Below are 121,896 nucleotides of genomic sequence, written 5' to 3'. Positions count from 1 at the left end.
CAACACCCATTTCTGTGTTATTATGAGAGCTGGTCCAAATTTTCAAAAGAAATATATTTGCTGATTTTTTTTTCAAAACCAATACATTTGTACAACAAATGATTGATATTGTCAAAATTCTTCATCCCCCTGCCAAAATATGGTTTTATTTGATTATATTTTCTAAAAATTTATCCAACAATGTGTTGACATCTTTTCTTTCATGAACAACCATTTGATTGTGATTTTATAACAATGTTTTGGGAGAAACACAACTGGACCATTTAAAAAATGTTTCATAGAATCATAGAATATCAGGGTTGGAAGGGACCTCAGGAGGTCATCTAGTCCAGCCCCCTGCTCAAAGCAGGACCAATCCCCCGCTAAATCATCCCAGCCAGGGCTTTGTCAAGCCTGATCTTAAAAACCTCTAGGGAAGGAGATTCCACCACCTCCCTAGGTAACCCATTCTAGTGCTTCACCACCCTCCAGACTTGTTTTCAATCTCCCTCCCAAACAACACTTTCTTATCGACTTTCTCTACACCAGTCATGATTTTATAGACCTCAATCATCTCTCCCCTTAGCAGTCTCTTTTCCAAGCTGAAAAGTCCCAGTCTTATTAATCTCTCCTCATATGGCAGCCGTTCCATACCCCTAATAATTTTTGTTGCTCTTTTCTGAATCTTTTCCAATTCCAATATATCTTTTTTGAGATGGGGTGACCACATCTGTACACAGTATTCAAGATGTGGGCATACCATGGATTTACATAGAGGCAACATGCTATTTTCTGTCCTATTATCTGTCCCTTTCGTAGTGATTCTCAGCATTCTGTTCATTTTTTTGACCACTGCTGCACATTGAGTGGATGTTTTCAGAGAACTAGCCACAGTGACTCCAGGATCTCTTTGCACCCTTTGATCACATGCACTGCAGTAGCCTCTCCCCTCTGAGAATAATGTTGTGGCGGACCCTGCTTCCCCATGACCCTGTATGTGCTGTGATGTATAAAGATGGTCTGATGGTTAGGGGGCTAGGCTGGGAAATGGGGGATTAAGGTTCTATTCCCAACTTGGCAGCTGGGGGTGGGGTGGGGTGGGGCTCAGGGAGAAGGGGTGGGGGCAGGGCCTCGGGGAGAAGGGGCGGGATGGGGGCAAGGCCTTGGGGAGAAGGGGTGGGGTGGGGGCTGGGACTTGGGGCTCAGGGTGGCGTGGGGACAGGGCCATGGGGAGAAGGGGTTACGTGGGGGCAGGGCCTCGGGGAGAAGGTTTGGGGGCAGGGGTTCAGGGAGAAGGGGCAGGGTGGGAGGAGGACCTTGGGGAAAAGGGGTGGCATGGGGACAGGGTCTCGGGGAAAAGGGGTGGCGTGGGAACAGGGCCTCAGGGAGAAGTGTGCCAGGCTCAGTTATAATGACATGGGCCTTTATCTTCAAAGAGTGTTTAGGCCACTAACCCCCAGTGATAAGATTTAGACCCTGGTCCTTGTGCCAATGGGCTGGCAATGTAATTTCCAGCATGGCACATGGCAGGGGGCAGGGGCAAACAGTGGTGCATAGGAGATGGACAAAGAAGGACCAAGGTTTCAGCCAGCTGGTTATTTACTGAGGTCCCCACTTCAGCAAAGTGCCTTGACTTCAGTGGAATTCGAAGCACGTTAATTGTGTAGCTGTACTGGGCCCAGAGTGTGTGTGTGGGGGGGGGTGGTGGTGGGGGCTTGAACTGGAAAAATGCACCAGCTTCCTTGGAATATCAAGGCAGTGCAGGGAAGATAAAGTCACACAGGGGTCTGTTCTCTGGTACTGTCCAATGAGAACTGGGGCTCCCATGGGCTCCACTTAAGGGGATCTAAGGAGAATGATTCATGGATTCCAAGTCCAGAAGGGACCATCGTGATCATCTAGTTTGACTCTCTATATAGCACAGGCCAGAGACCAGCCCCACAATAATTCCTAGAGCAGAGCTTTTAGAAAAAAACAGCCAATCGTGATTCAAAAATTGTCAAGTGATGGAGAATCCACCAAGAGCCTGGATAAATCTCTTAGGGGAAGATTTATTAAAGGGGATACTCTATATCCTAGGCAAGAGAAGAGGATAGACGTTGACAAAGTGCAGTAGGGTGTTAAGGAAAAGTTAGCATATGTGCATATGTGACTCCATTTCGGTTTGGGGCCCACCATTGTCTAAAAGCAAGCACATCATGCACCAGGAGGAGTGTTCCTTAGATACTGCATTCCTATGAACCCCCCTCCCCCTTGTTTCCAGCCTGTCTCGACTCCCAGTTTCTGTTCTTTGTCTGTTCCTAACTCCCTGCCTCCTGGCCTTGATATGAGCCTCCCATCCTGATAAGAAAGGCTACTGGTGCATTGCTTTAGGACCATGTTGTGTAGTTAAAGTAATGGTTTAGCACGAGGGATGCACTTAGCAGGGATAGGTGGTAGATAAGGGAAGGGTTTGTCTATTGGCTAAGGTTTCCAATGCACGAGGGCAACATGCTTTGCTAAAAGGTGTATAATCTCTGTATAACCTGCATTCGGGGTCCCCTCCTGATTAGCAGGGGGGCACCACGCTCAAGCATAATAAACTTAGTATCTTTGGGAACTCTGCAGTTGTGGACTTTGTTCGTGTGCCTCAGCCTAGACTCAAACTGTGCGTGACCTATCGGGTATAATTCGCAGCAGTTCTTGTGCGTGACCTGTGAGGTATAATTCGCAGCAGTTTCTGTGCGTGACCTGTCAGGTATAATTCGCAGCAGTTTGTGTGCGTGACCAATTAGGTATAATTCGTAACAGTGTTGGTGACCACGAAGGGACTCTAGGCTCGCCCCAACAAGCAAGGCTACACTCCTCCTCTCGGACAGCTCCAGCCGGCACAGGGTGAGTTCATTTTTAAGAACTCCAAGAAACGGGGGTGTGAGCCGTCGCTTAGGCGATAAGGTGGCACATTTGGTGTCCTTTTGGTAGCCCATTATGGTTTCTGGGCAGAGTGTAAGTAAGGGGACCCCTTTGGCTAAAATTCTCAAAAACTGGGAAAATATTTCTGGTACCCATGGGTTAGGTTAAAAAAAAAAAAAGTTGTAATCTTGTTCAAGGTTAAGTGGCCAGCACTAACAACTCAAACACCTTTCAAATGGCCACCAAATGGTTCCTTTGCTGGGAAAAAATTAACAGCACTTAGAAAAAGGCTGGAGAACAAAGCTCCAGCCCAGATATATTATTGGTATGTATGGGACAACTGGGCTTATGCACGTGCAAAAGGACGTCCTCTTTCCTCCTCCTTTTCTTATTCATCTCAGGGGTCTCCAGCCCTGCTGTGTGCTATGCCTGCTTCTGCTCCTCCTCCGGCTTACCCTCGGCTTTCTGACCTATGCCCGTCACCTCCTTGCTTGCCAATTGGCCATGTGTTCTGTTCAGGTGACAAGCCTCACGGGGGAGAACTCGGGTAGCCCTTGTAAGTAAAAATATTTAAAAAAAGAGACCAGAAGTGCTGGGGGGCTAGTTAAAAAGCCCACCCTCCTTGTTAAATTGGTAGTGGGACAAGGCTGGTGCTCATGAAAGGAACAGTTCAAAAAGAAAAACAAAATCGGGCCCGAGCAGGCAGGCAACAAATAAAAAAATTAAAAAATAGGTTGGAAACTTGAAGGTCATAGTGAAAAAAAAAGAAATAAATAATTACAACAATAAAAAACGTAAATCCCAAAATAATACTTAAAATGGTAACATCTAAGTTAATTGGGTGTTTGGGAGATAAGCAAGTAATTTAAAAAAGGAAAGTAAAAAGTTAACTCTGTAGTTGCTAAAAAAAATTAAGCAGTTAAACTTTGTAAAATACTAAAAAAAAAAAAAAGAATTATTGGCTTCTTTGCAGCCATTTTGGGGGAAATGGGCCCTTTTCCAAAGGAATGCAATTATACAGTGCTACTTAATTAATATCTTATTAGGCTCCAAGGAGCTACAATAGGTGGTATCTTCCTTTTCAGGTCGCTGTGTGTTTAACAGCAAAAGTTAAAAGTAAAAGGCAATCAAAAGTCTGGTAAAGTTTATTTTGCCTTTTTAAAGTAAAAATCTTTAAGCTGTGGATCCAAAAGCAAGCCAAAAAGCATTTGTTTTAATGTAAATTACCTAACTAATAAGGTAAAAGCCACTAAAACCTTGGCTGCCTATAAAACAAATACAAAAAAATATGTGTAATTCCTCAGTTTTGCCTGCAATTAACAAGGGTATTTGTATATAAAAAAAATATTTTAAGCAATGACTGACTGCCCAGAAGGGGTAAATCTGTGTTCTTTTTTTCTTTCAAAAAATAAAAAAAAACTGATGCCAGCTGAAAAGCAATTCAACATCTCATGAATTTACTGGCACAATAGGAATTCTGTTCTGTGTTCTATGTCCTGTCTTGTGATGTTTGTCTTGTGGCCAAAATTGCTGTGTTTAATTTTTCATAGAACAGTTTAGTTTAAAACTAAATAGAAGGGTTAAATCAAAATGCAGATACTTGTTTTATTCAACTTGAAATACAAAGTGTTTAAATAATATAAAAAAATGTAATATACCAAAGTTTAATACATTTGCTTAAGTAAGAAAAAAAATTAATTGGCCAGATCTTTTAATTAAAAAAAATTGTTGTTAAAATTGGCACACCAACAATCTTTAAAAGCAAGGACATGAAAGGTTAACCCACTCCCCATATTATACATGGGATCCTTCTGGCTACCTCAAATTTCTAGCCAAAGGGCTGAGGAGGGAGGAAAGCTATTGGACACCAGAGGTTGTACCAAGTGGACTCCTCAAAAGTGGGTGTGCTTGTCCTGGCTTGTTGCTCCAAAGCTCTGTAATAAAGTCATTTTCCTAAAAGGGTGTATGTAGCATACATTAAACAATAAAACTAAAGTGCTGTATAATGGGCAATGTACATGTGTTCATTTTTAAACAAAGATGTGTAAGTAAAAAATAAAAGTTTCCTTTGCAGGTTAATAAAAGCCAAAAAGAAAAAGAAAAAAAACAAAGGACAAGCTAATTCAACGCTGTAGCTGGCAGGCTCGGTCCAAAGATAAGACGCTGGCCTGCCCAAGGACACTACTCACAGCTAGAATTTGGCTAACAGCCAAAAAAGAGGGGGGCTTAAATGTGCCCAAGCAGCTGTGAGATCTGTAAAACACTGCCAAACATTAATAAAATGTGTGAGGTCTCTGTATTTACAGGTGAAAGAAGTCCTGCTCCAAGGATCCTAAGCAAACCTGCCATTTGTTAAAACCAGGTAACTGGGTCTAAATAAAGGTCCATCAACAAAAGACTACTCTGGTCCCATGCTGGAAAGGCCCTTATTAAGTCCTGCTAACTACCAACACTGCTGTGAAGTGCCAAGGACTGACTGCCTGGACCCATACTTCTTACTGCAAAAAGACCCCTCCAACTCGAGATGACTTCACTTCGACTACAGATCAGCCTGTCCCTCCTTCTGGGTTTTTTTTTTTCTTTCCTCCTTTTGGACAACAGGGAAAAGGACAAGGTAAAGTGCTAGTAACCTCTCCCTTGTCCACTAACAGAGCTAACCTGCATTCAGTATTTGCTAAAGAAACCAAAGCACTATAGGGTGACGTGCTAGTAACCTCTCCCCTGTATAATGCAAAACCATGACTGTTCCAAGAGAGAAGAAGGAACGCCTGCTCTGCTGAAACCACCAAGACCCAAGAATTCCTAACTGCAAAAGACACTAAAAATTGGCCTTGGTGGCAAAGACGGAGCATTGTACATTGGCAGGGAGGAAGTTGCGGGATGTATTCTTGGGAATGTGAAGTGAAGTGGTGGGGTGGGTTTATTCCAGGGGCTGAAATCTGTGCTTGTGGGCAAGTATAAATACCAAAAACGCCTTACAGCCATGAACATTACTCCCACCATCTGCCACCACTCCTTTGGTTTGGGGATATTGATATAACAGGCATCACAGAAATGTGATGGAACGATGATAATGAATGGGACAGGGTAATACCAGGGCACAAAATGTAGACTAGAAATGACAGAATAGGTTGTGCTGGTAGGGGAGTGGCACTATGTGTGAAAGAAAGAGAATGTCAAATATAGGAAAAATCTTAAATGAATCAAACTGAACCATAGAATATGGATAGAAATTCCATGCTTGGATAAGAGTATAGCAATAGGAATATATTACTGACCAGGATGGTGGCAGTGACTGTGAAATGCTCAGGGACATTAGAGAGGTTACAATAACAAAAAATCCCAATAATAATAGGGGATTTCAACTATCCCTGTATTGACTAGGTACATGTCATAGAATCGCAGAATCATAGAATCATAGAATATCAGGGTTGGAAGGGACCTCAGGAGGTCATCTAGTCCAACCCCCTGCTCAAAGCAGGACCAATCCCCAACTAAATCATCCCAGCCAGGGCTCTGTCAAGCCTGACCTTAAAAACTTCTAAGGAAGGAGATTCCACCACCTCCCTAGGTAACGCATTCCAGTGTTTCACCACCCTCCTAGTGAAAAAGTTTTTCCTAATATCCAACCTAAACCTCCCCCACTGCAACTTGAGACCATTACTCCTTGTCCTGTCCTCTTCTACCACTGAGAATAGTCTAGAACCATCCTCTCTGGAACCACCTCTCAGGTAGTTGAAAGCAGCTATCAAATCCCCCCTCATTCTTCTCTTCTGCAGACTAAACAATCCCAGTTCCCTCAGCCTCTCCTCATAAGTCATGTGTTCCAGACCCTTAATCATTTTTGTTGCCCTTCGCTGGACTCTCTCCAATTTATCCACATCCTTCTTGTAGTGTGGGGCCCAAAACTGGACACAGTACTCCAGATGAGGCCTCACCAATGCCGAATAGAGGGGGACGATCACGTCCCTCGATCTGCTTGCTATGCCCCTTGTCACCTCAGGACGGGATGCAGAGAGAAAATTCTAGGTACCACTAATGACGGCTTCCTGGAGCAGCTAGTCTTGGAACCCACAAGGAGAGAGGAAATTCTTGATTTAGTCCTAAGTGGAGCACAGGGTCTGGTCCAAGAGGTGAATATATCTGCAGCACTTGGTAATAGTGACTATAATGTAATTCAATTTAACATCCTTGTAGGGAGGGAAATATCAACAAAGCTCACCAGGGTAACATTTAACTTCTGAAAGGGGAACTACGTAAGAATGAGGTAGTTAGTTAACGGACATTAAAAGGAAGAGTAACAAGAGTAAAGTGCCTGCAAGCAGCATGGAAATAATTTAAAAACATCATAATAGAAGCTCAAACTAAATAATCACCACCACAGAAGAAACCCCAGGAAGATGTCCAAAAAACACCATTGTGGCTAAACAAGAGAGTACAAGAGGTGATTAGAGGCAAAAAGACATCTTTTAAAAACTGGAAGTCAAATCGTCCTGAGGAAAATAGAGAGGTGCATAACCTCTGGCAGGTCAAGTGTAAGAGTAGAATTAGGCACGCCAAAAAAAGAATTTGAAGAACCACTTGAAAAAGACACAAAAACTGTCAGCAATTTTTTTTCAAAGTACGCCAGAAGCAGGAAGCCGGCCAAAGAGTGAGTGGGTCCCCTGGACGCTCGAGGTGCTGAAGGAGCAGACAAGGAAGATGAAGCTATTGCAGGGAGGATAAATGCATCAGTTTTCACTGCAGAGGATATGAGGGAGATTCTCGCACCTGATTCTTTTTAGGTGACAGATCTGAGGAACTGTCCCACAGTATCGTTAGAGGAGGTTTTTGGAACAAATTAAACCATAATAATTCACCAGGACCAGTTGGGATTCACCTAAGAGTTCTGAAGGAACGCAAATATTCAATTGAAAAATATTAATCATGGTATGTAACATATCACTTAAATCAACCTCTGTGCCAGGTGGCTGGTAGAGAGCTAATGTAATGCTGATTTTTAAAAAAGGCTCCAGAAGTGATTTTGGTACATGTAGGAAAGGGGGATCCAGTGGATACAGTGTACTTGGACTTTCAGAAAGCCTCTGACAAGGTCTCTCACCAAAGGCTCTTAAGCAAAGTAAATTGTCATGAGTTAAGAGGAAAGGTCCTCTCATGGATCAGTAACTGGTTAAAATAGGAAACAAAGGGCAGAAATAAATGGTCATTTTTAAGAATGGAGAGGAGTAACTAGTGGTGTCCCACATGGATCTGTACTGGGACCCATGCTGTTCAACATAGTCATAAGTGATCTGGAAAAAGGGGTAAACAGTGAGGTGGGAAAATTTCCAGTCGAGACAAAATTACTCAAGATAGTTAAATCCCAAACAGATTACAAAGAGATCTCACAAAACTGGGTGAGTGGGCAACAAAATGGCAGATGAAAGTCAGTGTTGACAAATGGAATGTAACGCACGTGGGAAAACATCATCCCAGCTACACATACAAAATGATGGGGTGTAAATGAGCTGTTACCACTTGAGAAAGAGATCTTGGAGTCATTACCCATAGTTCTTTGAAAACATCCACTCAATGTGCAGCAGCAGTCAAAAACCAAAACCAAAACCAAATCAAACTAACAGAATGTGAAGAACGGTTAGGAAAGGGATAGAAAATAAGACATAAAATATCATGTTGCCTCCATATAAATCCACGGTATGCCCAAACCTTGAATGCTGCTCGCTGTTCTGGGTGCCCCATCTCCCTATACTGGAGTTGGAAAAGGCACTGATGGATGGGCTGCTGCAGACAAGCCATTTCCAGGGGCTCCCTCTGTTACAGAGCTGGGGTAGCCACCCTAGCAGAAGTCCAGGGGGGTGCTGAGTGTGGGAGAGGCTGTTGGAGGGCGAGTGCTGCCACCTAGGGGTGTGGTCCTGTAGCACGAGGGACAGAGGTGCATTATTTGAGCTAGAGCTGGACTGGAAATCAGAGAGGTTTTTTCCCCCATGAAAAATTTTGACTCAGACAAAAATGTTTCCTTTTCACCCATTCAACGAATCATTTTTCTCTGAAAGCTCAGTTATGACTATACTGCCCAGCGGCAGCTGCCTGGATCCCCAAGAGAAACTGGAGGCTTTTCATCTGGCCTCGTCCTCGTCACATAAATGAAGTTTGGAGTGACGGAGTCTATGGCTTCACTCTGGGTATGGAAAGGTCAAAAGCTCCTGCCCAGTCCCCTGTACTCGTGGCAGGACTAAGTATTATATAGACCATTTCTGACCGGTGTTTGTCTGACCTGTTCTTAAAAATCTCCAATTATAGAGATTTCATAACATACCTGGGCAATTTCTTCCAGTGCTTAACCACCCTGACAGGTGAGAAGTTTTTCTCCTACTGGAACGATCCAAGGGTTAAAGCTGGTGCACACTAAGCCAAACAGCTGAGGTTCCCTGATGGCCAAGTGGCCCCCAAGGGAATGTGCCGGCACGTTTCATAAAGACACCTGCCTTCCTTTCTGAACAGATACTGCCTGCTGCCCATGCAACCGCTCCGATGACTCCTTGTCCTCTAGGATGAACACCTCTGGCGGCTCCTCTTCTAGCAGGTATTGGGTATGTTGGCAGGTTTCACTATATTTAAAATGTGAAGTGAAGGGTAAAGGCTGGAAGCTGTTTCCATTGGCAGATGTTCTGTGCAGCAGCAGAGGACTCAGCGGGGCGGTCAGAGTGACTCACTGACAGGGGCTGGAGGGAAGGCAGCACTTGGTAGCTTGGGAACCCCTCCCCGACATGTGCCCAGGTTCCTCGGTGGGTCATTCAAGCTACACAGAAAGCAGAGTGTTAAAACCCTCATGGCCTGAGTCAGGATTTCTCTAGGGGTCTCGTGTGCTCTGGGCCCGATCCCGCCAGGGGCTGAGTGACAGGAGACCCCATGAAGAAAAGGAGTACTTGTGGCACCTTAGAGACTAACCAATTTATTTGAGCATGAGCTTTCGTGAGCTACAGCTCACTTCATCAGATGGAATATCAATAGCTAGTTCCCAAATGGCCTCAGGTTTATTTACTCCTGGAAATTTAATCAGCAAATGTATTTTCAAAGCTTTTATTCTCTGGCTCGATTGTGAAGGCGGGAATTCAGAGCTGTGTTGCTCTGTGGTAACAGATCTAATAGGGCATATTTCTGTTTCCTGACTGGCTGAGGGCTTCAGCAATTCTTCCCTCTAGATACCCCTCTGAGTTACAGGGCTACCTACATCTCTACCCTCTCTCAGGTCTCTGAGTCCACATGTCAGGCCTCATACCCTGCCCTCTCATGGGCTGGAATCCCATGGTTCTCCCCCCCTCAGACTCGGCCCTGGACTACAGCTCACTGCGGGTCGACTGTGCTTGCCGAGCAGGTCCCAGTGGGCTCGGCACCTGCGGTTCTTCCCTCTGGGAGTCTGTGACTAGTGGTGGGGCGAGTGACCAGCCAGCCTTCGAGAACCAAAATACTGTTTAATCTCAGCAGTAGGGAGAACAAGGGAGTTTTCAAACAATAGTCTGTTCTCTTCTCTGTCCCCAAGCCCTCCCGCTCTGACGGGGACTCAGGCAGGCTGAGGGCCTTCCAGACTTCTCCAGCGCTGTCTGCGCCTGTCAGTCTGAAGAGCTTCTCAGTAACAGTTGCCCCACCTCTGGACAGACTCCCAGTGATGGCAAAATAAGCTGTGTAATGTGGCTGAGGCCCAGAACTAGGCTCTTCCCAGCTTGTAGCTTCTGTGGGGTCTCTCAACCTCCTTGAAGTGCTGACTGAGAGATGGCTTTTCTTGAGCTGTTGCTTCCCTTCCAGCTTATTTTCCAGCAGCCTGCTATGAAACTAAGGTGAGCCAGAGTGGTTTCACCCAGTACAACCATAACATCAACACCCCAATAGTTAACCGAATATAGCTCTACAGCAAACATCCCCAGACCTGGGTTTAAATACACATTCATTGTGGCAGCTTAGCCCCATGTCTGTCACTATGCCGTTCCCGGGTGCTACAGATTTTACAAATACAGGACATAGGCTGTCAGAGAGCAGCAGACTATTTCACGTGGGAAATGAAGTTGCACATGCACCTGGCTTTGAAATTGACTTCCTGCAAACCCTCTTTGTGGCTGAATAACAAGTGCTGGGGTTACTCTGTACTAGGTACTAGACCACTGGTTTTCAGTCTGTGATTTGTGGGCCACTGAGGGTCTGCAGACGATGTCTAAGATTTCCAAAAAGAAAAGGAGTACTTGTGGCACCTTAGAGACTAACCAATTTATTTGAGCATGAGCTTTCGTGAGCTACAGCTCACTTCATCAGATGTTTACCGTGGAAACTGCAGCAGACTTTATATACACACAGAGAATATGAAACAATACCTCCTCCCACCCCACTGTCCTGCTGGTAATAGCTTATCTAAAGTGATCAACAGGTGGGCCATTTCCAGCACAAATCCAGGTTTTCTCACCCTCCACCCCCCACACAAATTCACTCTCCTGCTGGTGCTAGCCCATCCAAAGTGACAACTCTTTACATAATCAAGTCGGGCTATTTCCTGCATAGATCAAGGTTTTCTCACATCCCCCCCACCCCCATACACACACAAACTCACTCTCCTGCTGGTAATAGCTCATCTAAACTGACCACTCTCCAAGTTTAAATCCAAGTTAAACCAGAACATCTGGGGGGGGGGGGGTAGGAAAAAACAAGAAGAAACAGGCTACCTTGCATAATGACTTAGCCACTCCCAGTCTCTATTTAAGCCTAAATTAATAGTATCCAATTTGCAAATGAATTCCAATTCAGCAGTTTCTCGCTGGAGTCTGGATTTGAAGTTTTTTTGTTTTAAGATAGCGACCTTCATGTCTGTGATTGCGTGACCAGAGAGATTGAAGTGTTCTCCGACTGGTTTATGAATGTTATGATTCTTGACATCTGATTTGTGTCCATTTATTCTTTTACGTAGAGACTGTCCAGTTTGACCAATGTACATGGCAGAGGGGCGTTGCTGGCACATGATGGCATATATCACATTGGTGGATGTGCAGGTGAACGAGCCTCTGATAGTGTGGCTGATGTTATTAGGCCCTGTGATGGTGTCCCCTGAATAGATATGTGGGCACAATTGGCAACGGGCTTTGTTGCAAGGATAAGTTCCTGGGTTAGTGGTTCTGTTGTGTGGTATGTGGTTGTTGGTGAGTATTTGCTTCAGGTTGCGGGGCTGTCTGTAGGCAAGGACTGGCCTGTCTCCCAAGACTTGTGAGAGTGTTGGGTCATCCTTTAGGATAGGTTGTAGATCCTTAATAATGCGTTGGAGGGGTTTTAGTTGGGGGCTGAAGGTGACCGCTAGTGGCGTTCTGTTATTTTCTTTGTTAGGCCTGTCCTGTAGTAGGTAACTTCTGGGAACTCTTCTGGCTCTATCAATCTGTTTCTTTACTTCTGCAGGTGGGTATTGTAGTTGTAAGAAAGCTTGACAGAGATCTTGTAGGTGTTTGTCTCTGTCTGAGGGGTTGGAGCAAATGCGGTTGTATCGCAGAGCTTGGCTGTAGACGATGGATCGTGTGGTGTGGTCAGGGTGAAAGCTGGAGGCATGCAGGTAGGAATAGCGGTCAGTAGGTTTCCGGTATAGGGTGGTGTTTATGTGGCCATTGTTTATTAGCACTGTAGTGTCCAGGAAGTGGATCTCTTGTGTGGACTGGACCAGGCTGAGGTTGGTGGTGGGATGGAAATTGTTGAAATCGTGGTGGAATTCTTCAAGGGCTTCTTTTCCATGGGTCCAGATGATGAAGATGTCATCAATATAGCGCAAGTAGAGTAGGGGCTTTAGGGGACGAGAGCTGAGGAAGCGTTGTTCTAAATCAGCCATAAAAATGTTGGCATACTGTGGGGCCATGCGGGTACCCATAGCAGTGCTGCTGATCTGAAGGTATACATTGTCCCCAAATGTGAAATAGTTATGGGTAAGGACAAAGTCACAAAGTTCAGCCACCAGGTTAGCCGTGACATTATCGGGGATAGTGTTCTTGACGGCTTGTAGTCCATCTTTGTGTGGAATGTTGGTGTAGAGGGCTTCTACATCCATAGTAGCCAGGATGGTGTTATCAGGAAGATCACCGATGGATTGAAGTTTCCTCAGGAAGTCAGTGGTGTCTCGAAGGTAGCTGGGAGTGCTGGTAGCGTAGGGCCTGAGGAGGGAGTCTACATAGCCAGACAATCCTGCTGTCAGGGTGCCAATGCCTGAGATGATGGGGCGCCCAGGATTTCCAGGTTTATGGATCTTGGGTAGTAGATAGAATATCCCAGGTCGGGGTTCCAGGGGTGTGTCTGTGCGGATTTGATCTTGTGCTTTTTCAGGAAGTTTCTTGAGCAAATGCTGTATAACAGAACGCCACTAGCGGTCACCTTCAGCCCCCAACTAAAACCCCTCCAACGCATTATTAAGGATCTACAACCTATCCTAAAGGATGACCCAACACTCTCACAAGTCTTGGGAGACAGGCCAGTCCTTGCCTACAGACAGCCCCGCAACCTGAAGCAAATACTCACCAACAACCACATACCACACAACAGAACCACTAACCCAGGAACTTATCCTTGCAACAAAGCCCGTTGCCAATTGTGCCCACATATCTATTCAGGGGACACCATCACAGGGCCTAATAACATCAGCCACACTATCAGAGGCTCGTTCACCTGCACATCCACCAATGTGATATATGCCATCATGTGCCAGCAATGCCCCTCTGCCATGTACATTGGTCAAACTGGACAGTCTCTACGTAAAAGAATAAATGGACACAAATCAGATGTCAAGAATCATAACATTCATAAACCAGTCGGAGAACACTTCAATCTCTCTGGTCACGCAATCACAGACATGAAGGTCGCTATCTTAAAACAAAAAAACTTCAAATCCAGACTCCAGCGAGAAACTGCTGAATTGGAATTCATTTGCAAATTGGATACTATTAATTTAGGCTTAAATAGAGACTGGGAGTGGCTAAGTCATTATGCAAGGTAGCCTGTTTCTTCTTGTTTTTTCCTACCCCCCCCCCCCCAGATGTTCTGGTTTAACTTGGATTTAAACTTGGAGAGTGGTCAGTTTAGATGAGCTATTACCAGCAGGAGAGTGAGTTTGTGTGTGTATGGGGGTGGGGGGGATGTGAGAAAACCTTGATCTATGCAGGAAATAGCCCGACTTGATTATGTAAAGAGTTGTCACTTTGGATGGGCTAGCACCAGCAGGAGAGTGAATTTGTGTGGGGGGTGGAGGGTGAGAAAACCTGGATTTGTGCTGGAAATGGCCCACCTGTTGATCACTTTAGATAAGCTATTACCAGCAGGACAGTGGGGTGGGAGGAGGTATTGTTTCATATTCTCTGTGTGTATATAAAGTCTGCTGCAGTTTCCACGGTAAACATCTGATGAAGTGAGCTGTAGCTCACGAAAGCTCATGCTCAAATAAATTGGTTAGTCTCTAAGGTGCCACAAGTACTCCTTTTCTTTTTGCGAATACAGACTAACACGGCTGTTCCTCTGAAAGATTTCCAAAGGTATTCACATTTGAAATTTGAAATTTGAAATTTGTTAGGGCTCCACAAATGAAAAACGCTGAAAAATAGAGAGTGAGAGCCCAGGGCATGAATATTTTCCATACTGATCCCAATGCCTGTTACCACTCCGGATACAGGCTACAAACTGACAGAACAGAACCTGAGGAGAACCAGTCAGATTAACCATGGGACAGGGGAGCTACTAGACTTTTGTTTGCTGGCAAACGATTGAATGAGGGCTGAGACGCTGCAATTTGTTCAGGGTCTGAAGAAATCCAGATGACAGACACTACATTTTAAGTCCCACTCCAACCTGAGAAATCATCTCTGAAGGAAGATCAAAGGGGAAGAATGGATTTACGTGTGAGCTACACCATAGATGTGTAAATGTTATAACTTTTGCTGTAGAAAGTATTTTAGAAGTACTCCAAATACTGTGTGCAATGGGTTTGTGCTATTAACTGTTTGTTCAGTGAACAGTTGGACGATACTGTCTCCTGATAACTGACCAGAAGCTTTTTCTCACACTTACATTCAGGCACAAAATACCTCTGCAATACACATGCTTGACCTTCCAAAAAGTCCTGAGAGACCAGAACTGCTCATCAGTGTTTCAGCAAAGCATAGAGCTGAGATGCAGAAAAGGGAAGCGTAATAGTGCTTGTATGTAATTTACACCCGTCACCTGTTACACGAGCATGGCTGAAATCATCAACAGACCCTTGCATGGGGAGAGGCTGCAGGTCCTGTGAGGATAAAGAGAAGCCTATAGGACGAACAAACTCTCTGGAGTCAGTCAACATTGGCCAGGCAAAGAACTTCAGCTTCTCTCTTGGAGGGATTCTTGGGGGTCCGAGAGCATCACTGGGAGAATTTGGAAAGGGAAAGTTAATAGAGCCCGGTTCTGATCGAATTTACACATGTAACTCTGGAGTGAAACCATTGAAGTCAATACTACTGAATTCAGAATCTGGTCCTAAGAATTTATCCCATGTGCTACAAAGAGGCAGTGGCATAATTTGGACTCTCAGGAGTGGAGAAGATAAAGAATATATATAATGAACCACTCCATGTTTATAAATTGCTTGAATGCAGGACAGATGTAGCCTGATCTAAAGATTATGAATAAAATTCTCAGTTATCCCTTTGAGGGTTGACAGGTTCTGGTCCCAAGATCAGGCCCGGTCAGATTCTTATGAAAGTGATCATAGGGTTGGGAACCCTGATGTGCCCAGGTGCAACACTCACACTATAGGAACTTTTTATATTTACAAATAAATAATCTATTAATACATTTAGCAAAGTCACAGACACAGTAAGGTAGATAGAGATAACACAGAATGCACATCTGAATATCCATATTGACACCATCCCTTGCTGAACAACCTGAAATGTTAGCCATTATCTTCCTCATCACTGTCACCGTTCTCATCTTCACCAGTGGCCATCATTCTGGCCCCTCCCAAGGTCAACATCTCTCCCCTGCTGCCCTGGGATGCCACTTTTGTAATATGTTGCACTTACATTAGCATGTTGAATGCATATTTAATAGGGGTTTCTCCCCTGTTCCTTATACATATATCCTTCCCTTACCAATGTTAAGGTGTCCTTCTTCTATAGGTTAGTGTATTTATGATTTCACCCCATTATCATATACCTCAATTCATTGTCATGGCACTTTTGCGGTCAGATGTTCCATCCAAAACTTTCCAGAAGCTGGTGTCTGTTCATGTTCTATGGTTGGCTGATAGCGTTATGGATAAAATTCCCCTCCCTACACTTTACTTCCAGTTCCCCATAACTTGTGGGTTACCTAAGTTTATTTATGCCAAAGTTCATAGGCGTCAGGCCTCATGCTAACTGCTGAAGACAATGTCTTACAGGATACGAGCCTGTAGGGTCCATTACAGTTGAATATAATAAAGCAAAATATAATGAAAAAGCAGTGTATGTAATAGAGATAAGCTGGTCCACTGGGCTACACAGATAAGTTTTCAGCAGGCATTTGCTATGGCATGATACAATGGGCCACACTCAGGAGTGGAGGGCCAGAAAGGGTGTTTGTGGGAAGGTCACGATACAATGCTCAAGTATGCTGCGGAACCCACAGCCACAAGATATCAATGGAACCAAGAGTTTAGCAGGATTCAAAGAGGGACGGGATGTTTATATGGGTATCCAGAAAATACAATTATAGGAATGAGGATTGTTTTAAAAAAGTCTGGAAGGGCTCTAAACCTTCCTGATTTACACCACAAAATATGTCTAACTAGTGGGTGACAGGGGGAAAGTTTCCCTGGGAGCAGGTTATCTCATAGCTGCCTACTGCAAGGCTTCTTCCACCTTCCTCTGCAGCATCTCATGGTGGCCACTGAATATTGGCTAGATGGACTATAGGTCTAATCCAGCCTAGCAGCGCCTATCTTCCTAGTAGTGGTGTAAATCCAAGACTATGTCTTTGCTGATCTTCCTTGAGCTCTTGAAAATCTCTAGACTTGCACTCAGAGCAGAATGATGTCTCATTAAATATCATCTAGTCTCCTGTTCTTTTTCCTTTTAGGAAGGAAAGTTCAAAACTCCTCGGACCTGTCCAGTACATTATGTCAGCTGTCAATGACACCAAATTCAACTCTGCAGTGTTACTTTTCACTGGGATACCTGGGCAGGAAGACGTCCATCTCTGGATTTCCATCCCCTTCTGCTTAATATATGTTATTTCAATATTAGGAAATTCAGTCATTCTGTTCATTATAAAAACAGATCCAACCCTCCATGAGCCCATGTACATTCTCCTTTCCATGTTGGCTGTCACAGACCTTGGTTTATTGATATCCACCATACCGTCAACACTGGCCGTATTCTTGTTTAACTCTAGGGAGATCAGCCTTGATGCCTGTTTTGCCCAGCTGTTCTTCATCCACTCGTTTTCGTTCACTGAATCCTCCATACTCCTACTGATGGCCTTTGACCGCTTCGTTGCAATCCATAACCCGCTGAGATATGCTTCCATCTTAACCCCATCAAGAATAGCCAAGATGGGGCTAGTGTTTGTGCTAAGAGGGGTGGCCGTAATATTCCCACTCCCCTTTCTCCTGAAACGCTACCGATACTGTCGAATCAGTGTCCTCTCCCATTGCTACTGCATAAACCAGGAGGTCATGAAGGCCGCTTGCTCAGAGATCAGTGTCAGCAGCATCTATGGCTTGTTTGTTACAGTCTCCACGGTAGGGCTGGACTCGCTGCTCATCTTCCTCTCTTATGTGATGATCCTCAAAACAGTGCTGAGCATTGCATCCCACGTGGAGCGCCTCAGGGCCCTGAGCACCTGCGTCTCCCACCTCTGCGCCGTCCTGCTCTTCTACGTGCCAGTGCTCGGCTTGTCTGTGATACACAGATTCGCGAAGAACTCTTCTCCCTTGCTTCTAATTCTCATTGGCTATGTCTACCTAGTAGTCCCACCCCTGATGAACCCAATTGTGTACAGCATGAAAAGCAAACACCTTCGTGCGAGGATAATCAGGGTGTTTGTCAAGTGAAGGGTCAGTTCATCACCAGGCTCCAGCACTGGTGACATGGGAGACAAAAAACAAAGGCCACCTATTCCATCCTGGACACTTGCATCTGGGAGGACAAGAGCTACTGATCTCCACTCTGTAGGGAAAGGTTCAGATGGGATCTAAGGTCTGGAGCAGTGGGAGAGCGGCTGGTGAGGGAGGACAGGACACTGGGGGAAGGAGACCAAGGCAGGCAGCAGCATTTGCAAAGTGACTGCGCTCATCAATAGCCAGGGGACTAGTGGGATATTGGCCCATAAAGAGCCATATCGGTGCCTGCTCCAACCTCAGAATTCCTGTTGATACAGTCAGTAAAGAGAAGGGACGTGGATGTTGTTTCCCATTACTCCTGGCCTGTCACTCTCCTGTCTCTGGTTAAACATCCAGGGGCCATGAGAAAAGCTGAGCTCTGGGATCTGTGTGATCCATGATTCCTGCACCAGCTGTGGACAGGGGCTATTCAAGGGGCATGGACACCCACCCTTCCCCCACGCCCTCAGCCAGGTGTTTGTGACTGAGTCATGTCAGAGGCCATGCCAGGAAAGGCCGCTCAAGCAGCCCACCCCCACCACCCCTGTTGACGGCTCTGCACACCACATGCTTGCTGAGTCCACTCCCTATCGAGGCAGGGCAGAGCTGCATGTGTGAGTGAGGGTTTGACAAACAGGAGTCCTGGCAAGAGAACTCAGGTTCCCTCCTCATCTGCTCCATTTGTGCTGCCCCAGCAATGCAAAGGGGTGGAAATGGGCCTCAGCTTCCACACAGAGGCATGGCTAACTCCTATCCCAGCCCAGCCCATTCAGTGTAGGGTGACCTTCCCTGAATTGCTACCCCCTTCTCCTCCTCTTAGGTTTGCCAGGGGTCCGGTTTTCGAGCAGAATGCCTGGTGAAAAAGGGACCCTGGTGGCTCTAGTCAGCACTACTGACCAGGCCATTAAAAGTCCAGTTGGCAGCACAGTGGTGCTAAGGCAGGCTCCCTGCCTGCTTGGTGCCATGTGGCTCCCAGCAGCCGTGGCATGTCCTTCCTCCAGCTCCTAGGCATAGGGGCATCCAGGAGGCTCTGTGCGCTGCTCCTACTCCAAGCACCAGCTCTGCAGCTCCCATTTTCCAGGAACCACGGCCAATGGGAGTTGCGGGGGTGGGGTCTGCAGACAGGGCAGCATGCAGAGCCACCTGGCCGCACCTCCCAAAGGAGCCAGAGGAGGGACATGCTGCTGCTTCCAGGAGCTGCTTGAGGTAAGTGCCGCCTGGAGCCTGAATTCCTGACTCCTTCCACACCCCAACCTCCTGCCTCAGCCCAGAACCCCCTGCCATACTCCGAACCCATTGGCTCCGCCCCCAGGCCTAGAGGCCATCCTGCACCCTGAACCTCTCATCTCTGGCCCCACCCCAGCCAGAGCCCTGACCTGATACAACATCCCAACACACTGCCTCAGTGTGACAAAGTGGGACTGTTCTTAATGTTTCCTCTGAATACTGTAGGGGTGCCTCAGTTTCCCCAGTGCATTTCTTAAGTCTCTAGGTGGTGGGTTAAGGGGGTGGGATTGTTGCAGAGCAAAGGGCCAGAGATGAGGATAAATGGCCGACACTCTGTCTCCTGGCAACTGCTGGCCTGGGCCCTTCCCCCCTGCAAGGTGAGAGCTAAAGGACTGGAGACCAAAGGAATCAGGTGACATCCTGGCCCAGGAAAGGAACAAAGCCAAGAGGAGGAGGGGCTGGAGGGTAAGTCAGTTTGGGCTGGCTGGGGACGAGGCGTGAAGTGCAGACGTGGTTGTCTGGCTCATTGCCCCCCCAGAATGGACCCAGCTGTGGGGTCCTGTTCTCTTTACCTACAAGCTCTGTTTTAGACTGTATTTCTATCATCTAATAAACCTCTGTTTTACTGGCTGGCTGAGAGTCACGTTTGACTGCGGAGTTGGGGGGCAGAACCCTCTGGCTTCCCCAGGACCCCGCCTCAGCGGACTCGCTGTGGGAAGCGCACAGAGGGGCAGAGGATGCTGAATGCTCCGAGGTCAGACCCAGGAAGGTGGAAGTTGTGTGAGCTGTGTGTCCTGCAGACAGTCTGCTCCCAGAGAGGAGACTTCACCCGAGTCCTGCCTGGCTCCGTAGGGAGCAGTTCCAGAGCATAGCCCGGGACTCCGTGACACTCAGCCCTGAGCCCCCTCCTGCATATTGAAATATTCATTTCTTGCCCAACCCCAGAGCCTGCACCCAAAGCAGAAGCTCTAACCCACTCCCTCATTCCAACCCCCTGCCCCAGGCAGGTGAAAATGAGTGAGTGAGTGAGGGTGGGAAGAGTGAGCGACAGAGCAAGGGGGGGATGGAGCAAGTGGGGGGCAGGGCCTTGGAGAAGGGGTGAGGCAGGGATGGGGCCTCAGAGGAGAGGCCGGGCAGAGGGTGGGACAAGGGTGTGTGGTTTTCTGTGAGTAGAAAACTGGCAATCCTACCTCCTCTTCCCCCAAGGCCCTGCCTCGGCCAGGCTGGGACCCAAAGCTGAGCCATGGTAAGAGCCATCCAGGGAGCCAGAGACACTGTGAGGAGCCCCAGACCCTCCACCTGCCCTGGGTGGGGGGGCCCAAAAGCAGCCCCCAGCCTGTGTCACCACCCCTCAGGACGTAGGGAAGGTGGAGAATCTCTTCCACTGATTTCTTCTGTGACCTCGGGCAACGCACTTAGTCCCTCCATGCCTCAGCAACATGTGTTTTAATATGGCTCAATGTAGAGGTTTACATCTAGGAAGAAGGGACACAGGCCATCCTTACCGAATGCGGGACCCAATCCTGGGATGCAGTGACTCTGAAAAAGACTTGGGGGTCATAATCAGCTGAACACGAGCTCGCAGTGTGGTGCTATAGATGAAAAGGCGAGTGCCACCCGGGATGAACAAAGAGGGGAATCTCGAGTAGGGGCAGAGGGATTGTTTTACCTCTGTGTTGGGCCCTGGTGTGAGCACTGCTGGGATCCTGTGTCCCGTTCTGGTGTCTACAGTTCAAGAAGGAGGGTGATATATTAGAGAGGGGTCCAGAGAGATCAGAGAATGATGAAAGGATTAGAAAACCTGCCTCCTAATGAGAGACTCACGAGGCTCAATCTATTTAGTTTAACAAAGAGAAGGGGAAGGGGTGACTTGATCACAGTCTGTAAGCAGCTGCATGTGGCTCTTCAGTCTATCAGAGAAAGTTGTAACATGATCCAATGGCTGGAAGCTGAAGCTAGACACATTCAAACTGTAACTAAGGGGTAATTTTTTAAACAATGAGGGTAATTAACCTTTGGAACAATCTATGAACGGCCGTGGTAGATTCTCCATCGCTGACAATTGTTACATCAAGGCAGGAGGTTGTTTTAACGGCTCTGCTCTAGGAGTTATTTTGGGGGCAGGTCTCTGGCCTGTGCTAGGCAGGGGTCAGACTCAGTGATCACAATGGTGGCTTCTGGCCTTGGGATCTGCCCAGCGGTGTTAATAGCACTGCCCTGCCGCATGGGGTGTGGTGCTGATAAACATGTTACAGAGTGTGAGCTGCTCGGATGCTACAATAATTGGGGCCAGAGCTAAGTGCCTTAGAGAGATTTCAGCTCGGTGTGCCCCATAGGGACAATTTGGGGCAGTGGGTGGAGAACCTGAACTCTTCCCAACACCCCTTGGTGATGAGGCCTGTCATCAGCACAGCCCCCTTTGACGAGGGAGTTCCGGGCCCCTCCTGCAGCTCGGCAGCAATAGTGGGAATCAGGACGTGCTTTCAGAGAGTGAAGGGTCTGGAGAGTGTTGTCTGGCTGAACAGAGCCCTGCTGGGCTGCTCCACGGTCTGATCCTGACCCTCACCCCCTCCATGAGCACTGAGAGCCCCTCTAGAGCTGCAGATAGACCTCACACCCTGCGTCCAAATTTCCATCATCACCAGATTTGGGGGTAGCTGGATCTGGGGGAGGGGGTTGTTTGGGTCCAATAGAGAGCTAGCAGCAGGCATTTGGAGCTGGGCTTGGGTCACACCCCTTTCTGTTAAGAACGTGCATGGCCTTGCTTAGCCGTTGTGTGCATGTCTCATGCCTGAGCAAGAGGAGGAGACCCTCTGTGCTGTGCCTGAGGAACCAGTGACTCTCCGAGCCCATCACTGTTATGTCCGGCTGTCTGTGGCCTAACCCTGTTCCTTACAACCGGAGGCTCTGTAGCCCAGTGCAGAGGGAAACAGTGTGTCTGCCACTGCTGGACTGTGTGACCAGAAATGTCTGCTAACCAACCCGAGTGCCTTCGTTTGTGGGTGCTCTGCCTGAGAGATGGCCAGCAGCACCCCCTCTTGGGATTTTATTGGGAGTCTTGCACTAGTTCCTGTCTGTCTGAAAGCCCCAGATTCTGGGATCACAAGACTGCTCGGGAATCTCAACTTTCAGTTTTCTTTAAAAAGTTTATTTAAAAAAGTGAGTTGCAGAGAAGCTAGAAAACCTGAAGCAGGTGACCCCAAAGGCTGAGAAACCAAAGGCACTTGAAAACGAACCCCCACATTAGTGTTTTTTTTAAATCCCATTATTTTTAAACCAATCTCATGATTTTGGGGGGAGTGTGACTCAGACTTGTTTAATGGACTTTGGTGACACTGTGAACCAAGTTCAGAAGATCTGAAAACCAACAAGCAAATGACACAAAAATTAACAGCGATTTTTTTTAAAGTACAGCTGAAACGGTCAGCCTGCCGAACAATGAGTGGGGTGTAACGATGCTGCCTCTGGTGGGAAGCTACTGAGAGTATCAGTTCAGGACAAATTGCTTAGAGCAGGGCAGTCACAGCCCAAGGCTGGGGGTCCTTTACTATTAGGGCACGCCAAACCAGCCAAACAGAGAGGACTTCAGTCTCACCCCATTGGCTAACCAGAAGTCATACAAGCAATTCCCTTAGACATTCCAGTTTCCCAGTATCACCATCAGCAGCCACTCCTTATCATAGAATCATAGACTCATAGAATATCAGGGTTGGAAGGGACCTCAGGAGGTCATCTAGTCCCACCCCCTGCTCAAAGCAGGACCAATCCCCAACTAAATCATCCCAGCCAGGGCTCTGTCAAGCCTGACCTTAAAAATATCTAAGGAAGGAGATTCCACCACCTCCCTAGGTAACGCATTCCAGTGTTTCACCACCCTCCTAGAGAAAAAGTTTTTCCTAATATCCAACCTAAACCTCCCCCACTGCAACTTGAGACCATTACTCCTCGTTCTGTCATCAGCTACCACTGAGAACAGTCTAGATCCATCCTCCTTGGAACCCCCTTTCAGGTAGTTGAAAGCAGCTATCAAATCCCCCCTCATTCTTCTCTTCCGCAGACTTATGGGGATGAATGGTTAAGAAAACCAATACCCCATTGAAAGAAAAAAGGTTCTCTCGATCCCAAAGGATCAAGCCCCAGACCCAGGTCAATATACAAATCAGATCATATCCACAAATCACGCTGTTGCCAGTCCTTTAGAATCTAAAATCTAAAGGTTTATTCATAAAAAGAAAGAAATATAGATGAGAGCTAAAATTGGTTAAAAGGAGTTAATTACATACAGTGATGGCAAAGTTCTGGGTTCAGGCTTGCAGCAGTGATGGAATAAACTGCAGGTTCAAATCAAGTCTCTGGAGTCCATCCACAGCTTGGATGGGTCATTCAGTCCTTTGTTCAGAGCTTCAGTGTAGCAACATTCCTCCAGAGGTAAGAAGCTGGATTGAAGACAAAATGGATGGGTTTCCAGGGCCTTTTATAATCTCTGCCATGTGGAAGGACACCCCTTTGTTCTTTCTGTGGAAAATCACAGCAGCAAGATGGAGCATGGGCAATCACATGTCCATGCATGACTCAGTTCCTTACAGGGAGAGCAGCCATTGCTCACATGCTACTTTGAATGTTCCCAGGAAGACTTCTCATGTGGATTGGAGTCTCCCAAGGTCCATTGTCAGTTAAGTGTTTCTTGATTGGGCACTTAATCTGAAGAGTCCCTTCTCAATAAGCTGGCCAAATGCTTCACTGGTGCTACTTAGAATCAAACACATTGAGATACAAGTACATAGCCAATATTCATAACTTCAAATACAAAAATGAAACACACATTCAGACAGCATAATCATAACGACCAAATCATAACCTTGTCTTAGACACCTTATTTGACCTCCTTTATACAAGATTTGGTGCCATTACAGGACCTTGGTAACAACAATGATCTATACGGTCCCAGTTTATGTCAATAACATGACAAAGTACAGCAGAAGCGGTCAGCCTGCCAAACAACAACTGAAAGATCGAGGGTTAAAGGAGCACTCAAAGAAGATGAGGCTGTGGCCAGGAGGCTAAATGAATTCTTTGCATCAGTCTTCACTGCAGAGGATGTGACGGAGCTTTCCACACCTGAGCCATTCTGTTTAGGTGACAAATCTGAGGAACTGTCTCACACTGAGGTGTGAATAGAGGAGGTTTTGGAAAAAACAGATAAATTAAACAGTAATAAGTCACCAGGACCAGATGGAAGCATTCTGATGGAACTCAGATAACAAATGATCAAATCAGACTACTAACTGTGGTATGTAAACTATGGCTTAAATCAGCCTCTGTATCCGATGACTGGCACATAGCTAATGTGATGTTGATGTTTATAAAAGGCTTCAGAGGGAATACAGGCCAGTACTGGTCAAATTGGTTGAAACAATAGTAAAGACCAGAATGATGAGACACATAGTTGAACACAGTTTGTTGGGGAAGAATCAACACAGCTTTCCAAAGGGAAATCCTGCCTCACCCATCTCTTAGAGTTCTTTAAGGGGGTCAACAAACACGTGTGATATGGTGATCGGGGTGGGGCCTTGGGCAGAAGGGGCGGGGTTGGGGTCAGCCTCCTCCAGCCAGCCCTTCGGTGCTGCCTGGCCTGTGCCATCTGGGGCTCTGGCAGCGATTTAAAGGGCCTGGGGCTACTGCGGCAGCGGGGGCCAGGAGCCCCAGGCCCTTTTAAATTGCTGGGCCCTCGGGCAGCTCATGGGGCAAGAAGGAAGGTCCTCTCCTAAATCAGTAACTGGTTAAAAGATAGGAAACAAAGCTCAGCAATAAATAGCCATTTTTCAGAAGGGAGAGAAGTAACTAGTGGTGTCCCCCAGGGGGTCTGTATTGGGACCAGCGCTGTTCAACATATTCATAAATGATCTGGAAAAAGGGGGTAAACAGAGAGATGCCAAATGTACAGATGGTACAAAACTACTCAATATACATAAGTACAAAACAGATTATGAAGAGTTACAAAGAGACCTCACAAAATGGGTTAAGCAGGCAACAAAATGGTAGATGAAATTCAGTGCTGAGTAATGCACATTGGAAAACATAAACCCAACTATACATATAAAATGATGGGGTCTAAATTAGCTGTTACCACTCGAGAGAGATCTTGGAGTCATTGTGGATAGTTCTCTGAAAGCATGCACTCAATGTACTGCAGCCCACATCTTGAATACTGATCGCAGTTCCTGTCGCCCCATCACCTAAAAGATACGTTTGAATTTGAAGAACTGCAGAGAAGGGTGACAAAAATGTTTAGGGGTATGGAACTGCTTCCATATGAAGAGAGATTAAAAAGATTGGGATTATTCAGTTTGGAAAAGAGACAACTTGGGGGGGAAATGATAGAGGTGTATAAAATCATGAGTAATGTGGAGGAAGTCTATAAGGAAGTGTTATTTACCCGTTCATAAGAGGCAGGGGTCACTGGTGAAATTAAGAGGCAGCAGGTTCAAAACAAAAAAGAAAGTATTTTTTCACACAACATACAGTCAACCTGTGGAACTCACTGCCAAAGGATTTTGTGAAGCCCAAAAGTATAACTGGACCAAAAAAAAAAAAAGGACTAAATGAGCTCCTAGTAGCCAGGATGGTCAGGGATGCAGTTCCATGCTCTGGGTATCTCTAAACCTTGGACTGCCAGAAGCTGGGAGCAGACGTCAGGGGATGGATAACTCGATAATTTCCCTGTTTGGTTCATTCCCTCTGAAGTATCTGCATGGGCCATTGTCAGAAGACAGGACACTGGGCTAGATGGGCCATTGGTCTGACCCAATATGGCCGTTCTTATGTTCACAAATTGTTCCACTGATGGATGGGCTGCTGAAGACAAGCCATTTCCAGGGGCTCCCTCTGCTATAGAGCTGGGGTAGCCACCCTAGCAGACATCCAGCGGGTGCTGAGTGTGCGAGGTTGATGGGGGGCGAGTGCTACCACCTAGGGGTGTGGTCCTGTAGCAGGAGACAGAGGCGCTTGGGGTGAGCTAGAGCTGCTCTGGAAAACAGAGAGGATTTTCCCCCCATGAAAAATTTTGACACAAACTAAAATGTTTCCTTTTTCTCCATTTTTTGGGCTGAGTTTTCATAGAAAACAGATCATTTTTCTCTGAAAGCTCAGCTGCCAGGATGCTGCCCAGCTGCAGCTGCCTGGATCCCCAAGAGAAACTGGAGGCTTTTCATCTGCTTCTCCCTCATAACATAAATGGAAGTTGCAGTGACGGAGTCTCTGGCTGCGCTCTGGGCATGGAAAGGTCAAAAGCTCCCGACCAGTCCGTGGCTGGGGTATTGTGCCCCTCAGCTACTCTAACCAGCCTCCCCATCTCTGTGCAGCCCCCTCCATCCTGTACAATGCCCCTTCAGCAGCTCCTGCAGGCAGTGGCTACCGTGACAGGTCCTGGTAGCACATCTCTGATGAACCTGTGCTAGCAGGGAGCTGGAGAGGGTCCTAGAGCAGTTGTGGAAGCCCAGAGATTGTGGATGGGCCGAGCTGCCAGAGGATCACTGAGATCTGTGCCTCACTTTGGGGATCCCTGGATCCTTTCAGTGTGGCCCACTGTTTATTCCTCAGGGAGAAGTGAAGCAACCTCCCCTTCTGGAATGATCCGAAGGAAATTTCCCTGTAGGGAGCCTTGTGAAATCTCCCTTCCCTGGCCAGTACGCTGGGTTTGTAATGCAGGAAAGGGGGCCGCTGGGGAGAAATCTGGTCCTATGTTATTGTTAATTATTATTATTAATTTACTTATTTATTAATTTTATTATGGAAAGCTCACAGCTGTGACAGCATCATTGTTACAACTCGGCCTCCCCCGAGGTAGCCCTGTGACTAGAAGCCCAGATTCCAGGAGTAGATCCTGCAGCAGGGCTGGAGCTGCAGTCCAGTTGGGCAGCATCACCGCACGTCCCCTGTGATTTGGCCTCCTGCAGTTTGCCATTGGCCATGACGAGGGTTACAGCTGATGTACATTATGCCAGGTAGCTGAGGTTCCCTGATGGCCAAGTGGTCCCCAAGGAAATGTGCAATCATACTTCATAAAGACAGATGCCTTCCTAGCTGAACAGATACTGCCTGGTGCCCATGCAACCTCTCCGATGACTCCTTGTCCTTTACTGTGAAGACCTCTGGTGTCAGTGGCTCCCCTTCTAGCAGGAACTGGGTACGTTGGCATGTTTCACTATCTTTAAAATGCAAAGTGGAGGGGAAAGGCTGGAAGCTGTTTCCATGGGCAGATGTTCTGTGCAGCAGCAGAGGACTCAGCGGGGCTGTCGGGGTGACTCACTGACAGGGGCTGGAGGGCAGGCAGCGCTAGGCAGCTTGGGAACCCCTCCCCGACATCTGCACATACTCCATGGTGAGCTGTTCAAGCAACACAGTAGTCTTACATTGAAAGCAACCTTACAGTGTTAAAACCCCGATGCCCCAAGTCAGGATTTCTCCAGGGTCCCATTTTTAGAGGTTCCATGTGCTCTGGGCCCGATCCTGCTAGGGGCTGAGCAAGATGACACCGCACAGATTATCAGTGACTAGGTCCCAAATTGCCTCAGGTTTATTTGCTCCTGGAAATTTTATCAGCAAATGTATTTTCAAAGTTTTTATTCTCTGGCTCGATTGTGAAGGCGGGAATTCAGAGTTGCTTTGCTCTGTGGTAACAGATCTAATAGGGCATATTTCTGTTTCCTGACTGGCTGAGGGCTTCAGCATTTCTGCCCTCTAGATACCCCTCTGAGTTACAGGACTACCTGCATCTCTGCCCCCTCTCTGGTCTCTGAGTGACAGATGTCAGGCCTCGGACCCTGCCCTCTCATGGGCTGGAATCCCGTGATCCTCCACCCTCAGACTGGGCCCTGGGCTACAGTTCACTGCAGGTCGACTATGCTTGCCGAGCAGGTCCCAGTGGGTTCGGCACCTGTGACTCTTTCCTTTGGAAGTCCGTGACTAGTGGTGGGACGAGTGACCGGCCAGCCTTCCCAAACCAAAATACTGTTTAATCTAAACAGCAGGACTAAAGCCTAACAGGGGAAAATAAGAGGGTTTTCAAACAACAGTCTTCTGACCCCAAGCCCTCCTGCTCTGAGGGGGACCCAGGCAGGCCAAGGGCCTTGAGACTTCCCCACTGGTATCTGTGCCCGTCAGTCTGAAGAGAGTCTCAGCATTGTGAACTCGGCAACGGGGCTGGAGCCCAGAAACAGGCTGTTCTCAGCTTGTAGCCCCAGTGTTGTCTCTGCACCTCCCTGAAGTGCTTTCTTTTTCTTGAGTTGTTGCTTCCCTTCCTGCTTGTTTTCCAACAGCCTGCTATTAAACGAAGATAAGCCAGACTGGTTTCTCCCCATACAGCCTGTCAGGGTTCCCTCCCCACTCTGAACTCTAGGGTTCAGATGTGGGGACCCGCATGAAAGACCTCCTAAGCTTATTTTTACCAACTTAGGTTAAAAACTTTCCCAAGGCACAAATTTCACCTTGTCCTTGAACAGTATGTCTAAATCACTTCATCGGGGCAGCAAAGAACTGGGAAAGGACCACTTGGAGTTCCTATTTCCCCAAAATATCCCCCCCAAGCCCTTACACCCCCTTTCCTGGGGAGGCTTGAGAATAAACAAGATGATCACAAACCAGCCTTGGATTTTTAAGACACAAAAAACCTAATCAGATTCCTAAAAAACAGAACTTTATTAGAAGAACAAAAAAAGATAAGAGAACAACTCTATAAGATCAGAATGGAAGATAATCTTACAGACAGTCAGATTCAAAACATAGAGAATCCCTCTAGGCAAAACCTTAAGTTACAAAAAGACACAAAAACATGAATACACATTTCTTCCAGCACAGCAAATTTCACAAGCCAAAACAAAGAAAACCTAACACATTTTCTAGCTAGATTACTTACTAACTTTACAGGAGTTGGAGGGCTTGCATCCTTGATCTGTGCCCGGCAAAGGTATCACACAGACAGACCAAAGCCTTTCCCCCTGCCCCTCGCTCCAGATTTGAAAGTATCTTGTCCCCTCATTGGTCATTTTGGGTCATGTGCCAGCCAGGTTACCTGAGCTTCTTAACCCTTTACAGGTAAAAGGACTTTGCCTCTGGCCAGGAGGGATTTTATAGCACTGTATGCAGAAAGATAGTTACCGTTCCCTTTATATTTATGACACAGCCAAAACATAAACATCCCAATAGTTAACCCAATATAACTCTACAGCACATATCCTAAGAACTGGGTTCAACATACGCATTGATTATGGCCGCTCAGCTCCATGTCTGTCACAATGCCGTTCCCGGGTACTACGGATTTTATGAATGCAGAAACCTAGTGTTTGCATATTCACCCATTTCGGACACCATCCCTTCCTCTGCCCCGCTGAAGTAACTGTCTGTGTTAACTTGTAACTTATCAAAAAATATGTACAGACATTTGGATGGAGAGAGGATGCCGGTCCCGTGAGGATGAAGGGAAGCTTGTAGGATGATCAAACTCTCTGGAGTCAGGCAACATTGGCCAGGCCACGCACTCCAGCTTCCCATGGAGGGATTCTTGGGGGTCAGAGTGTATTAATGTGAACCTTAGTTAAGGGAAAGTTAATAGAGCCCAGTTCTGATCATAATTACACATGTAAATCTGGAGTAATGCGATTGAAGTCAATTTTATTGAATTAAGAACCTGGACCTAGGAATTTATCCCATGTACTGCAAACATGCAGTGGCATAATTTGAACTCTCAGGAGTGGAACAAATAAAGACTATATATATATATATATAATGCTGCAAAGAAACACATTTATAAATAGCTTCAGTGCAGGACAGATAAATGCAATGACTGTTTTCACCATGCACTTGCCATGTGTTTATACACCTGTCATGGTACTATGGGCCACGCTCAGAAGTGGAGGGCCAGAAAGGATGTCTGTGGAAAGGTCACAATTGTAAAATCACACAGTGCTCACATAGCTTGCGGAACTCCCAGCCACAAGATATCAAAGGAGCCAAGAGCTTAGCAGGATTCAAAGAGGGAGGGAATGTTTATATGCGTAACCAGAAAATCCAATTACAGTCTTGAGGATTTTTTAAAGAAGAGTCTTGGAAGGGCTATACATTTTTGTGATTCACACCACAAACTATGTCTAACTAGTGGGTGTCAGGGGGAAACTTTCCCGAGGAGCAGGTCATTCATAGCTGCCTATTGCAGAGCTTCTACCACCTTCCTCTGCAGTGTCTGGAACTGGCCACTGGATAGGGGGCTAGATGGACTACAGGTCCTATCCAGTCTGGCAGTGCCTATCTTCCTATCCTTGGATCCAAGGATATGCTTTTGCTGATCTTCATTGAGCTCCTGGGGGTCTCTAGACTTGCACTGAGAGCAGAAAGATGTCTCACTAAATATTATCTAGTTTCCTGTTCTTTTTCCTTTCAGGAAGAAAAGTTCAGAACTCCTCGGACCTGCCCAGTACATTATGTCAGCTGTCAATGACACCAACTTGAACTCTGCAGTGTTCTTTCTCACCGGGATACCTGGGCAGGAAGACGTCTATCTGTGGATCTCTATCCCCTTCTGTTTCATGTACGTTATTTCCATAGCAGGAAATTCAGTTATTCTGTTCATTATAAAAACAGATCAAAGTCTCCATGAGCCCATGTACATTTTCCTTTCCATGTTGGCCATCACAGACCTTGGCTTATCAATAGTCACCATACCGACAATACTGGGCATATATTTGTTCAAATCCAGGGAGATCAGCTTCGATGCCTGCTTTGCCCAGCTCTTCTTCATCCACTCGCTTGCAAAATTTGAATCCTCCATTCTCTTATTGATGGCCTTTGACCGCTTCATCGCAATCTGTAACCCACTGAGATATGCTGCCATCCTAACTCCACCGAGAATAGCCAAAATGGGACTGGCTTTTATGTTAAGAGGGGTGGTTGTAATATTCCCACTTCCCTTTCTCCTTAAACGGTTCCGATACTGTCGAGACAACGTCCTCTCCCATTCCTACTGTGTGCATCAGGAGGTCATGAGGATGGCTTGTTCGGATATCACAGTCAACTACATCTATGGCTTGTGTACTACACTCTTAACGGTGGGGTTGGACTCGCTGCTCATCTTCCTCTCTTATGCAATGATCCTCAAAACAGTGCTGAGCATCGCATCCCACACGGAGTGCCTCAGGGCCCTGAACACCTGCGTCTCCCACCTCTGCGCCGTCCTAGTCTTCTATACGCCAGACATTGGCCTGGCTGTGACACACAGATTCGGGAATAGCTCTTCTCACTTGCTTCAAACGGTCCTGGGCTATGTCTACTTGCTGGTCCCACCTCTGATAAATCCAATTGTGTACAGCGTGAAAAGCAAACATCTTCGTGAGAGGATAATCAGGGCATTTGTCAAGTGAAGGGTCAGTTCATCACCCGTCTCCAGGGCTGGAGGCACGGGAGACAAAAAACACAGCCACCTATTTCATCCTGGATCCTCTTCCCTGGAGGTCCCTCCCTCTGCCCTGTCTCCAGGCTGGAAGCCAGAGCCAGGCTGTGGTAAGAGCTGCCCAGAGAGCCACACCCACTGTGAGGAGCCCCAGACCCTCCACATTTGATGCCTCCCCCACTAGGATGTACAACCCAGGGAAAGTGGAGAGTCCAGGGTTCCCCACAACATCCTGTGCTCCTGGGGCAGCTCTTACCATGGCCCGACTCTGGGCTGGCTGGGAGGCGGAGCATCAGGGGAAGTGGAGGAGCAGGGGGCAGGGCTTAGTGGAAGAGATGGGACAGGGGGCGGGGCTTCAGGGGAAAAAGAGGAATAGGGATGTGGGAAGTTTGAACCAATGCTGGCTGTTAGGATATAGATATTCAGGCCTGTCTGTAAAGGCCTATACTCTAAGAATTTAGGTGTATTCCTATCACTTGGCTAGTTAGAGGTATAAAAGAAAGAATCAAAATCACTGTCTGCCAGTGTAAGGGCCTTCTCTTACTGTGACAGTCTGAGGCCCTGTTCTTAGGCTAAGGCCTTTGGCTAAGCGACAGAGGCAGCCATAAGCTGGGAAGTGAATGGTCACATCCTCACATTCCAAACTAGTCACATTGAAATAAGGTGCTATTGGGCTGTTAGGAATTTAATCCTGTCCTTATAGTGCCTATCACCTCCAGAGAAAGGGAAGTGCCTAGAAGCTGTAAAAGGAAATTGAGGTTGATAGTTTTCTGTCTGGTAAGAACTCACATCAATAGACACAGCTGGGAAACTCTTATGTCTTTACAGATGTAGTTGTGAAATCCTCACTTCTGTATTGTTTTGTCATTATAGTTCCCACTTTGCTATTGTTTATTGGCATGGTCTCTGTCTGGTTCTGTGATTGCTTCTGTCTGCTGTATAATTAATTTTGCTGGGTGTAAACTAATTAAGGTGGTGGGATATAATTGGTTAGCTAATCCATGTTAGGATTGGTTAGTTAAATTTTAGTAGAATGATTGGTTAAGGTATAGCTAAGAATATTACTATATAAATTAGGGGCAAACAGGAAGTAAGTTGGGATTCGAAAATAAGGAAAAAGGAACTTGTATTTAGCTTGCTGGAAGTTCACCCCAATAAACATCGAATTGTTTGCACCTTCGGACTTCGGGTATTGTTGCTCTCTGTTCATGCGAGAAGAACCAGGGAAGTGGGAGAGTGAAGGAATAAGCTCTCTAACACTGGCCCAAGCTAGCAAGGTGGTGGGGGGGCTCCTGAGCTAAGGACCTGGGGGTTAGGAGACCTTGTGTTTTGGAGAAGACTGAATTAATGCAACCCCAGAAAGGGGCTCCTTTTTTAAGTATTCTAGGCTGAGCATAAGTCATTTCAAGGATCTTAGAGGGAAAGGTAGAGCAGGGCTACCTCAGGCCCCAAGGGGACACTCTGGGGTGGCCCCTGTCTACAGGGACTTGGCCAGAGTGGGCTGTGCTCTTGGAAGCCGATACTAATGGGCGGAGGCCAGCCGAGGCCCCAGGCTGCCCTGAACTCCGTTCAGGGGGAGAACAGGCCAGCAAGTCAAACCACTGTACCTGGCTCCTTGCTCTCCGTGCTCCCTGCAGCACAGGGGGGAGCTCTTCTGGCACAGCAGACAATCCAGCCAGGCCTGTCACTGCTCAGATGGCTGGAAGGCTGGTCCTGTGATCTGGGCACGGTTCTGTGACTCAAGAGAGTTGGGTTTGATTCCCTGACATGTGTGACCGTGGGCAAGCCATTGGCTGTCTCTGAGCCTCTGCACAGGTGGATAATAGCCCTGCCCTGCCTCACAGCAGTGACGGGAGTATAAATACATTCAAAGGGCTCAGATACTCAGAGACCCTAAGATCAGGGCTAGGTCAGGGTTCCACCTCTGACACTGGTCTATAAAAGGCTTCTTATCACAGCCTCCTTTGACAGCGGGTTTTTGGGAAGCCCCATGAGTTTAGCCCCTTGATGTCTGTGGCAGCAATCTGAGGGCAAAGGTGAGCTTCACACCTAGGCCCTGTAATATGGACATGGCTGAGCACTGCAGTGAATGGACCCAGGCTCACACAGGTTTCAGCAAAGGCTGCTTCCACAAGAAAGGGGTAAACAGATGGGAAGATGCTCTCAGGGACACAGGGAAACTAGGCTGGGTCCCAAGAGCTCCTTGGCATTCCAAAAGAAGGTAAGTTGGGCCAGGTCTGATCCTCTATCTCCAGAGAAAAGCCAGTCACCTCCAGCTTCTTTAAAAGTAGTAGTTTTATTGGCAAATCTCACAAAGCATTGGAGAAAATGGTTTGAAAATACCAGGCAGCTGTCACACGTCTACACTCATCCATCTCACGTCTAACTTAGCTTGTAGTGAGATGTGAGATAGAGGAGTGTAGACGTGTGACAGCTGCCTGGTATTTTCAAACCATTTTCTCCAATGCTTTGTGAGATTTGCCAATAAAACTACTACTTTTAAAGAAGCTGGAGGTGACTGTGTAGCTCTGGTCACAAACACCCGAAGGGAAGAGACTGAGGTGTCCAATTGGACCTGCTTGGTGATAAGCATTTTATATAGGTGGGGTGTTGTTCCCAGCTGGAAGAGTGGTACAGTTGTGAGTTCCCCCCAAGACAGGAAAGGACCTGGTTTAGAGAACAAAGACCATATCTCCTGGTTTTACTTTGACAATCCAGATTCTTCTTGGCCAGCGTCTCTCCTGGCTGAGTGCCTGTCAGCATTCAAAGTAGCAACTTGTTCAAATTGGATCCAACATAACTATCCACTCAAGACAATGATTCATAGAGTCATAGAATGTAAGGCCAGAAAGAGCTGTTAGATCATCTAGTCTGGAGGTTCTCACACTGGGGGCTGGGCCCCTCTGGGGTGTGCAGAATGTATTCCGGTGTGGGGGGCATGAGAAGCTTTCGGGGAAAAACCTGACTGGACATTTTACCCACAGCAATGAGTAACTAGCCACGCTAATTCCTCCAGACAGATCCAGTCCTCAGATGGCACTGTGCGTTTGATTCTACGCGGTGCTGTGTATTTTGACAGATTTCTGTTAGATTTGCAGAGCATGATAGAAAGTCGGTGCCATCTGTATGTGAATCCGTTTGCTATGGCACAGTGTGCGTATTTCACTGTAAGCAGGGACCACAATCACAGTTTTGTTTTGGTCTTATTACAGTGGATCTTTGGATCATTCATGCAGCAGAAAAAACCCACAACTGATTCAAGTGGAGCCCCGTTCCCACATGTATCACTATATGTATTTGTGTGGTGGTGGTCGGCGGGGAGGGGGGACGCTACCCTCTTACAGACACAAAGACATGGGGGCGCAATCAAAAAGTTTGAGAACCACTGATCTAGTCTGACCTCCTCTATATCACAGGCTGCAGAATTTCACCCATTTACCCCTGTCTTGAACCCAGTGACCTTGTCTGACTAACTCATCACTTGCGTTTATCTAAAGTGTATCTTCCAGGAAGGCATCCAGTCTTGGTTTGGAGATAGCAGGAGAATCCACCACCTCCCTGCGGAGTTTGTTCCAGTGGTTAAACACCCTTGATGTTAAAAAGGTGTGCCTCATGTCCACATTTAGTTTGTCTGGTTTCAGCTTCAAGCCATTGGCTCTTATTATAACTTTCCATGCTTGATAAACGATCCCCTTAGTAGCTGGTATTTTGACCCTGTGAAGGTGCTTGTACACGGTTATCAAGTCAGCTCTCTGCCTTACTTTTAGTAAGCTAAGCAGAGTCAGCCCTTGAAGTCTCCACTGTCCGGCATTTGCTCCACCCTTCAGTCATTTTTGTGGCTCTTTTCTCCACCCACTCTAATTTTTCAATCTAGGCACCAGACCGGTGTGCAGTATTCCAGCACTGGTCTCAACAATGTCATATAGAGACCTGAGATCACCTCCCTAGTTCTAGTCACTACACACTTGTTTATACAGCGAAGGGTATGTTGGAAACGAGAGAGGAGAAGAAAGACGTGGGTGTATTAGTCAGTCCCAGGATGACTGTGAGCCACGGATGTGATGCCGCTTTGAACAAGAGGCATGAGGTCCTAGAATGTGTTAGGCAAGATAGAGAATTATGAATATCACTATACAAGGCACTGGTGAGACCTCCTCTGGCAAACTGTGTAAAATTCTGCTCACTCCTATGCTAGAAAGAAGAATTCAGGCTGGAACAGGGGCAGAGAATGGCTGCTAGGATCGTCAGGGCAATGGAGGGCCTGGCTGATGAGGAAACTGAAAGAGCTTGGCTGCTTTAGCCTAACACAAGGCAGGCTGAGAAGGGATCGGATTGCTCTATAAATACACTAGGGGAGTAAAAACCAAGGGGGGAGCCGAGCTCCTGAAGCTAAAGGACAGTGTTTGCCCAAGAAGAAATGGGGAGAAACTGGCCAGGAGCAAACTGAGGCTGGAGAGGAGAAGGAGGTTTTGACCATGCATAGAGGGAGGTTCTGGAACAGCTGCCCAAAAATGGCAGTGTGGGGCCAACAACCCAGCTGGTTTTAACATGGAGCTTGACAGGTGCATAAAGTAGGCAATATGCCAGGGTCACCTGCCATAGCAGAGACCGGGCTCATGGAGCCATGAGGTCACTTCCAGACCTATATCCCTCTGGATCACATTCACCCATTTTCACAGAATCATAGGATTGGAAGGGACCTCGAGAGGTCGTCGAGTCCAGTCCCCTGCACTCATGGCAAGACCAAGCACCATCTGGACCATCCCTGACAGGTGTTTGTCCAACATGCTCTTAAAAATCTCCAACGATGGAGATTCCACAACCTCCCTAGGCTATTTATTCCAGTGGTTGACCACTCCGACAGTTAGGAAGTTTTTCCTAATGTGCAACCTAAATCTCCCTTGCTGCAATTTAAGCCCATTGCTTCTTGTCCTATTATCACAGGTTGAAGAGGACAATTTTTCACCCCCCTCCTTGTAACAATCTTTTAGGTACTTCAAAACTGTTATGTCCCCTCTCAGTCTTCTCCTTTCCTGACTAAACAAACCCACTTCTTTTCATCTTCCTTCAGAGGTTTTCTAGATCTTTAATAATTTTTGTTGCTCTTCTCTGGACTTTCTCCAATCTGTCCACCTCTTTCCTGAAATGTGGCACCCAGAACTGGACACAATACTCCAGTTGAGGCCTAATCAGCATGGAGTAGAGATTTCAACTCTGTATGCCTCATAGAGGTGCTTTGGGGTACTGGGTGGAGACCCTGAACCTTCCCAACTCTCCTTGGTGATGAGACCTGAGATAGCACAGCATTCTTTGGCAGGAAGAGGGGGAATCAGGATGTGATTTCAGAGAGCGAAGGATCTGGAGAGTGGTGCCTAGCCGAACAGAGCCCTGCTGGGCTACTCCTCAGTCTGATCCTGACCCTCACCCACTCTATGAGCACTGAGCGCCTCTCTAGTGCTGGTGATAGACTTCACACCCTGCGTCCAAATTTCCAACATCACAAAGTTTGGGGGGAGCTGAATGTGGGGGAGGGGGTTGTTTGGGTCCAAGAGAAAGCTCGGAGCAGGCATTTGAAGGTGAGCTTTGATCATGCCCCTTTCTATTAAAAATGTTGATGGCCTTGCTTAACTGCATGTGCATGTCTTATGCCTAAATATGAGGAGAGCCCCTCTGAGCTGTGCCTCAGGCACCCAGTGACCATGCGAGCCCATCGCTGTTATGTCCGGCTGTCTGTGGTATACTACTGTTCCTTACAACAGGGGACTCTGTATCCCAGTGCCGAGGGAAAGAGCGTCTCTGTCAGTGCTGGACTGTGTGACCAGCAATGTCCGCTAACCAACCCTCAGTACCTTCGTTTGTGGACATTTGGTCTGACCCAATATGGCCTTTGTTATGTTCTGCATTTGTGCCACTGATGCATGAGCTGCTGCAGACAAACCATTTCCAGGGCCACCCTCTGTTATGTTGCTCGCATAGCCATGCTACGAGATGTCCAGGGGCTGCTGAGTGTGGGAGACCAATGAGGGGCTAATGATTCCACGTAGGGGTGTGGTCCTGTAGCACCTGGCACAGAGGCTCATGGTTTGAGCTAGAGCTGAGCTGGAAGACAGAGTGTTTTCCCCCATGCAAAATTATAACACAAACTCACATGTTTGCTTTTCATCCATGTTTTGGGGTGAGTCTTCATAGAAAATGGATGATCAATTTTCTCTGTAAGCTCAGCTCCCAAGATGCTGCCCATCTGCAGGTGCCTGGATCCCCAAGAGAAATTGGAGGCTTTTCATCTGCCTCTTCCTCATAACGTAGAGGAAGGTTGCACTGATGGAGTCTCTGGCTGCGCTCTGGGTATGGAAATGTCAAAACCTCCCGACCAGTCTATGGCTGGGTACTGTGCCCAGCAGCTACTCTAACCAGCCCTCCCATCTCTGTGCAGCCCCCTCCACCCTGTACAACCCCCTCCACCCTGTACAACACCCCAAGTAGATCGTGTGGGCAGTGGTTACTGTGACAGGCCCTGGCAGCACATCTCTGATTAGCCTGTGCTAGCAGAGAGCTGGAGAGGATCCTGGAGCAGTTATGGAGGCCCAGAGATTGTGGGTGGGGGACCTAGCTATCAGTGGATCACTGAGATCTATGCCTAACTTTGGGCATCCCTGGATATTGGGTCCCCCTTTTCATTCCTCTGGGAGAAGGGAAGGGCACCCCTCCCCCCAAAAAAACAATCTGAGGGAAATTTCCCTGTTGGGAGCCTTGTAGAATCTCCCTTCCCTGGCCTGCACCCTGGGTTTGTAATGCAGAAAAGGGGGTTGCTGGGGAGAAATCTAGCCCTATGTTGTTATTATTATTATTATTATTATCATTATTATTATTATTATTATTATTATTATTTCAGCAAGATCACAGTTATGACATAATCATTGTTACCACTCAGTGACTCTCGAGGTAGCTGTGGGATTAATCAGAACAATAGGAACAGTGATGAAAAGCCCAGATTCCAGGAGCAGAGCCTTTAGCAGGGCTTGTGCTACAGTCCATTTGGGCAGCATCACCACACGTCCCCTGTGATTTGGCCTCCTGCTGTTTGCCATTGGATGTGATGGCGGTTACAGCTGGTGCACACTAAGCCAAGCAGCTGAGGTTCCCTGATGGCCAGGTGGCCCCAAGGGAATATTCAGGCACGCTTCATAAAGGCACCTGACACCTTGTCTGAACAGATACTGCCTGTGGCCAGTGCTACCTCTCCAATGGCTCCTGGTCCTTTAGGGTGAAGACCTCTGGTGTCAGCGGCTCCCCTTCTAGCAGGAATTGGGTGCGTTGGCAGGTTTCACTCTCTTTAAAATGCAAAGTGGAGGGGAAAGGCTGGAAGCTGTTTCTTTTGCAGATTTTCTGTGCAGTGGCAGAGGACTCATCTGGACCGTCGGGGTGACGCAGCGATGGGGCTAGAGGGCAAGCACTGCACAGTAGCTCAGGAACCCCGCCCTTACATCTGCCCATGCTTCATGGTGGGTTATTCAAACTCCACAGAAACCTGACATTCAAAGTGAACTTGGAGTGTTAAAACCCTGATGCCCCAAGTCAGGATTTCTCCAGGGCTCCCATTTCGAGAGGTGCCGTGTGCTGTGGGCCCGATCCTGCCAGGTGATGAGTGAGCGGAGACTCCATAGAAAGTCAGTGACAAGTTCCCAAATCGCCTCAGGTTTATTTGCTCCTGAAAATTTAATGAACAAATGCATTTTCAAGGGTCTTATTCTCTGGCTCGATTGTGAACACAGGAATCCAGAGCTACGGTTCTCTCTGGTAACAGGTCCCATAGGGCAAATTTCTGTGTCCAGACTGGCTGAGGGCTTCAGCATTTCTGCCCTGAAGATACTCCTCAGCGTTCCAGGGCTTCTAGCATCTCTGCCCCCTCTCTGTTTTCCCAGTGCCAGGTCAAGTGTCGTAGCCTTCCCTCCCATGGGGTGGAATCAATCAATCTGCTCACCCTCACACTGGGCTCTGGGCTACAGCACACTGTGGGGGGACTGGGCTTGCCGAGCAGGTCTGAGTGGGCTCAGCTCCTGTGGTTCTTCCCTTTGGGAGTCCGTGACTAGCGGTGAGAGGAGTGACCAGCCAGCCTTCTTGAGCCAAAATTCTGTTTAATCTGAACAGTCGGAATAAAGCGTAACATGGGAGAATAATAATTTACAAACTAGGGAAATACAACCTATCTGGAGCTACTATAAGGGTGGGGGGTGGATAACCATTCCCAGAGAGTAGTTATCAATGGTTCACAATCAGTTTAGTTTGTGTCGGTGCAGAATGGGCCTCCATTCACCTGTTTTCTTCGGAGTGAGAAAGTAATGCGAGTAGAACCCCCGAGTCCTGTGGAACCAGTACCGGTTCAGCACAGCACCTAATTGCAGGAGATGGTGTATTTCCTGCTGTAAGAGGTGCTTGTGAGATCAGTCCCTGAAGAGGAACGGGGGTGGGTAGATGGAATGGAAAGAAAGGGGATGGAATAGCTCAGTGGTTTGAGCATTGGCCTGCTAAACCCAGGGTTGTGAGTTCAATCCTTGAGGGGGCCATTTAGGGATCTGGGGCAAAAATTGGGGATTGGTCCTGCTTTGAGCAGGGGGCTGGACTAGATGACCTCCTGAGGTCCCTTCCAACCCTAACCTTCTATGATTCTATGATTCTATGAAGATGGAAGGGCATAATGAGCGGGGTTCCGCAGGGATCAGTTCTAGGTTCTGTTCTGTTCAATATCTTCATTGATGATTTAGTTGATGGCATAGAGAATACACTTATAAAGTTTGCAGATTACACCAAGATGGGAGGGGTTGCAAATGCTTTGGAGGATAGGATTATAATTGAAAATGATTCAGACAAACTGCAGAAATGATCTGAAGTAAATAGGATGAAATTCAATAAGGACAAATGCAAAGTACTCCACTTAGGAAGAAACAATCAGTTGCACACATATAAAATGGGAAATGACTGCCTGGGAAGGAGTACTGTGGAAAGGGATCTAGGGATCATAGTGGACCACAAGCTAAATATGAGTCAACAGTGTAACACTGTTGCAAAAAAAGCAAACATCATTCTGGGATGTATTAGCAGGAATGTTGTAAGCAAGACACGAGAAGTAATTCTTCTGCTCTACTCCACGCTCAGCTGGAGTATTGTGTCCTGTTCTGGGCACCACATTCCAGGAAAGATTTGGACAAAATTGGAAAAAATCCAGAGAAGAGCAACAAAAATGATTAAAGTTCTAGAAAAAAAGACTGATGAGGGAAGATGGAAAGCATTGGATTTGTTTAGTCTGGAAAAAGGAACACAGAGATGGGATATGATAAAAGTTTTCAAGTACCTAAAAGGATGTTACAAGGAGGAGGGAGAAAAATTATTCTCCTTAACCTCTGAGGGTAGGACAAGAAGCAATGGGCTTAAACTGCAGCAAAGGAGGTTTAGGTTGGACATTAGGGAAAATCTTCCTCACTGTCAGGGTGGTTAGGCACTTGAATAAATTGCCTAGGGAGGCTGTGGAATCTCCATCACTGGAGGTTTTTAAGAGCAAGTTGAACAAACATCTGTCAGGGATGGTCTAGATGTTGCTGGTCCTGCTATGAGTTTAGGGCACTGGACTTGATGAGCTCTCGAGGTTCCTTCCAGACCTATGATTCTGTGATTCTGTGAATAAGAGGGTTTTCAAACAACAGTCTATAGACGTCTCTGACCCCAAGCCCTCTCACTCTGACGGGGACCCAGGCAGGCCGAGGGTCTTCAGACTTCCCCAGCGCTGTCTGCGCCTGTCAGTCTGAAGAGCTTCTCAGCAACAGCTGCCCCACCTCTGGACAGACTCCCAGTGCTGGCAAAACAAGCTGTGTAACGTGGCTGGAGCCCACAAATAGGCTCTTCCCAGCTTGTAGCTCCAGAGTTGTCTCTGAGCTTGCCTAAAGTGCTGACTGAACGATAGCTTTTCTTCAGCTCTTGCTTCCCTTCCTGCTTTTTTCCCCACCAGCCGGCTGTTAAACTAAGATGAGCCAGACTGGTTTCACACACTATAGCCATAGCATAAATGTCCCCATAGTTAACCCAATGTCTCTATACAGCAAACATCCCAAGAACTGGGTTTAACATCCACATTCATTATGGCAGCTCCACTCCATGTCTGACCCAATGCCATTATCGGGGGCTAAGTATTTGATAAATACCGTCCTAGACTGTCAGAGAGAAAGAGAGAGAGAGAGAGAGAGAGAGCGAGCGAGCGAGCGAGAGAGAGCAATAGATTTCTTTCCTGTAGGAAATGGAAAGTTCCATTTCCATGAATACTCCTGTATTTGACTTTGAAATCCACTTCCTGCAAACCCTCATCGTGCCTGAATAACAGGTGCTGAGGTCACTACGTACTTTGGAGTGAGAGCTCAGTGAATGAATATTTTCTATACCGACCCCAATGTCTGCAGCCACTCCAGATACATTTCAGAGTAACAGCCATGTTAGTCTGTATTCGCAAAAAGAAAAGGAGTACTTGTGGCACCTTAGAGACTAACCAATTTATTTGAGCATGAGCTCAAATAAATTGGTTAGTCTCTAAGGTGCCACAAGTACTCCTTTTCTTTTTACTCCAGATACAGGCTACAGACTGACAGAACAGAACCTGAGGGAAACCAGTCAGCTATTAACCCAGGGACAGAGGAGCTACTAGACTTTTGTTTGTTGACAAGAGACTGAATGAGGCCTGAGATGCTGGGATCTTTTCAGGTTCTGAAGAAATCCAGATGACAGATTTTGAGTCCCACTCTAGCCTGAGAAATCACCTCTGAAAGATGAGGCAAACAAATGGGTTCACATGTGTGCACTAGAATTCAGATGTGTAAATGTTATGCTGGAACTGTTCATTGTAATACAAATATTACAAACCAAACTTTCATGAATTGTTTGGATATCAAAAGCCAGCAGCAGAGTTGTTGGAATCTCTTCAGGAAGGAGCAGTTTACAGAGCTATTCACTTCTTAATAGCTTTTGCTTTTAGAAAGTATTTCAGAAGTACTCAAAATACTGTGTACAATGGGTTTGTGCTATTAACTCTTTCTTCAGTGGATAGCATGATACTGTCTCCTGGTAACTGACTAAAAGCTGTTTTGAAAATTTACATTCAGGGCCGTGTATTCAGTAAATCTTCAATACATTTGCAAGATTTACCAAAAAGTCTTGAGAGAACAGAAGTGCTGGTCTGTGTTTCAGCAAAGAGAAGAGCTGAGGTGCAGCAAAGGGGAGTGGTACAGTGGATATATATAATTTACACTCATCACCTGTTACATGGGAATGGTTGTAGTAACTTGCACACTCAACTAGATATTAGTTCAAAAATACTGTTTGCACTATTCACCCATTTTTCACACCAACTCCTCCCCTGCCCAGCTGTAGTAACTGTCTCTGTTAGCTTGTAAATTGCCAAATATCTACAGACCCTTCCATGGGGAGAGGATACGAGTCCTGTGAGGATGAAGAGAACCCTGTAGAATGACTGAACTCTTTGGATTCACTCAATGCTGGGCAGGCAAAGCACTTCAGCTTGTCTTGGAGGTATTCTTGGAGGTCAGAGTGTATCACCAGGAGCATTTGGTAAGGGAAACTTAATAGAGCCTGGTTCTGATCGAATTTACACATATAAATCTGGAGTGACACCATTGAAGTCAATTTTATAACTCTCAGGAGTGGAGAAAATAATTATCTATCTAATGAGGCAATGAAACACGTTTATAAATAGCTTCAATGGAGGAAAGATAAATACAATGACTGTTTTCACCATGCACTTGCAATGTGATTACCCACAGGTCATGATACAGTGGGCCAAACTCAGAAGTGGAGGGCCAGAAAGGGACTGTCTCAATTGTAAAATCACACAGTACTCAAGTAGGCTGTGGAACTCCCAGCCACCAGGTAGCCAGGGGGCAAGAGCTTAGCAGGATTCAAAGAGGGACTGGATAATACAATTATAGTAGTGAGGATATTTTTGAAAACGTCTTGGAAGGGCTGTAAACCTTCCTGATTTACAGCACAAAATATGTCTAAGTAGTGGGTTTCAGGGGGAAACTTTGAACTGGCCACTGGTTACTGGGCTAGATGGACTGTAGCTCTGATCCAGTCTGGCAGTGCCTATCATCCTATCGGTGATGTAAATCCAAGACTGTTTTTGCTCATCTTCCTTGAGCTCCTGGAGTCTCTAGACTTGCACTGAGAACAGAAAGATGTCTCGTTAAATATTGTCTAGTCTCTTGTTCTTTTTCCTTTCAGGAATGAAAGTTCCAAACTCCTCGGACCTGCCCAGTACATTATGTCAGCTGTCAATGACACCAACTTTGACTCTGCAGTGTTCCTTCTCTCCGGGATACCTGGGTGGGAAGACGTCTATCTGTGGATCTCTATCCCCTTCTGCTTAATGTATGTTATTTCAATGGTAGGAAATTCAGTCATTCTGTTCATTATAAAAACAGATCCAAGCCTCCATGAGCCCATGTACATTTTCCTTTCCATGTTGGCCGTCACAGACCTTGCCTTATTGATAGTCACCATGCCGACGATACTGGGCATATACTTGTTTAACTCTAGGGAGATCAGCTTCAGTGCCTGTTTTGCCCAGCTGTTCTTCATCCACTCACTTTCATTCATTGAATCCTCTGTGCTCTTGTTGATGGCCTTTGACCGCTTTGTCGCGATCCGTGACCCGCTGAGATATGCTTCCATCTTAACTCCACCGAGAATAGCTAAGATAGGACTGGTTTTTATGCTAAGATCAGTGGCCCAAATATTCCCACTCCCTTTTCTCCTGAAACAGTTCCAATACTGTCAAGCCAATGTCCTCTCCCATTCCTACTGCCTGCACCAGGAGGTCATGAAGATGGCTTGTTCAGACATCACAGTGAACAGTATCTATGGCTTGTTCACAATAGTCTTCACAGTGGGGTTGGACTCAATGTTTATTTTTCTCTCATATGTGATGATCCTCAAGACAGTGCTGAGCATCGCGTCCCGCGCAGAGCGCCTCAGGGCACTGAACACCTGCGTCTCCCACCTCTGCGCTGTCCTAGTCTTCTATACATCATTGATCAGCCTGGCTGTGATACACAGGTTTGGGAATAGCTCTTCTCACTTGCTTCAGATTTTCGTGGGCTACGTCTACATGCTGTTCCCGCCCCTGATTAATCCAATCGTGTACAGCGTGAAAAGCAAGCACCTTCGTGCGAGGATAATCAGGGCCTTCATCCAGTGATGGATCAGTTCATCACCTGGCTCCAGCGCTGGTGATACGGAAGACGAAAAACACAAGGAATGGCAACAGCCACTTATTCCTTCCTCGATCCTATTCCCCTGAGGCCTCTCCCTCTTCCCTGTCTCCTCCCCGAATCCCTACCTCTACTACTTCCCTTTACCCAAGGCTCTACCCCCTCTCCAGGTGGGAAGCCCAACCGTGACTGCAGGAATCAGGGCAGTGGCGGGTTCCTGAGTAAGGGATGAGGATGGGGTCAGAGAGTAGGAAAGCCTGTGATTTGGAGAAGACTGAATAAATGCGGCCCCACAAAGGTGGCTTTTGTTTTAAGTATCCCAGGCTGAGAGTAAGTCTTTGCAAGGGCCATACAGGGAACGGCAGGGTCTCTCTGAGCCTCTGCACAGGTCAATAATAGTCTTGCCCTGCCTCACAGTGGTGGTGGGAGGATAAATATATTCAAGGTGCTGAGATACTCTGAGACCCTAAGATCAGGGTTGTGTCAGGGTTCCACAGAGCAACATCCCTGACGTTTGTCTATGAAAGGCCTTTGACCACAGCCCCCTGTGACAGCTGGCTTCTGGGAAGCCCCATGACTCCGGCCCCTTGGTGTCTGTGGCTAATGTGGGGATGCTCAGGGGTGACAGTGAGGGGTAGGTAGTGAATTTCTGAGGGAGTGTTGGAGCATCACAGGATCGCTGGGAGTTTCAGCACAGTCACGGGACCAGTGTTTGCCAGCCATTGAGGCTGAATGAGTCTAACTGCCAAACTATGGATCAACGGCCATCGGGCCTCATCTTAGATGGTCTGGCTGGGAGAAAGCAGTCTGAGGGCAAAGGTCAGCTTCACGCATTGACCCTGTAACATGGACATGGCTGAGCCCTGTGGTGACTGGGCCGAGGCTCACACAGGTTTCAGCAAAGGCTGCTTCCACAGGAAAGGGGCAAACAGATGGGACAATGCTCCTTGGCTTCCTAAAAGAATGTAAGTTGGGCTAGTTCTGTTCCTCTATCTCCAGAGCAAAGCCTGTCGAACTTAGCTTGTAGTGATACATGAGATGGATGAATGCAGACATGTGACAACTGCTTGGTACTTAAAAAACATTTTCTCTAATGCTTTGTGCTGTTTGCTAATGAACTTGGTTTTAAGGAGGACTGGTCACAAGCACCCAAAGGGAAGAGACTGTTGCATCCTGTCAGACCTTCTTGGTGATAAGCTTTTAGCATAGATGGGGTGTTGTTCACAGCACAAAGAGTGGGACAATTGTGAGATTCGCCCAAAGACAAGAACGGATCTGGTTTAGTGGGTAGAGAGACCATATATCCTGGTTTTACTGTGACAATCCTGATTCTTTTTGTCCAGTGTCTATCCTTGTTGACTGTCTATCAACATTCAGAGGAGCAACTTGTTCAAATTGAAGCAAAGATAACAATTTAAGGCCAGAAAGAGCCATTACATAATCTAGTCCAGAGGTTCTCACACTTGGGGGGTGAGAAATGTATTCGTGGAGGTGTGTGAGAATCTTTAGGGAAAAAACTTTACTGTGCACATTTTCCCCACAGCAACAAACAAATAGCAAATCTGGTTGCTCCAGACAGATCCAGTCATCAGATGGTGCTGTGGATTTGACTTTAGGTGGCACTGTGCATTTTCACGGATTTCTGTTAAGCTTGAACGGCATTATACAAAGTTTTTGCCATCTGTACGTGGCTTCATTTGCTACGGCACGGTGTGCACATTTCAGTGTAAGCAAGGATCCCAAATGCATTTCTGCTTTTGCTGTTATTCCAATGGATCGTTGGCTCATTCATGCAACAGGAAAAACCCAACCACACTGAATGAAGTGAAGCATCATCACGGCATATATCAGTATATGCATTTGTATGGCTGGGAGTAGTGGAGGGTGGGAAATGGGGACATAAACTCTCACAGACACAAAGAGGAGAGGGAGTGATCAAATAAGTTTGAGAATCATTGATCTAGTCTGACCTCCTGTATATCACAGGCTGCAGAAATACATTCATTTACCTCCATATTGAAATTTTTCCACTGGTTAAGCACCCTTGCTGTTAAAAATGTGTGCCTCATTTCAATTTCCAGCCAAAGGTTCTTGTTATACCTTTCCCAGATAAATTAAAGAGCCCATCAGTAGCTGGTATTTTGTCCCTGAGAAAGTGCTTGTACACTGTCATCAAGTCAGCTCTCAATCTTCCTCAGTTCTACCCACTACACCTCTATTTGTAGAGCCAAGGGTAAGCTCTAAATGACAGAGGAGGAGAAAGACCTGGGTGTATTAGTCAGTCCCATGATGGCTGTGAACCACTGATGTGATGCTGCTGTGAACAAGCAGATGAGATCCTAAAACATCTCGGGAGAGATAGGGAGGTTGTTAATATCCTTATAAGAGGCACTGGTGAGACCTCCTCTGGCAAACTGTGTAAAATTCTGGTCATGCATATTCCAGAAAGAAGAATTCAGGCTGGAACAGATGCAGAGAAGGGCTGCTAGGATGTTCAGGGCAGTGGAGGGTCTGATGTCAAGGAGGCTGAAAGAACTTGGCTAGTTTATCCTAATATAAGGCAGTCTGAGTGGGGTCAGATTGCTGTCTGAATACATCATGGGGAGGGTAAACACCAGGGAAGGAGACGAGGTCCTGAAGCTGAATGACAGTGTTGGGACAAGAACAAATGGGGAGAAACGGTCCAGTAGTAAACTAAGGCTGGAAAGGAGAAGGAGGCTTCTGACCATCCAAGAAGGAAGGTTCTTGAACAGCCTCCCAAGAGGAGCAGTGCGGGGCCGGGCAAACAACCCAGCTCATTTTAAATTGGAGCATACACAGGCTTACATACCGGATGATATCCTTCAGTCACAGTCGCCTCCCATAGCAGGGGACTGGGATCATTGACCTATGTGCCTGTAAGTAGTCTTAATGAGCTCTCCCCTGACATCTGGTGGTGAACTGTCCACTATGACCCTGCTCTGGGCCCTGGCCGATGGATCTGTCCCTCAATAGATTCAGGAGAAAGCATGACTCAGCGTTATCATCTGGAAAAAGAATTGTTCTTGGGCTCCTGTTTAGTGATGTCACAGGAGTTTAATCCCCTGAGTTTCTGGTAATTTCATCATGCTGAGCTGCCAGCTGCCCCCTCTCCAGTCACTAGCCCCAGAGAAGAAGGATGGTTCAGGGGTTAAAGTTCTAGCCTGGGACTCAGAAGAACTGGCTTCAGTTCCAGGCACTTCCACCTACTTCTTCTGTGACCTTGGGCAACTCACTTAGTTCCTCTGTGCCTCAGCTACATGTGGTTTAATGCAGCTCAATGTAGAGGTTTACATCTAGGAAAAAAGCACGCAGGCCATCCTTACTGGATGGGGGACCCAATCTTGGGAAGCAGTAACCCGGAAAAAGACTTGGGGGTCATACTAGATAATCAGCTGAACATGAGCTCCCAGTGCAACACGATAAAGCTAGTGCAATCCAGGATGTACAACCGGGGGAATCTCAAATAGGACCAGAGAGGTTATTGGTTATTCTACCTCTGAATTTGACACTGGTGCGAGCTCTGCAGGAATCCTGTGTCCAATTATGGTGTCTACAGTTCAAGAGGATGTTGATAAACTTGAGAGGGGTCAGAGAAGAGCCACAAGAATGATGAAAGGATTAGAAAACCTGCCTCATAGTGATTGAGATCCATGAGTCTATCTATTTAGCTTAACGAAGAGAAGGTGAAGGGGTGACTTGATCACAGTCTGTAAGTACCTGCATGAGGAACACATGTTTAACAATGGACCCTTCATTCTAGCAGAGACAGTTATAACAGGATCCAATGGCTGGAAGCTGAAGCTAGACACATTCAGACTGGAACTAAGGTGTAATTTTTTTCAACAATGAGGGTAATTAACGATTGGAACAATTTACTAAGGGACTGTGGTAGATTCTCCATCACTGACAATTATTAAATCAAGGCAGGAGGTTGTTTTAACAGCTCTGCTCTAGGAGTTATTGTGGGGCAGGTCTCTGGCCTGTGCTAGGCAGGGGGTCAGACTCAGTGATCACAATGGTGGCTTCTGGCCTTGGGATCTGCCCAGTGGTGTTTAGTAGCATGGACCTGCTATTGTATTCATAAATATGTTACAGATTGTGCAGGGCTTGGACACTTACAATAATTGGGGCCAGAGCTAAGTGCCTTAGAGGGATTTCATCTCTGTGTGCCCCATACGGGTGATTTGGGGCACTGGGTGGAGAACCTGAACTCTTCCCAACACCCCTTGGTGATGAGGCCTGTCATTAGCACAGCTCCCTTTGACGAGGGAGTTCCGGGCCCCTCCTGCAGCTCGGCAGTAAGAGGGGGAATCAGGATGTGCTTTCAGAAAGCGAAGGATCTGGAGAGCGTTTTCTGGCCAAACAGAGCCCTGCTGGGCTGTCCCTCGGTGTTATCCTGACCCCCACCCTCTGCATGAGCACTGAGAGGCACTCTAGTGCTGGAGATAGACCTCACACCCTGCATCCAAAGTTTCATCATCACCAGATTTAGGGGTAGCTGGATCTGGCAGAGAGGGTTGTTTGGATCCAATAGTGAGCGAGCAGCAGGCATTTGGAGCTGGGCTTGGGTCATGCTCCTTTCTGTTAAGAAAATTTAAGGCCTTGCTTACACGGTGTGTGCATGTCTCATGCCTGAGTAAGGGAAGGAGACCCTCTGAGCTGTGACTGAGGTACCCGTGATTCTGCAATCCCTCATTATGTCCGGATGTCTGTAGCATAACCATGTTCCTTACAACTGGGGGCTCAGTAGTCCCATGCAGAGGGAAAATGTTCTCTGCCACTGATGGACTGTGTGACCAGAAATGTCCACTAACCCACACTCAGTACCTTCATTTGTGGGTGCTGCCCTTGAGATACCCCCAGTAGTGCCCACTCTTGGGATTTTATTGGGAGTCTCGCACTGTTTCCTGTCTTTCTTAAAGCCCCAACATCTGGGATCAAGACACTGCACAGGAATCTCAGCTTTCAGTTTTCCTAAGAAAGATTATTTAGGAAAGTGCTTTGCAGAAAAGCTAGAAAACCAGAAGCAAGTGCAACCAATGGCTCAGACACCGCGGGCAAATGAAAACGAACTCCACTTTAGTATATTTTTAAATCTCATTATTTTTAAAGTAACTCATGACTTGGGGGGGGGGGGGGAACGTGACTCATAATTTTTGAATTGGGCTCAGCAGTGCTGGCTACCTACTTCAAGAGATCGGAAGAGCAAGTAGCAAAAGACACAAAAATTAAGAGCAATTTTTTAAAAAGTACGTCAGAAGCCGGAAGCCTGCCAAACAATGAGTGGTGTCAGGTGTTAAAGGCTCACTCAAGGAAGATGAGGCTGCTGCAGAGAGGCTAAATGGATTCTTTGCACTGGTCTTCACTGTAGAGGAAGAGAGAGAGATTCCTACACCTGAGCCATTCTATTTAGGTGATAAATCTGAGGAAATGTCCAACATTGAGGTATCAGTAGAGGAGGTTTTGGAACAAACTGATCAATTAAACAGGAATAAGTCACCAGGACCAGATGGGATTCACCCAGGAATTCTGAAGGAACTCAAATACCAAATTGCAGAGCTACTAACTGTGGTATGTGACCTGTCACTTAAACCAGATGACTGGCAGATAGCTAATGTGATGCTGATTTTTAAACAAGACTCCAGTGGCAAGCAATTCAGACCAGTAAGCCTAATTTCAGTACTAGGCAAATTCATTGACACTATAGTAAAGACAGACACATAGATTAATACACTTTGTTGGGGAAGAATCAATACAGCTTTTCAAAGGGAAATCATCCCTCACCAATCTATTGAAATTCTTTGAGCCGGTCAAACATGTGGTCAATGGTCATCCATGGCATATAGTGTACTTGGACTTTCAGAAAGTCTTTGACAAGGTCCCTCTCCCAAGACTCTTAAGAAAACTGAGGAGTCATGGGAGAAGAAGAAAGGTCCTTTCTTGGATCAGTAACTGGTTACAAGACAGGAAACAAAGGTAGCAGTAAAGGGTGAGTTTTCAGAAAAGAGATCTAAATAATGGTGTCCTCCTCAGGTCTGTACTGGGACCAGTGCTGTTCACATATTCATAAATTATCTAGATCAAGGGGTAAACAGCAAGGCAGCCAAATTTGCAGATGAAACACAATTATTCAATATATTTCAATCCAAAGAAGATTATGAAGAGTGACAAAGGGATCTCACAAAACTGGGTGACTGGGCAACAAAATGACAGATGACATTTAATGTTGATAAATGCCAAGTAACACACGTTGGAAAACATAATCCCAGCTGTACACTCAAAATGATGGGGTCTAAATTGGCTGTTACCACTGAAGAAAGAGATCTTGGAGTCATTGTGGATAGTTCTCTGAAAACACCCACTCAATGTACAGAAGCAGTAAACAGAAAGAAAACAGAATGTTAGGAACCATTAGGAAAGGGATAGATAATGTGGCAAATGGCCAGTCTTACTGTGGCGGGTTCCACACTTCTCCTTGGTGAGGTGGGTCAGGGTGTTGCTCCTTGCCCCTATTCTTGTGTGTTATGCACTCTGCTTGTGCCCCAGTGGGAGAGAGGTGGGAGTGGGGAAAAGATCTGGGTCTGAGCCCCTACCCCTCTCAACCTCTGCAGGTTTCTGACCCTCTTCCCCCCCTTGTGTAGGGTTAACCTCATTCCCTGATGCTGGGGCAGAGCCTCCCTTCCTCCAGTTCTCTGGCCTTCAAATCACAACGCGGGTGCGCGTCTGCGTCCACGTCCACGTCCACGTCCACGTCCACACTCACACTCACACTCACACTCACACTCACACTCACACTCACACTCACACTCACACTCAAGCTCCAGTACTCTCTCCTTCCTCACTCCACCCTCTCTGCCTGAAGTAAGGGACTTTTATTAGGTTCCTGACAGGGCCTTAATTGGCATCAGGTGCTTCAATTAGCCTGTAGTAGCCTTCCCTAGTTTACAAGAAGAAAAGGAGTACTTGTGGCACCTTAGAGACTAACCAATTTATTTGAGCATAAGCTTTCGTGAGCTACAGCTCACTTCATCGGATGCATACTGTGGAAAATACAGAAGATGTTTTTATATACACAAACCATGAAAAAATGGGTGTTTATCACTATAAAAGGTTTTCTCTCCCCCCACCCCACTCTCCTGCTGGTAATAGCTTAACTAAAGTGATCACTGTCCTTACAATGTGTATGATAATCAAGGTGGGCCATTTCCAGCACAAACCCAGGTTTTCTCCCCACCCTTCCCAACAAACCTGTTGGTAATAGCTTATCTAGAGTGATCACTCTCCTTACAATGTGTGTGATAATCAAGGTGGGACATTTCCAGCACAAATCCAGGGTTTAACAAGAACGTCTGAGGAGGGGTTAGGAAAAAACAAGGGGAAATAGGTTACCTTGCATAATGACTTAGCCACTCCCAGTCTCTATTCAAGCCTAAGTTAATTGTATCCAATTTGCAAATGAATTCCGATTCAGCAGTCTCTCGCTGGAGTCTGGTTTTGAAGTTTTTCTGTTGTAATTCGCAACTTTCATGTCTGTAATCGCGTGACCAGAGAGATTGAAGTGTTCTCTGACTGCTTTATGAATGTTATAATTCTTGACATCTGATTTGTGTCCATTTATTCTTTTACATAGAGACTGTCCAGTTTGACCAATGTACATGGCAGAGGGGCATTGCTGGCGCATGATGGCATATATCACATTGGTGGATGTGCAGGTGTGCATGAGCCTCTGATAGTGTGGCTGATGTTATTAGGCCCTGTGATGGTGTCCCCTGGATAGATATGTGGGCACAGTTGGCAACGGGCTTTGTTGCAAGGATAGGTTCCTGGGTTAATGGTTCTGTTGTGTGGTGTGTGGTTGCTGGTGAGTATTTGCTTCAGGTTGGGGGGCTGTCTGTAGGCAAGGGCTGGCCTGTCTCCCAAGATTTGTGAGAGTGATGGGTCATCCTTAAGGATAGGTTGTAGGTCCTTGATAATGTGTTGGAGGGGTTTTAGTGGGGGCTGAAGGTGACGGCTAGAAAAGTTCTGTTATTTTCTTTGTTAGGCCTGCCCTGTAGTAGGTAACTTCTGGGAACTTTTCTGGCTCTATCAATCTGTTTCTTCACTTCCACAGGTGGGTATTGTAGTTGTAAGAATACTTGATAGAGATCTTGTAGGTGTTTGTCTCTGTCTGAGGGGTTGGAGCAAATGCGGTTGTATCGCAGAGCTTGGCTGTAGACAATGGATCATGTGGTGTGGTCAGGGTGAAAGCTGGAGGCATGTAGGTAGAAATAGCGATCAGGTAAGGTACCACACCTTACCTAGCCTAGGGCTTATATAGCTCCCCTTGACCACACTCCTGCTGCTCTGTGGCCCTGCTCACTGTATCACAATAATAAGACATAATTCATGGTATACCCACACCTTAATACTTTGTGCAGTTTTGGTCACCACATTTAAAAAAATAAATTAGTATTGGAAAAAGTACAGAGAAGGGAAACAAAATGTTTAGGGGTCTGGAACAGCTTCCATATGAGGAGAGATTAAAAAGACCGGGACTTTTCTGCTTGGAAAAGAGATGACTGAGGGGAAATATGATAGCATCTATAAAATTATGACTGGTGTGGAGAAAGTAAATAGAGAAGTGTTATTTACCCCTTCAGATAACACAGCAACTAGGAGTCACCCATGAACTTACTGAGAATTCACACAATGCACAGTCAGCCTATGGAACTCATTGCCAGGGGATGTTGTGAAGGCCAAAAGTATAACTGGGTCCAAAGAAGAACTAGTGAAGTTCATGGAGAACTGGTCCATCAATGGCTGTAAGCCAAGATGGTCAGGGATGCGGCCCATGCTCTGGGTGTCTGTAAACATCTGACTGCCAGAAGATGGGAGCAGAGGAGAGAGGTTGGATCACTCAATAATTCCATAGTTTTCTTCATTCCCTCTGAAGCATCTGCACTGCCCACTGTCAGAAGATGGGACTCTGGGCTAAATGGACCATTGGTCTGAATCCATATGGCCATTCTTAAGCTGGGCTGTTGCAGACAAGCCATTTCCAGGGGCTCCCTCTGTTATAGCGGTGTTATAGCCACCCTAGCAAACGTCCACGGTAGAGTGACCATACATCCACTTTTGGCTGGGACAGTCCCTTTTTTAAGCCCTCTCTCAGCTGCCCCTACTTTTTTTGTCAAAAGGAGGCATTTGTCCCATTTTCTCTTCCTGACTTGATCAGTTGGCAAGAGCCAACGAGACTAATGCCCATTTCTGCCACAAAAGCGGGGAAGTGGTGAACAGAGGAATGTTCGGGGGAGGTGAGTGGAGACACCAGCCCTCCTGTATGGGGTGAGGCAAACCTGGGGGGGCAGATTCCAGCCACACATGACAGACTTCTGAGACCTGACGGGGGCCCTATAGGATTCCAATGATGTGCGACAACCTCGCACGGGGTCAGCGGGGAGGGGACTCAGTAAAGCAGCTGGGTGTCTCCTGTTTTCTCTTTGGGAAATATGGACACCCTAAGAGGACACTCTATATGGGAGGCCAATGGGGGATGAGTGCTGTCACCTAGGTACATGGTCCTGTAGCACAAGGGACAGAGGCTCATGGTTTGAGTGAGAGCTGGGCTGGAAAACAGTTTTTTCCCCCTACAAAAAATTTTGACCCAAAATAAATTGTTTCTTTTCCATCCATTTTTGGGGGTGAGTTTTCATAGAAAATGGATCATTTCTCTGAAAGCTCAGCTGCCATGATGCTGCCCAGCTGCAGCTGCCTGGGTCCCCAAGAGAAATTGGAGGCTTTTCATCTGCCTGGTCCTCAGAACATAAAGGAAAATTGCACTACGGAGTCTCTGGCTGCACTCTGGGCATGGAAATGTCTAAACATCTCCACCAGTCTATGGCTGGGGTACTGTGCCCCTCAGCTACTCTGACCAGCCCTCCCATCTCTGTGCAGCCCCCTCCACCCTGTACAACACCTCTTCAGCAGATCCTGTGGGCAGTGGCTACTGTGACAGGTCCTGGCAGCACATCTCTGATGAACCTGTGCTAGCAGGGAGCTGGAGAGGGTCCTAGAGCAGTTGTGGAGGCCCAGAGATTGTGGGTGGGGGGCCTAGCTACCAGTGGATCACTGAGATCTGTGCCTAACTTTGGGGATCCCAGGATCCTGCGTCCCCTTTTCATTCCTCAGGGAGAAGGGACGGGACCTCCCCTCCTGGAACGATCAGAGGGAAATTTCCCTGTCGGGAGCCTTGTGGAATCTCCCGTCTCTGGCCTGCAACCTGGGTTTGTAATTCAGGAAAGGGAGCTGCCGAGGAGAAATCTTGACCTATATTATTATTATTCTATGTTTTAAATTTTATTTCAGCCTGCTCACACCTGTGACAGCCTCATCGTTACCACTCGGCCACCCCCACATAGCCCTGTGACTAATCAGAACCATATGAACAGTGACGACAAGCCCGGATTCCAGGAATAGAGCCTGCAGCAGGGCTGGTGCTGCCGTCCAGTTGGGCAGAACCACCAACATCCCCTGTGATTTGGCCTCCTGCTGTTTGCCATTGGCTGTGATGGGGTTAAAGTTGGTGCACACTAAGCCAAGCAGCTGCCGTTCCCTGATGCCCAAGTGGCCCCCAAGGGAATGTGTGAACATGCTTCATAAAGACAGTTGCCTCCCCATCGGAACAGATACTGCCTGCTGCCCATGTAGTATCCTCTCCAATGACCCCCTTCTCCTTTACAGTGAAGTTCTCTGATGTCAGCTGCTCCCCTTCTAGCAGGAACTGGGTACGTTGGCAGGTTTCACTACCTTTAAAATGCAAAGTGAAGGGAAAAGGCTGCAAGCTGTTTTCATTTGAAGGCAGGCAGGGTTAGGTGGCTTGGGAACCCCTCCCCTACATCTGCCCATGCTCCACACTGGGTTATTAAAGTTGTGCAAAAATCTGACATTCAAAGTGCTCGGGGCCCGACCCTGCCAGGGGCTGAGTGAGAGGAGATACCACGGAATGTCAGCGACTAGTTCCCCACTCGTCTCAGGTTTATCTGCCAACGGGTCCAATATTTCTGTTTTCTGACTGGCTGAGGGCTCCAGCACTTCTGCCCCGTAGACACCCCTCTGAGTTACAGGGCTACTTGCATCTCCGGCCCCTCTCAGGTCTCTGAGTGTCAAGTGTCAGGCCTCCTACCTTGACCACTCATGGGGTGGAATCCCATGATCCTCCCACCCTCAGACTGGGCCCTGGAGTACATCACACTGCGGGTCGACTGTGCTTGCTGAGCAGGTCCGAGTGGTATGCTCCGATCCATGTCTATCCCAATGCCATTCCCGGGTACTACAGACTTTATGAATACAGGACAGAGACTGTCAGAGAAAGCGAGAGCAATAGACTACTTTTGTGTGTGAAATGAGGTTCCATTTCCATGAACACTCCTGCACTTGCCTTTGAAATCCATTTCCTGCAAACCCTCATCGTGCCTGAATAACAGGTGCTGGGGTTACTCTGTACTAGACAGTGACAGCTCAGGGAATGAATATTTTCTATACTGACCCCAAGGCCCGTTACCACTCCGGATACGGGCTACAGACTGACAGAACAGAACCTGAGGAGATCCAGTCAGCTATTAACTCAGGGACAGGGGAGCTACTAGACCTTTATTTGATGACAAGCAACCGCATGAAGGCTGAGATGCTGCAACCTTTTCAGGTTCTGAAGAAATCCAGATGACAGACACTACCTTTTAAGTCCCACTCTGACCCCTGGCAATTGCCCCCTAACCCCCATTGGCGGGCCTGAACTAGAGAAATCATCTTTGAAAGCAGATCAGAGGGGAAATAATGGGTTCACATGCATGTACTAAAGTACGGATGTGTAAATATTATGCCCAAACCTCTGTAATGCAAATATTACAAACCAAACTTTCATGACAGCCATGTATATTGAAAGCCAGCCGCATAGTTGCTGGAATTGCTACAGAAAGGGGCAGTGGTCATTGAATTGCTTAATGTCTTTTGCTTTATAAAGTATTATAGAAGTACTGAAAATACTGATTGCAATAGGTTTGTATTATTAACTCTTTGTTCAGTGAACAGTTGTAAGATACTGTCTTCTGGTAACTGACCAGAAGCTGTTGCTCATAGTTACATTCAGGGTCATGCATCCAACCACTTTGCAAGACTTGTGCAAGACTTTCCAAAAAGTCCTGAGGGAATAGAACCTCTGGTTTGTGTTTCAACAAAGAGTAGAGCTGAGGTGCCAGAAAGGGGAATGGGATAGTGGTTGTATGTAATTTCCGCCCATCAACTTTGACATGAGCATGGCTGAAGTAATTTGCACGCTCACCTGGATATTAGTGGAAACCTAGTGTTTGCACTATTCACCCATTTGTGATGCCAACCCCTCCCCTGCCCAGCTGAAGTAACCATCTGTGTTAGCTTGAAAATTGCCAGATACCCACAGACTGTTGCATGGGGAGAGGATGCAGGTCCTGTGAGGATGAAGAGAAGCTTGTAGGATGATGAAACGCTCTGGATTCAGTCAACGCTGGGTAGGCAACACACTTCAGCTCCTGTTGGAGGGATTCTTGGGGGTTAGAAAAAACAACAAGGAGTCCTTGTGGCACCTTAGAGACTAACAAATTTATTTGGGCATAAGCTTTCGTGGGCTAGAACCCACTTCATCAGATGCATGGAGTGGAAAATACAGGAGCAGATATAAATACATGAAAAGATTGGAGTCACCTTACCAAGTGTGTGGTAAGTCTAATGAGACAATTCAATTAACAACAGGATACCAAGGGAGGAAAAATAACTTTTGTAGTGGTAATGAGAGTGACCCATTTCAAACAGTTGACAAGAAGGTGTGAGTAACAGTAGGGGAAAATTAGTATGGGGGAAATGAGGTTTAGGTTTTGTAATGACCCAACCACTCCCAGTCTTTATTCAGGCCTAATTTGATGGTGTCCAGTTTACAAATTAATTCCAGTTCTGCAGTTTCACATTGGAGTCTGTTTTTGAAGTTTTGTTGTTGAAGAATTGCCACTTTTAAGTCTTTTCTTGAGTGATCAGGGAGATTGAAGTGTTCTCCTATTGGTTTTTGAATGTTAGGATTCCTGATGTCAGATTTGTGTTCATTTACACTTTTGCGTAGAGACTGTCCGGTTTGGCCAATGTACATGGCAGAGGGGATTGCTGGCACATGATGGCATATATCCTATTGGTAGATGTGCAGGTGAATGAGCCCCTGATGGTGGGGGTGATCAGCGGGAGCATTTGATAAGGGAAACTTAATATAGCCCAGTTCTGATCGAATTTACACATGTAAATCTGGAGTGATGCTATTGAAATCAGTTATTGAATTTAGAACCTGGCCCCAAGAATTTATGCCATGTGCTGAAAAGAGACAGTAGCATAATTTGAGCTCTTAGGGGTGGAGAAAAAAAGTATATATATGAGGCAATGAAGCACGTTTATAAATAGCTTCAATGCAGGGCAGATAAATGCAATGACCATTTTCACCATGCACTTGCCATGTGTTTACACGCATGTCATGATACAATGGGCCACACTCAGAACTGCAGGGCCAGAAAGCGTGTCTGTGGGAATGTCACAATTGTAAAATCACACAGTGCTCAAATAGGCTGCCGAACTCCCAGCCACAAGATATCAATGGGACAAGAGCTTAGCAGGATTGAAAAAGTGACTGGATATTTGGATGGGGAACCAGAAAATCCAAATACAGTATTTAAAAAAAAAACTCTTGGAAGGGCTCTAAACCTTTCTGATTTATACCACAAAATATGTCTAACTAGTGGGTGTCAGGCAGAAACTTTTCCAGGGAGCAGGTAATTCATAGCAGTCTATTGCAGGGCTTCTTCCACCTTCCGCGGAAGCATCTGGAACTGGCCATTGGATACTGAGCTAAATGGACTGCAGGTCTGATCCAGTCTGGCAGTGCCTATCTTCCTATCGGTGGTGTAAATCCAAGCCTATGTTTTTGCTGATTTTCTTTGAGCTCATGGGCATCTCTAGACTTGTGCTGAGAGCAGAAAGATGTCTAGCTAAATATAATCTAGTCTCCTGTTCTTTTTCCTTTCAGAAGGGAAAGCTCAAAACTCCTGAGAACTGCCTAGTCCATTATGTCAGTTGTCAATGACACCAAATTCATATCTGCAGTGTTCCTTCTCACTGGGATACCTGGGCAGGAAGACGTCCATCTCTGGATCTCTATCCTCTTCTGCTTAATGTATGTCATTTTGATAGTAGGAAATTCGGTCATTCTGTTCATTATAAAAACAGATCCAAGCCTCCATGAGCCCATGTACATTTTCCTTTCCATGTTGGCCGTCACAGACCTTGGCTTATCAATATCCACCATGCCAACGATACTGGGTGTATACTTGTTTAAGTACAGGGAGATCAGCCTGGATGCCTGTTTTGCCCAGCTGTTCTTCATCCATTCGTTTCAATTCACTGAATCCTCCATACTCTTGCTGATGGCCTTTGACCGCTTTGTCGCAATCCGTGACCCGCTGAGATATGCTTCCACCTTAACCCTGCTAAGAACAGCCATGATGGGACTGGTGTTTGTACTAAGAGGAGTGGCCGTAGTATTCCCATTCCCCTTTCTCCTGAAACGGTTCCAATACTGTAGAGACAATGTCCTCTCCCATTCCTACTGCCTGCACCAGGATGTCATGAAGATGGCTTGTTTGGATATCACAGTCAACAACATCTATGGCTTGTCTGTTACACTCTTAACTGTAGGGTTGGACTCGCTGTTCATCCTCCTTTCTTATGTGATGATCCTCAAAACAGTGCTGAGCATCGCATCCCACACGGAGTGCCTCAGGGCCCTGAACACCTGCGTCTCCCACCTCTGTGCTGTTCTGCTCTTCTACACACCAGAGATTGGCCTGACTGTGATACACAGATTTGGGAAGAACTCGCCTCCCTTGCTTCAGATTCTCCTAGGGTACATCTCCCTGCTGGTCCCACCACTGATGAACCCAATTGTGTACAGCGTGAAAAGCAAGCACCTCCGTGCAAGGATAATCAGGGCGTTCATGAAGTGAAGGGTCAGTTCACCACCCAGCTCCAGCGCTGTGCCACCAGAGATGAAAAACACAGGCCATGGACACAGCCACCTATTCCATCCTGGATCCTCTTCCTCCGAGGTCCCTCCCTCTGCTCCGTCTCTTCTCCTCAAACCCCACCCCGTGCTCCTCCTCTTTACCTGAGGCATCAGCCCCTCTCCTGGCTGAAATCCAGGGCCAGGCCATGATGAGAGCTGCCTAGTGAATCATAGACACTTTGAGGAGCCTCCACTTTTTACCACCCTCTGGATGTAGAACCCAGGGAAGATGGAGAGTCTGAGAATCCCCACAGCAGCCTGGGGTCCCAGGGCCACTTTTACTATGGCTGGACCCTGGCCTGGCTGGGGGTGGAGCCTGGGGGGAAGTGGAGAAGCAGGGGGCTGGACCTCAGGAGAAAAGTAGGAGCAGGGGATGCCGTAAATCTTAACAAGGAGGATGGTGGGAGGTTTCCTGAGTAAAGGAGGAGGATGGGGCTCAAGGGACAGAGAACCTGTGTTTTGGACAAGACTGAATTAGTGTGACCCCATAAAGGGGGCTCTTAAGTATTCAGAATGAGCGTAAGTCATTGCTGTTGTTGGGGACACTGGGGCATGGCCACTAGGTAACTCGAGGGGATGAAAGACCATGAGTGTCGATGAAGCCCCCTCGCACTAGGCCCAGGTGTCTTTGGCCCCCTCTCCCGCCTGGAGGCACTTGCAGCAGCTCTGCGTACTAGGCCCAAGTGTCCTGGGCCCCCCACCTGGAGGCACACACACAGCAGTTATGCTGAGAATCTGCAACAATATGCTGCAGAGTCAGACTGCCTGAAACTAAGCAAGGCCAAACAGGGCAAATATGGGAGAACAATGCTGAATAAAGTAGCTTTATGTATAGTTTAACAAATGATACAGAGAACCAGGGAACTAGCTGGGAACTGGATTGGCTGGCTATATGGATACTTGGGGCAGCTTGCTATTGGATAAGTATGCTGGGAAAAAGGATGTATAAAAGCCTGTGTAACTTCCTGCTCTGTGTACAGGATTTGAGATTCAAATCTCCCTGTACCTATTTGAAGCTTCAAATAAACTTTTCTGCTTCTCCACCCCGTTGTGATTATTGGGTGTAGCACACCAGGTAACGAACCACTCAAGCTGTTGTTCAGCCTCTCGGCACTGGGTGCCGGCAACACTATGACCTTAGAAGGAAGGGTAGGGTGTGTGCAGGGATACCTCAGGCCACGAGGGGCACTCTGGGGTGTCCCCAAGCCACAGGGATGTGGCCAGAGTGGACAGTGCTCTTGGTAGCCATTATCATCGGGCAGAGGTCAGCCGAGCCCCCAGGCTGCTCTAAACTCCACTGATGCAGGCGGGAGCAAGCCAGAGAATCAAACCCCTGTAACTGGCTGCTTGCCATCCCTGCTTTCTGCTGCACTGGGGGGAGCAAAGGCTGCTTCTACAAGAAAGGGGCAAACAGACGGGAAGATGCTCTCAGGGACACAGGGAAACTAGGCTGGGTCCCAAGAGCTCACTGGCATCCCAAAAGAATGTTCTGTTCCTCTATCTCCAGTGCAAAGCCTGTCTAATGTAGCTTGTAGTGAGATGTGAGATAGATGAGTGTAGAGGTGTGACAGCTGCCTGGTATTTTCAAACCATTTTCTCTAATGCTTTGTGCTGTTTGCCAATAAATCTACTAGTTTTAAAGAGACTTTAGGAGGCTGGGAATGACTGTATAGCTCTGGACACAAGCACCCGAAGGGAAGAGGCTGAGGTGTCCTGTCAGACCTGCTTGGTGATAAGCTTTTAGCATAGAAGAAGTGTTGTTCTTAGTTCGAAGAGTGGGACAATTTTGAGACTCCCCCCAAGACAGGAAAGGACCTGGTTAAGAGGGTAAAGAGACCATATGTCCCTGTTTTACTGTGACAATCCAGATTCTTCTTGGCAAGCATCTATCCTTGTTGAGTGCCTGTCAGCATTCAAAGTAGCAACTTGTTCAAGTTGCATCGAAGATAACGACCCACTCAAGACAACGATTCACAGAGCCATAGAATTTAAGGCCAGAAGGAGCCATTAGATCATCTAGTCCAGAAGTTCTCAAACTGGGGGCTGGTCCGCCTTGGGGGTTTGGAATGTATTTGGAGAGGGAGGCTGTATACAGTGAGGGTGGGGTTTGATGAGAAGAGACGGAGCTTGATGCAATAATACAATTATTGATGAAACTGCATCAAGTTCTGGGGTCCCCATTTCAAAAAGGATGTTGTAAAATTGGAGATGGTGCAGAAAAAAAAACACATTAATGATTGGAGACTGGAGAAGATGCCTGACAGAGAAAGTTTTAAAGAGCTTCATCTATTTATCTCATCAATCAATCAAGCAGAGACTTCCCTAGGGAGAAAACAGTGGGTGACTAAAATGTAGCATTAATTATCAGAATTTTTTTAAAAACATTAGAAGCACTAAGCCTGCCAAACAATCAGTGGGGCTACTGGAAGATCCAGGGGTTAAAGGAGCAATCAAGGAAGATGAGGCTGTTGCAGAGAGGCTAAATGAATTCTTTGCATTGGTCTTCACTACAGAGGATGTGAGGGAGAGTCCCACACCTGAGCCATTCTTTTTAGGAGACAAATATGGGGAACTGTCCCAGATTGAAGTGTCAATAGAGGAGGTTTTGATGCTGTACCCCATATTCATCATATTGGTATGATTATGAAATGGTGATGAGATAATTATGATGCATCTGGTACAAGATATGTTTTGTGAGGTGTCACTGGAAAAGTTATGATTTGCTGAATATGATTATAGTATTTGTGTTCATGTATCATTTTTGTACCTCAAGTTATGAATATTGACTGTGTATCTGTGTCATAAATATAAAGGGAAGGGTAAATCCCTTTAAAATCCCTCCTGGCCAGAGGAAAAATCCTCTCACCTGTAAAGGGTTAAGAAGCTAAAGGTAACCTTGCTGGCACCTGACCAAAATGACCAATGAGGAGACAAGATACTTTCAAAAGCTGGGAGGAGGGAGAAAAAACAAAGGGTCTGTGTCTGTCTGTATGATGCTTTTGCCGGGGACAGAACAGGAATGGAGTCTTAGAACTTTTAGTAAGTAATCTAGCTAGGTATGTGTTGGATTATGATTCTTTAAATGGCTGAAAAAAGAGCTGTGCTGAATAGAATGGCTATTCTTGTCTGTGTGTCTTTTTTGTAACTTAAGGTTTTGCCTAGAGGGATTCTCTGTGTTTTGAATCTAATTACCCGGTAAAGTATCTACCATCCTGATTTCACAGAGGTGATTCCTTTACTTCTATGAAAAGTCTTCTTGTAAGAAAACTGAATGCTTTTTCATTGTTCTAAGATCCAAGGGTTTGGGTCTGTGGTCAGCTATGCAAATTGGTGAGGATTTTTACCAAACCTTCCCCAGGAAGTGGGGTGCAAGGGGTGGGAGGATTTTGGGGGGAAAGACTTGTCCAAACTACATTTCCCAGTAAACCCACATAAAGTTTGGTGGTGGGAGTGTAAATCCAAGGGCAAAGGGTAAAATTAATTTGTACCTTGGGGAAGTTTTAACCTAAGCTGGTGAAAGTAAGCTTAGGAGGTTTTCATGCAGGTCCCCACATCTGTACCCTAGAGTTCAGAGTGGGGAAGGAACCTTGACAATCTGTATTTCAAATGTGTTTACTCTGGGTAACAGCCTCAACCAGCCTTTCAGTTACAACAGTGAAGAAGCTGGACAGGGCTGATGGCTCATCAACAAAGACAATAGACCATGGAAGAGCTTAGCCTTCCTGTGTATGTTTCAGCCAGCCTATCAGTAATGCCTGCTATGACTCAGCAGGGCAGGCAAAGGCAGGGGATAAGACCACATGACACTGAACTCCATATCGGTACCTGTATTTTTTTCACAAACTGGGCTGGGGACTTGTCTTGAAACAAAGGGTTTCTGCCATATGGAAAAACTGTATAATGTGGGGAGAGACATCATCTCTTGGCCTCATTCCCCACACAAGAGAATTCCTGGAAACACCTTAGGAACAAAGACTGAACTCGGGGAAGAGCTGCCAGGCTAAAGGGATTTCTAGCCTGTGTGTGAAAACTTGGTGGATGGCTTGTATCATCAGTCAGGGTGAAGAATTGCTAATTCATACCCAGTCTGTCTCGTGTGGTAGCCTTGGTTTGTAGTTTTGTTTATTTGCTATGTAATCTGCTTTGATCTTTTTGCTTTCACTTATAATCACATAAAACCTATCTTTCCGTAGTTAATAAACTTGTTTTATGTTTAATCATAACCAGCGTGTTTTGAGTAAAGTGTATGAGGAGAATCTCAGCTCTGTGTACAAAGGCTTGTTAGGGGGCTTATTCCTTCACCCACTTACTTCCCTGGTCCTTCTCGCATGAACAGAGAGCAACAATACCCGAAGTCCAAAGGTGCAAACAATTTGATGTTTATTGGGGTGAACTTCCAGCAAGCATGATTCCAGTTTCCTTCCTTAGTATCCTCCTTCCCAGCTCTGACACCACAAAGCCTTACACCTGTGTCCCTGTTCCCATTCCTGCCCTTAGCCAAACATGATTCCAACTTCCTTACTCCCATTCCCTGTTCCCATTTCCCCCTTTAGCAAAACATGATTCCAACTTCCTTACTCCCATTCCCTGTTCCCATTTCCCCCTTTAGCAAAACATGATTCCAATTTTCTTACTCCCATTCCCTGTTCCCATCTCACACACCCACATGCCCACGCCCACCCACACCCACCCCCCAGTCACTTCCTCATTGACTACAGATTATATAGTAAAACTTGAGTTCTGCTTAGCTATACCTTAACCAATCATTTTCCTGAAATTTAACTAACCAATCCTAACATATTGTAACATGATTATGTAACCAATTATATCCCACCACCTTAATTAGTTTACACCCAGCAAAATTAATTATACAGTAGACAGGAACAATCACAGAACCAGACAGAGATTATACAGACAAACAATAGCAAAGTGGGAACTATAATGACAAAACAATACAGAAGTGAGGATTTCACATCCCAGCTATTGATAAGTGAGTTCTTGCCAGACAGGATGCTATCAAACTAAGTTTCCTTTTACATTTTCTAGGCACTTCCCTTTCTCTGGAGGTGATAGGAATACAATCCTGTCCTGATAGTGCCTAACAGCCCAATAGCACCTTATTTCAATGTGACTAGTTTGGAATGTGAGGATGTGACCGTTCGCTTCCCAGCTTATGGCTGCCTCTGCTGCTTAGCCAAAGGCCTGAGCCTAAGCACAGGGCCACAAACTGTCACAGTAAGAGAAGGCCCTTACACCGGCAGACAGTGATTTCTTTCTTTTATACCTCTATCACTAGCCAAGTGATAAGAATACACCTAAATTCTTAGAGTATAGGCCTTTACAGACAGGCCTGAATATCTATATCCTAACACTCCACCCCTTTTTTCTTTTTTCTTTTGGGATCCTCCTGCCCAGGTATCCCTGGAAAAGCATAGGACATATGGCGACACATTTCCTGATAGGGCCAGGCATCAAGGTGGAAGGTGTCGATATTCCATTTGTCCCACTGCCCCTTGTGTAGTATTGTGCCCTGCACCTTCTCTCATACGGGCATACCACACCTATTCCAATTAGTGTTCCAGACTTCCCATTAGAGTGGGCCTGAGAAGGTTGGGTCTGGGTTGTCTAGTACACTGCAGGGTTTGGAGGGCTTATTACATTCCTAATAGGTTATCTCCCTATGCAACGTAACACAAGTACAGTTAACAATACAAAATCCACAGCAACACCGAGTCCTGACCACTGCAGTATGGTCCAACATCCAGGACACCCCCAGAACACTTCCTCTCCTCCTTCGACGGGGTCACGATCTTGTGTCCAGTTGCTGGCAGTTGCAACAAGCTGCCCCTGCAGGTTTTGCTTGCTTTTGTCCATATCACAAGTCCATTGAATGTTCACAGAGAAATGGGATACTGTCCAAACCAGCTTGACCACTTGGTATGGAATCAGGCAGTAAGCCCTGGCTTATTCACAGCAATAAGATTCACAGATCCATTTGTGCACCAAAGTCCATATAGCAGCATGTAGATGGGTGTAGTTTGGTTATGGGCTGGTGTAATTGTGCCCCCAGTAATATGTACATTCCCAGCAAAACACCTTATACACAGTACATCCAATTGTCCACCCCTTGCATAGGCCATTGATCCTGCTCCTCTATAGTCATAGGAGAGGGGCACATCCAAACATCTTCTATTGATTTACACTATTTTACACACCCCTCCATTAATTCCCAGTGAGCTCCTCCCCTTTTCATTATTTCCATAGGGCTTGTGGGGGCCACCTTAGTTGCCATTCCATTTCCAGGTACCACGGTAGCTATTACACAGGTGCTGGCCTCCTAGTTGAGAATTTGCATTCCCATACACATCTTCCCCCCAGGGCCAGCCTTTGGAAGCCATCCCCCACCCACATCGTGAGGTTTTCTGTTCATTAAAACACAACAATTCTAGCAACAAGACAAACACCACAGACAAACACAAAACATAGATCCATGGTATTCTGGGTTATTTTTCCCGCTGGCGCCAGCTTGCTTGTAGAGTGTCTGAAAAACAAAAGAAACAATTTCCTTCCCCATGGTGGGGACAGATTATTGCTTAATAATAATACCACTTTCTTTTACAAATGTCCTTGCTACTTGCAGGAAAAACAGAAGAATTACCTCCAGACTGTCCTTATTTTGTTCTATAGTCAGGCTAGTGAATTACCTCATTCACTGGTCATTTATGAAATTCATGAGGTGGTGTACCTCAGTTTCCCCTCTTGTACAACAGACCAAGTTTGCAATAGTTTCTCTGCTGTACCAAGCTTTAAGTTTATTCTCAGGTAATAGCTGAGACACAGCTTCAGATTTTAGCACTGTACACACACACACACACACACACACACACACACCCTTAAGGTTAACCTGTCCCCCTTATTTTCAGGCTTGACTTGTTTTTTTTCACCTCCCTTTCCTGAAGGGCCATAATCTGAGTCTTCTAGTAGCTTGTTTGCTGACCAGATGTATTTGTTATTTGCAGCTCCTTTGTGCCCATCAGCTAGGTAATTTGCATTTACACACAGAGGCTTACTAGCTTGCTTTTGGATCCAAAGCTGTTAGCAGCTCAGACACTGTCTTAAAAGGGAAGCATTTTACTTCCACCAGAGTTCTGATTACTTTCCACTTTCATCTCCTGCTCCAAAACACAGCGATCTGAAAAAGAAAGCACAACCTATTGTGGCTCCTTTTGGAGCCCTATTAGGATTTTAATGAAGTACCATGTTTTATTTGCATTTCTTTTACTCCTTTTCCAATATACACTGCACATGTCCTGGGAAAATGCAAATTCCTTCCATATAGTTTAACCTCCATAACATCATATTAGCCAAATTAATTTTACACAAGGTATAACTGCCTCCCCCATGCCTACAGAGTTTTCATGCAGAACCCACCAAAGCAACAATCTAATCCCCCAGAGCCATCCCAAGGCTCAGTGTTCCCATCATTCCTCCCCTTTTCCTTTTCTTTTACCTGTGCGCACACACACAAAATTCTGTTTTGCCTAACATCCCTTGCACTGTCATTACTCTTTTTACACAACTGTACCCCGATTACACTTCCATCTTGTACAACTAGACACAACCAGGGGCAGCCAAGTTAAGTTCCAAAAGAAACCCCTTCCATCCTTTAGTGATTTTGATTACATTACCCAATAGTCAAATAATTTTGCTCAGATTCTCTCTCTGCCTGCAGCAGTCCCTTATAGACCATTTCTGTGGGAAAAGGACCCATTTTCCCTCAGAATAGCTGTAAAGGCTTCTGGGGACAGAAGCATAGTGGTGATAGTAGCCACTTGACCTGACCCACTTGGATAATTTAATGACCAAGCTTCCGTCCCATGTGACTGCACAGAGTTGCACATACAGTTACATTTATATAACTGGGTTTTATCATTAAACAAAAACTTCCTTCTTGACATCTCACATAAGTATCCAAAGTACCCTCCATTAAAACTTCAGAAAAACAAAAGAGTGTGGAAAGGCAGGTTGCACTTTGAAACTTTTTTTTTCCTCTACTTCCCCAGGACCAAGTCTCAGATCCAGTCTCTAAAGGTGGTTTGTTAACTCTGCTTTTGACCTTAAACCCTTTTGTGCCAAATCATCTTTCACTACCCCTAACTAATTTACAACCCTTCAGCAGCCCTTGCTGAAGCAGCACCAAACTTGAAAGATTCCTGGCAGCTTCCCATAATGCTGCCCTTACTTCAAACCTCTCAAGCAGACTGAAGTGCCTCTTTTCCTTGGGAGGCATTCAGTCCCCATGGGCAGGGACCTTCTTCCCCTACCCATATACCAAGGAGGGTGGGCTCCTCAGCCACCCCCCATACCTCTGGGTCCCCTAACACTTCCTCCATTTCCTTTTTAATCTTATCCCAGGTTGACCCCTGTACCTGGTATGGGCCCTGGTCCTCCCTTATCCATTTATCCAAAAAATCCTTTACTCTGGCTTGCCAGAACCTGCAACTACCATCACGAGAGTTCGCGATACCCCCTCCAAGCAGCTGCGCGGACTGTTGGGGAGGGGGACTTACAGGCTGCCACTCACCTATCCAATGCGATGCATCCAAGTCACCGGCACCAAGATGTTAGGGGGCTTATTCCTTCACCCACTTACTTCCCTGGTCCTTCTCGCATGAACAGAGAGCAACAATACCCGAAGTCCAAAGGTGCAAACAATTTGATGTTTATTGGGGTGAACTTCCAGCAAGCATGATTCCAGTTTCCTTCCTTAGTATCCTCCTTCCCAGCTCTGACACCACAGAGCCTTACACCTGTGTCCCTGTTCCCATTCCTGCCCTTAGCCAAACATGATTCCAACTTCCTTACTCCCATTCCCTGTTCCCATTTCCCCCTTTAGCAAAACATGATTCCAATTTTCTTACTCCCATTCCCTGTTCCCATCTCACACACCCACATGCCCATGCCCACGCCCACCCACACCCACCCCCCGTCACTTCCTCATTGACTACAGATTATATAGTAAAACTTGAGTTCTGCTTAGCTATACCTTAACCAATCATTTTCCTGAAATTTAACTAACCAATCCTAACATATTGTAACATGATTATGTAACCAATTATATCCCACCACCTTAATTAGTTTACACCCAGCAAAATTAATTATACAGTAGACAGGAACAATCACAGAACCAGACAGAGATTATACAGACAAACAATAGCAAAGTGGGAACTATAATGACAAAACAATACAGAAGTGAGGATTTCACATCCCAGCTATTGATAAGTGAGTTCTTGCCAGACAGGATGCTATCAAACTAAGTTTCCTTTTACATTTTCTAGGCACTTCCCTTTCTCTGGAGGTGATAGGAATACAATCCTGTCCTGATAGTGCCTAACAGCCCAATAGCACCTTATTTCAATGTGACTAGTTTGGAATGTGAGGATGTGACCGTTCGCTTCCCAGCTTATGGCTGCCTCTGCTGCTTAGCCAAAGGCCTGAGCCTAAGCACAGGGCCACAAACTGTCACAGTAAGAGAAGGCCCTTACACCGGCAGACAGTGATTTCTTTCTTTTATACCTCTATCACTAGCCAAGTGATAAGAATACACCTAAATTCTTAGAGTATAGGCCTTTACAGACAGGCCTGAATATCTATATCCTAACAAGGCTGTTGCATATCTTTCCCACATCAAGGGGAAAGCGACCTGTATTAATGAGCTAATGCTGTTCAGACACCTGTGCAGTGCAAGATGGTTGAATTCTGGGTCTACACTCCAGCAGTGGTGCAAGGCTATAGAGCTGGGAAATTGGTTGTTGTCTCCTGTTTGTCCTTGAGTGGCTTAGGTAAAGCACTCAGGTAGCTCAGTTCGGTGTGCTGTCATTTGGGTGATAACAGGGCCTGGAGAGGCTGGCTGTGTATCACCCCCAGAGCAGTGTGAGAGAGGCCAGCCCAGCTGAATGGTTATGGGGCTCTGTGGTTCCACCGGTTCCCAGCCTGCAACCCGGGGTTGACAACCCATCACAGACGTTTTAAAACAAACTGATAAATTAAACAGTGAAAGTCTCCAGGACCAGATGATATTCACGCACAAGTTCTGAAGAAACTCAAACATCAAATTGCAGAACTACTAGCTGTGGTATGTGTTGGGGGGTAGAAACTGAGAGAGAGGGAAGGATCAACTCCAGAGGCAGGACCATTCAGTCTAGATCGCCATTCATTGCATCAGAGTTGTTTCAAGTTTGCAAGCTGTACCGCTCATTCCCCTTCTCCCTAACCCTGAGGAGTGAGCACCAAGGTTTGTTTGCGTTTCCCCTTTATTGTAAACTTTAGTCCTCCTCCTACCCAAGTCTGGTCGTGGTCTTGGCCCAATATTTGTCTCTTAATTACACAGCTAAATTCTCTACCCTTGTTTACTGTTTATCACTGCTATGACATTTTGCTGCCTTACGGGGGAGATGCATGTAGTGTACTTGGACTTTCAGAAAGTCTTTGAGAAGGTCCCTCACTAAAGGCTCTTAAGCAAAGTAAGCAGTCGTGGGATAAGGAGGAAGGTTCTCTTCTGGATCAGTAACTGGTTAAAAGATAGGAAACCACAGGACCAGCCATCTGAGCAGTGACAGGCCCAGCTGGATTCTCTGCAGTGCCAACAGAGCTCCCCCTGTGCTGTAGAGAGCAGGGATGGAAAGGAGCCAGTTACAGGGGTTTGATTCACTGGCCTATTCTCCCCCTGCCTCAGCAGAGTTTAGAGTAGCCTGGGGGCTGATCTGATCTCTGTCCATTGTAACAGCTTCCAAGAGCACATCCCACTCTGACCAAGTCCCTGTGGATGGAGGCCACCCCAGAGAGCCCCCTTGTGGCCTGAGGTAGCCCTGCAGGTGCCCTGCCCTTCCCTCTAAAGGCCTTGCAATGACTTACTCTCAGTTTGGGATACTTAAAACAAGCCCCCTCCCCCCCTTTGTGGGGTCACATTAATTCAGTCTTCCCTAAAGTAGATGAAGGGTTAAAATCCATTGCTGATGTAATAACCTGGTAAATGGATTTGTGTACAGGCCCAAAGTCCAGAGTTTGATCAAGAGGTCAGAGGCCTAGCAATAGCTAAGAGAAAGCAGAATAACCAAATATAACCTCCCTTTTGCTAAGATATGCCTGGTCAGCAAAACACCAGATACTGGGGGCAATAATTGTGTCTTATTCAAAGTTGCAAATAGAACAAAGAAGTCCTGTTTCTGTTGTGTTAGTTTCTTCTGTAGGGAGAAAAGTTTCTTCCCACTCATCCCACCTTGAGTTTATGAAAGGTTCAAGCATGCCAGTATAAGATATGGCCTCCTCCCACCTCCCTTGCCCAGGGACCAATGTCTATCTTAAAACACAGATGAACAACTTGAAAGGTAATCTTTATTGCCATATACGTTCACTGTTTCTTTGCTTTTACCCCTATATATGTATATGTTGGACAATCAAAGGAGCTACTTCATTCCTATGGACCCCAAATCAGAATTCAACATATATATTTTATACTAATACATTTATTAAAGTACTAATTAAATGTTAAATGTTAATTTGTTAACTTGAAACCATGGGTGGAGACATTATGTAACCTTTGACCATTGGCTACTGTGCTATCATGTCTTGCTGCTAGACCTATCCAGGGTTGTGGGACTGCCTACCCTGTCACTTTCCCCCGCCCATGGAAAATCCATATATTGCATTGTAATCAACTGACAATGTCTCTGAGCCTAATAAGCGAGGTGACACTCTGTCAGCGCTGTATGTAATAAACTCCTGTGCTTGACCTCTACACAGTGTGGATTTATGTCCTTCAGTAGATGCTCTCCTACCCTCCTCCTTTACTCAGGAACCCACTACCATTCTGCTTGCTAGGGTCAGCATTGATTCAAGCTTGCCGCACCCCCTGCTCCTCCTTTTCCCCAGAGCCCCAACCGCTACCCCATCTTTTCGCACTAGGGCCTGGTTCCTGCTCCTCCACTTCCCATGAGGCTCTGCTTCCCATGAGGCTCTGCCCCCCCGAAGGGTGGAAGTGAGCCATGGTAAGAGCTGCCCTGGGAACCCAGGCTGCTGTGGGGAGCCCCATACTCTCTACCTTCCCTGGGAGATGCATCCCGGGGGATGGGAACACAGGCTGGGGGCTTCTCTCGGGCCCCCTGGCCAGGGCAGGTGGAGGGTCTGGGGCTCCTGACAGAGGCTCTGGCTCCCTGGGCAGCTCTTACCATGGCAAAGCTCTGGATTTTGTCCTGGAGAGTGGGTGGAACCTTGGGTAACAAGGGGGAGCAGAGGGTGGGGCCTAAAGGAGGAAGAAGAGGGGCAAAGGTACTACAGACCCTGGGGAACTACAGACTGGTCAGTCTCACCCCAGTCCCTGGAAAAATCATGGAGCAGGTCCTCAAGGAAACCATTCTGAAGCACTGGGAGGAAAGGAAGGTGATCAGAACAGTCAACATGGATTCACCAAGGGGCAGTCATGCCTGACCATCCTGATTGCCTTCTATGATGAGATAACTGGCTCTGTGAATATAGGGAAAGCAGTCAACGTGATATATCTTGACTTTAGCAAAGCTTTTGAGATGGTCTCCCACAGTATTCTTGCCAGCAAGTTAAAAAAGCATTGATTGGATGAATGGACTATAAGGTGGATAGAAAGCTGGCTAGATTGTCGGGCTCAACGAGTAGTAATCAATGATGCGATGTCCAGTTGGCAGCCAGTATCAAGCGGAGTTCCCCAGGGGTCGGTCCTGGGGCGAGTTTTGTTCAACATCTTTATTAATGATCTGGATGATGGGATGGATTGCACCCTCAGCAAGTTCACAGATGACACTAAGCTGGGGGGAAAGGTAGATACGCTGGAGGGTAGGGATAGGGTCCAGAGTGACCTAGACAAATTGGAGGATTGGGCCAAAAGAAATCTGATCAGTTTCAACAAGGACAAGTGCAGAGTCCTGTTCTTAGGATGGAAGAATCCCATGCACCGCTACCGGCTGGGGATGGACTGGCTAAGCAGCAGTTCTGTGGGAAAGGACCTGGGGATTACAGTGGACAAGAAGCTGGATATGAGTCAACAGTGTGCTCTTGTTGCCAAGAAGTCCAACGACATATTGGGATGTAATAGTACGAGCATTGCCAGAGATTGAGGGAACTGATTATTCTCCTCTATTCCACACTGGGGAGGCCACATCTGGAGTATTGCATCCAGTTTTGGTCCCCCCCACTACAGAAAGGATGTGGACAAATTGGAGAGAGTCTGGTGGAGGGCAATGGAAATGATTAGGGGGCTGAGGCACATGCCTTATGAGGAGAGGCTGAGGGAAGTGGGCTTGTTTAGTCTGCAGAAGAGAAGAGTGAGGGGGGTTTGATAGCAGCCTTCAAGTACCTGAAGGAGGGTTCCAAAGAGGCTGGAGCTTGGCTGTTCTCAGAGGTGGTAGATGACGGAACAAGAATCAATGGTCTCAAGTTGCAGTGGGGGAGGTCTAGGTTGTATATTAGGAAACACTATTTCACTAGGAAGTGGTGAAGCACTGGAATGGGTTACCTAGGGAGGTGGTGGAATCTCCATCCTTAGAGGTTTTTAAGGCCTGGCTTGACAAAGCCCTGGCTGGGATGATTTGGTTGGTGTTGGTCCTGCCTTGAGCAGGGGGTTGGACAAGATGACCTCCTGAGGTCTCTTCCAACCCTAATCTTCTATGATTCTCTATCCTCCATTAATTTATCTAGTTCTTTTTGAACCCCATTATACTTTTGGCCTTCACAACATCCCCTGGCAATGAGTTCCACAGGTTGACTTTGTGTTGTGTATAGTGCTTCCTTTTCTTTGTTTTCAACCTTCTGCTTATTAATTTCCTTTGGTAATCTCTGGTTCTTGTGTTATGTGAAGGAGTAAACAAGACTTCTGTATTTTCTCCACACCATTCCCAATTTTATAGCTCTCTATCATATCCCCTCTTTGTCATCTATTTTCCAACCTGAAAAGTCCCAGTCTTTTTTAATATCTCCTCAGATGGAAACTGTTCCACACTTCTATGTACCTTTTCCATTTCTAATATATCTGTTTTGAGATGAAGCAACCAGAACTGAACACAGTACCCATACTAGGGGATTAAATCGTGGAATTATTATACTTTCTTTCTTCCTATCTATCCCTTTCCTAATGGTTCCTAACATTCTGGTAGCCTTTTTTTTTTTTTTTTACTGCTGCAGCACACTGAGCAGATATTTTGTGAGCATTATCTATGATGACTCCAAGATCTCTTTCTTGAGTAAAAGCTATTTCAGAGTCCATCATTTCATATGTATAGTTGGGATCATGTTTTCTAATGTGCTTTACTTCTATCATTTGAATCTTTTAAAAGCCTAGGAGGATATCCTCCTCATAATCTCATTGTTACACTGTGCCACGTATTCTTCAGAGTTGTATGATTATGGCATAATTATGATACATTTTGTACAAGTTATGTCTTGTCAGGTGTCATAGGATAACCCTTTTCAGGAAATCATAACTTTTCCAGTTTGTGTGCATGTATCATTTTTTATCTGAGGTTATGAATATTGACTATATAGCTGTATTTCAAATGTAGTTACAATGGGGTGATACTCACTAGGCAAAATGCTTCCAGGCTAGACAGCTGGTTGTGAAGGGCCTATAAAGGGTAATGGGCCGTTAGGGGAAACAATGGGCCTGAGAAGCAGCTTATCCCCCACCTGGTGAGCCTTCCTGTTCCAGGCAGCCTATGGATAATGGATGCTATGACTCAGGAGGACATGCAAGGGCATGTGACCAGATCACATGACACTGAACTCCATTTTGAGTACCTGTACTTTTCCACAAATTGGACTGGGAACTCTTTTTGGAACAAAGCATTCCTGCTATATGTTAAAGCTGTAGAAGGAGGGATGTGACACCATATTGTGGCTTCACACCCCACGCAAGAGAACTTCTGGAAACACAAGAGGAACAAAGAGTGAACTGGGGGAAGTGCTGATCCCAGGTTAAAAGGATTTTTAGCTCTGTATGGAAACCTGGTGTACTGCTTGTATGCCCAGCCAGGGTGAGCAATTGCTAATTCACATGCAGTCTAACTAGCATTTTAGGTTAGTTTTCAGTTTTGTTTATCTGCTAGGTAATCTGCTTTGATCTATTTGCTATCATAATCACTTAAAATTTATCTTTTTCTAGTTAAACTTGTTTTTTTTTTTTGCTTGATCTAAACCAGTGTGCCTTTGAATGAAAGAAAAGGAGTACTTGTGGCACCTTAGAGACTAACCAATTTATTTGAGCATGAGCTTTCGTGAGCTACAGCTCACTTCATCAGATGTTTACCGTGGAAACTGCAGCAGACTTTATATACACACAGAGAATATGAAACAATACCTCCTCCCACCCCACTGTCCTGCTGGTAATAGCTTATCTAAAGTCATCAACAGGTGGGCCATTTCCAGCACAAATCCAGGTTTTCTCACCCTCCACCCCCCACACAAATTCACTCTCCTGCTGGTGCTAGCCCATCCAAAGTGACAACTCTTTACATAATCAAGTAGGGCTATTTCCTGCATAGATCAAGGTTTTCTCACATCCCCCCCACCCCCATACACACACAAACTCACTCTCCTGCTGGTAATAGCTCATCTAAACTGACCACTCTCCAAGTTTAAATCCAAGTTAAACCAGAACATCTGGGGGGGGGGGGTAGGAAAAAACAAGAAGAAACAGGCTACCTTGCATAATGACTTAGCCACTCCCAGTCTCTATTTAAGCCTAAATTAATAGTATCCAATTTGCAAATGAATTCCAATTCAGCAGTTTCTCGCTGGAGTCTGGATTTGAAGTTTTTTTGTTTTAAGATAGCGACCTTCATGTCTGTGATTGCGTGACCAGAGAGATTGAAGTGTTCTCCGACTGGTTTATGAATGTTATAATTCTTGACATCTGATTTGTGTCCATTTATTCTTTTACGTAGAGACTGTCCAGTTTGACCAATGTACATGGCAGAGGGGCATTGCTGGCACATGATGGCATATATCACATTGGTGGATGTGCAGGTGAACGAGCCTCTGATAGCGTGGCTGATGTTATTAGGCCCTGTGATGGTGTCCCCTGAATAGATATGTGGGCACAATTGGCAACGGGCTTTGTTGCAAGGATAAGTTCCTGGGTTAGTGGTTCTGTTGTGTGGTATGTGGTTGTTGGTGAGTATTTGCTTCAGGTTGCGGGGCTGTCTGTAGGCAAGGACTGGCCTGTCTCCCAAGACTTGTGAGAGTGTTGGGTCATCCTTTAGGATAGGTTGTAGATCCTTAATAATGCGTTGGAGGGGTTTTAGTTGGGGGCTGAAGGTGACCGCTAGTGGCGTTCTGTTATTTTCTTTGTTAGGCCTGTCCTGTAGTAGGTAACTTCTGGGAACTCTTCTGGCTCTATCAATCTGTTTCTTTACTTCTGCAGGTGGGTATTGTAGTTGTAAGAAAGCTTGACAGAGATCTTGTAGGTGTTTGTCTCTGTCTGAGGGGTTGGAGCAAATGCGGTTGTATCGCAGAGCTTGGCTGTAGACGATGGATCGTGTGGTGTGGTCAGGGTGAAAGCTGGAGGCATGCAGGTAGGAATAGCGGTCAGTAGGTTTCCGGTATAGGGTGGTGTTTATGTGGCCATCGTTTATTAGCACTGTAGTGTCCAGGAAGTGGATCTCTTGTGTGGACTGGACCAGGCTGAGGTTGGTGGTGGGATGGAAATTGTTGAAATCGTGGTGGAATTCCTCAAGGGCTTCTTTTCCATGGGTCCAGATGATGAAGATGTCATCAATATAGCGCAAGTAGAGTAGGGGCTTTAGGGGACGAGAGCTGAGGAAGCGTTGTTCTAAATCAGCCATAAAAATGTTGGCATACTGTGGGGCCATGCGGGTACCCATAGCAGTGCCGCTGATCTGAAGGTATACATTGTCCCCAAATGTGAAATAGTTATGGGTAAGGACAAAGTCACAAAGTTCAGCCACCAGGTTAGCCGTGACATTATCGGGGATAGTGTTCTTGACGGCTTGTAGTCCATCTTTGTGTGGAATGTTGGTGTAGAGGGCTTCTACATCCATAGTAGCCAGGATGGTGTTATCAGGAAGATCACCGATGGATTGAAGTTTCCTCAGGAAGTCAGTGGTGTCTCGAAGGTAGCTGGGAGTGCTGGTAGCGTAGGGCCTGAGGAGGGAGTCTACATAGCCAGACAATCCTGCTGTCAGGGTGCCAATGCCTGAGATGATGGGGCGCCCAGGATTTCCAGGTTTATGGATCTTGGGTAGTAGATAGAATATCCCAGGTCGGGGTTCCAGGGGTGTGTCTGTGCGGATTTGATCTTGTGCTTTTTCAGGAAGTTTCTTGAGCAAATGCTGTAGTTGCTTTTGGTAACTCTCAGTGGGATCATAGGGTAATGGCTTGTAGAAACTCGTGTTGGAGAGCTGCCGAGCAGCCTCTTGTTCATATTCCGACCTATTCATGATGACAACAGCACCTCCTTTGTCAGCCTTTTTGATTATGATGTCAGAGTTGTTTCTGAGGCTGTGGATGGCATTGCGTTCCGCATGGCTGAGGTTATGGGGCAAGTGATGCTGCTTTTCCACAATCTCAGCCCGTGCACGTCGGCGGAAGCACTCTATGTAGAAGTCCAGTCTGCTGTTTCGACCTTCAGGAGGAGTCCATCTAGAATCCCTCTTTCTGTAGTGTTGGCAGGGAGACCTCTGTGGATTAGTATGTTGTTCAGAGGTATTTTGGAAATATTCCTTGAGACGGAGACGTCGAAAATAGGATTCTAGGTCACCACAGAACTGTATCATGTTCGTGGGGGTGGAGGGGCAGAAGGAGAGGCCCCGAGATAGAACAGCTGCTTCTGCTGGGCTGAGAGCATAGTTGGATAGGTTAACAATATTGCTAGGTGGGGTGAGGGAACCATTGCTGTGGCCCCTTGTAGCATGTAGTAGTTTAGAAAGTTTAGTGTCTTTTTTCTTTTGTAGAGAAGCAAAGTGTGCGTTGTAAATGGCTTGTCTAGTTTTAGTAAAATCCAGCCACGAGGAAGTTTGTGTGGAAGGTTGGTTCTTTATGAGAGTATCCATTTTTGAGAGCTCATTCTTAATCTTTCCCTGTTTGCTGTAGAGGATCTTGATCAGGTGATTCCGCAGTTTCTTTGAGAGCGTGAGGCACAAGCTGTCAGCATAGTCTGTGTGGTATGTAGATTGTAATGGATTTTTGACCTTCAGTCCTTTTGGTACGATGTCCATCTGTTTGCATTTGGAAAGGAAGATGATGTCTGTCTGTATCTGTACAAGTTTCTTCATGCAGTTGATAGATTTCCACTCCATACGGCTAAATGCAGTGCCTTGCATAATGACAGGTTTCAGAGGAACAGCCGTGTTAGTCTGTATTCGCAAAAAGAAAAGGAGTACTTGTGGCACCTTAGAGACTAACCAATTTATTTGAGCATGAGCTTTCGTGAGCTACAGCTCACTTCATCAGATGTTTACCGTGGAAACTGCAGCAGACTTTATATACACACAGAGAATATGAAACAATACCTCCTCCCACCCCACTGTCCTGCTGGTAATAGCTTATCTAAAGTCATCAACAGGTGGGCCATTTCCAGCACAAATCCAGCAGCATCACTTGCCCCATAACCTCAGCCATGCGGAACGCAATGCCATCCACAGCCTCAGAAACAACTCTGACATCATAATCAAAAAGGCTGACAAAGGAGGTGCTGTTGTCATCATGAATAGGTCGGAATATGAACAAGAGGCTGCTCGGCAGCTCTCCAACACGAGTTTCTACAAGCCATTACCCTATGATCCCACTGAGAGTTACCAAAAGCAACTACAGCATTTGCTCAAGAAACTTCCTGAAAAAGCACAAGATCAAATCCGCACAGACACACCCCTGGAACCCCGACCTGGGATATTCTATCTACTACCCAAGATCCATAAACCTGGAAATCCTGGGCGCCCCATCATCTCAGGCATTGGCACCCTGACAGCAGGATTGTCTGGCTATGTAGACTCCCTCCTCAGGCCCTACGCTACCAGCACTCCCAGCTACCTTCGAGACACCACTGACTTCCTGAGGAAACTTCAATCCATCGGTGATCTTCCTGATAACACCATCCTGGCTACTATGGATGTAGAAGCCCTCTACACCAACATTCCACACAAAGATGGACTACAAGCCGTCAAGAACACTATCCCCGATAATGTCACGGCTAACCTGGTGGCTGAACTTTGTGACTTTGTCCTTACCCATAACTATTTCACATTTGGGGACAATGTATACCTTCAGATCAGCGGCACTGCTATGGGTACCCGCATGGCCCCACAGTATGCCAACATTTTTATGGCTGATTTAGAACAACGCTTCCTCAGCTCTCGTCCCCTAAAGCCCCTACTCTACTTGCGCTATATTGATGACATCTTCATCATCTGGACCCATGGAAAAGAAGCCCTTGAGGAATTCCACCACGATTTCAACAATTTCCATCCCACCACCAACCTCAGCCTGGTCCAGTCCACACAAGAGATCCACTTCCTGGACACTACAGTGCTAATAAACGATGGCCACATAAACACCACCCTATACCGGAAACCTACTGACCGCTATTCCTACCTGCATGCCTCCAGCTTTCACCCTGACCACACCACACGATCCATCGTCTACAGCCAAGCTCTGCGATACAACCGCATTTGCTCCAACCCCTCAGACAGAGACAAACACCTACAAGATCTCTGTCAAGCTTTCTTACAACTACAATACCCACCTGCAGAAGTAAAGAAACAGATTGATAGAGCCAGAAGAGTTCCCAGAAGTTACCTACTACAGGACAGGCCTAACAAAGAAAATAACAGAACGCCACTAGCGGTCACCTTCAGCCCCCAACTAAAACCCCTCCAACGCATTATTAAGGATCTACAACCTATCCTAAAGGATGACCCAACACTCTCACAAGTCTTGGGAGACAGGCCAGTCCTTGCCTACAGACAGCCCCGCAACCTGAAGCAAATACTCACCAACAACCACATACCACACAACAGAACCACTAACCCAGGAACTTATCCTTGCAACAAAGCCCGTTGCCAATTGTGCCCACATATCTATTCAGGGGACACCATCACAGGGCCTAATAACATCAGCCACGCTATCAGAGGCTCGTTCACCTGCACATCCACCAATGTGATATATGCCATCATGTGCCAGCAATGCCCCTCTGCCATGTACATTGGTCAAACTGGACAGTCTCTACGTAAAAGAACAAATGGACACAAATCAGATGTCAAGAATTATAACATTCATAAACCAGTCGGAGAACACTTCAATCTCTCTGGTCACGCAATCACAGACATGAAGGTCGCTATCTTAAAACAAAAAAACTTCAAATCCAGACTCCAGCGAGAAACTGCTGAATTGGAATTCATTTGCAAATTGGATACTATTAATTTAGGCTTAAATAGAGACTGGGAGTGGCTAAGTCATTATGCAAGGTAGCCTGTTTCTTCTTGTTTTTTCCTACCCCCCCCCCCAGATGTTCTGGTTTAACTTGGATTTAAACTTGGAGAGTGGTCAGTTTAGATGAGCTATTACCAGCAGGAGAGTGAGTTTGTGTGTGTATGGGGGTGGGGGGGATGTGAGAAAACCTTGATCTATGCAGGAAATAGCCCTACTTGATTATGTAAAGAGTTGTCACTTTGGATGGGCTAGCACCAGCAGGAGAGTGAATTTGTGTGGGGGGTGGAGGGTGAGAAAACCTGGATTTGTGCTGGAAATGGCCCACCTGTTGATGACTTTAGATAAGCTATTACCAGCAGGACAGTGGGGTGGGAGGAGGTATTGTTTCATATTCTCTGTGTGTATATAAAGTCTGCTGCAGTTTCCACGGTAAACATCTGATGAAGTGAGCTGTAGCTCACGAAAGCTCATGCTCAAATAAATTGGTTAGTCTCTAAGGTGCCACAAGTACTCCTTTTCTTTTTGCGAATACAGACTAACACGGCTGTTCCTCTGAAACCTTTGAATGAAGTGTCTGGGGAAAATCTCAGCTTGGTTAACACAGGCTTATGGCATTTCCTTCCCCCAAGAACTGGAGGATGAACTGTACTAATGAGCTTACATTGTACAGATCCCTGTGCAGCGTAAAACAGTATAATTTTGGGTTTATACTCCGGGGAGGGAGGGGTCTGAGCCTTCAGAGCTGAGAAATCAGCTGGTGTCTGCTCCTTATACTTGCGAGGCTTAGGTAAACCCTCAGGTAGCTCAGTTTGGGTATGCAGCACCATCTGCTGTCGTGTTGGGTGATCACAGGGCCTGAAGAGGCTGAATCACCAGCAAAGCAGTGTGAAACAGGGCCAGCTCAGTTGGGTGGTTAGAGGGGTGCAGCAGTTCTCATGGCTCCCAGACTGCACCCCAGGTGTGACAACCCATCAGACTCATACCCTCTGGAGCCCAAATTTGGCCGCAAGGCACCTATGATGCAAGTGTGGGGGTAGGGATGGTAGCCCAAACAGGAGATCCAGATGTAGCAGTTGTTTGATTCCTTTACCACCATGTTCTTACCTGAGCAGGGCACACTACCTAAAATACCAGCATACTGAAATGGCCCCAGGGCAACAGATCAGGAAAATTCCATGGTTGTTCCCTCAAAGAATGTGGGACACCATGTGAGATGAATTCCAGGTCATTTCACCATGGGGAGAGCTGAAGGAATCACACAGTCATAGACACCAGCTTCTCCTGGTGCCAGTGGGTGCTCATGTCCCCCGCCCCCAGCCCCGCCCCAACTCCACCCCTGCCACGCCCCCATTCCAACCCCTTCCCCAAAGTCTCCACCCCAACTCTACCCCCTCCCTGCCCCTATTGGACTCCTTCCCCAAATCCCCGCCCCGGCCCCGCCTCTTCCCTGCCTCCTCCTCTGAGCACGCCGTGTTCCCGCTCCTTCCCCTCCCTCCCACAGCTTGTTACACCACAAAACAGCTGTTTCGCGGCAGCAAGCGCTGGGAGGAGAAGCAGGGAAGGCACGCTCAGGGGAGGAGGCAGAGGTGGGAGGGTGGGACAGGGAGCTGCCGGTGGGTGCAGAGCACCCACCAATTTTCCCCCGTAGGTGCTCCAGACTGGAGCACCCATGGAGTCAGCGTCTATGCACACAGTGAGTGGAGAAGTCCCATTGTACTTGTTCTGACCCAGGATATCATAACCCGTTTCTGCACCAATTTGTGCAAGATCAACACAGTATTGAAGTTTGATGCCACCCTGACACAGAGAGTAGATTAACCATTACAACAGTTGGTAGAAAGAAAAGGAGTACTTGTGGCACCTTAGAGACTAACCAATTTATTTGAGCATGAGCTCACGAAAGCTCATGCTCAAATAAATTGGTTAGTCTCTAAGGTGCCACAAGTACTCCTTTTCTTTTTGCGAATACAGACTAACACGGCTGTTACTCTGAAACAGTTGGTAGCTGTCAGATATATACTGAACTTCAGACCTCACAAAGGCACACTGGCAAATACCGTTGATGCCAGAGTCCTGGGAGAAGAAAACCTTTTACATAAAATTATGGCTTGCATAAATTCAGGATCACGTAATTTGGCCTCGACGGGGTGGCACTGATTTTTCAGGGGCTAATGGATGGGACATTACAATTGCATGGGCAGTATGCAGCGGTTCACCGCTACCATCAACTGAAAATTCGTTTTGGTCCCGTATCGTGTGGCAGCATTCCCACACAGAGTGCAGGGGCAGTGCATTACACCCAGAAAAGAAAGGCAGCATCAATTGCTAGTCTGAATAGTTTGCAAGATGCAGTTTTCCCTGAAAATCTGAGCCCCTGTTATCGGGGAATCATTTCTTCACTCCCAAGGGTGGCTCTCAGGCTGAAGTTCGCTAGGGTCTATTTTCTGCTCTTCCCACTGCTCACAGAGTCCAGGGAATTGTCTGGGAGTCCTGGCCAACCTGAGAGTCCACAGGGACTGTTCGGGGGGAATCATAAAGGTCACTGTGCAGCATAGTAAAGTGTCAGCCATGTGACATTCATACACTGATTCTCAAGACTCTGCCTTGCAGTAGCAGTAAGGAGATTTCCTTTCTCTGCTGAGTGAGATTGCGGTGAGTTGCCTGTTTTTTGCATTAAGGTTAGTGCTGAGGGCTCAGGAAGGGTTCCAGGGTTCAAGTCAAGAACCATCTGGGCAGCACAGTGACTTGAATTGTTTAGTACTCTCAGAAACACCAAGGGATTTACCTGGTAAAATTGGAACGACAAATGTATTGGAAATACTTTAGACAAATATTTGTTTTTAAGTTCAGTTCCCTTTCTCTTCCTGTGTCCTTCAGTCTCAGTACCTTCCTTTTTTGGGTGGTGTAGTTTTTCCTCTAGTTCGCTCAAGTTTTCCAATTCAACAACTTCACTGCCCTGTAAGGAAGTGCAGCCAAAGCCTCTGCGGTGGGTATCTGTGTTACCAGGGGGTTCACAACAAGAATGAACCACACACTGGCTATATTCTGCTCTCACATTCTGTCTTCACTGGGTCACTCCAGATTGACACTGGCCTCTCTGAGAGCAAAATCAGGGCCCCTGTGTTTTGAAATTCCCAACTTTCATTCCCAGTCTCAGAACACCACATGAACTGGTGGTTTCCCTCAGACACTTTCAGCACCCTAACAGAATAGCACTCTCTGCAGCAGGACCCAAAGCCGTGATTTTCACAGCCAGGAGCTGAAAGTTAAACACTGAGGGTGAATCTGGCCCCCTTGAGATCAAAGGCCAAATTCTCAACAGAGCCAGGAGTTCCCCCTAAATCCACATGTAGTGACTTAAATAAATGATCTGATTAACATCAGCCATGAGTCTCCAGTGACTTCATCTGGAGTCATCCCATGGCCTCTAAGGATGGGTGATCCTCTTTGGACTCAAGAAGAACTGACAGGAGAGTTGCTGAAATCTCAAACTCACAGGCTTAAACCTTCAAAACAATTAGGATAACAATTTTTTTTCAAGGGGGAAGAGGGGTTTGCTTTCTCTGAGCCCCTGCATCTCTGTTTCTGGAGAGGATGAGCAGCACAAAAGGCAGTAAAATTAAAAGCATGTTTCTGGCTTAGAGGTGGTGTTGCAAATGTCACCGGGGGAAGTCCAGAAACACACACGGGGGTGGGACAGCGGGACATGCAGTGTCCTCGGAGTCCTGAAACTATGCAAAATGGGGAATGGACGTCCTCCCCAATGCACAGACCAAAGAGGTGCCATGAGCCCTCCGAGGTCCGGGAGGTGTCTCAGACTGGAATGTAAAGTGGACCACACTGCAGCAGATCGTCTCTGACACTGTGCCTTATCCGGACCATCCTTCCTCCCATAAGAAAGCACACTACAGTTTCGTGGCAACGTCAGCCATTGCCAACATGGAAAAGCAGCCTCAGGAAGGTATGTCTGGGTTTCTAACTGGCTGCAGTATGTCAAATCTTTGTGTCGTTTTGAGGAAGAGTTACTCATGCTGGCTCCTTTTAGTCTCCACATACTCTCTCCCTCCCACTGGGTCTGTCCCCCTCTCCTTCCCTGCACAGGCTGAGCTGCTACAGGGGTTCTCTTTGCTCCCAGAAAGGCTGTTCAGTCTCATCTCCCCCTTTTCCCTGGGGCAGGCAGACACTAAGTCTAACCTAGTCTGAGGAGATATTTCTGTGAGCCGTCACTGTGGTGTGTGGCACCTGGTTTTGGTCCTGAGTGAGGGGTATCCCTATGTGGCAGGGATGGAAGTTCTGGGGGCGGGGGATCTACATGGACCAGTGACCAGCACCCAGGGGCAGCCCTAGACTAGCTGCCAGCAACTGGCGCCCTAGGTGAACCATGCAATCGGCATCTCCACCCCCAAACCCCAAGGCAGATCTAGGCTGAAGTTTTTGGTAAACTGGGAAACATTGTGCCCCTTTTTTCCTTGTAATGTTTTTTAAGCATTTTTTTTAAACAGAGGCTTAATTATTCAGTTTGTCTGTCCGTCTGTCCAACCAATGTTTCTGAGATCAGATAAAACAGAGACACAACATTTTCAGAATAGATTTGCACATGACAGCTAGATGATATTTCAGTTCAATTTCAAATAAAAATACATTAAAATGTTAATTATAATTTTTATTATTATAAATCCCAAAACATCCATTATACTATCCTGCTTTAACTGCCATTACCACCACATCCAATACAGAAAGAAATAAGAAAACTCTTCAATGAACTTTAACCTGTATTTACAAAACACTCTGAATAAAAAAAAAACCCTCTGTTCTCTTAAAACATGACTTTTCTTGCCTTAAGTTTTGAAAATTCAGTCACTAGTTATTTTAGATCCAGTTTTCCAGGTATTTCATGCTCTACTGACATTGTGGCAAGTCCAACGAGTCTCCCTTGCACCCTTGTTGAATGCAGAGATGTTTTTATCAATTTTAATTTTGAGAAGCTACTTTCCCCACTAGCTACGGAAACTGGCAAAGTTAAAAGAATGTGTAGAGCTATAACAATGTTTGGAAAACTGTCTGTGAGTTTATTTTCACAAACAAACTTCAGTACTTCTTCAGGAGTGGAATGTTTCTTGAGTTGTCTTGAAAAAGCCTGAAGCTCGCTAAACAAATCTGTAGCATCAATGTCTTTTGAATTTTCATGAGTCAATGCCGACTCCAGTTTTATACAAAATTCTCTTATCTGTTTTGCTGTTTTCTTTTGCAAGCTGTGGATATCGTATAGAAAGCCAAATACTGACTCTAGGTGCTACATCTGTTGAAATCTTTCATCAACCGAGTGAATAGCAGTATCAAGAACTGCAAAGTAGAAATTCACTTTGAACCTTTGTTTTGGGTTCTGATTGAGTGTGTCTCATCCTTTATATGAAAACTGCTGTTTCTTTTACCAAATGCGAACTGGATCTGGTTCAAATTCTATCGGAAAGTCTATTTCTGCAGCAAGCTCGAGAGAATCTACCAGTGTTCTTTCGAACCCTTCATCACCAGCAAACCTGGTGGCTGAACTTTGTGACTTTGTCCTCACCCATAACTATTTCTCATTTGGGGACGATGTATACCTTCAAATCAGCACTGCTATGGGTACCCGCATGGCCCCACAGCATGCCAACATTTTTATGGCTGACTTAGAACAACGCTTCCTCAGCTCTCGTCCTCTAATGCCCCTACTCTACTTGCGCTACATTGATGACATCTTCATCATCTGGACCCATGGAAAAGAAGCCCTTGAGGAATTCCACCATGAATTAACAATTTCCATCCCACCATCAACCTCAGGCTGGAGCAGTACACGCAAGAGATCCACTTCCTGGACACTACAGTTCTAATAAGCGATGGTCACATAAACACCACCCTATACTGGTAACCTACTGACCGCTATTCCTACCTACATGCCTCCAGCTTTCATCCAGACCACACCACACGATCCATTGTCTACAGCCAAGCTCTACAATAAAACCGCATTTGCTCCAACCCCTCAGACAGAGACAAACACCTACAAGATCTCTATCAAGCATTCTTACAACTACAGTACCCACCTGCTGAAGTGAAGAAACAGATTGACAGAGCCAGAAGAGTACCCAGAAGTTACCTAGTACAGGCCCAACCAAGAAAATAACAACGCCACTAGCCATCACCTTCAGCCCCCAACTAAAACCTCTCCAATGCATCATCAAGGATCTACAACCTATTCTGAAGGACGACCCATCACTCTCACAGATCTTGGGAGACAGACCAGTCAGTGCTTACAGACAGCCCCCCAACCTGAAGCAAATACTCACCAGCAACCACACACCACACAACAAAAACACTAACCCAGGAACTTATCCTTGCAACAAAGCCCGTTGCCAACTGTGTCCACATATCTATTCAGGGGACACCATCACAGGGCCTAATCACATCAGCCACACTATCGGGCTTGTTCACCTGCACATCTACCAATCGGATATATGCCATCATGTGCCAGCAATGCCCCTCTGCCATGTACATTGGCAAACTGGACAGTCTCTACGTAAAAGAATAAATGGACACAAATCAGATGTCAAGAATTATAACATTCAAAAACCAGTCAGAGAACACTTAAATCTCTTTGGTCACTCGATTACAGAACTAAAAGTGGCAATTCTTCAACAAAAAAACTTCAGAAACAGACTCCAACGAGAGACCACTGAATTGGAATTAATTTGCAAACTGGATACAATTAACTTAGGCTTTAATAAAGACTGGGAGTGGATGGGTCATTACACAAAGTAAAACTATTTCCCCATGTTTATTCTCCCCCCCACCACACTGTTCCTCACACGTTCTTGTCAACTGCTGGAAATGGCCCACCTTGATTATCACTACAAAATGTGTTCCCCGCGCCCAGCTCTCCTGCTGGTAATAGCTCACCTTAAGTGATCACTCTGGTTACAGTGTGTATGGTAACACCACCCATTGTTTCATATTCTCTGTGTGTATAAAATCTCCCCACTGTATTTTCCACTACATGCATCCGATTAAGTGAGCTGTAGCTCATGAAAGCTTATGCTCAAATAAATTTGTTAGTCTCTAAGGTGCTACAAGTCCTCCTTTTCTTTTTTCATCACTTCTGAATTCCTCCAGAAAATTTTTAGTTTGCTGCAATTTTTTAATAGCAGAATGTATGTTCAAGTTTATTTTTCTGAAGCTGCTTACTAGTGAGGTTAATCTCAAAAAGGATATTATACCACAAAAAGAGTGAAGTCACCCATTTGAACTTGGAAAGGCCATTTGCAAGAGCTTCTGCATCTGAACGTGCTGTATTGCCATATGATCCAGTAAAGGTAGTATCATCAGAAATTTCAATTAGGGCATCATAAATGTTTCCAAGTTCATAGCAAAGAGGCTTCAAAGCATCAATGCGACTCTCCCATCTTGTCTGACTAAGTAGTTTCACAGTTAGAGAATTCACATGGTGAGTCAGAATCTCCCAACGACGTGTTGAGTCTGAGAAAAAAACAGAAACATGTTGCACCAGGTCAAAGAAACTGCTTGCCTCCAAACAGCATCTAGCAGCATCATTGACAACCAAATTCAGAGAATGCGCACTGCAAGGAACGAAAAAGGCCCGAGGGATTGATTTCCATCATTCTCCTTTGCACACCATTGTCTTTACCCTTCATATTACTCCCATTATCATAGCCTTGGCCACGTAAGTTTTCAACAGATAATGACATTGTTTCAAGCTCTTGTGGAACAGTTTCAGTCATAACTGCTCCAGTCATCTCCTTCAGTGGTACGAAACCCCAAAAATGTTCCTTTATCAGCACTTTAACATTATCTTCATCTGCAGGCTTTTCCGTATCCACAAAATGAATGATCATCATCATTTGTTCAACATGACGCACATCTGGTGTACAGTCCAGTGTTATTGAAAAATATTTTTCAGAATGGGCAGCTTCTACAATTTTCTTTTTAATGGCTTTTGCTACGATTTGAATCACTTCATTCTGCATATTTTTCCCTAAGTAATGAACCTGTGTTTCATGATCAGTTATTTTATGTAGATGCTTCTTCATGACTGGATCAAACAAAGCTAGGTATTCAACAAATTTTAAAAAGTTTCCATTACTTGGAGTGTATAATTTTTCATTTCTACAGCAGCCATGGAATACTAAATTTTGTCCACCAAGAACTTTCACTAAAGCAATCAGACGCTCTAATATTTGTTGCCAATATTCTTTTTTTTCCTTGATCACATGTAAATTTTCTTCATAGATAGTTTTATTATAGGTGAGAGGTTTATTGCAGGAGTGGGTGGGTGAGATTCTGTGGCCTGCATTGTGCAGGAGGTCAGACTAGATGATCATAATGGTCCCTTCTGACCTTAATATCTATGAGTCTATGAGTTTTTCCTTTTTTCAATAGTAATTCAAGTTCTTTCCAATTTTGAAAACATTCCGAATGTTCTGTACTTCTTTCATGTGAAGAGAGAATTGAAGATATGTTTTTCCAGTCCTTTGAACCATTTTCAGTAAGTGATGTACTAATTGCTTGATTTCTAAACAACTTGCAGCAAAAGCAAAACACAGAGTCCTTCGACACTGAATATTGTAACCAGTTTCCATGAATTTCTTCCCCATTAATGAGTTTCCTCTCATAATGCTCAGCAGATAATTTTCTTTTATTTCCATCCTTAGGGAAGGGAAATTCATGAACTTGTTCAGGTCCATGTTCCACGAGAATTTGCCGCACACTGTCATCACATCTGGGCCATGAAGTTGGGTCCCCATACTGTAACTTATTTGTAACTTCCTCATCCTTTCTTCCTTCTACTTCATTTACTTCAATTTCTGCATGTGTCTCTGAAGGTGAATAAATTTTCTCCACTTCCATATCCGTCTGATGCTGTGAGCTGCTTTCATCTAGAAGTAAGTTTCCATCATCTTGAGTTTCCAAACTGCTTTTTTGTGGATGTGAGCTACCCTCATCTCAAAGTAATATACCTTCATCTTGATGTTCCAAACTGCTTCCATTCGGATGTGAGCTAACCTCCTCCTCTCCAAGTAAAATTCCTTCATCTGGATGCTGTGAACTGCTTCCATCTTTATTTGGATTAAAGAGAAGATATTTCAGGAAAGATCCTTCCTGTTTTGCTTGGTCCTTTTCCTTCTCAGCCTTTTGTTTACGATACTCAGCTCCTCAGGATTTTCTTTTTCCTCTTTCTGCCATGGGGCATTTGAATATTGTTATATACTGTGCTCCCGACTGCAAGCATGATCGCGTTAAGGATGGCTGACACACCCACCACATGGTTGGCGATTTAAACCATATTGCAGCCATCCCAACACTTCTTTTCACTGCTTAAAGGTTCAGTGATTAGTAACATACACTCACTTCCCTATTAAAACGGTTAGTTACAGCATTTACACGGAAACAAAATGACCTTTTTTGATGTTATAACCCGACACCTGTTGTTTGGAAAGTAATCCCCTTCCTCACGGTTACCCGCTTGGAGTGTGATGTCATCACTTTCATAGTCTATTAAGCATTAATATTTTTCTTTTATGGACTTTATTGCATGTGAACCAGTTATAACAAAGAAAAGTTCATAATTATACAGCCCAATAATAACGCTAAGGTTTAATAACGCTTAAAGATACTCATATTTTGGATTTATAATGCTGAAAGATGTTATTCTTTATTCTTTGGCACCAAGAAACACAATTTTCCACAGTATTCACTCGATTCTTAACCATCTACCTGCAACGTGTGTTAAAATGACCATTTGATATCAACTTGTGATATCTCCACTCTACATGAATTTCCAGCTATGCAACCTTGATGTATATTCGAGTTAGGTGTCACTAGCGTTGCAGCTTTTGCCTCTCGCAGACGTGTTTCATTGTGGCTGAGTTATTGCTTATCAAAATTGTGGAGTGGGTCATCTTGACCCTGCCTCACAAATTGAAAAAAAAATTGGCTAAATATTATTTATTTTTGCAGTAAATAAAAGATTTGACGTATTAATGCATTCTCAGAAATGTAGAGAAATGAATTATAACTCATATTCCGTCCATACGCACATGGGAATTGAAATAATGACATCTTCATTATTTTATTTGTATTTTTTTCATCTTTTTTTTTTAATTTGATTTTTTCCCCCCTAGAATTTGGTGCCCCATTTAATTTGGCACCCGAGGAGACCACCTAGTTCGCCTATATGGATGGGCCGCCCCTGCCAGCATCAGGGGTTGTGAGGCAGGAAGCGGGGTGTACAGAGTCAGGCTGGCAGTGCTGGAGGCGGTGGGGGCAGGCAGGGGGTGTACACAGAGAAGTGGGCACTGCTGAGGGTTGTGGAGGCAGGCAGGGTGTGTACAGTGACAGGTGAGTAGCACTGAGTCTTTGTGGGTGCTGTGACATTCTATACCTTGGGGGAGTGTACTGTAACCCCCATATTCCAGATCTTACATATAGAGCATACCTGGTAAAGTATCAGGGGAAAGGTTATGATCTGCTGAAAGTCATTTCTCTATCCATATTTTGCATCATTAATGCATATGAAGTTATGAAAATTGTGTTGTACGGTGGTCACTAAAACATGCTATAAGTTGGGGAATCAGCCAGATGTTAGCTCTCCAGAGGCAACAGAAAGGAAACCTAGCAGATCACCAGTCCAGATAACACGAGGGGAACGTCACAGTGGTGCAGCGAACAGAGTGAATGTGCAGCTTGTTACTCCAAGTGAAGTTCACACTTTAAGCACTGATATTTCTGATTTTAAGTGAGTCTTCAGTGCAGTGGCTAAGAACAGTCAGGAGGAGGTCACAGTTTTGTTATTTTCTGTTTGCTTATTTCAGGTGAGGGAAATAAGCACAAGAATGCAGAAAAATGACTACCAGTGAGGCAGCTACAAAACTAGAGTGGGCCAGACTGGCAGCAGCAGAGAAGGAAAAGTACTGTGATTTTCAAACGTGGCAGGCAGAAATGAGGCTCAAAGAAGAGGAGGCTGCACTCCAAAGGGCTATGGAGGCAGAGGCAGCCAGGGAGGAGGCTGCACACAGAAGGGCTATGGGAGAGAGAGAGAGAGTGCAAAAACACCAACTGGACTTGATAGAGAAGCAGAACCAGAGGCCCCAGCCCCCAATGACTCCCATCACTCCCAAAATCCACAAATGGGAACACTCATGTCCTGCAGACAGTGAAGATGATGATATTGCTGAATATCTGACTGCCTTCGACAGGCTGTGTGTGATACATGATAAGAGAGTTCCTACCCTGATTGCAAAATTAACTGGTAAAGCTCGAAATGTATTCAATGGAATGGCTATTGAAGATGCTTTAGACTATTGTAAATTTAAAGATACTGTTTTGTGAAGTTTTCATATTACCCCTGAAACATATAGAGTTAAATTAAGGAAACTTAAGCGTGATATTGGGATGAGTAATGGGGAATATGTAAACAAAATGAAAGATTTGTTGGGGGAGGTGTGACATTCTATACCTTCAGGGACAGTACTGTAACCCCCATATTCCTCATTTTCATATGATCATGATCTTACATATAAAGCATACATTGTAAGGTATCGGGGAAAGGTTATGATCTGCTGAAAGTCATGTCTCTATCCATACATGTGTATCATTAATGCATATGGAGATATGAGAATTGTGTTGTATGGTGATCACTAAAACATGCTGTAAATTGGGGAATCAGCCAGATATTAGACCCCCAGAGGCAACAGCAAGGAAAGTAACCAAAGCCCGGGCAGGGTGTCAAACAATCCATCAACAGCCATTGTCCAGCAAGGGAGCTCCAATGCAATGACTCACCTGCATGAGGCCCCGCAAAGGGAATTGCTTAACCTTGCTTGGAGAGACTCAGCAATACCCCCCAGAAATGCCTGGACTTGTGCTCCCCAAGAACATGGACTGAGGGTATAAAACAGACTGTGCCATTCTTCTGCCCCCACCTTCGCTGTAAGCAGCTAAGACACCGAGAAGAAGACAAGACCCAGGTTTAAGGAACAAATCTGTATATTAAGGACTGCAACATCCAGTGGGGTGAGAAAAACTGCTTAATCTAGATATTGCCCAGTCTAATAGGGTTGAGAGTTTAGACTGAGTCCTTATAGTTTATTTTTGGTAACCACTCTTTTTGCCTATCACTTAATATCACCTAAAATCTATCTTTGTAGTTAATAAATTTGTTTGTTTAGTCTACCTGAAGCAGTGTGTTTGGTTTGAAGTGTGTTAGAGACTCCCCTTGGGATAAAAAGCCTGGTGCATATCAATTCTTTTGTTAAATTGACAAACTCATATAAGCTTGCAGCGTCCCATGGGCATAACTGGACACTGCAAGACGGAGGTTCCTAGGGTTGTGTCTTGGACTGGATATATTGGCTACTGTCATTCAGCTGCACAATCCAAGGAACTGCTTACATGCCAGAGACTGTACGTAAACAGCCCAGGAGTGGGGGATCTCACAGGTGAGCAGGGTAAGGCTGGCTTCAGGAGTCAAGGATAGGAGTGACCTAGCAGATCACTGGTCTGGATAACACCAGAGGGGAACATCACAGGGTTGCAGAGCAGCATGTAGACAGACGGGTGGGCAGTGCTGCTGAAATAATTTTTTTTCATTGTGATTGTTGGTCCAAGGCCAGCTTTGGGACCTTTCCTGGTACAGAGTGCGTTTGGGGAGTTTCAGGGTCTCTTTGCCCTGGCAAGCCACAGAACTGCTGTCTGGGTGTCACAAACTTTACTCAGTTTTGCTTCCAATTGTTTTTGTTATGTAACTTCAGACATTTCACTGGTAGAAATAACCATTGATATTTTTGTGACACTGTACCCCATATTGTTCATAGGGATATTATTAAGATATGATTATAGTTTATAGCATAATTATGATACATTTTATGCAAGATGAGTCATGTACTATAAGGACCTCATAGAAGAAATGGTTGTAGGGGACAACCTTGGTTTGAGCGATCATGAGCTAATTCAGTTCAAACTAAATGGAAGGATAAACAAAAATAGATCTGTGACTAGGGTTTTTGATTTCAAAAGGGATGACTTTAAAAAATTAAGAAAATTATTTAGGGAAGTGGATTGGACTGAAGAACTTGTGGATCTAAAGGCCAAGGAGGCCTGGAATTACTTCAAGTCAAAGTTGCAGAAACTATCAGAAGCCTGCATCCCAAGAAAGGAGAAAAAATTCATAGGCAGGAGTTGTAGACCAAGCTGGATGAGCAAGCATCTCAGAGAGGTGATTAAGAAAAAGCAGAAAGCCTACAGGGAGTGGAAGATGGGAGGGATCAGCAAGGAAAGCTACCTTATTGAGGTCAGAACATGTAGGGATAAAGTGAGAAAGGCCAAAAGCCATGTAGAGTTGGACCTTGCAAAGGGAATTAAAACCAATAGTAAAAGGTTCTATAGACATATAAATAAGAAGAAAACAAAGAAAGAAGAAGTGGGACCGCTAAACACTAAGGATGGAGTGGAAGTTAAGGATAATCTAGGCATGGCCCAATATCTAAACAAATAATTTGCCTCAATCTTTAATGAGGAGCTTAGGGATAATGGTAGGATGACAAATGGGAATGAGGACAAGGAGGTAGATATTACCGCATCTGAGGTAGAAGCCAAAATCGAACAGCTTAATGGGACTAAATCGGGGGGCCCAGATAATCTTCATCCAAGAATATTAAAGGAACTGGCACATGAAATTGCAAGCCATTAGCAAGGATTTTTAATGAATCTGTAAACTCAGGGGTTGTACTGGATGACTGGAGAATTGCTAACATAGTTCTATTTTTAAGAAAGGAAAAAAAGTGATCCGGGTAACTACAGGCCTGTTAGTTTGACATCTGTAGTATGCAAGGTCTTGGAAAAAATTTGAAGGAGAAAGTAGTTAAGGACATTGAGGTCAATGGTAATTGGGACAAAATACAACATGGTTTTACAAAAGGTAGATTGTGCCAAACCAACCTGATCTCTTTCTTTGAGAAGGTAACAGATTTTTTAGACAAAGGAAACACAATGGATCTAATTTACCTTGATTTCAGTAAGGCATTTGATACGGTTCCACATGGGGAACTATTAGCTAAATTGGAAAAGATAGGGATCAATATGAAAATTGAAAGGTGGATAAGGAACTGGTTAAAGGGGAGACTACAGCGGGTCACACTGAAAGGTGAACTGTCAGGCTGGAGGGAGGTTACTAGTGGAGTTCCTCAGGGATTGGTTTGGGGATCAATCTTATTTAATCTTTTTATTACTGACCTTGGCACAAAAAATGGGAATGTGCTAATAAAGTTTGTGGATGACACAAAGCTGGAAGGTATTGCCAATACAGAGAAGGACTGGGATATCATACAGGAACATTAGATGACCTTGTAAACTGGAGTAATAGTAATAGGATGAAATTTAATAGTGAAAAGTGCAAGGTCGTGCATTTAGGGAGTAATAACAAGAATTTTTGTTATAAGCTGGGGACGTATCAGCTGGAAGTAACAGAGGATGAGAAGAACCTCGAAGTATTGGTTGATCACAGGATGACTATGAGCCGCCAATATGATATGGCCTTGAAAAAAGCTAATGCGGTCTTGGGATGCATCAGGCGAGGTATTTCCAGTAGAGATAAGGAGGTGGAATATTGTGTGCAGTTCTGGTTTCCCATGTTTAAGAAGGATGAATTCAAACTGGAACAGGTACAGAGAAGGGCTACTAGGATGATCTGAGGAATGGAAAACCTGTCTTATGAAAGGAGACTCAAGGAGCTTGGCTTGTTTAGCCTAACCAAAAGAAGGCTGAGAGGAGATATGATTCCTCTCTATAAATATATCAGAGGGATAAATACCAGAGAGTGAGAGGAATTATTTAAGCTCAGTACCAATGTGGACACAAGAACAAATGGATATTAACTGGCCATCAGGAAGTTTAGACTTGAAATTAGATGAAGGTTTCTAACCGTCAGAGGAGTGAATTTCCGGAATAGCCTTCCAAGGGGAGCAGTGGGGGGAAAAAGACCTATCTGGCTTGAAGACTAAGCTTGATAAGTTTATGGAGGGGATGGTGTGTTGGGATAACATGGTTTTGGTAATTAAATGATCTTTGACTTTTAGAGGTAAATATGCCCAATGGCCTGTGATGGGATGTTAGATGGGGTGGGATCTGAGTTACTACAGAGAATTCTTTCCTGGGTGTCTGGCTGGTGAGTTTTGCCCACATGCTCAGAGTTTAGCTGATTGCCATATTTGGGGTCGGGAAGAAATTTTCCTCCAGGGCAGATTGGCAGAAGCCCTGGGGACTTTTCACCTTCCTCTGCAGTGTGGGGCATGGGTCACTTGCTGGAGGATTCTCTGCACCTTGAAGTCTTTAAACCACGATTTGAGGACTTCAATAGCTCAGACATAGGTTAGGGGTTTGTTACAGGAGTGGGTGGGTGAGATTCTGTGACTTGTGTTGTGCAGGAGGTCGGACTAGACAATCATAATGGTCCCTTCTGACCATAAAGTCTATGATTCTATAATATGCCATTGGAAAAGTTATGACTTTCTGAATATGATTATCCTATTTGTATGCATGTATGATTTTTGCCTGAAGTTATGAATATTGAATACTTATCTGTTTTTCAAATGTAGTTACACCTGGGTAATGACCACTAGGCAAGATGCTTTCAGTCTAGATAGCTGGTTGAGAAAGGCCTATTCAGGGCAATGAGCCATTGGGGGAAACAACAGGCCTTAAGAGAAACTTATCTCCCACCTTGTGAGCCTCCCTGAGAATGCGTCAGACAGCTTATAAGTAATGGATGTTATGACTCTACAAGGGCATGTGACCAGGCCACATAACTCTGGACTCCAGCCTGGGGAGTCTGTAATTTTCCCACAAACTGATCTGGGAACCAAGTTTTGAAACAAAGGGTTCCCGCCATATGTTAAAGCTATATAAGGCAGGGAGTTACATTATCAGTGGTTCTTCACTCCCCACTCACAAGGACTCCTAGATTGTTAATAACTATAAAATATTTACCCTACTATTTGTTATAAAGTATGTAACCCCCTTTGCTGTGCTTCTGTCCCTTCACAGGCACCTTGAGCATTTCTGAGTTGTATCGACGCATCAACCACCTCATGGCAGCTTTCAACCTCACCTCCTCTGACCCTTCAACATTCATCCTAATGGGCATTCCTGGGTTGGAGGCTGCCCATATCTGGATTTCCATCCCTTTCGCTACATTCTACATTATAAGCCTGTTGGGAAATTTCACACTTCTGTCTGTTGTAGGTAAGGAGCAGACCCTGCACAAGCCGATGTACCTGCTGCTCTGCATGCTGGCGCTTACAGATATTGCAACACCTACCTTTGTCGTACCAAAGGCACTGTGTATATTTTGGTTCAATTTGAAAGGTATTACTGTGGCTGGCTGCTTCACCCAGATGTTCTTCCTCCACATGGTTTCTGTTATGCACTCAGCCGTCCTCGTGACAATGGCCTTCGATCGCTACATTGCCATATGTAACCCTCTGAGATATGCCACCATCCTCACCAATGCACGACTAGCTAAGCTAGGGCTTGCAGGTTTGATAAGAGCTGTTCTCTTCATTCTGCCTCTACCCTTGCTTGTGAGTCAGCAGCCATTCTGTGCCAACTGCATTATCCCCCACACGCAATGTGAGTACATAGCTGTGGCAAAGATGGTGTGTGGGGACATCACCGTCACCAGGATATATGGCTTGGTGCTAATGTTTGTAATCAATGGGTTAGACTTGACGCTCATTGCCCTGTCTTACGGTCTGATCATCAGGGCCGTCCTCAGAATCTCCTCTAAGAGAGCCCACCAGAAAGCCCTCAACACTTGCACAACCCACATCTGTGTGATGCTGACATATTATACCCCTGGCCTCTTCTCCAATATCACACACCAGTTCAGTCAAGGCATCTCTCCCTACATTCACATCATCTTGGCCAACATCTATCTCCTTATCCCTCCGATGCTCAATCCTATCATTTATGGGGTCAAAACCAAAGAGCTTCGTGACAAAGTAGGCAAATACACCTGCAGAAGGTGATCGCCTGTGGTCACTGACTTTAAACTGGGTGACTAGAGGGGGAAAGCATATCTCTTCATTAATCAAGGGCACCCTGTCCCAGTTTGGTTGAGCTAACCATTATGGAAGTTCACAGTCTGAGAAGTTCCTCCTACCCAATATCTTGTCACTCCATCATTAAGCACTGCTCTTTCTATTGCTGAGTTCCATCTCTCTGACCATCACCTGACCTCTTTCATTGTCACCCATCAGCCTACCTCCCCACACACCCTGTTACTCAGCCTTTCTGTGATTCTAAGGCTATGTCTATACTACCACGGTAAGTGAACCTACTCTACACAACTCCAGCTATGTGAATAATGTAGCTCGAGTCGACATACCTTAGGTCAAGTTACCATGTAGTCTACACCACGGGGCAGTTGAGGAGGGAAAATCTCCCATCGACTTATCTTACTCTTCTCATCGGGAGTTGACTGCAGAGCCATCTGCAGTCGATTTGGCCGGTCTTTACTAGACCCGCTAAATTGACCGTCGGTGGATTGATTTATGAGCGTCGATCCCAGCTGTAGTGTTGACCTGCCCTAAGACTACCATAAAATACTGTAGCATTTTGATGCAAAGTGGTCTTCCATTAGGTTCTGTGCGGTCATGGTTCTTGTTCAGTTTTACAAAGAGAAGCTACACTTTCAGATAGCCAAAGAGAAAAAGAAAGAAATGGCAAAGCTGAACTTCTTTATCATATGTACAGTGATCTGATGAGCAAAATTTACCTGATTTTTCTACGTTGAATCCATCAGGAAACCTGGAGGATAATCCTAATGTTTCAGTTGGAAAGTCCTAATACAGGAAAGCTGCTGTAGGAATTGAGGACATTCTACTAGAGCTTACTGGGGAGAGTTGTGAAACTGTGTGTTTTTGCAAAAAGAAAAGGAGTACTTGTGGCACCTTAGAGACTAACCAATTTATTTGAGCATGAGCTTTCATGAGCTACATCTCACTTCATCGGATGCATACCATGGAAACTGCAGTAGACATTATATACACACAGAGACCATGAAACAATACCTCCTCCCACCCCACTGTCCTGCTGCTAATAGCTTTTCTAAAGTGATCATCAAGTTGGGCCATTTCCAGCACAAATCCAGGTTTTCTCACCCTCTGCCCCCACCACACAAACTCACTCTCCTGCTGGTAATAGCCATTACCAGCAGGAGAGTGAGTTTGTGTGTGTGGTTTTTTGGAGGGGGGTAAGGGAGTGAGAGAACCTGGATTTGTGCTGGAAATGACCCACCTTGATTATCATACACATTGTGAAGAGAGTGGTCACTTTGGATGGGCTATTACCAGCAGGAGAGTGAGTTTGTGTGTGTGTGTGTGTGGGGGGGGGGGGGGGCGGAGGGTGAGAAAACCTGGATTTGTGCTGGAAATGGCTCAGCTTGATGATCACTTTAGATAAGCTATTACCAGCAGGAGAGTGGGGTGGGAGGAGGTATTGTTTCATGGTCTCTGTGTGTATATAATGTCTACTGCAGTTTCCACGGTATGCATCCGATGAAGTGAGCTGTAGCTCACGAAAGCTCATGCTCAAATAAATTGGTTAGTCTCTAAGGTGCCACAAGTACTCCTTTTCTTTTTGCAAAGACAGACTAACACGGCTGTTACTCTGAAACCTGTGTGTTTTTGAGAACTGGACTGCTGTATTTAACTACGACATCACCTTTGAGTAAAAATAACTTTCTGCTTTGCGCAGTTGATTTTGGAGTGGACCAGACTATGATCTTTCCTTGCATCCCAGAGAGGACTCTTTGTGATGTACCCGTGCCCACAGAGCGGGGTTTCCTGTTTCCGTGAACCTTTCCCATGTTTTTGTTTATTGTTCTTACAGTTGCTGTTTAATAAATTATATTTGGTTTGAACTTAATTTAGTGATCGGGGGTCAGGGAAGCGTCCAGTGTGAAGAGAGTACCTTGGAGTGGGGACACCCTAGCCCCTGTCCCTAACTGACCATGATGAGACTGGGGGTTAAGCCTCCCAGGAATCCTGGGCCCAGTCGTGTCACCATTATGAGGATTTTGCCACACAGGAGAGTGGAAGGGGAGTCCTTGAGGTCAGGCAGGTCTGTGGGAAAAGGGAGTGGGGATTCAGACCCTTTCCTCAGCGAATTTCCCTGGGGTAATGCAGAAGCCAGGAAAGTTCCCCACAATAGTTCCCCACTTATATTAGGAAACTGGGACAAATGGGTGGGTTGGATTTTAGTGATGTGTAAAGAGATGTGTAAGTTGTGAAATCTTCATATGAACGATAAAAGCTGAAATGTGTAACTTTAGGGAGCACACTTGCTGAGTAAGGTGAATGTAACATCACTGCAAGAGACGGCTTCCCCAGGACTGATATTTTCCTGTACTATTTTGAGGTTAGAACAGTAAACCTGACGTTTATTTGGCCTCTTGAACCTATTTCATAACAAATGAAAGCTTGGTTAAGCAATTGACTACACAATTGATCAACAACCAGTATGAATCACTCCTTCCTCTCAGATTCAGTATTTAGAAACAATGAAGGCACCCACAGAAATAATTTTCCTGAGCAAAAATGCCGATGAAGTTTATGAGCCTCCAACATTAAAGAAATTAATAGAAAAATTTAGTTTTGTTTTTCTCATTGAAAAATTCTGGAAACGGGAAATGTTCATTCAAAACGGCTACAATCTAAAGACACAGACCTATACGAAGCAGCAGGATTACTTCCCAAAGCCAATGAGTTTGTCGCTACATTTCAAATTGAGTTAAAAGAAGCCAAACATTCAGCAAGTAAATTAACAGGAAAATGGGGAAGAGAAAACAAGTCTGAAGTGCTTGAGAAAGGCAAAAAGGCAGGGGAGCAGCTTGTTTTATGGCAGACCAGGGAGGAGAGCAGACCCGCTACTGGCAGCTCCAGGGGAGAGGATCAGAGGGAAGGCAGAATCTCCCCCTGAACAACTGCCCAAAGGTCCCTCTGTAAGGGAAGGGAGGGCCTGCTGCAGGCACAGCCTGAGAGGGAAGCATTCATCTCTCATATGAATGCTGGACTTGATTGATCCCCGTTATTTGCTCTTTGGACTATCCCAGCAGGGGAGAGCCCTGGGACTGAGCTGGCCCTTGGAGGTTGGGCCACACCACAGGAAGAGGCCATTGCTGCCTGAGAAGAAAGGAGTAAGACCTTGTTACATGCCACCACCAGAAGGTTCCTTGCGGTGAGCAGACACCCTTCATGCTGCTTTACCCCAGAGGGAGACCTTGGGACATTCGCAGGGAGGTGGTAGGAAGTGGCCCAGTTAGGCAGCAGGTATAATAGGCCAGGGGAGGCTAAACCTCCCTCGGCTGTGCAGCCCCCAACCTGCCGCCTTTGAGAGAGGGGACACCTGGGCTGTGGTGTCCCAGCCTGCACTCCACCCTGATTCCCCCTCCTGCTTTTTCTCCATGGTCCCACTCACACTCCACCTCCTCTTATCCCTGCTCTGCCCCTCTGCCGAGGTCCTCTTTGCTTATCGCTGAATCCTTCCTCTCCTTCCCTGAGAGGACCCCACAACCAACCACTCACCGAGCCTCTCCCCTCCTCCACTGCCCCATGGGGCCCTCCGTTCCCCACGGTGTTGCATCTAATCCAGAATCCGTCCTCTCCTCCACCCCCTCCTCTGTGGCCCCACTACCCGCAGCTTGCTTAGTCCCTCCTGTCCTCCATCCTGCTCCCCTATTCCTTCCCACACCTGCCATTAGCTGAGTCCTTCCTCTCCTCCACTCTCCTGCTTACTGGTCATTGAATCCTTCCTCTCCTCCACTCTCCTTTCCTCATGGCCCTGTGCCAACCGCCTACTGAGTCCATCCTCTCCTACAGACCGACCTCCCATCCCCTGAAGTCCCTACCACCTGCTGTTAGCCAGTGAAAAACCGAACCACATTAAAAAGTGGGCCCTGGCCTCCTGGCCCTCCGTGTCCCAGCCCCCTTAGCTGAGTTGCTCCAGCATCAGCAGGCATCACAGCATGAGGAGTCCCAAAGCTGGGCCAGGTATAGGAGCCAGAGATCAACCAAGAGCAGAGGCATGCAAATGTCATAGGTGACTAAGTGGCGCAAAGTCCAAAGAAGGAGTGAAAATGAACTAGGGACACTAGAGTCAGCAAATTTATGTCTTGGTCTTTCTCATTGACATTGGAATATTCCAAGACATGGTCATTTTTACAATACAGTGAACTGGCAGATGCAGTTTTCTGCTTTACTTACAGATAGTTTTCCAGTGGTTTGAGAGACGCTGTGTTCACTGAAAATGGAGTAAAATACAGGAAAAAATATAGGAAAAAAACTTCAGAAACCTATACAATCTGCCTGCAGGTCATTTTGGCCCAGGGAGTGGTGAGGGAATCACACAGTGAGTAAAGAAGTCCCATGGTACTAGTTCTGATGCAGGATAGTACAACCCACTTGTGCATCAATTTCTGAAAGATGAACACAGTATTGAAATTTGAGACTTACCCGATGAGGAGAGAACTGGTCGTCCTTGAGGGGAGTGGCACTATATTTGAAAGAATGCGTAGAATCAACTGAAGAAAAAAATCTTAAATGAACCAAACTGTACCATAGAATAATAATAAGAATTTAGCAGTGTGGATATCACCAGACCAGGATGGTGATACTGACTGAGAAAAGCTCATGGAGCTTAGAGAGGCTCAAAAAATAAAAAAACTCAGTAATAGTGGGGGGGGGTTCATCTATCCCTATATTGACAGGGCACATGTCACCTCAGCGCGGGATGCAGGGACAAAGTTTCTTGATACCTTAAATGACTGCTTATTGGAGCAGCTAGTCCTGGAATCCACAAGCGGAGAGGCAATTCTCTATTTAGCCCTAAGTGGAGTTAGCACTTCATAATAGTGACCATAACATTGTAAAATTTTACATCCTATTTGAGGAGAACATCCCAGCAGCCCACCACTGTAGCATTTAATTTCAGAAAGGGGGCCTACACAAAATTGAGGAAGGTAGTTAAACAGAAATGAAAAGGTACAGTGCCAAAAGTGAAATCCCTGCAAACTGCATGGAAACTTTTTAAAGACATCATAATAGATGCTCAATTGAAATGTATACCACACATTAAAAAAACACAGTAAGAAGACCAAAAAAGGCCATTGCGTAGAAAAATAATGAATTCTTTGCATCGATCTTCATGGCTTGGAATGTGAGGGAGATTCCCAAACCTGAGCCAATCTTTTTAGATGACAAATCTGAGGAACTGTCCCAGATTGAGGTGTCATTGAAAGAGGTTTTGGAACAAATTGATAAATTAAACAGCAATAAGTCACCAGGACCAGATGGTATACCGGGGCAACTACTGTTCAACATATTGTTAAATGATCTGGAGAAAGGGGTTAAAAGTGAGGTGGCAAGGTTTGCAGATGATACAAAATTACTCAAGATGGTTAAGTCCTTAGTAGACTGTGAAGAGTTACAAAGGTATCCTGCAAAACTGGGTGACTGGGCAATAAAATGGCAGAGGAAATTCAACGTTGAGAAATACAAAGTAATGCACATTGGAAAACATAATCTCAACTATACATATATAATGATGAGGTTGAAATTAGCTGTTACCACTCAAAAAAGAGTTCTCGGAGTCATTATGGACAGTTCTTTGAAAACATCCACAAAATGTCTAACAGCACTCAAAAAAGCTAACAGAATGTTGGGAATCATTAGGACAAGGATAGGTAATGAAATAGAAAATAGCATATTGCCTCTATATAAAAAAATAGTATGCCCACATCTTGAATACTGCATGCAGATGTGGGCGCCCCATGTCAAAAAAGATAGATTGGAATTGGAAAAGGTACAGAGAAGGGCAACAGAAATTATTAGGGGTATAGAACATACCGTATGAGGAGAAATGAATAAGACTGGGATTTTTCAGCTTGGAAAAGTTATGACTAAGGGGGGATACAATAGAGCTCTATAAAATTATGACTGATGTGGAGAAGGTAAATAAGAAACTGTTAATTATTCTTTCTCATAACAAGAACTAGGGGTCACCAAACTAAATTAATAGGTAGCAGGTTTAAAATGAACAAAAGGAAGTATTTCTTCACACAACGCACAGTCAACCTGTGAAACTCTTTGCCAGAGGATGTTGTGAAGGCTAAGACTACAATAGGGTTCAAAAAGGAACTAGATACGTTCACAGAGGATAGGTCCATAAGTGGCTATTAGTCAGGATGGGCAGGGATACAAAATCATGCTCTCAAGTGTCCCTAGCCTCTGTTTTCCAGAACCTGGGAATGGGTGACAGAGGATGGATCACTTGATGATGACCTGTTTTGATCATTCCCTCTGAAGCACCTGGCACTGGCCACTGTCACAGGACAGGATACTGGGCTAGATGGACCATTGGTCTGACACAGGATGGCTGTTCTTATAAAGAGTAATTTTTTTTAAGGGTTCCTTTGTCAGAGGTTTTCCTTACGCCTCTGGAGTCATGCCATGATGGGAAGGTATTTTCTGATCCTGAGGTGAATATTTAGCTAATGCATATCACTGTGTGGTTGCAAGAATGTAACACATAAGTGTTTCAGAGATGCATCCGATGAAGTGAGCTGTAGCTCAGGAAAGCTTATGCTCAAATAAATTTGTTAGTCTCTAAGGTGCCACAAGTCCTCCTTTTCTTTTTACACATAAGTGTGTATCTGCTTGTAATTGTATTTTGGACGTAATCAGCACCAAGTTCCCTTTCCCTTTGCACTAATAATGGAATTCTTGTGTGGAAACTTAGTTGTGCTAAACCTGAATATACTTAGTAGGGAAATTATTTCCAATATCTCACCTTTCCGGTCATATCGCACAGGGACTGGAACCACTTTGGTGAAGTTCTGTACAGGTCCCTGTGTAGTGCAACACAGTATACTTTTGGGTTTATACTCAATCGGGTTGGGAGTGGTGAGCCTGGGACACTGGGAAATTGGCTGGTGTCTGCTGTTTGTATTTGAGTGGCCTAGGTATACCCTCAGGTAGCTCCGTTTGGGTTTGTGGTGTCATCTGCTAAATACTAACCAGTATTTTAGGCTTAGTTTGCATTTTTGTTGATTTGCTAGGTAATCTGCTTTGATCTGTTTGGTATCATAATTGCTTAAAATCTATCTTTCTGTAGTTAAACTTGTTTTTTGCTTTACCTAAATCAGTGTGCATTTGAGTGAAATGTTGGGGAATATCTCAGCTTGGTTAACACATGCTTGTGGCATATTCTTCCCACATCGGGGGTGGGCGTACTGATAAGAACAGAAGAACAGCCATACAGGTTCGGACCAAAGGTCCATCTAGCCCAGTATCCTATCTTTCAACAGTGGCCAGTGCCAGGTGCCCCAGGGGGAATGAACAGAACAGGGAATCACCAAGTGATCCATCCCCTGTTGCCCATTCCCAGCTTCTGGCAAACAGAGGCCATGGACACCATTCCTGCCGATTCTGGCTAATAGTTATTGATGGACCTATCCTTCATGAATTTATCAAGTTCTTTTTTGAACACTGTTACAGTCTTGGCCTTCACAACATCCTCTGGCAGGGAGTTCCACAGATTGACTGTGCATTGTGTGAAAAAATACTTCCTTTTATTTGTTTTAAACCTGATGCCTATTAATTTCATTTGGAGACCCCTAGTTCTTGTGTTTTGAGAAGAAGTAAATAACACTTCCTGATTTACTTTCTCCACACCAGTCATGATTTTATAGACCTCTATCATATCCCCCCTTAGTCGTCTTTTTTCCATGCTGAAAAGTCCCAGTTTTATTAATCTTTTCTCATCTGGCAGATGTGCCATACCCCTAATCATTTTTGTTGCCCTTTTCTGAACCTTTTCCAATTCCAATATTTCTTTTCTGAGATGGGGCGACCACATCTGCATGCAGTATTCAAGATGCGTGTGTACAATGGATTTATATAGGGGCAATATGATATTTTATTATCTATCCCTTTCTTATTTATTCCCTGCATTCTGTTCACTTTTTTGACTGCAGCTGCACACTGAGTGGATGTTTTCAGAGAACTCTTCACAATGACTCCAAGATCTCTTTCTTGAGTGGTAACCGCTAATTTAGACCCCATCATTTTATACGTATAGTCGGGATTATGGTTTCCAATGTGCATTACTTTGCATTTATCAGCATTGAATTTCAATTGCCATTTTTTTGCCCAGTCACATAGTTTTGAGCGATCCTTTTCTAGCTCTTCCCAGTCTGCCTGGGGCTTAACTATCTTGAGTAGTTTTCTATCATTTGCAAGTTTTTGCAACCTCACTGTTTACTCCTGTCAAGGTTCCTTCCCCACTCTGAACTCTAGGGTACAGATGTGGGGACCTGCATGAAAACCTCCTAAGCTTACTTTTACCAGTTTAGGTTAAAACTTCCCCAAGGTACAAACTATTTTACCCTTGGATTTCCACTGCCACCAGCAAACTTTATCTGGGTTCCTGAAAAAACGTAGTTTGGACACGTCTTTCCCCGCAAAATCCTCCCAACCCTTGCACCCCACTTCCTGGGGAAGGTTTGGTAAAAATCCTCACCAATTTGCATAGGTGACCACAGACCCAAACCCTTGGATCTTAGAACAATGAAAAAACATTCAGTTTTCTTACAAGAAGACTTTTCATAGAAGTAAAAAAGAATCACCTCTGTAAAATAAGGATAGTAGATACCTTACAGGATAATTAGATTCAAAACATAGAGAATCCCTCTAGGCAAAACCTTAAGTTATAAAAAAGACACACAGACAGGAATAGTCATTCTATTCAGCATAACTCTTTTCTCAGCCATTTAAAGAAATCATAATCTAACACATACCTAGCTAGATTACTTATTAATTTCGAAGACTCCATTCCTGTTCTGTCCCTGGCAAAAGCATCATACAGACTGTCATAAATATAAAGGGAAGGGTAAACCCCTTTAAAATCCCTCCTGGCCAGAGGAAAAATCCTCTCACCTGTAAAGGGTTAAGAAGCTAAAGGTAACCTCACTGGCACCTGACCAAAATGACCAATGAGGAGACAAGATACTTTCAAAAGCTGGGAGGAGGGAGAAAATCAAAGGGTCTGTATTTGTCTGTATGATGCTTTGGCCAGGGACAGAACAGGAATGGAGTCTTAGAACTTAGTAAGTAATCTAGCTAGGTATGTGTTAGATTATCATTTCTTGAAATGGCTGAGAAAAGAGCTGTGCTGAATAGAATGACTATTCCTGTCTGTGTGTCTTTTTTGTAACTTAAGGTTTTGCCTAGAGGGATTCTCTATGTTTTGAATCTAATTACCCTGTAAGGTATCTACCATCCTGATTTGACAGAGGTGATTCCTTTACTTCTATGAAAAGTCTTCTTGTAAGAAAACTGAATGCTTTTTCTTTCTTCTAAGATCCAGGGGTTTGGGACTGTGGTCACCTATGCAAATTGGTGAGGATTTTTACCAAACCTTCCCCAGGAAGTGGGGTGCAAGGGTTGGGAGGATTTTTGGGGGAAAGACGTGTCCAAACAACTTTTCCCAGTAAACCCAGATAAAGTTTGGTGGTGGCAGTGGAAATCCAAGTGCAAAGGGTAAAATAATTTGTACCTTGGGGAAATTTTAACCTAAGCTGGTAAAAGTAAGCTTAGGAGGCTTTCCTGCAGGTCCCCACATCTGTACCCTAGAGTTCAGAGAGGGGAAGGAACCTTGACACAGACAGACACAGACCCTTTGTTTTTCTCCCTCCTCCCAGCTTTTGAAAGTATCTTGTCTTCTCATTGGTCATTTTGGTCAGGTGCCAGCGAGGTTACTTTTAGCTTCTTAACCCTTTACAGGTGAGAGGATTTTTCCTCTGGCCAGGAGGGATTTTAAAGGGGTTTACCCTTCCCTTTATATTTATGACAACTCCTTTTTCCTGATCATTTATGAATATGTTGAATAGTACTATGCCAATTACAGACCCCTGGGGACACCACTATGTACTTCTGTCCGTTCTGAAAACTGATAATTTATTCCTACCCTTTGTTTCCTATCTTTTAACCAGTCACCAGTCCATAAGAGAACCTTCCCTCTTATCCCATGACTGCTTTCTTTGCTTAAGAGTCTTTGGTGAGGGACCTTGTCAAAGGATTTTTAAAATCTAAGTACACTTCATTCCCTGGATCCCCTTTGTCCACATTCTTGTTGACCCCCTCAAAGAATTCTATAGATCGGTGAGGCATGATTTCCCTTTAGAAAAACCATGTTGACTATTCCCCAACAAATTGTGTTCATCTCTTTGTCTGACTATTTTGTTCTTTTCTATAGTTTCAACCAGTTTTCCTGGTACTGAAGTTAGGATTACCAGCCTGTAATTCCCGGGGTCACCTCTGGAGCCCTTTTTAAAAATTGGCATCAAATTAGCTACCCTCCCGTATTTGGCACAGAAGCTGATTTAAATTACAGGTTACAGACTACAGTTAGTAGTAATGACATTTCACATTTGAGTTCTTCAGAATTCTTGGGTGAATACCATCTGGTCCTGGTGACTTATTGCTGTTTAGTTTATCAATTTGTTTCAAAACCTCCTCTAATGACACCTCAATCTGGGACAGTTCCTCAGATTTCTCACCCAAAAAGTGTTGCTCAGGTTTGGGAATCTCCCTCACATCCTCAACCGTGAAGACCAATACAAAAAATTCATTTAGTTTCTCCACAATGGCCTTATCATCCTTGAGTGCTCCTTTAGCACCTCGATTGTCCAGTGGCCCCACTGGTTGGTTAGCAGGCTTCCTGCTGCTTATGTACTTAATTCTTTTTTTGCTGTTACTTTTTCAGTCTGTGTCGAGCTGTACTTCAATTTTTTTTTTTTTGGCTTTCCTAATGATATTTTTACACTTCATTTGCCAGAGTATATGCTCCTTTCTATTTTCCTCACTAGGATTTAACTTTCCCTTTTAAAAGGATGCCTTTTTGTCTCTCACTGCTTCTTTTACTTTGTTGTTTAGCCATGGTGGCTCTTTTTTTGGTTCTCTTACTATGTTTTTTAATTTGGTGTGTACATATACATTGAGCCTCTATTGTGGTGTCTTTTAGTAGTTTCTATGCAGCTGGCAGGGATTTTACTTTTGGTGCTGAACCTTTTAATGTCTGTTTCACTAACCTCCTCATTTTTGTGTAGTCCCCCTTTCTGAAATGAAATGCTACAGTGTTGGACAGCTGTGGTGTTTTCCCTGTCATAGGGATGTTAAATTTAATTATATTATAGTCACTATTAACAAGCGGTCCAGCTATATTCACCTCTTGGACCGGATCCTGTGCTCCACTTAGGACTAAATCAAGAATTGCCTCTTCTCTTGTGGGTTCCAGGACCAGCTGCTCCTAAAAGCAGCCATTTAAGGTGTCAAGGAACTTTATCTCTGCATCCCGTCCTGAAGAAACATGTACCCAGTCAATATGGGGATAATTGAAATCCCCCATTATTATTGAGGTTTTTATTTTAATAGCCTCTCTAATCTCCCTGAGGATTTCACAGTCACTATCACCATCCTGGTCAGGTGATCGGTAATAGATCCCTACTGCTATATTATTATTAGAGCCTGGAATCACTCTCCATAGAGATTCTTTGGTACAGTTTAGTTCATTTAAGATTTTTACTTCATTTGATTCTACATTTTCTTTCACATACAGTGCCATTCCCCCACCAGTACGACCCGTTCTGTCCTTCTGATAGATTTTTGTACCCTGGTATTACTGTGTCCAATTGATTATCTTCATTCCACCAGGTTTCTGTGATGCCTGTTATATCAATATCCTCATTTAATACAATGCAATCATTTAACACTCTAGTTCACCTATCTCATATTTAGACTTCTAGCATTGGTATATAAGCACTTTAAAAGCCTGTCTCTTTTTGGCTGTCTCCCATTACATGATGTACTTGAATGAGACTTTTTTTCATTTGACTGTTTCTCATCAGATCCTGCTTGTATTTTATCATCTTCTATCCTCTTCTTACTAGAACACAGAGAATCTCCATTAATAGATCCTCCCCTAAGGGATGTCTCTGTCCAAACCACGTGCTTCTCTGCACCTGTCTGCTTTCCCCCAGCCCTTAGTTTACAAACTGCTTTACGACCTTTTTAATGTTAAGTGCCAACAATCTGGTTCCATTTTAGTTTCCATTCACTCTATTAATAAGCTTACGTTGTACAGATCCCTATGCAGGGCAAGAGAGTATAATTTTAGGTTTATACTCCGGGAGGAGGTGAGCCTGGGAAGCTGGGAAATTGGGTGATGTCTGCTATTTGTAGCTGGGTGGTTTAGGAAAGCCCTCAGGAAGCTCAGTTTGGGTGTGTGGCGCCATCTGCTGATGCGTTGGGTGATCACAGGGCCTGGGAAGGTGGAATCACCAGCAAAGCAGGGTGAAAAGGGCCAGCCCAGCTGGGTGGTTACAGGGGAACAGCAGTTCCCACGGTTCCCAGGCTACACCCCAAGGGTGACAGCCTGTCACACTCATACCCTCTGGAGCCCAAATAAGGCTCCCAGGCACCTGTCATGCAAGCACTTGGGAGGGACTATAGCTCAAACAAATGATCCAGATGTAGCCGTTGTTTGATTCCTTTACCACCCTGTTCTCACCCCAGCAGGGTACACCTACCTAAAATACCACTACACTGAAATGGCCCCAGGGAAACAGATTAGGGAAAATCTGTGGCTGTTCCCTAAATGTGGGATAACATGAGAGATTAACTGCAGGTCATTTTGGTCCTGGGAGTGGTGAAGGAATCACACAGTGAGTGGAGAAGTCCCATTCTCCCACTTCTGCCACAGGATAGCACATCACGTTTCCGCATCGATTTCTGAAAGGTCAGCACAGTATTGAAATGTGATGCTTACCCAATGCAGAGAGTAGATGAACTATAAGAACAGTTTGAGCTGCCAGATACATATCCAATTTAGACCTCACAAAGGGATTCTGACAAATTCCATTGATGCCACAAGCCTGGGAGAAGAAAGCCTTTTCCACACCCTTCAACTTGAATCAATTCAGGAACACATCATTCGGCCTCCACAGCATGGCAGTGACTTTTCAGAGGCTAATGGAATGGCTATTACAATTGCATGGGTGGTATGCAGTGCCACGCTACTACGATCAATTGAAAATGTTTTTTTGGTCCTGTATCTTGTGGCAGCATTCCCACACAGAGTGCAGATGGCAGCACATTACACCCAGAAAAAAAAAAAAAAAAACATTGTCAATTCCTAGGCTGAAGACACTGCAAAACTCAGTTTGGCCTGACAATCTGAGCCTCTGGTATCAGCGAATCATTTCTTCACTCCCAGGGGAAGGTTCTCAAGATGAAGATCTCCAGGGTCAGTTTTCTGCTCTTCCCGCTGATCACAAAGCCGAGGGAATGGTCTGGGACTTCTGGTGAATCTGAGAGTCCAAAGGGACTATACAGGGGAATCATAAAGGTCGCTGTCCAGCACGCTGAGTGTCAGATATGTGAGATTCATACACTGATTCTCATGGCTCCACCTCCCTTTCGTGGTAAGGAGACTGCTGAGTGGGATTTCAGTGAGTTGCCTCTTTCTTCATTAAAGTTAGTGGTAAGTGTTCAGAGTTCAAGGTTCAAGTCAAGAACCATCTGTGCAGGAATTCACCAGCACGGTGACTTGAGCTCTTTCGTATTGTGAGAAATACCAAAGGATTTACCTGGTAAAATTGTAACTACAATTATATTGGAAATAATTTAGACAAATATTTGTTTTTAAGATCAGTTCCTTGTCTCTTAGTGTGTCCTTCTATCTGTCTCAGTACCTTCCTTTTTTTGGGCGGTGTGTTTTTTCCTCTGGTTTCCTCGAGGAATTTTCCAATTCAACACCTTCACTGCCCTGTTAGGTAGTGCAGCCAAAGCCTCTGCAGTGGGTATCTGTGTTACCAGAGGGCTCACAACAAGAATGGGTCGTACACTGGCCAGATTCTGCTCTCACATTCTGCCTTCACTTGATCACTCCAGATTGACACTGGCTTCCCTGAGAACAAAATCAGGGGCCCTGTGTTTTGAAATCCCCATCTTTCATACCGAGACTTAGAACGACACATGAACTGCAGGTCTGCCTTCAGACTAGTTCAACACCCTAACAGAATAGCCATCTCTGTAGCAGGACCTGAAGGCATGATTTTTGCAGCTAGAAGCTGAAAGTTAAACACTAAGGGTGAAATCTTGGACCCACTGAGACCAATGGCAAAACTCCCAACATGGCCAAGCATTCACTGTAAATCCACATGTAGAGACAAAAATAAAATGGACTTATTTACATCCACCATGAGCCTCCAGTGACTTCAACTGGAGTTGTCCTGTGGGTCATCTCATTTGGACCAAAGAAGACCTGGCAAGAGAGTTGCTGAAATCTCAAACTCACAGGCTTAGCGGTTCAGAACAATCAGGATAACAATTTTTTTTCAGGGAGGAAGAAGGGTCTGCTCTCTCCATGCTCCTGCATCTCTGAATCTGGAGAGGGTGAGAAGCACCAAAATGCAATAAAAATAAAAGTATATAAAAGCATGTTTCTGGCTTAGAGGAAACCTGGTGGTGTTGGAAATCTCACAAGGGGAGGTCAAGCAATGCACAGTGTGTGTGTGTGGAGGGGGGCGAGTGATGTGCAATATCCAGATCACAGTGGTGCAGAGTCCTGAAACTGGGTGAAGTAGGGAATGCGTATCCTGCCTAATGCACAGACCAAAGAGGTGTAACAAGACCTCCTGGGCAGGGGGGTGTCTCAGACTGTAACGTAATGTGGACCACACTGTAGCAGTTTGTCTCTGACACCTTCCCCTCTCTGGACCATCCCTCCTGTTGTGAGAAACCCCACTACAGCTTGTGGTAACATCAGCAATTGCCAACACAGAAAAGCAGCCTCAGGAAGGGGTGTCTGGGTTTCTAATGGGCTGCAATACTTTAAAGCTTTGTGTCGGTTTGAGGAAGAGTTATTCACGCTGGCTCCTTTTAGTCTCCACGTCCTCTCTCTCTCCCACCAAGTCTCTCCCTCTCTGCTTCCCTGCACAGGCTGAGCTGCTCCTGGGGTTCCTCTCATCCCTGGAGGGGCAGTTCAGGCTGATCTCCCTCTTTTCCCCAGTGCAGGCAGACACTGAGTTTAATCTAGTCTGAGGAGACATTTCTGTGAGCAGTCGCTGTGGGGTCTGGCACCTGGTTTTGGTCCTGGGTGAGGGGTATAACTGTGTGACAGGGCTGGAGGTTGTGGGGGTGGGGGACCTACATCGACAAGTGGCCAGCACTGAAAGTTATGAAGGCAGGGAGCGGGGTGTACATGGACAGGTGGGCAGTGCTGGGGGGTTTGGGGCAGGGAGGGATGTGTACACAGGGAAGCAGGCAGTGCTGATGGTTGCGGGGACAGGCAGGGCGTGTATAGGTATAGGCAAGCAGTGCTGGGGGTGGTGGGGGCAGGGAGCAGCATGTACATGGACAGGTGGGCAGTGCTGGGAGTGGTGGGGGCAGACAGGGGGTGTATACGGATGGACAAGCAGGCAGCGCTGGGGATTCTGGGGCAGGCAGGGGTACATGGACAGGTGGGCAGCACTGGGGGTGGGGGCCCGGAGTGGCATGTACACAGACAGGCAGGCAGCGCTGCTGAAATTACATTTTTCGTTCTGATTGTTGGTCCAAGGCCAGCGGTGGGACTTTTCCTGGCACTGAGTGCGTGCGGGCAGGTCTCAGGGTCTCTTTGCCCTGGCAAGCCACAGAACTGCAGCGTGGGTGTCCCAACCTTCACTCAGGTTTGTTTCCAACTGTTGTTGTTATGTAATTTCAGGCCTTTCACCAGTGGAAAGAACCATTGATCTTTGCGTGACACTGCACGCCATATTCTTCATTGTGACATTATTATAACATGGTTATAACATAACGATGATACATTCACAGAAACTCCCTCAAGACTCTCACTAGGTGTGCTGGGAGTTCACTGAGAACAAACCCCCTGCCAGAGAAGGCTTCCCTCCATAGTCCGCCCTCTCTAACACTAATAGAGAGATATGCACAGCTGTCTCCCCGGTCCTTCCCTGCCAGGTACTATTCACTTACTCTGGGTTAATTAATAAGCAAAAGTGATACTATTAAGTATAAAAAGTAGGATTTAAGGGGTTCCAAGTAATAACAGACAGAACAAAGTAAGTTACCAAGCAAAATAAAACAAAACACACAAGTCTAAGCATGGTTTCAGAGTAACAGCCGTGTTAGTCTGTATTCACAAAAAGAAAAGGAGTACTTGTGGCACCTTAGAGACTAACCAATTTATTTGAGCATGAGCTTTCGTGAGCTACAGCTCACTTAAGCATGATGATGATGATGATGGCCGATCACTCGTTACCGAGTATGATCATCTTCCATGGAAATTATGGGTCCTCAGGTGGCTAATAAGGCCAATCCTTGAACCACAAGTTCTATTACAATGAGGGCAGATGTTTTCAGGCTCAGCGGGAGGCTGTTGACCATGACTGGAAGCCAGTCTCTCCTTCCTCCTGTGCCTCTTGTCCTCTTCAGCTTGTCGGTGAGCAAGTTCAAAATGCAGGGGACCATCACGTAATACTTCACTCCCTTTTAAGCGATCCTGGGCAAGTGTCTCCCAAGTGTCAATATTACACTTTTTTCGGTTGTCCTTCCGCAAGTCCCTGTAATGCTTCCGTTGTCCACCCACGTTACAGAACCCTTCTCTCAGCTGAGAGAACAGGACCTATTTTGAGAGGCGATGGTCTGGCATCCGGACAACATGACCAGTCCAGCGGAATTGCTGATGGATGATCATTGCCTCGATACTGGTGGTCTTTGCCTCTTCCAGGACAGTAATATTGTCTCAGTAGACACTGTGCCTGTCTTCCCATTTGATCTTCAGAATCTTTCGAAGGAAGCATTGATGGTGCCTCTCAAGGACTTTCAAGTGGTGACTATTGGTTGTCTAAGTTTCAGACCCATACAACAGTGTTGGGAGACTAATGGCTTGATAAACGAGAAGCTCGGTGTCTGTTCGAATGTTGTGACCTTCACAGACCCTGTGCCATAAACGAGAAAAAGCTATGCTGGCACAGCTCAGGCGGTGTTGAATTTCTGTATCAACATCTGCCTTGGATGAGAGATGACTTCCAAGGTAGAGGAAACGATCGACATTCTCCAGTGCCACTCTGTTGATTCTGATAGATAGGGCATGGGTTACCTCATCTGGAGAGGGTTGATAGAGCACTTTAGTCTTCTTGATGTTAAGAGTGAAACCAAGACATGCGTAAGCATTGGCAAACACATTCAAGATTGTTTGAAGATATTTCTCAGAGTGGGCAAAAATTGCATTGTCATCAGCATACTGAAGTTCCACAATAGATGTTGTGGAGATCTTACTCTTGTCTTTCAGCCTGCTAAGCCTGAACTGCTTTCCATCCATTCCATAAATGATTTCAACGCCAGCTGTAAACTTCCCAGCAATTAGGTAAAGAATGATGGCAATAAAAACTGCAAACACAGCTGGAGCAATGATACAGCCCTGTTTGACTCCTGTTTGTACTTTGAAAGGTTCACTCTGGGAGCCAGAACAGTCACTTTCATGTTATCATGAAGCAATTTTAGGACATTGATGTATTTGTCAGGACATCCAGTCTTAGAGAGTACAGTCCAGAGGGCCTGGCGATTCACCGAGTCAAAGGCCTTAGTTAGATCAATAAACCATGTACAGTGGTTGGTTTTGCTCCCAGCACTTTTCTTGCAGCTGCTGTGCTGTGAAGATCATACCTGCTGTTCTATAACATGGTTGGAAACCACTCTGTGACTCTGGTAAAATTTCTTCTGACAGGGGCAGAAGGCGGGTTGCAAGGTTCCACGCCACAACTTTGCCTGCAATGGCTAGGAGGGAGACACCGTGATAATTTCCACAATCCGTTTATCCCCTTTCTTGAAGAGGGTGACAATCAAGACATCCCTCATTTCACTGGGTATCTCCTCCTTTATCCAGATTTTAAGGATATGCAGATAAAACTGCCACATTAGCTCTGGTCCACCATCTTTAAAGATTTCAGCAGGGATCCCATCTAAACCTGCTGCCTTGTTGTTCTTCATCTGCTTGGTAGCATTGTGTACCTCATACAAATTGAGAGGGTCTCCGAGCTCATCCCTAAATGGTTGTTGAGGGATTTGCGGAAGGACTTTATCTGCAAACATAGAATTATGGTTAAGGAGATCTTCAAAATGTTCTTTCCAGCAAGAATTGATAGCTTTGTTGTCTTTCAGAAGTGTAGTTCCGTCCTTAGAGTGAAGAGGATTCATACCATGACAAACTGGCACATAAACAGCCTTGGTGGCACTAGAGAAACCACATCTATTGTGGATGTCCGGAAGATGTTGGAGTTCTTGTGCTTTCTCAGTCCACCATTTGTTCTTGAGTTCTCTGGGTTTTACTTTGGACTTCCGCCCTCACCTTGGCATGAGCCTCTCTCTTTATATTGCAATTTATGTTGTTCTGCCAAGCACAAAATGCCATTCTCTTATCATAAAGAGAAAAGGAGTACTTGTGGCACCTTAGAGACTAACCAATTTATCTGAGCATGAGCTTTCGTGAGCTAGAGCTCACTTCATCAGATGTATACCGTGGAAACTGCAGCAGACTTTATATATACACAGAGAATATGAAACAATACCTCCTCCCACCCCACTGTCCTGCTGGTAATAGCTTATCTAAAGTGATCATCAGGTGGGCCATTTCCAGCACAAATCCAGGTTTTCTCACCCTCCACCCCCCCACACAAATTCACTCTCCTGCTGGTGCTAGCCCATCCAAAGTGACAACTCTTTACATAATCAAGTCGGGCTATTTCCTGCACAAATCCAGGTTTTCTCACATCCCCCCCACCCCCATACACACACAAACTCACTCTCCTGCTGGTAATAGCTCATCTAAACTGACCACTCTCCAAGTTTAAATCCAAGTTAAACCAGAACATCTGGGGGGGGGGGGTAGGAAAAAACAAGAGGAAACAGGCTACCTTGCATAATGACTTAGCCACTCCCAGTCTCTATTTAAGCCTAAATTAATAGTATCCAATTTGCAAATGAATTCCAATTCAGCAGTTTCTCGCTGGAGTCTGGATTTGAAGTTTTTTTGTTTTAAGATAGCGACCTTCATGTCTGTGATTGCGTGACCAGAGAGATTGAAGTGTTCTCCGACTGGTTTATGAATGTTATAATTCTTGACATCTGATTTGTGTCCATTTATTCTTTTACGTAGAGACTGTCCAGTTTGACCAATGTACATGGCAGAGGGGCATTGCTGGCACATGATGGCATATATCACATTGGTGGATGTGCAGGTGAACGAGCCTCTGATAGTGTGGCTGATGTTATTAGGCCCTGTGATGGTGTCCCCTGAATAGATATGTGGGCACAATTGGCAACGGGCTTTGTTGCAAGGATAAGTTCCTGGGTTAGTGGTTCTGTTGTGTGGTATGTGGTTGTTGGTGAGTATTTGCTTCAGGTTGCGGGGCTGTCTGTAGGCAAGGACTGGCCTGTCTCCCAAGACTTGTGAGAGACAGTCACTTTGGATGGGCTAGCACCAGCAGGAGAGTGAATTTGTGAGGGGGGGTGGAGGGTGAGAAAACCTGGATTTGTGCTGGAAATGGCCCACCTGATGATCACTTTAGATAAGCTATTACCAGCAGGACAGTGGGGTGGGAGGAGGTATTGTTTCATATTCTCTGTGTATATATAAAGTCTGCTGCAGTTTCCACGGTATGCATCTGATGAAGTGAGCTGTAGCTCACGAAAGCTCATGCTCAAATAAATTGGTTAGTCTCTAAGGTGCCACAAGTACTCCTTTTCTTTTTGCGAATACAGACTAACACGGCTGTTACTCTGAAACCTGTCATTCTCTTATCATAGTTGCTCAATTTCAGCATCATTCTCGTCAAATTAGCCCTGATGTTTTCTGGTTTGGTAGCCTATGGTTCCCTCACAGGCATTGATGATTACTGCTTTCATCTGGCTCCAGTATTCCTCAATTTATTCTGGAAACTCTGATGGGAGCTTTTCTTCTAAGACTGCTTGGAAGTGCTCATGCTTAATAGCCCTTCAACTCTTGGGATTCTAGGAAACTGAATACAGGTAAATCTCACCCTCAGAGATGTTCCAATAAGCTTCTTTCACAGACTAGACTCCTTCCTAGTCTGGGCCCAATCCTTTTCAGACCAACGTTGTGGTTTATGGCCTGGGTCCAGCAATCACTCACACCTTTCTGCCACATATCCATCTCTTCAGGACTACAGGCACGGTTTAGAGAGCAGGGTGACTGGGTGGTTGCGGGGCTGGACAGGACTGCTCTGGTGCCTCTCCCTCCAAGGGAGAGTGCTGGTGCTTAACCAACTGGTCCTGTCCATGCTCTGGCACCATCTCACCCATGGTCTTGTCAAACACTGCAGTTTATTAGATTTAAGCAAACACAGACATAAGCAAAAGTTATAGAACATCCCAGATATTTGCCTACATTCTGAGATGATATTGATAATCTACTATGGGTCAGTGTTAGGATATAGATATTCAGGCCTGTCTGCAAAGGCCTGTACTTTAAGAATTTAGGTGTATTCTTATCACTTGGCTAGTTATAGAGGTATAAAAGAAAGAAAGAATCAAAATCACTGTCTGCTGGTGTAAGGGCCTTCTCTTACTGTGACAGTCTGAGGCCCTGTTCTTTGGCTAAGGCCTTTGGCTAAGCAGCAGAGGCAGCCATAAGCTAGGAAGCGAACAGTCACATCCTCACATTCCAAACTAGTCACATTGAAATAAGGTGCTATTGGGCTGTTAGGCACTATCAGGACAGGATTGTATTCCTATCACCTCCAGAGAAAGGGAAGTGCCTAGAAAATGTAAAAGGAAACTTAGTTTGATAGCATCCTGTCTGGCAAGAACTCACTTACCAATAGCTGGGATGTGAAATCCTCACTTCTGTATTGTTTTGTCATTATAGTTCCCACTTTGCTATTGTTTGTCTGTATAATCTCTGTCTGGTTCTGTGATTGTTCCTGTCTGCTGTATAATTAATTTTGCTGGGTGTAAACTAATTAAGGTGGTGGGATATAATTGGTTACATAATCATGTTACAATATGTTAAGAGTGGTTAGTTAAATTTCAGGAAAATGATTGCTTAAGGTATAGCTAAGCAGAACTCAAGTTTTACTATATAATCTGTAGTCAATGAGGAAGTGAGTGGGTGTGGGTGGGGGAGATGGGAACAGGGAATGGGGGTAAGAAAATTGGAATCATGTTTTGCTAAAGGGGGAAATGGGAACAGGGAATGGGAGTAAGGAAATTGGAATCATGTTTTGCTAAGGGCAGGAATGGGAACAGGGACTCAGGTGTAAGGCTTTGTGGTGTCAGAGCTGGCAAGGAGGATACTAAGGAAGGAAACTGGAATCATGCTTGCTGGAAGTTCACCCCAATAAACATCGAATTGTTTGCACCTTTGGACTTTGGGTATTGTTGCTCTCTGTTCATGCGAGAAGGACCAGGGAAGTAAGTGGGTGAAGGAATAAGCCCTCTAACAGTCAGCACTGACCAAACGCCTCCCTGCTGGGGAGTAAAGATGTCCAGAAAAACGTGTCCCCCAGGATAGCTCAAGAATACAACTATATTAGCTAATCTTTTATAACTAACTTCTGCAAAACACATAGTTCATAATGGCCCCTACTAAAGCATCTCCTTTCTAACTTTCAATAAACTTTTAATGTAAGAGCATCTAGATAAAAGGTTTTCCAAGCACCAAGGTTTCAGTCTCAGTTGTTTACTTGTCTGTCCCCTCCTCCCATTCTGATTAGTAAAACCTGCCAGCTAGATATGACCTTGCTTCTGAAAGCCTGTTTTCAAATTAACTCTTCGCTATGTGGTATTCTAGATCATTAATTCATGGTGGCTGAATGCTCACAATATGGTTACAATTGAGTTGATCACATTCCGGGGTACACACCCCACAAACCCAGGACAACAAGAGCAGAGCTGTTACTACAACATCCGGTGTAGATTTAACAATTGTCAGTGATGGAGAATCTGCCACATTCCTTGGTAAATTGTTCCAATGGTTAATTACCCTCATTGTTTAAAAAATTATGTCTTAGTTCCAGTCTGAATGTGTCTAGCTTCAGCTTCCTGCCATTGGATCCTGTTATAACTGTCTCTGCTAGATTGAAAAGCCCATGGTTAAGCCTCTGTTCCCCATGCAGATACTTACAGCCTGTGATCAAGTCACCCCTTCACCTTATCTTCGTTAAACTAAACAGACTGAACTCCTTCAGTCTCTCACTGGGAAGCAGGTTTTCTAATCCTTTAATCATTCTTGTGGCTCTTCTCTGAATTCTCTTTAATTTATCAACATCCTTGAATTGTAGACACCAGAACTGGGCATAATATCCCAGAAGTAGTTGCACTACTGCCAAAGATAGAGGTAAAATTAACTCATTGCTCCTACTCATGACTCCCCTGTTATACATCACTGATTGCACTAGCTTTTTCAACCATAGTTTTGCATTGGGAGCTAATGTTCAGCTGCTTATCTACTATGACCCTGTAGCGATGTGAAGACTCACTGGTGCGACGCCTCCTGCTGATCTTCCTGGGAATTAGCTCAATTAGAGCCTGGAGAGCCCTCTTCAGGCTGGTGGCTCGCCTGCCTCAGGCCCCGTGTCCCTCCTGGACCCCAGTGCCCCTTTATCTTGGGGTTCTGCCCCAGCAGTACCCCCATGTTCTGGGTCTCCCCTTCCAGGGGAACCCTCAGCCCTCTTGTGACGTTATGAGTGTAATATATCTCATTGAAAGGTGACAGGGCCAGAAAGTGTTAATTAACTCTCAGACTGACCTGACCTATGGCCGAACTTTAAGGACTGGTTAGAAAGATCTGTAAATGAATAGAGCTTTGAAATGCAGCCTGTATTGTTAGAGATAGAAGAGTAGAGGTTTGCTCAGATCTTGTGATGTAAGCAAACAAGTCTTGTCTATTGCTATAGTTTTGATTCAAAGATCAAAAAAGGAATATTAACATTTAGGAAGATACTTGAGTGAAATAGTATTATTGTCTATGTCTCTTTGAGGTTGTGATAACCTGTGTCTGAACTGTTTAATGGATAATTTATTCTGTGCTAATTGCCAGGATGTTTGGAAGAAGAAAAGTTAAGCCTATTGTTTTCTCAGGCCAAATGGCTGCAGAAAATGTACAAAAACCTTGGGACACGATCTTTCTTCACCTCAGATCTGTTTTGGGTTTCAAGAGGGGGAAACCTTAAGCCATAAGGATTGAGATCCCCCGTCACTGACTGGAGTCACTGTGAATATGGACATTGGACTATAACCTATCGACTATTTCTAAAAGAACTTTTGGCAACTGCAAGCTCAGTTCTGCTATATAGCTGAACCTCAAGAATTGAACTCAAGTCTGTATGTATATTGATCTTTTAACCAACACTCTCTCTCTCTTTTCTTTTTCAAAAAAAGAAAAGGAGTACTTGTGGCACCTTAGAGACTAACCAATTTATTTGAGCATGAGCATGAGCATGCTCAAATAAATTGGTTAGTCTCTAAGGTGCCACAAGTACTCTTTTTCTTTTTGCGAATACAGACTAACACGGCTGTTACTCTGAAACCTTTCTTTTTCAATAAATTTTAGTTTAGTTAATAAAAGAATTGACTATAAATGTGTATTTGGGGTAAGATCTAAGTTATTATTTGACCTGGGTCTGGGGCTTGGTCCTTTGGGATAGAGAGAACTTTTTTTCTTTTATTGGGGTATTGGTTTCCATAACCATTTATCCCCTTAACGAGTGGCACTGGCGGTGATACTGGGAAACTGGAGTGTCCAAGGGAATTGCTTGTGTGACTTGTGCATAGGCAGTGGGGTAAATCATAGAATAGAATCATAGAATCATAGAATATCAGGGTCGGAAAGGACCTCAGGAGGTCATCTAGTCCAACCCCCTGCTCAAAGCAGGACCGATCCCCAATTAAATCATCCCAGCCAGGGCTTTGTCAAGCCTGACCTTAAAAACTTCCAAGGAAGAAGATTCCACCACCTCCCTAGGTAACGCATTCCAGTGTTTCACCACCCTCTTAGTGAAAAAGTTTTTCCTAATATCCAACCAAAATCTCCCCCATTGCAACTTGAGACCATTACTCCTTGTTCTGTCATCTGCTACCACTGAGAACAGTCTAGAAAGCCATCCTCTTTGGAACCCCCTTTCAGGTCGTTGAAAGCAGCTATCAAATCCCCCCTCATTCTTCTCTTCTGTAGACTAAACATCCCCAGTTCCCTCAGC

General features: G+C 45.5%; 5 protein-coding genes across 7 annotated transcripts; all 5 read left to right on the top strand.

The window, feature by feature from the left end:
• Window positions 1-2,491: 2,491 nt before the first annotated feature.
• LOC125631294 (olfactory receptor 51G2-like) lies at window positions 2,492-19,849 on the top strand. 3 transcript variants are annotated; one of them, XM_075125616.1, is made up of 3 exons: window positions 2,492-2,853; window positions 5,178-5,485; window positions 16,969-19,849. In XM_075125616.1, exon 3 carries the CDS (start codon window positions 17,009-17,011, stop codon window positions 17,942-17,944), a length of 936 nt encoding a protein of 311 aa, XP_074981717.1. In that variant the 5' UTR covers window positions 2,492-2,853; window positions 5,178-5,485; window positions 16,969-17,008; the 3' UTR covers window positions 17,945-19,849. The 3 variants fall into 3 exon arrangements, with proteins under 3 accessions (XP_074981717.1, XP_048693709.2, XP_074981716.1); XM_048837752.2 differs by lacking the exons at window positions 2,492-2,853; window positions 5,178-5,485 and adding an exon at window positions 9,376-9,461; XM_075125615.1 differs by lacking the exons at window positions 2,492-2,853; window positions 5,178-5,485 and adding an exon at window positions 9,381-9,454.
• LOC125631364 (olfactory receptor 51G2-like) lies at window positions 9,410-31,947 on the top strand. The gene is made up of 2 exons (XM_048837937.2): window positions 9,410-9,461; window positions 30,654-31,947. Exon 2 carries the CDS (start codon window positions 30,694-30,696, stop codon window positions 31,627-31,629), a length of 936 nt encoding a protein of 311 aa, XP_048693894.1. The 5' UTR covers window positions 9,410-9,461; window positions 30,654-30,693; the 3' UTR covers window positions 31,630-31,947.
• A 12,030-nt stretch (window positions 31,948-43,977) lies between these two features.
• Window positions 43,978-44,913, top strand: LOC125631346 (olfactory receptor 51G2-like). Its single transcript, XM_048837882.2, has one exon. The coding sequence runs from the start codon at window positions 43,978-43,980 to the stop codon at window positions 44,911-44,913; it is 936 nt and encodes a 311-aa protein (XP_048693839.2).
• Window positions 44,914-59,025: 14,112 nt separating this feature from the next.
• Window positions 59,026-59,994, top strand: LOC125631339 (olfactory receptor 51G2-like). Its single transcript, XM_048837867.1, has one exon. The coding sequence runs from the start codon at window positions 59,059-59,061 to the stop codon at window positions 59,992-59,994; it is 936 nt and encodes a 311-aa protein (XP_048693824.1). The 5' UTR covers window positions 59,026-59,058.
• Window positions 59,995-96,652: 36,658 nt separating this feature from the next.
• LOC125645040 (olfactory receptor 52P1-like) lies at window positions 96,653-97,591 on the top strand. The gene has a single exon (XM_048869992.2). The coding sequence runs from the start codon at window positions 96,653-96,655 to the stop codon at window positions 97,589-97,591; it is 939 nt and encodes a 312-aa protein (XP_048725949.1).
• Window positions 97,592-121,896: the final 24,305 nt, after the last annotated feature.

This window comes from Caretta caretta, chromosome 1 (genome assembly GCF_965140235.1).
Source record: "Caretta caretta isolate rCarCar2 chromosome 1, rCarCar1.hap1, whole genome shotgun sequence".
Lineage (NCBI taxonomy): Eukaryota > Metazoa > Chordata > Testudines > Cheloniidae > Caretta > Caretta caretta.
Note: the sequence above shows the minus strand (reverse complement) of the source record. Positions and strands in the feature narration are given on the sequence as shown.

Excerpts from the sequence above, each read along its gene's own strand:
- LOC125631294 (XM_075125615.1), top strand. The coding sequence starts at position 9,423 with ATGAACACCTCTGGCGGCTCCTCTTCTAGCAG. Across the intron at positions 9,455-16,968 it reads GGCGGCTCCTCTTCTAGCAG|GAAGGAAAGTTCAAAACTCC; the intron begins GTATTGGGTATG and ends TTTTCCTTTTAG.
- LOC125631364 (XM_048837937.2), top strand. The coding sequence starts at position 30,694 with ATGTCAGCTGTCAATGACACCAACTTGAACTCTGCAGTGTTCTTTCTC.
- LOC125631346 (XM_048837882.2), top strand. The coding sequence starts at position 43,978 with ATGTCAGCTGTCAATGACACCAACTTTGACTCTGCAGTGTTCCTTCTC.
- LOC125631339 (XM_048837867.1), top strand. The coding sequence starts at position 59,059 with ATGTCAGTTGTCAATGACACCAAATTCATATCTGCAGTGTTCCTTCTC.
- LOC125645040 (XM_048869992.2), top strand. The coding sequence starts at position 96,653 with ATGGCAGCTTTCAACCTCACCTCCTCTGACCCTTCAACATTCATCCTA.